At 47.6% G+C, this 144,179-nt stretch overlaps 1 protein-coding gene across 1 annotated transcript; it reads right to left on the bottom strand.

Annotated features, from left to right (window-relative positions):
- Positions 1 to 39,491: 39,491 nt before the first annotated feature.
- LOC144754152 (zinc-binding protein A33-like) lies at positions 39,492 to 80,152 on the bottom strand. Its single transcript, XM_078641732.1, has 7 exons — positions 79,895 to 80,152; positions 78,261 to 78,549; positions 72,316 to 72,411; positions 61,649 to 61,882; positions 42,029 to 42,051; positions 41,461 to 41,576; positions 39,492 to 41,167 (listed from the first exon to the last, which is right to left on the bottom strand). The coding sequence occupies exons 1-7, from the start codon at positions 80,065 to 80,067 to the stop codon at positions 40,635 to 40,637; spliced, it is 1,464 nt and encodes a 487-aa protein (XP_078497858.1). The 5' UTR covers positions 80,068 to 80,152; the 3' UTR covers positions 39,492 to 40,634.
- Positions 80,153 to 144,179: the final 64,027 nt, after the last annotated feature.

The raw sequence follows: 144,179 nt of genomic DNA, 5'->3' as shown, positions 1-144,179 counted from the left end.
CATTCAGGGGGTGTAACATTGAACAGGAGCCACCCTATTTCACTAAAGGTAGAATATTCAATTTCCTGTTGTGAACATTTTCATAAGTGTATTATGCACATTTCCTTTAAATACAAAGCATTTCATTAAGCTATAAATACACTATGCGAAAGACCTATATTTCAATAATCCCAAACAAGCCATGCATAAGGCTACAGTAATTGGCATTTAACAGTACCCCAGACAGGGGTTAATTCTCACCCAATAATGCCCTTACAGTGTTTAGGGGTCCTGGCCCAGGTCAGGGGACTCTCCTGAGCTAACTAGGGCCAACTTGGACCAGTCACCAGTTTCCCCAGGGAGGGGCGAACTCAGGGCCTCCCTGGGAGTTTTCTGTCTCTTCGCCGTTAATCTGGGCCAACGGGGCCCAACAACATTCTTCCCCAGGGGAGGGGCGAACTCGAGGTCTCCTGCGACCTTCCGCTCTCCTCCCCGGGGGTTTACCTGCCTTCTTCGGCCCTTCCCGGGCCCTTGCGTAGGCTTCTGGTGGGTTTGAGGGCTCTCATTCCTCCATGAGCCCCTCCGATATGCCCCGCGCTTCAGTGGGACCGGTCCCGGCTCCTCAGGCCTCGGGACCGGTCAGGAACACCACAAGCAACAGGGGAAGCAGGATGGGCCCGGCCTCTTTCTCAGCAAGTAAGTGCCGGCCGCCAACCACAGCGCGGCCGGCAAAGGGGCTTGACACTTGCAGCCAATAGCTGCGCGGCAATGGGCGGGGGTGCGGCCGATGACGCGGCGCACCTCCGTCACGTGAGGTGAGGTCGCGGCTTCACGGCCTGTAAGGCCCAACGCGACCTGACAGGAATTCCGGCGGCCCTCTCCTGACACCGGGGGCCGCCGTGGAGACTCCTTTTGCCCGGCCTGGGCTGCGGCGGTGATCGCAACACTCAGCAATGCTGCGGCGGCCCTCTCCAGGCACCGGGGGCTGCCGAGGACGACGACAGGCGAAGCCGGAACCCCAGGGCAACGCCGGCGATCTCCTCAAAGAGCGCCACGAAGTCACAGCAGCGCTCCGGCCACACAGCACCTCAGCAGGCGACAGGGGTGACAGCGCTGAACAGCGACAGGGGGCACAGCGCACCACACAGATTCTTCGTCCCCAGCGCGTCACAAGACCCAACAGGTGAGCGCTTCAGGAAACCTTCTAGCGCTTCTCAGGGGGCACAACACGCAGAGGCTTCAGTGCTTGGCAATTACGGCGCTATGAAGGCCACAGCAATTCTTGGCACCCGAGGGATGTAGCACTCTTCAGGGCTCAGCCATTCTGGTAGTTCACAGCGCTGGGCAGTTTCAGCAATAGCGCTTAGGGCAGTGAGCTAGATACAGCGCTTCACAGCAAGTTCCACAGCAGGCACTCGCCACAGCGCTGAGCAGGCACAAAAGTCTCCAGGACCACAGCGCTTCGCAAGGAGGCTCAACACAGCAGTCCAGACACAGGTCACAGTGCTTTATAGGCACAGGCGGTCTATAGCGCTTACACCAATAAACTATAGCGCTTTCAGGGGCACAGCAGATGACAGCCTTATCGCTGGGGCCAAATTCAGGCAGTTCTGGAGGCTAGCGCTTAAGCAGTAGCTGGTTTTAAATAAAGGCAGTTCACAGGTCAAGCCACACAGCAGTGGCAGGTTAGCGCCGGAACCCCAGGTGGCGTCAGGGGGGCACAGGGAGCGACACAGCGCCAATACCTGGGTAGTTCCTCAAAAGTCCTGTGGTAATTTAGTTTTCTTCTTGGCGTGATGTTTCTTGCGCCCTTAGTTTAGTTGCTTGGTTTCCTGTTACTTGATTTAGTTGCTTGGTTTCTTGTTCCTTGAAGGGGGAATAAATTGGTGGCTGGTGTTCCAAGCTCTTCTCAGCCAATCCCTTCAAGTGGTCCCTGGGGGTTCCCTTCCGCGGGGCTAGGTCAGTGGGGGGGGAACAGGATACCTCAACACTTGTAAAGCAGCACACTAGGCCCTGTCATTCCAGCATCATAAGACCCTGCCCTGACCCCCACTGCCTATCCTCCTGCGTAGGTACTTCCCCAGGTCTTCTCCTCAGGAAAGTTCCCTCCCTTTCCTTTTATAGAGCCAGTTGACAGTTGGTAGTGTCAGTTGGTGTCAGTTGGTGTCAGTTGGTGTCACCTCACCTCTCCCAGAAGGTTCCAGAGGCTTCCAGGAGGTTCCACCATTCTACCTGTGGACAGGCTGGCAGGCTAAGATGGATACATTGCCTGAGGGTTCCAGACTGCCCCTGGCTACTAGAATGCGCCCTCTAAACCACGCTGCTGCAGCAGTGGTCTGCGGCGGCCATGTTAGGTGTAGAAGGTACCTGCATTTTAACACTAGTTTTAAACTAAACAGGGCATTCTCCACCACCCAAGGCCTATACACTGTTGTTTCCATAGGGGCATCCTAAATTAACAGGGGATAAAAAGCGAAAAATTTCTGGGGAAAGGGCCAAGTCTCACAGGGGGCAATATTTATTTTTTAGTCAGGAAGCTAGCCAGAAATTAGCACTCTTAAAAAGAAGGAGATCCCGACTTAAGGCCACTTTGAAACGAAATAAGGAGGATTCCCTATGGATTCAGCTTAGGGAAGCTGTATATAACGGCCAGGCCAAGTCATTTTGGTCATTAATTGGCAAAGGATGCGGTACTAGGGTCAGTCCTACGCCTATTGCAATTGAAGAGCATATTTGGGTCCAATTTGTTGAGAATTTGTACAGTAATAACAACTTACAATTAAATAAGGATGTTTCTTATGTTGACTCTCGTGTGTACGAGTCCCCCTCGGAAAAGGAAATTGAATTTGCCATCAAAAATATGCGCTCCTCTGGTGCGATGGGTCCCGATGAGGTTCCCATCTCTGTTTTAACTTACAACAGGGGGAGCTTTGGAGCAAAATACTTTTTCCTGTGTTTAAATCTTGTTTTGCTAGTGGAATAGTCCCCCCTTCCTGGAAAGGGAGTATCCTTGTCCCTCTATACAAAAAAGGGGCAAGAGACCTCCCTCAAAATTATCGTCAAATTGCCCTACTTGACGCTATCGGTAAGGTATTTGCAAAATGCATTCTCACTTTAATCAACAATTGGGTAATTGAGTTTAAAATTCTGCCCTTTGAACAAACTGGTTTCAGGCAAAAACATGGAACGTTAGATAACTTGACTGCTCTTCAGGTTATCACGGAAAAATATGTGAAAGTTCGTGGAGGGCACGTGTACGGTGCATTCATCGATTTCTCCACGGCATTTGATAAAGTGGACAGAACTTTGTTGTGGAGAAAGTTATTTGATCTAGGGATGCCCCCCTATCTTATTACATTAATCCGTGCTCTTTATTCAGATACCTGGTGCAGAGTGTTGCTTGGCGGCGAAAGAGGTCTATCCAGAATAATCCCCACTTCCAATGGGTTAAAGCAAGGTTGCCTATTGGCTCCTTTGCTCTTTTCATTATATACAGTTGATCTTCCTCTGGCTCTCTCAGCATGCTCGGGTATTGCCCCATCCTTGGGGGGGCCCCGATTGTATGCCTTATGTATGCTGATGATATTTTGATTCTTGATTTAACCCCGAAGGGCCTGAATAATCGCCTGCAAGCTCTCCATGAGTATGCCGGAAACCATTATTTGTTGATAAATGCTGAAAAAAGTAAAGTGATGTGCATGTCTGGAAGGAAGAAATCCAAATTTCCTAACTTTCCATGGGCAGTAGGGGGCCAAAAACTGGAATCCGTGAAATGTTATACCTTCCTTGGTAAAATTGTGATGAGTAATTTAAGTGAGAAAGCTCACATGGCCAATAATTCGCGGAAAGCTGTTTCGCAGGGAAAGAGTTTGGTATCCTTGTATAAAGCTACAGGTAGAAGGCATTTCTCTATACTATTAGATGTATTTAGAGCAAAAGTTCCTGCCTCCCTTCTTTACGGAATAGAGTTAATTGACCAAAAAAATTGGAGCTTCTTAAACTCATCGGAAGGAAAAATTTTACGCAGTTTATTATCTGTTAGCACAGCGAATTCAACTTCGGCCTTAAGACAGGAACTCGGCTTACGAAGCAGCTGGGTCCAAGGGCTAGCTGGTATCGTACGCTGGGTTTCAAATCTTGCAAGGAGTGAGCCTAACACCTTAAGACATCTTTTAAAAAGGGAGTTGTTGGGAAATTTTAATAATTATTCATCAATTGTAAAAAAATTTAGATTCGCTGTGGGTCAATTGCAATTTGATAAAGATGTTTTATTTTCTCTATCTCCTTTTCAGTTAAAATCTCTTCTGAAATCCTCTACGTGGGAATTAGGTTTCAGACTAGATAGAGAGTCTCGGATGGTGAAAAAAGGCTGTACGCCTGTTATTGAGTCCTGTCTTTTGAGGAAAGCACAACCCTATATTCAATGGAATATTCCTCACGGCGTTCGACGCCTGTTGTTTTTAGTAAGACAGGATTTGCTTCCGTTGAAATCTCTTTATTCCAAATGGTATGGCCATTCACCGATCTGTGATTTATGTCAGTTGTATGATCAAGATTTGTCCCATGTCATCTTCGTTTGTCCAGCTTTGATGCCTTTTAGGCGAAGATGGTTAAGACCAATTTGCCTCCAACTCAATATTTTGTCAGCCACTGCTTTTCGGGCGGCTATGATCTCTCCGCCAAATGAAATGTTTTGTTTCAAACTGTACAAGTTCCTGATGCTATAATCCATTTTTTAAAAAAAAATTCTTTGTTTTTATTGTTTCTTTTGTATGTATATTTCATGTCTTTTATGTGGACCTCGTAAAGAGTTCCGTTATCATAATAAACTTAAACTTGAAACTTGACAGATGTAGAGGTTACAAGTATGTCCTGGTAGTTGTGTGTGCACTATCTAGATGGACAGAAGCGTATCCAGTCCCAGATTATACTGCTGTGACCACCGCCAGGCAATTGGTGCGCGAGTTTTTCCCCCGATACGGATTGCCCCGTGTCGTGTACTCAGATAATGGCCAGCCTTTTTCTTCTGAATTGATGAAACAAGTGTCCCTTCTGTTAGGATATCAGTGGAAGTTTCATTGTGTACGACACCCTGAAGCAGCAGGACTTGTCGAGCGCCATAATCAGACACTTAAGACAAAATTAGCAAAGATCTGTGCAGACAAAGGCGTGGATTGGATGGTAGCCTTGCCGGTTGCCCTCTTTTACATGCGTATGGTAGCCCATTCCAGAACAGGCCTATCTCCTTATGAAGTAGTTTTCGGTAGACCGCCGAATATGTGGGGTACGCCTCTGCCTAAGAAAATAACTGATGTTGACAGTAACATGCTGACAGATTACCTGGCTTCCTTGATGTCTGCACTACTCTCTTGTCGTTCACAGGTTGCCGCCGCTTTCCCTGACAACACTCAAGTCAAGGAGCATACCATCGTCCCTGGAGACCTTGTCCTGGTGAGGAATTTTGACCGATCAAGCCCCCTGGAGCCGCGTTGGAAGTCGCCAAAACTAGTGCTACTAACCACGAGGACTGCCGTCAAGGTCGAAGGACGCAAAGGTTGGCTTCACGCCCAACATTGTAAACGATTCTATGGACAACCTGGAACTTCGATCAAAAATGACAATGACCCCACAGACACTAAGCCCCCTTTGCTAGAAAAGACTCCACAACAAGAGTATAGGTCCAAGCTAAGATCTAGTAAGTCAGACAGCGTTTAATTGTTTAAGTCCACTAGGTGGTGAATCGGTTAGACAGGTTTTCTGACATGTATGAGATCACGGACCAGAATAGTAAAAAGAGCAGGATGAAAAAGAAATACTGCAAGATCTTACGCAGTAGATGTATTATAACTCTGATTTTTCTTTCCCTTCTGTGCATCACTATAATATGTATCAGCTTGACATTACATGTTTTCTTTCCTCCTATTGCCTCACATATGCACTTTTCCATTAATGACACCATAGAGCATACATTTAGTGATCTGCCACCCCATGAACTGTCATATCGACTAGCACTACGCAACAATACTTTTATTCGAATGTTGCACCGTTCTCATCAGACCAGCAATGCAACTGATTGCTGGGTATGTGGCCAACTCCCGCCTTATCAGAAAACGAAGGGAGTTCTGCCTTCTTCCCTTTACCGTTCTCCCACAATGGTTCGTGCGGAGCATGGTTTGCTTTAATGACATCATTAGACAGAAAATTCGCAGTTTACCAGGGTGACTGGATATATGGAAACCTGAATAAAGTCATGAATGAAGTATGTTTTCCAGACGAAGACGGACTCCCTCAGAGGAAGGGGACCGATCTAGAAAATGAAGAGTACGCGCAAGGAAATGCTTCCCTTAACTTTATGATTCTGAATGTTCAGCCCAAGCAAAATACAGGTCCACCGTTCATTTCAGTCCTACCAGCAAAAGGTGATTTGTGCGTTAGAAAGAAAGGCTCAGTACACATGGGACACAGCGAATGTAATGCTGTTGTCGAGTTTAATGACAAAGGACAGTCTTCTTTCAAAACATCTCGCCATACTTATTTCATTTGCGGTCAGACAGCCTATGTACATCTGCCCTTAGACTGGGGTGGGACATGTTATATAGCGTTCCTGCTGCCACCAGTCTTTCTGGCCCCATCCCATTATCATCGAGATTCACGACTAGATCATGTTAGACACCGGAGAGAGAGAGATTCCTCCGTGATTGATCAGACTGAGACAGCTTGGGAGCAATATACAGATTTCAATAGAGGATTCTTTTTCTTCATAGGTCCCATCCAAAACAGTAAACTCATACGCAGGTTAACAAGAACACTGGAAGCAGTAGTGAATGAGACTGCATCTGCCCTGGCTAACTTGACCCAGGAACAGTCTGCCATGAGACTTGTTGTTCTTCAGAACCGCCTTGTTCTTGACGTCATCCTGGCGGATAGGGGCGGGGCTTGTAGGGTCATTGGCTCTAGTTGCTGCATTTTCATTCCGAATAACGCGCCATCTGTGTACGCAGCAATAACAAGGCTCCACAAGATTGCTCATGATATACATCAAGACCCAGGCACATGGACTTGGTCCAATTGGCTCTGGGGTGTAATATCAGCATGGGGATGGAAAGTGTTGTCGTTCCTAGGAATGATATTGCTTATGATATTCGGCTGCTGTCTCTGTCTGCAGTGTGGCCCGGCGATTTGCGGCCTGTGCGCCACTGCCTGTGTTCCCCATCCACGTGTACAAAGGATAAAAGATGAACAGATGATGCTGTGTGAACAAATACACGGTCTCATGAAAATAGACGTGACCTGAAGGGTCATGTAGGGGCCAAGGAGGGAATGAGGAAAATGAAATTTTACATGATTTATATGCCCCCTGCATGAACCCCACCGTTTAGTGTATGTGCATGTTTCCCATGCATTTTCCCTCTATGATCTGCAATAATAATGCATCTGCATTTACGTCCTACATTAGGATGTCATTTACCAAGTCTTCCATGAAAGAAATGTTAATTCTGCACTTAGGCCCATGTTGCCAATGTGTTTGTAAAGTGCACGTTTAATAAATCAAGATGAACCCTTTTTGTGGCTCAGTAGGGCCAGGGCCCGAATTCAGGTTTTCATGCCTCCTGACACTCTGAAAGCTGCAGCTACGTATCCCTGACCTCTCACATATTTCTGGCACAGCCGAGAAGAGGCCCCGCACGGAGTGCCAAGACAGTTATTTACAAAACAGTTATCTGCTTGCTATACAGAATCGCATTCCTTCCTGGTGACAGAAAGAAAACAGAACCCATCCGCAGAGATAGGGCCCAGCCTTTCTGTCTCAGTTTAAGTGATTTACAGAGCTCACATCCATAGAAAGCCCAAAGCCCCCACGCAATGCACGAAGAAATATATGCCCACACCGGCTCTTGGTGAAGAGCGACCTTTTGCTCCAGATAATACATCCCCGGACCTAAGATATCAGATATTACTAGATGTGCAGGTCGCCCTGACACTGAAGGCCTCCCTACTAGACCAAAAGTCAGCTCCCCCCAGCTTTCCCCAGTTACACGTCAACTGCACGTCATGATCGAGTTGCGCGCACAAGTAGGGCAAAGTTCCAGCCTGGCCATGCCATCCCCTCCATGTATCCACCCACCTATGACACTCACCCATGACTCCTCAAGTGTACGCCTACATGCACGCCCACATGCTCTTATCTTTTTCTCTTGCTCTGCCTGGAGCGCCGCTCCTCCTTCTCAATGCAATGCAATGTAATGTATAAATATTGTACTCTGTGAATAAACTTCAGATGAAGACCCTTCCTGAACCTTAGTGGTGATAGAACCCGATTCTCCCTTAACTGCAGTTATTGAAATAAAGCCCTTTTGAATCGGACACCACGGACTCTGCCTCTCATTTAATGCATGACCCTTTGTTTAAGTATAGAAATTATGACAGGGTAATATTTTATTTACCACAATCCACCTAGGGCGGGCACTAAGCCCCGTATGACAGCGCGCTTGCAGGAAGTGATGCATAATATAGGGGCAGTGGATGTGTGGCGTGCCTGCCACCCAGCACAGAAGCTTTATACATGTTACACCCCGACACATGGTACACACAGCAGGCTAGACCGAGTGCTAGCGGCCAACCTTCCCTCCTCTCTTACATTAACGGTTACGCACCAGGCCAGATACCTGTCGGATCATGCTCCGGTCACGTGCGTGACACAGTGGCCAGACCGCACGGAGCGTCCGCGAACGTGGAGACTGCCGACTGACCTGCTTCAGGATCAGGTGGCCCGGGACCATGTGGCATCGTCGCTTTCCGACTACCTGGAACTCAACTGGGCGGGGAGGGACCTGTCCTATTCCACCAAGTGGGAGGCACTGAAAGCGGTCGTGCGTGGAGCGTGCATGGGCCTGTCGTACGGGGTCAGGAAACAGCTGCTATCTGACTTGCAGGCTGCGGAAGCTGAGCTTCTACGCACTCAAACCCAGTCTGACCCGGACTCGTCGGATCAACGGGCGGCATACTCACGCGGCTCGATAAATTCACGCTGGGCCAATATAGGCAGAGACTACACCGCGAGGGGGATAAGTCTGGACGCTTGTTGGCCTGGATTCTTCGTCGTGAGTTTACGGCCGAACGTATAGTAGCCCTACGGACACCCAGTGGCGACATGGTCCACTCGGAAGCGGGTGTACTCGCAGTCCTGCGAGACCATCTACGTATGGTGTATGAGGTTGACCCGTCCATATCTGAGGATGTCTACCGCTTGTACCTTGAAGACCTCGGTCTGCAGACCCTGCCGGAGGCAGTGGCGAAGGAACTTGATGTCAAGCTATCGCTGGGTGAAATTACTGTGGCGATAGCCGCCCTTCCCCGGGCCAAGACCCCTGGCGGGGATGGATTCCCTGCGGAGTTTTATCATGCGTTCGGACATACCCTAGCCCCCCTCCTCCTACAGGTCTACGATGAGGCCTTGCGTACGGGCACCCTCCCACCCACCTTGAACCAGGGTGAGGTATGTATGATTTTGAAGCCGGGCTGTGATAAAACGGACCCCGCAGCCTACCGTCCTATCACATTGATAAATTCAGACGCAAAAATCCTCACTAAGCTGCTGGCCAATCGCCTTGCCCCACACGTGGCCCAGCTCGTCCACCAGGACCAGTGTGGCTTTGTCCCCGGTCGTAATACGACAATGAATCTGCGTCGCCTAACCCACATTTTACATGAGGTCCGGGGGCGAGAGGTTCCCCATGTGTTGGTCTCCGTTGACCTGGCTAAAGCCTTCGACACGGTGCATTGGGGTTATCTGATGCAAGTGCTTTTGAAGATGGGATTTGGTCCCGGATTTCGCGACTGGATCCGAGGGCTCTACGGAGCGCCTCGGGCCAGGGTGCGCCTGGGATCAGCCCGCTCTGAGGAATGGCCATTGGGGAGGGGCACCCGACAGGGTTGCCCTCTGTCCCCCCTTCTATTCGCTCTCGCAATTGAGCCCCTGGCCGTATCTGCCTGCAGGGAGCTGCATGACTGGGGTATTGTGGTGGGGGACACTACCAATGTCGTCTCCCTCTACGCTGATGATGCCCTATTCTACCTGACTTCTCCGGTGGAGGCCCTCCCCGCTTTATTGCGGCCTTTGGACCGATTTGGCGCAGCCTCTGGACTGCGCATGAATGTCAATAAGTCCCTGGTGTTCCCGCTGACTCCTGCTATCCCCGACCCGGACGCGGATTCTCGCTATTTGGGCCTCCGGTGTGAGCGCCTGGCGTTCCGGTACCTGGGTATTCAGGTGGCCGCCTCCGACAACGCTCTCTTGACTCATAATATAGACAGAATACTCGCAGCCCTCCGTAAGTCTATTGCTTTTTGGAATACACTCCCCCTCTCCCTCATGGGGCGTCTGGCAGTTGCCAAGATGGTGATGCTCCCTAGAGTCCTATATGTGCTGCAGAATACCCTATGCCCATTGCTTCCCCGGGTGTTTCGCATGCTGAACTCACTCCTCACCTCCCTACTTTGGGCGGGTGGACGTAGTAGGGTCGCGTTGCGCACGGTGACACAGTGTTGGGAGGAAGGCGGCCTAGAGGCCCCGAGGTTTGATCTGTACTACTATGCGGCGCAGCTTCTCCCGGCAGCCAGGTGGTTTGCTGACAACGAGAACTGGGAGTTGGCATTGTTGGCGGGAGTGGCTTCGGACAGAGACTTGCAGGAGGCTTTCATGCAAGGTCGGGGCACTACTGATACCCTGCCCTATGCCGTACATCATACGGCTAACATTTGGCAACGGTTCGTTGAGAGGGTTCTGCGACGCGCGCCGTTCCACAGGGAGCTCTCCATTTGGATCCTGGCCCCGATACTCACAATGGAGGTGAATATGTCCTTCTGTGAGTGGCGTCTGGGCGGTTGCGAAACCCTCGCAGATCTTTATCCGGACGACTCTTTGGTGTCCTTTGAGAGAGCGGTGGACTCCTTTGGACTCAGTGAGGGCCAGTACTTGCATTACGGATGCCTTAGGGATGTGGCCAGAACGACGTGGCCCCAGTTCCCAGAGGCACCCCAGCTCACTAATACCCTGGACATCATCTTATCCTGTGGTAGAGGTAGGCGCCTGGTCTCCCTACTTTACTCTGCCATGCGCTGGGACTCAACTCCCCCGGTGGCGCCAGCTTGGGGGGCTTGGGAAGCAGACCTGGGGATCGAATTGGACCCGGCCCAGAGGAAGCGGATTGGATTACTGACTCGTAAGGTATCCTGCAATGCGCGCTTTAAACTAATTCATTTTAACTTTGTTCATCGCACTTATATGACACCTGTCTCCCTCCACCGTATTTCCTCAGATAGAAGCCATAATTGCCCTAGATGTGGCACAGAGAGGGCGGGATTCCTTCACCTGGCGTGGGAATGCCCCTTGGTTCATGATTTTTGGCAAGGGGTGGTGGTTCGCATTACCCGGATCACACATCTTCGGTTGCAACTAGACCCGCTTCACTGTTTACTGGCGTTAGTTCCCAAGCCAAGGAGGAAGGGTCTATCTTACAAATTGCTCCAACTTCTATTGGTTCTGGCGAGGAAACGGGTGGCCATTGCCTGGATGGGCCAGAGGGCACCTGAAATACCTCATTGGTTACGGTATGCCAGGGAATGGGCCTTGGCAGAGGAGACGCATATGCAGCGCACTCGCAGAGATGAGAGCTCCGGGAAGACTTACTCACCTGGAGAGTCATGTGTATCGAGGGGATGGAGGGGGATGATTCGGACGCCACCAGCGCTGAGTTGTTTTCCTCCGCTTCCTCGGAGTCTGGTGAAGGGGGGGGGGTCGAGAGCGGGGTGTCGGGAGGTACTGTAGTAGTCTCCTGGGCCATGCCAATATTCCGTGTTGGATACGTTTGTCTTTAGCTGTAATTCCCATTTGACCACATTGTACTGTAATGACCGCGTTCTACTTGGCCCTTGCATTTATCTCCTTCTGTGATCGGATCAGCGCTAGAATTGCCACTCATGGGGGGGGGGGGGGTTTTATTAGTGTTTTACCGTTATATAGTTTGGAACTGCAACATAAGAAAATAGCGTAGACATTGATACTGTTTATCTGATATTTGAAGCACAAGTGCAGATCCTTCTATTCGCTTATGGGTTCACTTTGACGCCGCCCTGCCTCCGGGATGTGGGCCGTACTTGGCTGTGTACTCACCTTGGCCCTGGCCTACCTGTTCCTATCATGTCAACTGGTTTGATGACTGTATACTTTGTGCCTTTTTTGCTATCTTCGCCGCAATAAACATATATATAAAAAATAAAAAAAAAGACGTGGGCTGATTGTGTTCTCTTTCAGCTTTAGTGTCATGACATCTATTTATAAGGTAGCTCAGTAGGTTGAGGCACATCTGCAGACCCAAGATCTAGAGGTTACGGATTAAACTTCTGTCAGGGGCTTCTCCGACTTTCTAATGATTGTACAGTATTTTATCATTTATATAAACCTTCCTGCTGTTACCAATGGCTGCAGCTGACGTCACTGAGAAATGGACCTCCAAGCCCTAGGCATTCATTTAAGATCATTATGAATTCTGGGGTTGTAGTTTTGGTTTACTTCAGTACAAATATTAACCTTATCAGATTAAAAAGCGTTTCGGTGGTGATAAATTAAGATTACCAGTGAAACATTTTGCAAAAACATACTAAACAGAATAATGTATGATACTTGCAATTGTCAAACTTTTTTCAGGCGCTCTGTGACAATCTGGGGTAACTGGACTCAAACTATAACAAAGAGAATCTGTTGCCACTGGGCCCTGGGGCTTCACCTTACTGTGGGGTCCAAGACTGAGCACCAAGTGAACCCCTCACCCCTGGACTTTCAGAGTAGTGAAGTTGAGCTGTCCAAGGCTTACTCAAGGAGAAGGTGCGGGTTAGAAACCAAGAACTCTCTAAAGCATAAAACAGTTAAATGATTGTCCAGGGAGTGGAAAGATGCACCTAGTTATACTCTGGAGGTTGGGGGGTGGTCCATACGGACCCTCATGTATATATCCCTGTCGCCCCGTGGATGAAGATAGAACGACATTTGTACATAGTGCTTAGAAGGGCCTTGTACATGATGTTCGTGTCATCGTGTTAATGTTGTTTGAAGATAGATATGTAAATAAAGCAGTTTCAGAGAAACTAATCCAACATTGCCATGCGCGGAAATCTGTGCAGAAGGTCACTGCAGAAATGTCATTTATAAAAAATAGGACAATGTAAGAAACGAGCAACTTTGCTACATGGGCCTAATCCAGGCATATAACAGTATTGTGCTTGCGCATTGAAGGTGCTGTAGGACAGTTGTGAATGAGGACAGTTATGCAGTAGGACAGAAGGTTGAATAGGACTTGCGCCCCAGGCTCTGACCGCTCTCTCTGGGTCTGTAGTTAATCCCCCTTTCCTTCTGGAATGGGCTGTGCCAGTTATGGAGTTGTGATGGTGCCAATGTCTGTGGTGGTCCCTTTGTACAAGGTCTCAGTTCACACTGTACCTTAATTCTAGTTCACTAGAGGGTGTTCTCACTGGACTCGTCAGGGGGCGCCACTCCAATTGTGCACATGCTCACACACAGCTCCTGGGGGCAGCCAGTCTGACTCTGCCTCGGCTCTACCGTGAGCACTTATCTCCGTTGGTGCCCAGACGCATGTCTCCAGTCCAGGTGAGGGGCGAGAGAGAGAGTGGTAGAAGTGCTGGGTAGAGAGGGAGCGAGAGAGTGGTGACATTGAATGGGAATAGGAGAGTAGAGCGAACGTGGTAGGAGTGAAAGGAGAGGGAGAAAGAGAAAAGGGAGTGAGAGATACACTGATGTGGAGAGAAAGAAAGGCGGAGATAGGAAGGAAGTGGAGAGAGAAAGCGAGAGATCGTGGAGAGGGGTGGTGGGGAGTGTGAGTGTAAGAGAGACAGAGTGAGGAGGTAGAGAGTGGAGAGTGGAGAAAGAATGGGATAGAGAAAGAGGGTGGGTGGTGGGAAACAGAAACAGAGAGACTGCCAGCAGTCAGTCTACAGGATGAGTGACTGCTCAGATGAAGGCGCTGCACGTCTGAGTGTTGTCCGGCTCCCACCACCTGTGATGGACTGAGGTGACCCGGGCCCTTTGGATCTGCATTAAGAGGACACCATGCTTCTGACCTGCCCAGCTAGACCCTATGGATGAACAGTCGTGTAATCTAGTGCCTAGGTGCCCCGGCCTGAGGATCATGGCAGCCCAGTTAAGTTGCACCAGAGCAGAGGCCGGTGCATGGACTGCCCCGTCAACCCCCCCCCCCCCCGGACCCCCTCCCTCCAGCCCCCTGCAAACTCACACACCAGGACACAGCAGCAAAGCCGAGGCTGGTGTAGAGGCTGCACCCCCCCCTTCTGCAGTAATAAAAATGTAACAAGGGGCACAAATAATCTTCTCCCTTTCTGCTGAAGCTGCGTCCAAGCCACCATCCCTTCAAGCAGGGCTACGCAAAATTGCATGGTGGATGCAAGCCAACTCACTGATACCTAACAGGGAAAAGAACCAGGTGTCGATACTGGGGAATAATAAAAAGCTCTGGGGTCCCCAACACTGGCCATCTGAATTAGGTGCCCTTCCTCAGCCCACCCATCAAGCCCGTAATCTAGGTTTCATCATGGGTGATTAGATTGCTCAGGAAAATTCTGTGGATTCTGCCAGTCTCTACTCAAAGAACTGTAATCCAGGCTCTTGTCATCTCACGCTTGGACTATGGCAACATCCTCTTTTTAGGGGCCAACAAAGACGTGATACCCAAGTTGAGGGTTGTGCAAAATGCTGCAGCCCACCTACTTTGCCACATTTCGAAAACGGACCCAATTTCAAGCTCTTTACGTGAACTGCACTGGCTTAAGGTTGAAAACCGCATCAAATTTAAAACTCTAACCTATATGTTCAAGATTAAAACCGGCAAGGCCCCTGAATACTTCAACACTATTGTCCACCAATATGCGCCGTCACGTTCTCTCCGCTCATCCATCCAAATGAAATTCATGGTTCCTCGGCATAGATTGTCATGTATGGGTTACAGATCCTTCTCTTGCCTGGGCCCCACCGTGTGTAACTCCCTTTTTCTGCCATTAAAGAAAGAGACTACTTTTGTCCACTTTCGTAAGTCACTGAAAACTTTGCTATTCAATCAATAAGCTTCCTCCTTCTTTCTCTCTCCTTGGCCCCTTCAGGCGGTGCCGGGAAACCCTTGGGTAGCTGTGCCCCTTACAAATTTGAAATAACATAACAAACAGAGATGCTGCCACCAGTGGCAGTCCCTTGCAGCAGGGCAAGAGGACAGTGATAATTGTATCCAGGAGGGTTGCACTTTGTGTGCCGCTCCGGACCTTAACGATCTGTGTGTCATCTCATTGCACGAGAGGCTGACAGTGAGTCAGAAAACCATCAGTGACTATCAGGGGACATTCGTGTCCTAGCATCTTATTATTCTAAAATTATTAGGTGCACACATCTCTCAATGTCCTTCAATACTGACCCATGACCCTCTTGCCCTTCTGAAATAGGGGTCCGCACACAACTCTGCCAATCCCCTTGATTCCAACTTGCAGAGACCTCTTTAAAACCAGCCCTGGCAGCTCTACCAGTGTATTAGAATCCTGACATGACGTACCACCCCTAAACAGGTGATCACTCCGTCACAAAAGCTGCTGATGGGGTGTTATACGTCTTTACCACGACCGGTGCCAGCGGCACTTACATCAAGTGGTATGCTGATTCAATACCAGCCCTTGCTGGCTCGTCCCGTCTGTGGGGGGTGGGAAGCTATGGAAGAGGACAGCCGGGGTCCCAAAAGTGGCATGTTACGGATTTAACAGTGGAATGTGTTTCCACCAGTTTTGCCGCTGTTGGTATGAATGTTGTGGCTGTGTGTGGAGACACCCGCTTACACAATGTTTAGGACTGTTGACGGTGGGGGAACAGTAGGAGTCATCCCGGGCCGGGGGCAGCAGTCTGAGCCTCAAATGATGGCTTGACCGGCATGTGATCCAGAGAGGGAAGTGGCCGTCAGACGCAAAGGGGGTTTCAGTGGTGGTTTTACATTGAGATATAAAGGCCTGCGACAACAGTGCTGGTCAGCGCCAGTCAGTGATGAAGGAGAAACCAAAGAAAGAAGTGGAGAAAGAAAGGAGTGCAGGCCCATTGTTGAGTGGCCCTTCCCAGATTTGATGCTGCCTCTTTTGGGGGTCGTTCCAAAGAAAACCCCCCTCGGGAATATTGTTTAGTTCACTATTTATCGTGACCAGAGGGGGCGTAAGTGAATGGGTGCAAGACTCAGGAAGATGCATCAGAGCAGAATGCTGCATCGGTTGATACTATTATTTTTAAGCAGAACAGGAACAAAGTGACATTAACTCAGCATTTCATCTTTGCTATGGATGTTATTTGATGGGGCAATATATGTAGAGTTTTGTTCATGGGTTGTGCAATTTCTTGTTGAATTTTTCTGCACCTTCTCATAATGGGGTTTGTCAAGAAGAGCTGGTCAAATGCTGATTTCACATTATCTGGGTGATTTCTTCTTTTTTGGGAAGGGAGATTCAGGTAATTAGAGAGGTGTTGGGCATTATTCTGGACTTGGCGGAGGATTTGGGGGTGCCCGTAGCACCAGAAAAGACAGAGGGCCCGAGTACTGTATTGATTTGTTTTAGAATTGTCACAAAGGAGATGCAGGTGAAGTTGCCAGGAGACAACGTGCAAGAGATTTGTTTATTGTCGAAGAGGATTGCAAAGAGCGCAAGTTTTTGCTCCATAAGGTTAAATGTTTGTTGGTGCCTCTCAGTTTTGCATGCAGAGTGGTCAGGGCTGGCAGAATGTTTTGTACGAGGTTGGTCTTTGTCATGTCAGGGGTGGATTTACCGCACCATAGAGGGTGAATGACAGTTGCTCCTCGGGCAGATCTGCATGTATGCCAGCATGTTTTGAAGAATTTAAACAGAGTAAGCATGTTTTCTGCAGAGGACAAGACACATTGACATGTACAGATTTTTTCTGAGCAAGAGGCCCCTGGTTGTGGCTTGTTCTGGGATGGATGGTGGGGCAGAACAATGACATTTTCACTGGCGGTTGCTTTGGTGGTGTGTTGTGTGGAACTGACGAACAGAAGAGTAACGTTCAACGTGGATAACATATCAGTGGTGAAGTTGGTTACACTTGCTAAGGTGTATCCTACCCTTGACCACTGTGACCTAACCGAGTACTCAACAATCAGGTGTCCTTTCGTCCAATTCGTAGAAAGGGAAAATTAAGAACGCGATATTGCGTGCCTCATATGAGTCGGGGTCATGGTGCTTGCTCAATTTCATGATTGCTTGTAGCCAGGCACCGGCTATTACGCCTACCCTCAGGACCTGCACCTTAGCGAGTGTATACTGCTCGGGCCACGTTCACTGGTCCTGATGAAAACCTGGTACTATCAATTTCAGGTAGAAACATGTAGACCTTTTTATGCACATTTTTTCACTTTAAAGATACCGACGGTCAATCTAACCAGGAACGGCATCTCACCAATATTGTTAATATTGTCCAGTTGCTCCAGAATAAAATATTTTTTGTGAGTTATATCTGGCCATTTTTTAAACCACCTTTCACTCACTGGCACAAGAAAAATCAACCCGCTCCACTGTAATCAGGTGTCGTAGCACACTGGGATGGCATTCGGCCATTCGGGTGGGACCCCAATTATGAAGCATGTCACCAACTAGGTTGGTGTGAGGGGTCTTCTTAGAAAGGGAGAATTTCCTTTCTTGTTCACCACTCCCAACACTGCGGAGACACTGCTTTGTCTCTTGGGGGTACTCCTTCATTTGTTTTTGTACTCCTGGAAGGTATTCAGCTAGGATGTGTATCCAGTGCAACTGCGCCAGAGCTGACCGCTGTGGCGAATGTGCGCCACACTGTTTGTAGAGCCAGTACATGGCAGTGATGTTGTGTTTGCACCCAGGGAACTTTGCCTAGAATGTTTTGGAGAAACAGTTTGAGGCCTGGTTGGATGGCTAAATGTTGCAGATGGTGGATGAGATGAGGTGGCCACAGACCCTATACTGCCATATTTAGGAGATGCTCCAACCAATCGGAGAGTGATGCTCTTGCTCTGCTTGTGACACTCCTGCAGTGGACACATTTGGAGCATGGCATGTGAGAATATGGTCAAGAAGTGGAAATAATCCCTAGGAGGCACATTACCGTTCTGACTATGGGAACGCGATGTGGCTGAAAAAGAGGCAATAGCCACTGAAATGAGCCACCCTTTGGTCGCTTGGATATGCCTCGAGGGTGACTGCATTTAGGACAGACGCCAAAGAACCTGTAGGTGGAACCTAAAAGGGTTAGAGGAGGAACTTGGTGGCATTGACTGTAAACACCAGGTTGTGGAGGAGGGAGAGGATAGCCTGGGTAGGATACACACTCCTGCCCGCTCAAACTCTTGATCAGTCAATTGTCTAGACAAGGGATTGCTTGAGTACCTCCATCAGAGACGGGCGGCAGACTAGGGAACGCGTGAGTACCTCCATCAGAGACGGGCGGCAGACTAGGGAATGCGTGAGTACCTCCATCAGAGACGGGCGGCAGACTAGGGAACGCTTGAGTACCTCCATCAGAGACGGACGGCAGACTAGGGAACGCGTGAGTACCTCCATCAAAGACGGGCGGCAGACTAGGGAACGCATGAGTACCTCCATCAGAGACGGGCGGCAGACTAAGGAATGCGTGAGTACCTCCATCAGAGATATGCGGCAGACTAGAGAATGCATGAGTACCTCCATCAGGGACGGGCAGCAGCTGCTGCCAGGCATTTGGTGAAGGTCCTTGGAGTATGGTGACTCTGAAGGGCAGCAATTTGAATTGGTAGTGCCGCCCACTTACCATGAAGCAGAGGTAGTGTCGCTGAGCCAGATGAATGGGGATGTGAAAATAGTCGTCCTTCAGGTGAAACGTGGTCCTGATGTTGCCTTGCTGCAGCAGGCGAATGACATCCTTCAGGGTGCTCATATGGAAATGTTCAGAGAGGATGTATCTGTTGAGAGGACAATGGTCAAGGATTGGCCTGAGGAAGTTGTCCTTCTTGGAGATGAGGAAGTACAAGGAGTAGACACATCTGTTCTAGTGTTCTAGGGGCCTGGCTCTATTGCTCCCTTGAGAAGGAACACTTGAACCTACTCCTGCAGTGGACAGGTTCTGGACTGAAAGTGTGGGGGTAGAGTGGGATGCTTAGTGGGTTAAAAGGAGTGCCAAGCAATACCAGAGCTAAATGATCTGAGGGGAAGGCCTCCCAATGAGGGAGGAAATCCTGAAGCCTCTCAGTTGTGATTGAGATAATGTAGGATAAGTCTGTGCCTGGAAGCAGAAGCTCTCTTACCGGGCATGCCTTTGCCTTTATTGAACTGCCACCCTAAAGATGCCCCGCATGTACCCTTTATCCTCTTGCTGGTAGTAGGCTTGCTGTGGCCTGAGGTACAAGTGGGTCTGGTCAGGAGAGATGACCTTGAATCCTCCCCTCTACTGTGGCTTCCGAAAGGAGCCCCTAGCAGGCGCGGTCCGGAGAGCACCCATAGCCTTGGTCGTCTGTGTGTCCTTTTTAATTTTATCAAGCATCTGAACAAACCGCAGACTGAAGCGGTGCTCTCTGTTGAACAGCAGGTTGATGACTGGCTGTGGACTTCTGGCTTAAAGATGTGCACACAGAGCCAGAAGTGACATCCGAGTGTAATGGAAGCATTTACTCCCCTGGCTGAGGTGTGAGCTGGGTCAAGGGCAAACTCTATGGTGGCATGAGAGATGTTTATGCACTCTGAGACCATCTCCCCCCCCCCATTTCTGAATTGGTTAGGGAGGTGCTGTTGAAATTCCTCCTTCCTCTCCCACTAGGCTCTGTCGTAGCGCCAGAGGAGACCGACTGATTTGACGATGCGCCATTGGGTAATGGCCAGCCTGCTATCCACTCCCCTGCAGAATCTATGTCTTGTCTCCTTGTCAAGTGTAGATAGTCGCCTGTCGTTTGAGCAGCAACTCATTTGCAAACTATGTACCAGTACGGAGTCTTGGGGACAGAGTGGGGGTGATTTGCAGGGGGGCAGGGGGGGGGGGGGGAGTATGACCCTTAAGATATGTGGAGTCAGAGGTAGAAGGCTCGAACATTTTCTGTCCTGAGTATAACCACCCATGCTCTTGCTGACTCCTTACAAATGTCAGGGGCAGTCTTGAGCATGTCCCTGAGCATCGGGGGGCTGGATGGAGTGCTCTATCAGAGACAGTGTTCCCACAAGGAAGTCATTGTCTTAAGGCGTTGTGTGCATAGTTATCTTATGGTATGTGACTGTGTAACCCTGTGGTATTCTGCAGTGTCAGCTGGAGGCCCTTACTGGGACAAGCTCCAAATCTTGATCCCCAGAATGGTGTATGCCGTAGTCTTCCCATGGGTCTTCTGTGGCTAAAAGCAGGCATCAGTGTTCTCTGGTGGAGAGTAGGAGCTAGGGTTCCCAGTATCGGAGTGTGACGGGTGAACCATGTAGGGAATCTTGGAGGTGGAGGAGTTTTGTCACTAGGGCGGCCAGCATCGGAGTATGATGGGTGAACCACGTGGGGTGTCTTGGAGGTGGATGAGCTTGGTCACTAGTGCTTTTAGGCGGAGCAGAGAGAGAGCCCATTCTTCAACAGGAGTCTCGGAAGCACCTCTAGGGAGAAGACGGGGAAGACAGTCAACACAAACGTTCTTCTCAGAGACGAGAGTGAAAGATTTGCTCCCACTTGCCCGAAGAAATGAGAATCTAGACTATGAGCACTGTTGAACAAGTCTGACTCCGATGGAGAAAGACAATCTAACAATGGAGTCGCTATCGATGTGCATAACTAACTAAGTAAGGAATCATATGGTACCTCGGCATTCAAAAAACTTCAAACAAAAACAAGTTGCAATACTCTGAGCACCACACTCGATGGCAGTAGTATGCAGAGCATGTGTATCTCATGCCACCAAAGTGTTATTACACAAGTCCCCTGTTGCACCGTCATAGTCCCTCCTCTGTCCTCAATGCTACAGCAGTTGTGCCACATGGGCAGTCCCTGCCTCTGTCGCCAATGATGCAGCTCGGCTCAAACTTCCCTACGAAAGGGAAGGAAAATGCTACTTACCAGTATGCATCTGTTCTTGGCATGTAGAGTTGCAGATTCACACACTATGCATAGATCGCCATCTGGTGTTGGGCCCGGATGTTTGCACTTTGTTTTTGACTTGCAAGAAGTCTTTGGAAGTCAGGAGATAGGTGACTCCCCTTATGAATTAAAGTGCACATGGGCATCGACTCCATCTTCAGATTGTTTTCCGCCGTGAAGGGAAATGATGAAGTTTTGTGAGAAACAGAAAGAGATGTCCATGTATGTTGTATCTCATTAAGATAATTCTGGAACAGATAAAGGTAGCCGAGGAGGCGTGTGGGCGTGAATATGCAACTCTACATGCCAAGAACAGATGCATACTGGTAAGTAGCATTTTCCGTTCGAGGCATATGAGCTGCAGATCACACACTATGCATAGATTGCATACCAGTACTCTCCCTTAGCAACGACCACTAGTATCTGTTGCAGTAGTCTGAAATTGTGTTTTGAGTACCGCCTGGCCCACACTAGCTTGTTGTTTTGTCTGCACATCTACACAATAGTGTTTTGTGAATGTGTGCGGTGTAGACCATGTAGCTGCTTTGAAGATATCATCTACGGGTATGTTCCCTAAAAATGCCATGGAAGCCCCTATTTTGCGGGTAGTGGGCTTTAGTGGGACTAGATAGTGTACGTTTTGCTTTGTTGTAGCAAATTTGTATACATTTGACAATCCACCTTGCAATTCCAGAATATAAAAAGTTGTTTTGCGAAAAAGTTTTATGTCAATATAGTAAACAAGTGCTCTATTTACGTCCAGTGTATGAAGAGCTCTTTCTGCTACTGTTTGTGGTTGTGAGAAGAACACTGGCAACTCAACAGATTAGTTGAGATGGAAGGGAGAAATAACTTTAGGAAGGAATTTGGGATTTGTCCTAAGAACCACCTTGTTATGATGGAGATGTAAAAATGGTCCTTGAATATTAGTGCCTGTAACTCACTGACTCTTCGGAGAGATGTGATGGCTACAAGGAAAGCGACTTTCCATGTAAGAAATTGTAGCTCACATTTATGTAGAGGTTCGAATGGAGGACCCATTAATCTAGTGAGGACAATGTTTAGGTTCCACACTGGAGAGGGTGGTACCCTGGGAGGAATTATTCTTTTGAGGCCTTCTATAAATGCTTAAATGACAGGTACCTTGAACAATGATAAATATTGTCTATTTTGCAGGTAATCTGCTATGGCTGTGAGATGTAATCTAATTGATGTGTATGCTAGATTACATCTTGGAAGATGCAGGAGGTAACATATGATGTGTTGAATGGACGCATCTAGAGGATTGATTGTGTTATTGGTACAGTATATAACAAATCTTTTCCACTTGGCTGCATAGCAGGCCCTAGTGGTGGGGCGCTTAGCCTCTCTGATAACGTTCATACAATCAGGTGGAAGATTGAGGTAACCAAATTCTAGGACTTCAGGAGGCAGATCGCTAGGTTGAGCTGTGCTGGATCTGGATGTCGGATCTCTACTTTGTTCTGTGTTGAGTTGTGGGGAGAAGGGTAGTTTTTGGTGCGGGGCTTTGATGACTTAACAGATCTGCCATTTGATTCTGTATTCCTGGGAGAAGTGGGGCTAAAAGGAATAGGTTTTGAGGAATACCCCACCTCCATATGCTCTGTGCTAGCTGAGAGAGCTGCAGAGAGTGCGGCCCCCCCTGTTTTTGTAAATAATACACTGCTGGTACATTGTCCGTCCAGACTAAGATAGCTTTGCCTGATATGTGTTTCTGGAATGATTTTAATGGCAGAAAGATTGCCAGTAACTCCAAATGATTGATGTGGAGTAGCTTTTGCTGAGGTGCCCCTGTGTCCTGTATGGTGTGATGTAGTAGATGCGCCCCCCAGAAGGTGATCGATGCGTCTGCTGTTAGCAAGATCTTTGGAACCGGCTCTAAGAACGGTTGCCCTTAGGAAAGGTTTTGGGTTTTCCGCCACTGCAGAGAGTGATGTGTGCAGCCGTCCACCAACACCACATCTGTTAGCTGACCCTGAGCTTGGTTCCACTGACGTGCTATGGATTCCTGGAAGGGGGGCATCTGGAGTCTTGCATGAGGCACTATGAATATACAAGAGGCCATCATCCCTATTAGTTGTATAAAAACTCGAGCTGGAAGTGAGTGTTGAGGCTGTAATTTTGTTATAAGGGCTAGCATGCTTGCTATCCTGGCTGGATTGGGATATTCAAGGCCTTTTGAAGTGTTTATTGTGGCACCTAGATATTGTTGGATGTGGGACGGTTGGGGGTGAGACTTTGTGAGGTTTATTGTAAACCCTAAGTTGTGGCGTAGCTGGATTGAGGTGCGTGTGTGATTCACACACTGTATGCGGCTTGGCTTTTATAAGCCAGTCGTTTATGTATGGGAAGATGTGAATTTGTTATCTTCTTAAGTGGGCTGCTACCACTGCCAGACATTTTGTGAAGACTCTGGATGCCGTGGTGACTCTGAATGGGAGAACCTTGAACTGATAATGCTGACCGTCCACTGCAAATCAAAAATATTTCCTGTGAGCAGGGTGAATGGGAATGTGGAAGTAGGCATATTTGAGATCTAAGGTGGCAAAGAAATCACCTTGTTTGAGTAGAGGAAGGACCTGTTGAAGAGTGACCATATGAAAATGGTCTGATTGTATGTAGAGGTTTAATGGTCTGAGGTCCAAAATGGGCCTCACGGTTCCGTCCTCCTTTGGAATGAGAAAATACCTGTGTTTTGATGCTGCAGGGGAACCAGTTCTATTGCATGTTTTTGTAGGAAGGAAAGCACCTCTTGTTTTAGAAGTGTTGAATGCTCTGTTGACATTGGACGCTGTTTGGGTGGTATTTTTAGGGGGGAGTTGAAGTGAGTTCCAGGCAATAACCGGATTGGGTGATCTGTCTCACCCACCAGTCCGTCGTAATGGTGTTCCAGACAGGTAGGAACTTGTTTTCTTGGAGAGTAGGAACTGTAGCAATCTACCACCAACCGAAGTATAATGGTCCAGTGGGAGTGGAGGAAAGTCATTGTTTGGAGGAGGAGGCAGTGGGAGTACGGATAGTTTTGCCTCTACCCTGGTTATTGCCCCTGTAGCCTCCTCTGTAATAACCTCTGGTAGAGGAGGTCTGAGTGGGATTGTTATAGGCAGTGGTGGAGTTGTCAGTGGTAAAACCTCTAGAGGCGCCCCTATAAGAGGAGCGACGAAAGAAACTTCTGGGAGTTTGCGATTGCAAAGCTCCCATTGATTTGGCAGTATCAGTATCTTTTTTCATCTTTTCTAAAGATGAATCTACACTAGGCCCAAATAAATGCTCCCGGTCAAAGGGTTGGTTTAAAATGGTAGTTTGAACTTCAGGTTTGAACCCCGAAATACTTAGCCACACAAGTCTGCGCAAAAGAATACTGGTATTAATAGCTCGGGAAGCAGTGTCTGCAGCATCCAGAGCACATCGAATAGATGTATTAGTTATAAATTTCCCTTCCTGGATGCAATCATTGGCCCTTGTTTTATATTGATCTAGAAGATGTTGTAGTAGGGTCTCTAGTTCGTCATAGTGTGCCCTATCATACCTTGCCAGCAAAGCCTGTGTGTTGGCAATTCTCCATATGATGGCTGCCTGGGACGCTGTTCTTTTATCAGATGCGTCCAACAGTTTTGACTCCTTATCAGGAAGTGGAGCATCGCCTGAGGTCTGAGAGTTATCCCTTTTCCTGGCATTGGAGACTACCAAGGAATATAAGGGAAGCTGCCCTTTAATGTAAACCGGGTCAGCTGGGACAGACTTTTATTTCTTTTCCACTCTGGGGTTAATGACTCTAGCCCTTACAGGATCTTTAAAGATTTCAGGAGCATGTTTGATTACCCCTTTTAACAATGGGAGAATGGAAGTGGACCTTTGAGATGGTGCAAGTGTGTCCATGAGGAAATCTTCTCTAGGGTCTGTGTGCAAATTCACACCGTGGTATTCTGCAGCTGAGTGAATCCTATAGTGTCCTCTGGAAGGGATGGTCTAGATATCATCTTGTGGTGTGTCAGGCACATCTGGTGTACCGTAATTGTCCCATGAGTCATTTCGGATATTAGGATGATTAGGTTCAGCTAAAGGTTCATCAGCCCCTCCCTCTCTAAAGTTGTCGTCATCATCATCCTGAGGTTGAGGATATTGTGAGGGTACTGGAGATGGGATAGGAGGAGGTGGAGAAGGATCTCTTAAAGGAGAAGTGGCAATGTCTCTTTTTTAAAGGGAGTGGAGCTGGTGCAGGATTGTCCATTTTCCTTTTGTTGGAAGGACTAACTATATGGTGACCTGTGTTTGGGTCTATTTCATGAGTTTTTTGCGTTGGATCAGGTCGAAAAATCTCCTCCTCTGGAGTGTTTTGCTTGGGTGCTGATTATTTCCAGTCCGACTTTTTGTGTGGCACAAGTTTTGGAGTTGTTTTATGCTCCTTAGGTTTCGAATCAGGAGTTTTCAAGGGTTCCGAAGGTTTAGTTGGGGTCTTCGGAACCGGTTGTTTGTTTGGTTTTGATGATTTTTTCGGATCCGAAGGTTCAGTGCCAGTGGATTTCAGTGCCAAATGCGCCGATGTGGAACTAGACTTCGGTGCGGACGAAGACAGTGGTTTCTCTTTGGGTTTGTCTTTTGTTTTCGGTGCCGGGGATGGGGTTTCGGTGTAGACGGTAGGCTGGTTCGATCCAGAGTCGCCTGAAGGCTTATGTGTTGACTTCTTTGCCGGGCCCAAAGGCGGGGCGTGGGAAGTTTTGTCCCGGTGTGTACCTAGGCCAGAGGGTGAAGGTGTTACTGAAGCCTTTTTATGAATGGGTGGGAGGGAAGGGGTAGACGTCAGTGCTTATGACCCTCTAGACTGGAGTGATGTCTTCGACGTCGGAGTTGTCTGCTTCGGAGGTGCTAAGGTTGCCCTCTTCGATCTGCTCCTGCTCCGGTACATTGATGTTTTCTTGGAAGATATCGTCCGGTATCGATGATCGAGCCATAGTTCTTCATGCCAGACGATCCCGTATTGTTTTCTTGGAGCGGAAAGAGGCACAAGCTGGACAGTCTTTGGCCTTGTGCTAGGGCAAAATGCAGAGGTTACACACCTCATGAAGATCAGCTTGTGGAAACTTGGATCCACGTTGAGGACACTTTTTGAAAGGAGTCCTTTCCATGAGCCAAAGGGCCTGATGGTGCAGATAGGCCCGAAGACCTATGTCGATGACGGTTTGTAGAGATGCACGTCGAATGGGAAACACAATCAAAACAATACCGAGGAATGGGTAAAGCATTGCGTGGCGAAAGGTAGAACGGTAACGACACCGAAATGGAGCGAGACAAACACATCCGAGCCAGATGGCGGAAAAAAACAATCTGAAGATGGAGTTGATGCCCATGCGCACTATAGTCCATAGGAGGAGTCACCTATCTTGTGACTTCCAAAGACTTCTTACAACAAAGCGCAAACATTTATTTATTTATTTTAGAGGTTTTATATAGCGCTGGCTGGACCCGGGGGTATCAGAGCGCTTTACATTTTAGAGACAAGAACGGTCAATATGACAGAGGACATATATAGCATCAATGTATATAAACAACAAAAAGTCTCTGCCTGACAGATTTCAAAAAGAAAAAATATGGGAAATAAGCACAACAAAAAGTGTAAGATGTGAGAAATCAAAAATATCAAAAGGCACTAATTGGAAAAAAAAGCCGGAAAATTGCAGGGTCAGGATAGGGAGGTTAGTGGTCCGTTAGGTTGGTAAGGAAGTGAAGCGGGAGGAGCAGAAATGGGGGGTGGTTGAAGGGGATGCGGGCTGAGGGTGGACAAGGGAAGGGGGGAGCAAGGAGGAGTGAAGGTGGTAAACAGGGAGGGGGAAGTGACGAGGAGAAAGGGCGAGTAAGGCTAAAAACAAGGGAGGGCGAATGCATCTAGGGTCGGACAGATGTAGCCAGTGGAAGAGAACAGATATGAATTAGGGTCCCCAGTATTTATTGAAGAGATGTAGTTTGAGTTCTTTTTTGAAACTAGGGTAGGATGGGTTGCAGCGAAGGTCAGTTGGAAGGGCATTCCAAATGCAAGACGCGTTGCCAGAAAAGGATCGAGACTGGGTGTTTTTCTTTTTTAGAAGGGGGGGATAAGAAGGAGGGTGTTAGTACTTCTCAAGGAACGGGAGCAACCGCCTTTAGTGAGTTTGCTAGCGAGGTAGGTAGGTGTATTCTGATGGAGAATTTTGTGTATAATGCAGGCTGTTTTGTAAATGGATCTACCTTCAATGGGGAGCCATTTAAGGGTTTTAAGGGCAGGGGAGATGTGGTCGAATCGCTTGCAATCTGAGGTAAGCCTAGCTGCAAGGTTAAGCACAGATTTAAGAGGTGCTAGGTGGATCTTGGGAATTCCGGTGAGAATGGCATTGCCATAGTCGATGCGAGAAAGAACAAGGGATTGGATTGCTAGTTTGAAATCATCGATCGGGATGAAGGGCTTGATTTTCTTAAGGTGGCGGAGAGTGAAGAGGGCTCCTTTGGCAGAATTATTGATGTGTACCTTGAGGGTTAGGAGGTTGTCAAGGGAGATCCCTAGTGATTTGACTGAGGAGGACAAAGATAAGGAGCAGTTGAGGGCGTTAAGGTCAGAGATCCACTTCTAAATGGGGAGCTGGTTATTTTTAGGGGAAAAAAGAATGATTTCAGTTTTTTAGGGTTGAGTTTGAGGTGGTTACTGTGGAACCAGGATTGGATCTTGATGAGAGTGTTGTTGAGTTGAAGGATGTCAGCATGAGTTTTAATCTTATAATAGAGTTGGGTGTCGTCAGCATAGAGATGGTAGTTGATCCCGGCTTGTTTAAGAATGAGTGTGAGGGGTTCCATGAAAAGGTTAAAGAGAGGATGGATCCTTGCGGAACACCTAAGGAGATGGAGGTAGGTGTTATGTCGTGAGTAATCATCAGACACACACAGGTACGACTGTTCATCATCCTGGCTAAACCAGGATCCTTTTATTGGTGAACACAAACCCCACCCCCAATAAAGCAATTAACCATACACTATATAAACATCAGCTGTAGCAGCGCACTCCCTTTTGGCGCCATTCATATTCAGGTAAGCCCAGCCCAACGACCACATCACATTCCTCCCCTATTTACAATCAAAGAAACAAAAATGATCATCTTAAACATGTGACATAATCTCGTAAACGTGTGGAACGAACAGGACAGTTTCTCAATTGATAACGGCCCATGCCCCTCCGTTGATGTTCAAAACCAGAAGGCAAATCACTAACAGGAGACCTAGACATAGACCCAGACCCCACAGCCGTGGGTAACACAGGTGATACAGGCGGCACGTCACTTTGACCCCTCACCACCCCCCCCCCCCCCCCCCCCCCACCGGGACTAAAGGAGGAAGAGATACCGGACCAACATCCCCAAAATCTGATGATACTGAAACAGTATCGGACATCACATAATCCTTTTCCTGAGCCTCACCAGATTTATGGAACATTTTAAAGAAAGATATCTTCATCGAGATGGTCACCCCACCCCTTTCTACAGTAACCTTAGTACCATAAACAGATTTCACCACCCAAGGTTCAGGCTCAAACGGCAAACTAAACTTCCCTTTCCGATGCCTATTTCTCATCATTACAACATCACCAACAGAAAATGTCCGGGGCACAGCCCCACGGCTAATTGCCACTTTATCATTCCTCATCTGCCGATTCTTCAGCTCTCCAGCCATGGCAGCATAAGTTGCAGGAGAGGACCCCAACACTGGTACAAAGTCACCCATATGACGATTCATACACAAAGATGTAGGACTGACTTTAGTGGTTGAATGTGGAGTCATCCGATATTCCTTAAGGAACAAAAATATAGCACAGTCTAAATCCGGACGATCAGTAACAGCAATCCTAAGAGTTTTATTCAGAGTACGCATAAAACGTTCAACCTCCCCATTGGCCTGAGGCCATAAAGGAGTCACTCTTCGATGAAGCACTCCCCTGGACTGCAAATAAGAAGAAAACTCATGACTGGAAAAAGGAGGTCCATTGTCAGTGCGTAATTCAGAAATCAGACCATGAGTTGCCATAATTTTTTCAAACAAAGGAATTGTACGACATGCTGTGGTAGTGTCCATAATCTCCACCTCTGGGTACTTGGAAAAGTCATCGATCACCACCAACATATGGCGACCATCTGGTAGACATCCAAAATCAGCACTAGCCCTCTGCCAAGGAAAAGATGGAACATCTTCCGTGATAATAGGAGCAGGGGCATCCCCTCCTCCGGCAGCCTGGCACAATGCACAACCCAAGACTGTGTTCTCCACTAAAGCATCCAAACCAGGAAACCACACTTTGGATCTCAAACGAGATTTAGTTTTCACCACTCCTTGATGGACCACATGGGCCAGGTCCACCACCCTCTGTTGCAAACACGTAGGAATCACCAACCTTGAACCCCGCAACAGACATCCTTCCGGAGAACAGGTCAACTCATTCCGAACCTGAAATAGTGCTGCCAACACAGATCTGGCATCATCAATACGACACTTAGCGGCATTCAGGACTCCACTCCATTTCCCAGTGCCAATAGCAGATAGACATAATTGGAGACACCCATCATGAACTGTGGCGCCCACAATTTCCTCCAGAGAAATTGGGAGAGGCCGAGAGCGCTCACTATCAACCGTACATATTCCTCAATCTCCTCAGCAGCATTTCCCTCAAACACCGAGGCAGGTCGGAAATGCCGAGATAAGTAGTCAGCAGGATTTAACGCCCCAGGACGAAAAATCACCGTTAAACAATAGTCCTGCAGCTGCAAGATCCACTTTTCAATCCGTGGTGGAGGCTTTGAGGTTTGTGGTCAGTATATACCACAAAAGGCTGACTATATAAGTACAAATGGAAATGGCGACATCCCCAATGCACCGCAATGGCCTCTTTTCTATGTGTGAATATCTCTGTTCAGTAGCAGTCAGAGCACGACTGGCAAATGCCACAGGAGCCAATTCACCATTTATCTGACGCTGAGACAACACAGCCCCCAATCCACCTGGACTTGCGTCCACTGCCAACTCAGAGTCCAGTGCTGGATTGAAATAAGCAAGGGTAGTATCAGCAGACAGTGCCTTTTTAGTAGCTTGAAAGGCTGATTCCTGCTCAGGGCCCCAATCCCACGGAACATTGGACTTTGTAAGCTCTCGCAGAGGAGCTGTCAAGCTAGACAATCCAGGGATAAAGCGACCACAGTAGTTGACCATGCCCATGAAGCTTCTCACACCGGGCACATTAATAGGGGCAGAGGCAGTCTGTATATCACATACTTTCAATGGATCAGGAGACACCCCATTTTGCGAGAAATGATAACCAAAGAATGAAATGTAAGTTTTTAGAAATTCACATTTTTCTCTGTGTAATGTTAAACCATGATCCAGCAAACGCTGAAATACGCCTTTGAGACGACTATGATGTCCATCCAAAGTGGGGGAATGAACTAAAATGTCATCACTGACGTTTATAACTCCCTCCAATCCTGCCAACACCCCCCGAATTGTGTCCTGAAATACCTCGGCAGCGCTAGAAATGCCAAAGCTTAAACGTTTATAACATCTCAGTCCGACATGCGTGGAAAAGGTGGTAATTCCCCGAGAGGCAGGGTCAAGCATCAAATGATAACCAGCACGAAGATCCATTTTGGAAAACCACCTTGTCCCACTCACTTCCACCACAATGTCATCAACAGTAGGGGTAAGGTGATGTTCACGTTTGATTGCCAAGTTAGGTAAGCGCATGTCCACACAAATCCTAACTTCCTCAGGTTGTTTAGGTTTGCGGGCAACCACAATCGGAGACACCCACGGAGTTGGACCCTCCACCCTTTAAATTGTGCCCTTATCTCATCTGCAAAGCAAGAGTCATAATACCGCTTGCACTCCTTCCCTTTAACAATAGTTTTTGCTTGGACTGCCAAATGGGTGCGTGCAAAACAGCGCTGTGTTTGTCTCACCACAGCATAGTATTGATATTTGAGAAAAGGTGTGAAAAGTTACGACACCAGCTGCTGCACTGCTGAATTTAGGAAAAGTATCCTCCATATGTAAACCAATTTTTAACGTTGACCAGAGTAATCAATGAAGTTCCCATTTTTAAATGTTCAGTAATCCATGTTTTCCATACTTATGAAATCACTTCGGAGACAAAAGTTGAGCTGGAATGTTTTATTCCTCATTTTCAAATGTCATATGCTGTTTATCCAAACTTAAACATAGACATGTGTTGCCAACTTTCATTTAACCCAGTATAATGGGAAAACCCAATGCATTTTGAACGATGTACATTCTTCGTCAGGGGTACTGCAATAAATCAGAAAGAACTGTTTAAATGACTGTGCATGAGCAATGCGGCTGCAAGATGGTAAATAAAACATTTTATCAATAAACCCCTTCCCTGTTAACCTCCCCTGTTCTCAAAATCTCATGCTAACAAAAAGCTGATGCTAACTAAAAAACACAAATTCGAGAAATACTGTGAAAGCCCCTCGTGTTCGTTCATAACAAAATACAAGATCTGTGTGCATTTACCTTAAAAGGCCGTGGCGAACAATTTGACGTCTGCATCTCTCCCTTCATTACCAAAAAAGAATCAACCTACTCCCTCTCCCTCCATGCCTTATGTTTCAAACTGACTTGCACACGTGGTCCCAATCAGTCCCAAACAGATCCTGCCCTGTGGCCTATTTAATCAACCTTTGCTCGTGGATAAAACTCCTGCCTAATAATCCCATAATGCACCTGCCTAGTTAACTGAAATGTGTGCCCACGAAAATTACCTAGTGAAAGTTACATAGTAAAAGAAACACCCAACTGCATCCAGTACACAAAAATATAAATGCAATCGTGTTTGCAGCATGATGCATAAACAATCAAATGACGTGGTTTAAATCAAACAAAGTCCGTGGTATGTTGAGCAACCTTCGAAGTGCCCATAGTGCATCCTTTTCAGTGGAATATTAAACAGTCCGAACTTCATGCCACTATTAAATAAACTGAATCAAAGTTCCACGATGGAATATTGTCTCCTCAGTGATGCTTTAAATTGGCCCAGTATTCTCATTCAATATACAGTAAACTTCTGGGGTGCATCTCGCGTTAGGGACGAAATTAATTGCGAAGCAAGAGTCATGATACCGCGTGCACTCCTTCCCTTTAACAATAGTTAGTTTTTGCTTGGACTGCCAAATGGGTGCGTGCAAAACAGCGCTGTGTTTGTCCCACCACAGCATAGTATTGATATTTGAGAAAAGGTGCGAAATGTTTTAAATGTTTTAAATGTTCAGTAATCCATGTTTTCCATACTTATGAAATCACTTCGGAGACAAAAGTTGAGCTGGAATGTTTTATTCCTCATTTTCAAATGTCATATGCTGTTTATCCAAACTTAAACATAGACATGTGTTGCCAACTTTCATTTAACCCAGTATAGTGGGAAAACCCAATGCATTTCGAACGATGTACGTTCTTCGTCAGGGGTACTGCAATAAATCAGAAAGAACTGTTTAAATGACTGTGCATGAGCAATGCAGCTGCAAGATAGCCCCAAAAGCAAACACCTTAATAGATGTCCCACTCAATACTGGTATATTTGGCAGTCCCATCATCATGGATTCAGCCATCACATTAATGGACGCCCCAGTATCAATCAGAGCAGGTACCAAATGACCATCCACCTCAACATCACATTTAGGCAAACCCCTCCTTACTGCACCTCCAGGCTGTAAGGCATGTAACACATGCATGACCTCTTCATCATCATCCATATCCTCCAGCTCTGGAAGGGCGGCATAGACCTGGGCTGAGGATGCAGTAACAGGCCCCCGGATCGGAGCCGAGCGGCACATTTTCGTAAAATGATTAACTTTATTGCAATTGGAACACCGTTTCCCAACCGCAGGACAAGTCCCATTATGAGGAAACGAACCCCCACAACTGTAACATGTCCGATGTCGCTCTGCTTTATGAGGAGGCATTTTCTGTTTGTCAGTACGTCGAACCATCATAGCATTCACTGGTTCCGTCTTTACAGAATGCTGAAGAGCAGCATCCATATGGGCCGCCCTCACCTTTGAAAGTTCTTTGGACCTGCCACGGGTCAGCATGTCCGCCATCGGCATGTTGGGCACTTGGAGTATCGCCTCACGAAGCTTGCTGGAATAACAGCCCTGAATAAATTGTGCCCTTATCTCATCTGCAGCATCAGGTAACCTGGCCAGTACCCGCAAGCGAGCAAAGAAGGCATCCACAGATTCATTAGGCAACTGCCTTGCCTGACGTAGCAGAAACCTCTCGTAGTCAGGATTCGCCAGAGGTTCAAAATGTGCAGTCAGGGGCTGTTTCAATGTCTCATAAGTATGCGGAGTCTCCTCCACCACCGATCGCCCCAGCCGATGTATTGCCGCTCCACCAAGATGCAATAACATTGGGCGCTTCCTCTCCTCATCCAGATCAATGGCCTCAAAGTAGGTCTCCAAACGACCAACCCACTCTTTCCATCGAGCAGCCTGGGTGAAAAATGTTCCACCGGGAGAACAGTCGACATCATTAAGCCTTTTATCTGCAAATGTAGGGCACACCAGGAACCTCCAAAATCAGGTCCAAAATGTGATGCCTGCAGTCACAGAGCACTTCTATTACTAGATGTCCAATAAAGCAGGCAATCACAAGAGCGCTGTCATATTCCGCCGGGCAGGGGGAAACCGATCCCGTGTTTTCCGCTCACGTTGCGGAATAAACTACAACTCCCGTCATGCTCGTGGGAGCGACGCAAGGGGCGCACAGGAAGCGCGCAGCAAGTCATCAAAACAAGCTACGAAGACTAAGCCGGCGCCGATAATTCAGAAAGGTCCTGGCGAGTGTTTGGTTGGTGGCAGGAGATGCAGTAAGAACGCGGACTCTACTTCTGGTAGGATACCTTTGAACCGAGTTGCACTCGTCCTTCTGGAATCCCGCTCCGGCGCTTTCCGCATTTCAGACATTGTTTGGTTCCCCTCGGCTGGAGGGAAAATACACGGCGGGGGTGCAAGTCTCTCCCTGCGCCCGTATTTACTTTGGGTTTGTCGTGCTGTAACATACATAGAAACAGTACGCAAACGCGGAATCCACGGCTGGGTGTGTGGTTAACACTCGGCATAACGTACATAGAACTTTAAGCTCATAGAGTCGAACTTGTATCGGAAAAGTGCACAAAAGTGAACTCCTTGTGAATCGGATATTTGATGCACTTATAAGGAATGCACGGACGCGTGTAATTCCAACAGCAAAAACTTTGTTTCTCCAGTAACTTGCCTCAATTACAAAGTCAGGAGGCTCAGGGTTCTTCCACGCTTATGAGGAAACAACTTTGATGGGCACTATACTGCTCCACGCTCATTGGTGCAAACGTTAGTTGTACCAACAAAAGGGAAGTACCTGGTTTTGGTGTGTTATACAACACCTGGTTACGGGCATTCGCCTTTCTGTTGTTCTTGTTTGCTTTACATATTCTTTGTTTCATGTATTATGCATAGGTAGCAGACTCCAAGCGGGGCAAAACTCCGTGAGATTTACTCCCCCTTTGATGAAAACACTTCGTGTATCTTAGGTATGTGTAACTGTAGACTTGGGTGAACACAGTCTCTGATGTGAAGGGTGTTATGTTCTACAACGTGTTTGTGCTTTGTCTTTCTATTAGATGGGTGGAGTGCCTGTTACCTCAGCCTTGAGAGTCTACTACTGGTTTATGCATACTTTTCTTTCTTTACAGGTACAATTGGGAATCTAAGGGTCAATTGGGTGGTAAGGAGTGTGACAGAGTGGGGAATTAGAAGTCCCAGAGTAAAAGGGGGGGGGCTGTTGTTTCATCCAGTTGTTCTTTGTCGTTTCAGGTCTCCCTCCCAGCTGTTCCCTTCCTTTCCCTCCCCGGGTGAACATCCTTCATAGTCTGTATATTATCCCTCACACTTTAAGGCGGTTCAGAAGGGGAGGTTATAGGTCTAGCAACACAGCCCCGAAGAGGTCGGAAGGCAGAGCCTGACAAGCGCATTCACAGCTCCACTGAATAGACTGTCAGCATTCCACACCACGAAGAAACTGACAGCCTCCGAGGTGTCAGAGCCGCGAGCCAGCCGGTCTGCTGACTCACGCACAGCCACGGCTCTAGCCACGCCCCCAAACACTCGGAGCGGGCAGGGGAGAAGGAAAAACCCCAAGCCGACCGCCGTCTGCCCTCCGAAATCAGCAGAAACCACTGGAGCCTGACCACGCTGAAGAGGAACCACCACAGGAATCGCCCCAGTACAGCACCGCAGCTGCACCGCCACGCCAGAACGAGGGGCGGAAGAACAGCCTCAAACTCCGGACCTTCGTCGCCAGAATGTTATGTCGTGAGTAATCATCAGACACACACAGGTACGACTGTTCATCGTCCTGGCCAAACCAGGATCCTTTTATTGGTGAACACAAACCCCACCCCCAATAAAGCAATTAACCATACGCTATATAAACATCAGCTGTAGCAGCGCACTCCCTTTTGGCGCCATTCATATTCAGGTAAGCCCAGCCCAACAACCACATCACAGTAGGGTTAGATAGGCAATTTTGGATTTTGATTTGTTGAGAACGGTGTTGTAGGTATGAGACAAACCATTTGTGTGTCGTACCATTCAGGCCGAATCGATCTCTAAGATCATTTAGTAGAGCAGAGTGGTTAACAGTATCAAACGCTGCAGAGAGTTCAAGGAGGATCAGCAGGCTAGATTCACCATTGTCAAGAGAGTGGTGGATGTCGTCAATAATGTTTAGCATGGCGGTTTCAGTGCTGCATCCTTTCCTAAAGCCAGATTGGAAGGGGTCTAGTAAGTTAAAGTGTTCAATGTGTCTATCTAGTTGGAGAAGGACACATTTTTCCAGAGCTTTAGAAAGAAGGGGAAGGTTGGAGATGGGACGAAGGTTATTGAGGTCGTTTGGGTCTGCCAAAGGGTTTTTGATAATGGGGGTGATTTGGCCTAGTTGCAATGAAGTGGGAACACAGCCGGTGGCAAGGGAGCTGTTGATAATAGAGGTCCAGGAAGGGGTGATGATGTGTTTGAGATTTTGGACAAGTTTGGAGGGGAGAGGGTCTTTGGTGTGGGAGGAAGGCTTGAGTTTGGAAATGATGTTAAAGATGTCTCTTTCAGTGACTGGCTGGAAGTTAAACCACGTGGCATTATTTTAGTAAGAGAGTTAGGATGATTGGAGTCAAGGAATTCGGAGGGCAAGGGGGGTGAGGGAGATCGGAGTTTTGATGGGCAGTAATGGGTGTAGGGGGAGATATGGTGGAGGGTGGGATATTAAGAGAGATGTTCGGATTGGTGGGAGAGATAACAGTAGAGAGGAAGGATTGCTCAATAAGTTTAATTTTGTCAGAAAAAAAGAGAGCTATTTCTTCACATCTAGTCGTCGAGGCCAGAGGGACAGGGGGGCGGAAGCAGTTTGGTTGCGCACAATGTTGAATAGTTCTCTTGGCCTATTCTGAGCTCGATCTAGTTGTGATCTGAAGAAGGAAGTTTTTTGTCGAAAGATGTGTTTTTTATAGGACGATCTAGCAAGTCTGAGGCGGGTCAGGTTAGAAGGAGAGGGGTGCTGTCTCCATAATCTTTCAGTCAGTCTGAGTCTACGTCTTTCATTATTTAGGTCTGTGTTAAACCATGATTTGGAGAGGATATTTCTTTGTTTTTTGAGTTTGAGAGGGGCAAGAAGGTCAAGGGTAGCAGTGACAGCTTTGTTATATTGTTCGGTTGGTTAGTTCATTCGTGTTAAGGGAGGGTGGGATAGCGAGAAGCTGGGCATGAAGTTTGGATTCAAGTAAGTCGGGAGGGATAAGACTGAGATTTCTGATCAGTTTCATGGGTTTAATAGTTTTGGAAGGAGGGGGGGGGGGCAGAGGTGGTTATGGTGAACAGGATAAGGTGATGGTCGAACCAGTCAATGGGAATGATGTTAGATAGGAGGGCTAGATCTTTGCTGGTTATGATAGCGTCAAGGGTGGCTCCTTTGGAATGGGTTGGCGACTGACAGATTTGTTTGAGGTCATTAATTTCGAGAAGGTCAGAGAGGAGGGAGATTGAGGGATCTTTAGTATCATTCCAATGGAGATTAAAGTCTCCCAGGAAGATGTTTTTAGATTTGGAAATTGAGGATTGGGTAAGAAGGTTAGATAGCTCATCAATGAATGGGTAGTGATTTCCGGGTGGATTATATATATTGTGAAGGCGGATATGGGGGGGGGTGGGGGGGGGGGGGGAGGGGGGAACCCTGTATTTTGAGTTCGGCTACGAGATATTCAAAGGAGGCATATTCGGCGTTATTGATAAGGGAGAGCTGTAATTCGTCTTTAAAGATGATAGCTACACCACCGCCTTTTCGGATGGGTCTATCTTTCCTAATGATGGAGTAGCCCAGGGGTGAGAGTATGTCAAGAATGCTTGTAGAGTGGTCATTAAGCCAGGATTCTGTAAGGAACGCAATGTCGATGGATTCGCGAAAGATGGTTTCAGAGATTTCTATGGCATGTCGGGCAGCGGAGCGGCAGTTAACAAGCATGCAGGTGAGGGGTTTGGGAGTGGGTTTGGGAGATGGGAGGGCATGGAGGAGGTGAGAAGAGGAGGGGGTCTAGGTGAGACAGGTGAAAGGGGAATACGACTAATCCCCAATATGACGGGGATGTTTGAGAAGGGGGGAGGCGTGTTCATGGTTGATGAGTATGGAGGGTAGGAATTTTGAAGGTCGGAGATCTCCCGGTGAGAGAGGGTGCAAGTGGTGCAGAGTGGTCTTTGAGCCCGGCAAAGCAAGGGAGTTGTTTTCCACGGTTTGGAGGTGGTGGGGTTTATTAGACCGGGGCTAGCGGTGTTTCTTCGGGGCGGGGGATCGCTGGATTTGAGGTCGAGGAAATCGTTCCTAAGACGAGAGAGATCTCTGGTAAGAGTGGAGATGTTAAGTTCGATGTTGCGAATGGAGTTTGAGATAAGAGTGAGGGGGTAAATAGAGTGTGGGGGGGAGGAGGACAAATGGGGTTTGGAGTTAGCTGCAGAGGGGGTCTGCTCAGAGGAGGTAGTGAGCAGATGCAGGCAGGAGGCCTGTTCTGAGGAGGGGATGAGCCGAGGCAGGCAGGATTGTAGTTAAAAGGGAGAAGGAGTGGCATGTCGGGGTAGAGGGGAGATGAGACCTCTGTGGAAGAGAAGTTTGGGGATAGCAAGGAGGTACAGTTGCGGATTGGTGTAGGAGTGAGGGGGGAGCTAATGGGAAGAGTATAGTTCAGGGAGGGAGAGGATGAGTTGGCAGAAGAAGGGTGAGGGGTAGTGTGATTCAGAGGGTGTGAGGCTGAATTGGGAGGGGAGGAATGAGGGGGGGATGGAGGAGGAATGGAAGGGGAATCTGGGTGAGGAGTATTGTGATTCTGCGTGAGTGAGGATGAGTTTGGAGAGGAGGAGTGAGGGGGGGTTGGAGGAGGAATAGAAGGGGAAATTGTGAAAGAGGGCCAGGAGGGTGGAGTAATAGGGAGGGGAACGGGTGGGCTGGTTGGGAGCAAGGGGGATTGGGAGTGAGGGGTTGAGGGGAGGATCAAGGGGACAGGGGAGGTCATAGTGAGGAAAGAGGGGATAGGTGACAACGTATGCATAGTGTCATTGGATGTTGAAAGGTCAGGGGCGGGAGAGGTGGGCTGGTGGGGCAAGGTCGGTGGGGAGAGAGGAGGCGGAGGGTATGGGGGGCTGTTGGTGAAATTGGAAAGTTGGATGGCCAAGGATCTGAAATGGATCCGGGCCCAACACCAGATGGCGATCTATGCATAGTGTGTGATCTGCAGCTCACATGCCTCGAACACAGTTTTTACATGGCATGCTCTACAACGCATGCGATTACAACGTATGGCGCAAGCCATTACATTGCAAGTTGTTTCTACTACATGTTGTAGGGGGGTGCACTAAACTAAGGAATAGCATAATTTACTATTTCAACACCTTCCCTAATGTTGCACATGCTGGAGTTGGAATAGTAATCCAGCGAGCCCCTACAGCAAGTTGTAGAAACTACTTGCTATGTAATGGCTTGCACTGTAACAACGCGATCGTTGTAACGACCACGTTGTAATCGCATGCGTTGTAGCACATGCAATGTAACATCGCAATTCCTGCCGAAATGCGCTGTCTGGCTTCCTTCCTGCATCCCTAAACAGGTGGTCGACTCCGTGCTCTGCTGGACAAAGCACCTGCTGCAGTCACACAGCTCTGTGTCTTCTTACTCTCATAGTCACAACAGAGAAAGTGGCCACAAAACAAGAAAACACTACAAGTGCTGGTGCGAGAAAAAGATAGTTTATTAAAAATGTATATAAGCAAAACATTTTAAATTTTCAAACCAAGATAATAAAGGCTTAAAAAAGGCTAACCAATAACTGACCATGTCAACACATAAGACATGTGCATCTGCCAACTAAAAAACATTATTTTATTCCTTTGGTCAGTAAACAGACAACAGCTGGGGCGGGATAAAGGTGTTTAAGTGCCAGGAGGGCAGACAAGTATTCAAATTAAACAACACTATCTTTAATGTGATGAATTTCTTTAAAGACTGCATAATCAACATGATTTGTTCAAATCATACTTTGCAAAAATAGCAACAGGTGGAGAAGCCATACTTGTCCATACATATTCAAATAATGATCTGTGTGCTGCCTGTGACTTTCCACCTCATATCTGCATTACACATCTGTGCTGCTCAGCCAGTGAGACACACCGCAATGATCTGTGTGCTGCCTGTGACTTCCAAGCGTAGATCTGCATTAGAACTCTGTGCAGCTCAGCCAGTGAGACCACTGGGATCTCAGTGTGCTGCTATGTTTCTTCTCAACTCACATCTGTATAATACCTCTGATACTCAGCCAGTGAGACGCAGAATGGTCTCCCCCACCCCCTCCGCAGCAAGAGTTTCTCACTGGTAACTACTAGGTAATGATAGCCGTAGAATATCCATGGGGAGCCATATGAGCTCCAGTGTGGGGCTGCTCCAGAGGGGGAGGGAAGACTCCTCAGCTTTAGCTCATTTTTGCTATTGTGTAGGTCTGAACCAATCCAAGTCCGAAAGCGTCCGGCTGCACGGAATTTAGAAAGTGCTGTCAGAACCTGTCCTAAAATGTTTGTACAAAGAAACTTGCAAACCCTCTGCCTCCCCTTCCCCCATTACACCCAACATAACAGAGCTCACAGAGTGGAGCCTCCACATGCTGGAGTCCCTTCAACCCCAGCTGGCACAGCATGTACCTCAAGCAAGTCCACTCGAATCGTCTCCTGTCAAAGGATGCAACATCATGTAAAATAGGCAGAAATGGTTTAGGGACGCCAGAAAAAAACCAAAAGGAAAGTAAAGTGTAAACTTTGTATTTCTGGTGTAGAAACAGAGTACAAAATAAAATCTTTCCCAAGGAGCATCAGGTGGAGGACCTCTACAATCGGAACTGCAGAATTCGGAGAGGTTCCCCCTTGCCTTCTTTCACACCAGTGAAAAAGAAGGGAAACAACTTCTCAGAGAAAGATCCGCTGAAGGTGTGAAAGTGTGCCATCTTGTCTGGGTCGTAGAAGGAAACCTGCCCCTTCTCGTAGTCAAGGTAGATGCCCACTCGCTGCGGCTTCCGTTCCAACATTAGTGGTGTAGGTGGCAGAGTGAAAGCCCGGTAATCCTTACCATTGCGCACCACCGCCCAGAAGCCATTGTCCGGACACAACATGATCTCTCCCTTGCGGGTCACTGACTCCTTTGCCACACCCAGCCCCCACTCTGACTTCTGGCCGACCATTACCTCCCAGTAGTGTCGGCCTTGGTCGAAGCCAGTAGCGCCCAGCACGCACGCGGCAGGGTCGAAGCGTTCGGGGCCTTCTGGCACTGCCCGCTTTTTGTCTCCACAGCGCACCTTCACACTGTCCGTGATAACCAGGAATGGGCTGGCTGTGTTCTGGTCCAGCTTCATGATTTCTGGAGCTGGCAAGTAAACATGAGAAAAGACATCTTAGTGAAAACAGCCAGAACATCCCTGACAGCAGCCAATGCCACGTGAATTTCCACCTGCAAAGTGGTTTGGGGGTGGGGACTATTGCTTCTGAAAGCACGTTTGTAAAAGGAAATGTCTCCTACTACTTCCATAATCTTCCCTGCCCAATGCATCCCACTTTACTAGCCCCACGGACCATTTTACATTACCCATAAAGTGCACCCCGACTACAAGAAGTACAAGCTACTCTGGGATTGGGTTTTGCACTTTTCCAACTACTCACCAACATCGAGTATTTTCAACATCTTCTTCCACACCCAGAACTGTACGGGGCCAGTGTAGTTCTCCTCCTTAAGCTCCACTGGGGTACTGTCCACATCTACTGTTGGGATAATGGTTCTAAAAAGGGGGGCACAACAAGCCTCTTCTCAGCCACAGTCCGTATGTACAGAATGACTTGCTTCCTGCCCCGCATCCACCTCCCTCCCCACTCCCACCCCTCAATAAAATGAAGGTGTACAATTTAGGGCCCCCAATTATATTGGCAAACGGAAAAGAGGAGCTCCCTCTCCCACATGCAAGACAAACGCACACACAAAACTTGAGCAAAACAAGAAATGCAATATTAGTTGTAGAAGGACCAATTACAAGAACAGGAAGGAGAGGACCACAGACCATACCCAGCTCACACTGGTAAAGGCGACTTCGAAACAGACAAAAGTCACTTTGTTCTCATTGTAGAATACCCCTTTAGAAGGCATGAGTGGGACATTAAGGGCAACACAATATCAAAGAGGCAGTAGCATAGGACCGGCGTCCCCAAACTACAGCAAAGTGACATGAGTTCTCACCTTTCTTGGGTTGCCCGAAAGCTCTGTAAAAAACAAATGAAGTAATAAACATTAAAAAAAATAGAACGTTGCAAAGTACATCTTTTATGATACTTCTCAACCGGCGAGTTGTGTAAAAATTAAGCAGAAAAATAGAAGTAGGAAGGGATGAGCAGATGCAGGCGAGGTTTTGTAACCCCCTCTGGTTGTTTCAAATAAAAGGAAAATATTTTCACAAAAATGACTATATATTCACACCCACAAAACGTTCACATGGAAGCCAATGTTTACAGTCTGAAGAAACTGGGTTCATACAAAGTAACGCCCAAATCTACCCATATCCCACTGACAAACGCATGGAAGACTCAGATGTAGAGTCCGTAGGGGACACCGACCCAGAGCACGTACCAGTCATGGTTTCTCTGCTGGACAGCAATACTGCCTATATGGGGTCATTCCACATGCATCAACCTATCACAAGGTAGACAGTGTCTAGGAAGATGGGCTTGTTCCAGGGCCTGCCCATGTTTAATGGAATTTTCAAGACTGGCCAGGAGTCGAGGGGGCGTGGTCAAGGTACCGACATGGCAGTCGAGCACTGATACGGCTTGTGTCGCCAGACTTTCACCTGCAACATCCTATCCAACAGCTTTGTGTTGACTCCTCCACTGCCCGCCTGCACATCGCCTCACTTGGGGGGGGGCCTTCCACGATGCCACTCTCACCGCTTGGGGTGGTGCTGTGAAGTTTGTTTGGCGCCAGTGAAGTGTAATGGCGGACACTGCAGACTTTGTTTTAAGCCCGGACCGTCCCGCATCTAGATCTCCATGTAGCTGTAGCCCGTTTTTACCGATAAAACTACATAGTGTACAAACAATAATGTTTGTAAAAGAGTTTCTGCAAAAATTTGTCATTTGCTCATCACCAAGCAAAGTGTCCTGGTTTGTTTTGCTCCTATTTAACTCTGTTTGCATCACACTTCTCAATTACCCCAAAAATTTGCTTTTATGATTCCTGATATATTTTGAAATATTTGCAAAATTAATTTACAGGCTATTTATATAAATGGTATGAGTTATAGAAAAATAACTAAACAATGAGTTGAGTGGCACATACCCGTTTTAACTATGTTTATCAGCGTTTACACCACCTATTTAAAATGTTTGCAAACTATACTAGGCCAGGGAGCTGCCGGTCTCCCGTTCCGTGTTAATTGAATAAATTTCAGGTAAATATGTACCTGAATCCTAGTGCGCACAGCAAGATGTATTTAACTTGCACATTATACACTGAGAAAACTCCCCTGAGGCCTATCTTTCTATTATCCTAATAGGACTAAATCACTACTGGGCTCAATAAGCAATTTAATCACTTCTGTGACCTTGAAATTTATAATTTGATAATCATTATTTATTTCATTTCTTTATAAATTTTATACAATTTCATTTTTTTCTTTTTTCATCTTTAAAACTTTTTTTTAGATACTTGCACATTAATCTGAAGCTCATATAACATATTTGCATTAACTGAATTAAGTATTCTTAGAAAACACGTATTTGTTAAATCACTTTTAAATGTTTCATGTGTACCAATAGCTGATGCATTGCAGTAACAGAGAAAAATACCATCTTCAGACAGCTCACTTGACAAAAATCTCTAACTCTAGTAATAGAGAGAAAAATAAACCTGCTTTTCCAAGCAGCTTTAGTTAAAAGACAAACTGACATCTGACCTCCCCTCTCTATTTATTGATTGGGGTGCCTTACTGAGCACCCACGCCCCATTTGTAGAGTCAATGTGCGACGCCCGCTGGATTCAACGTGCCACCTTTATGGAGGAGGAATTGTGTGCCACGCAGCGAGTAAGCCCACCCGAGAGGGCTGCTCAAGACCTACATTCTGCAGAGGGAATTAGAGACAGACCTAGAGGCCCTAATCCTTATTCTGGAACGCTAGGTCAGTGGCTCTGGCTGTTCAACCTGAGACTAGTTTCCCTGGTGGAGGCGAAGCAGTGCCTCGACTCAATAAGTATATAAATCAGGAGACAACTCGGATTAACTGCTATATTGGCTAGCGATCCGTAAAATATCCCTTAGAATCTTACTAGCTATTAAGGACTCGGCCGATAACCTCCATGAGGAACCACTGGCAATTGTTTGAGTCTTCGCTGCATTTTATCAAGACCTATATGAGGTGCACCCCCTGCCGCTCCAGAGGTCCAAAGACCACTTATCTTGGACATGCCCATACACTCGATCCCATCCTCCCTGGCCCATTAACAGGACACACCCTTAACAAGTGGAGAGGCAGATTAGGCCATCTCCGAAGACCCACAGCCCAGATGGCTTTCCTATTGAATACTACCCCTTCTAACTTGAATTAATTATAAGGAGAATTCTACCAGTATGCATCTGTTCTTGGCATGTAGAGCTGCAGAGTAACACACTGTGCATAGATGGCCACCTAGTGTTGGGCCCGGATGTTTGCAGTTTGTTTTTGTAGTAGTAAAGTCTTTGGAAGTCACGGGATAGGTGACTCCTCCTTTGGACGGTACTGCGCATGGGCATCGGCTCCATCCCCAGATTGTTTTTCGCCATTAAGAAAGTGATGGAGCTGTACGAGAAGTAGTGATGTCTATGTGATTTGTATCTAATTAAGATAATACTGGAACAGATAAAAGTAGCCGGGTGGGTGTGTGTAACTCTGCAGCTCTACATGCCAAGAACGGTATGCAACCGTTACAACGCAACTTTTACCACGCAGTGCTGTTACAACGCATGTATTACAACGAAAACTATTACAACACATTACACTGGGGGCGCTCTAGGATAAGGAATAGTTTTAATTTACTATCCAACACCTTCCCTAGTGTCCACGGGGACTGGAGTTGGAATAGTAAATTAAACTATTCACCATCCACCACCCCCAAGTGTAATGCATTGTAAAGGTTTGTGTTGTAATACTTGCGTTGTAACAGCATGCGTGGTAAAAGCATGCGTTGTAACGTCATACATCCGCCAAGAACAGATGCATACTGGGAAGTAGGATTTTCCGTTCGAGGCATATGAGCTGCAGATTACACAATGTGCATAGATTTTATAACAGTACCCAACTTTAGAGGCGACCACTAGTATCTGTTGCAGTTGTTTGAAACAGAGTTTTTAACACAGCCTGGCTCACAGTGGCTTTTTGTTTAGTTTGCACATCTTCACAGTAGTGTTTTGTGAATGTGTACGGTGTAGACCATGTAGCTGCTTTGCATATATCGTCTAGGGAAATGTTTTCCAAGACTGCCATTGGAGCCCCTATTTTTCTTGTAGAATGGGCTTTAGGAGGAATTGTCAAAGTACATTTGGCATTGTGGTAACATATTTGTATGCATTTAACAATCCATCTGGCTATCTCCGATTTTGATATGGGGTTGTCTTTATGTGGCGGAGAAAAAGACACAAAAAGTTGTTTAGTTTTACGAAAAGTTTGTGTCCTTTCGATGTAGTACAGTAATGCTCTTTTGACATCTAAGGTGTGTAGAGCTCTTTCTGCGACTGTTTGTGGCTGCGAGAAAAATAATAGGCAGCTCAACAGATTGATTTAAATGGAATGTTGAAATGACTTTTGGAAGGAATTTAGGATTAGTACGGAGAACTACTTTGATATGATGCATTTGCAGAAAAGGTTCTTGAATGGTAAATTAGCTACTAGGAAAGCTACTTTCCAAGTTAAGAATTGCAATTCACATTTTTGTAAGGGTTCAAATGGAGGTCCCATTAACCGTGTGAGAACAATATTTAAGTTCCACACTGGTGAAGGTGGCGTTCTGGGAGGGATGATTCTTTTGAGTCCTTCCATGAAAGCTTTTATATCTGGTACTCTAAAAAGAGATAAACGTTGTCTATTTTGTAAGTATGCTGCAATGGCAGCAAGGTGTAGTCTGATAGACGTGTAGGCTAGATTACACTTTTGAAGGTGTAACAGGTATCCTATAATGTGTTGAATAGACACATCTAAAGGGTTTATGTGGTTGTTTTGACAGTATATCACAAACCATTTCCACTTAGCGGCATAACATGCTCTAGTAGTGAGACGTCTAGCTTCCTTGATAACGTTCATACATTCTGGAGAAAGGTTGAGGTAACCAAACTCTATGACTTCAGGAGCCAGATCGCTAGGTTCAGCTGAGCTGGGTCCGGGTGTCTGATCTCTCCATGATTCTGTGTTAATAGACATGGAGATAGGCTTAGTTTTTGGTGTGGTACCACAGATAGTTGCAGCAGCGTGGTGTACCACAGATGTCTGGCCCAAGTTGAAGCAACTAGAATGAGTGTTAGGGAATGTTGCAGTAGTTTGCGTACCACTAATGGAAGTAGTGGGAGAGGAGAAAAAGCGTATGCAAATTGTCCTGACCAGTTCATCCATATTGCATTGCCTTTGGACAGTGGGTGTGGATATCTGGCGGCGAAGTTTGGGCATTTTGCGTTTTCGTGGGTGGCGAAGAGTTCTATCTGAGGTTGTCCCCACATTTAAAAGAACGGTTGAAGAACTTGCGGATGAAGTTCCCACTCGTGGATCTGTTGTGTCTTTTTTTTTTTATTTTAAAGGAAATTTTCGATTCAGAATTATGGACCTGCATTTACGGAGAAACAACTAAAGATATAATTAGCTTGGAGTATAAATGTTTATGTCAACACAAACCTGATGACTGTATTAAACTTGCACAAAAATGGACTACTAATTTGGGTACGCTTATCTCCCCGCATAACATATCTACTTTTTTTCATTACAGTAACTCTTTAACCCACTCTTCTTGCTTAAAACTTCAATCGTATAAAACAGTACGTCAGCTATACTATACGCCACTCCATTTTTACAAATGGTCTGGGAATAATGCATTTTCTGAACGCCCAAAATGCCCAAAATGTGACTTACTAGCTGCTGATTTAGTACATATAATTTTTTCATGCCCGGTGTTGCAGAAATTTTGGGATGACGTAGAAAATGTGTTGAAACTGAAAAAATTGATCTTCGCTAAACTAACTACTGAGATGATTTTTTTGGGAATACAACCAAATATCACCGCCCACAAAGACTTAATGTTTATTTTAATTTCCTGTGCTAGATTGATAATTGCTAGGGCTTGGATCTCAGATAAACCACCACGTAAGTGAATGGTGGCTTTTGATAAATGAGATACACGAGATGGAATTTTCCTCTGCAAAATTTCGTGGGAAACGATCACTGAAGAAAGTGAACAAAACATGGGATATTTTGTTTTCTCTTAACGAATGAACGTTTTTTTTTCTTCATATATAAGATTTTGGAAAAGTTCCTATTTCTTCGTTTTATAATTTAATGATCTGATTTACATTCTTTTCGCGCTAGATTTCAATTGTTTGGTAATAAACTGATTATGCTGCTTAGTAAATCTTATGGGTGATAATTGCCGACCAAGGTCTTCTCTCGGCTAGGAAAACAACGAACTTGGCTAACAATATCGGGGAACCCCTATTCAGTTGATTGACTTTTTTTGGTTTTGAAGCTAGCTATTAGCACACTCGATAATTCTTTAAAATGAAAATGATGTAAATTTTTAACGTGACCTATGGTATATTCCTTGTTTATTGCTACTCGATTAAGCTGTTAAGGAATTGTGTGTACTATAATTTTTCTGGAAATGCTTTACTTCTGTAATGAATGATTGCTTGTGCGGTCAATAAGAAATAATTATAAAAAAAAAATAGGATCTGTTGTGTCTGTCGACTTAGCAGATCTGCCATGGTGTTTTGTACTCCTGGAACATGTTGTGCTAAGAGGAAGATCTTTAGTGGTATTGCCCACCTCCATATCTGCTGTGCTAATGGAGAGAGCGGCAGAGAGTGTTTTCCCCCCTTGTTTGTTTATGTAGTACATAGCTGTCATATTGTCTGTGCAGACTGAGACAGCTTTGCAGGACGCTTGTTTTTGGAAAGCTTTTAGGGCAAGAAAAACAGCTAGCAACTCCAAGTGATCGATCTGGAGTAACTTTTGTTGCGGTGTCCACCTGCCTTGCACGGTGTGATGCAGTAGGTGAGCTCCCCAGCCGGGGAGCGATGCGTCCGCGGTCATGATTATTTGAGGAACTGGCTCTAGAAACGGTCGGCCTTTTGAAAGGTTTTTGGTGCTCCACCATTGCAGAGAGCGATGAGTCCGACTGTCTACCAACACTAGGTCTGTTAATTGACCGTGAGCCTAGTTCCATTGACGTGCTAGACATTCTTAAAGTGGACACATTTGCAGTCTTGCGTGAGGTACTATGAATATGCAAGATGCCATCATTCCTATTAGCTGCATGCTGGAAGCGAGTGTTGCAGTTTGAATTTTGTTAGGAGAGTTTGTACACTTGTTATCCTGCCTGGAGATGGATAGGCTAGTGTTAGTTGGGTGTTTATTGTAGCGACGAGATATTGTTGGATGTGACTTGGTGTGATTTACTGTGAAGCCCAAGTCATGAAGCAGTTGAATAGTAGCGCGAGTGTGTTGTACACACTGACTGTATGAGCTGGCTTTTATTAGCCAGTCGTCTAGGTATGGGAAGACGTGAATATGTTGTCTTCTTAAGTGTGCTGCTACCACTGCTAGGCACTTGGTAAACACTCTTGGCGCTGTTGTGACTCCGAATGGGAGCACTTTGAACTGGTAGTGCTGGCCGTCTAGGACAAATCGGAGGTATTTTCTGTGCGCTGTGTGGATGGGAATGTGAAAGTAGGCGTCCTTGAGATCTAGAGTGACAAGGAAGTCGTGTTGTAACAGGAGTGGAAGGACCTGTTGGAGTGTGACCATATGAAAATGATCCGACTGTATGTAAACGTTTAGAGGTCTGAGGTCTAGAATAGGCCTCCTCTGTTTTGCTGATGTTGTGGAACAATTTCTGTTGCATTTTTCTGCAGTAGGGATATTACTTCCTGTCTGAGCAGTGTTAAATGTTCTTGTGACATTGGACGTTGCTTGGGGGGCATGGAGGGGTGGATGTTAGTTCTAGACAGTAACCTGACTAAATTATTTAAAGCACCCACCTGTCTGACGTGATGTTTTCCCAGGCTGGCAGGTACTGTTGTAGTCTTCCCCCGACAAGAGTGGAATCGGACGGGGGAAGGGGAGGGAAGTCATTGGGTAGGCGTAGAGGCAGAGCGGGAATTGTTGTTTTTACCTCTGCCTTTATTATTGTTGCCCCTGTACCCCCCTTTTTAGTAGCCCCTACTGTAGGTGGATTGAGTAGGGGATTTGTACGAGGTGGAAAGTGTGTCTGAAGAGTAACCTCTGGCGGCGCCTCGGTACGAGGAGCGGCGAAATGAACGTCTGGGAGCCTGCGACTGCAGGGCTCCCATAGATTTGGCTGTATCTGTATCCTTTTTCATTTTTTCAAGTAATACATCTACATTGGGTCCGAATAAGTGTTGCTCATCAAAAGGCTGATTAAGTATAGCACATTGAACTTCAGGTTTGAACCCTGATATGCGCAGCCAGGCATGCCTACGTAATAAGACACTGGAGTTAATTGCTCTGGAGCAGTGTCTGCTGCATCAAGTGCACACTTAATAGAAGGGTTTGTAATATTTTTCCCTTCTTGAATAAGCTCATTTGCCCTATCCTTGTACTGAGTAGGGAGGTACTGCATTAAGGATTCTAATTCGTTGTAATGAGCCCTGTCGTATCTGGCCAATAATGCTTGTGTATTGGCATGACCTCCCACAGACAGCCCAGAAGGACGTCTGGAGTACCGACGGGCAGAGCGGGGCTCCCTGCTACCTGCGCTGATGCCGGGTGAGGTGAGGCGCTACTCTCCTTAATAATAGTCCAGGAGAGCAGAAAGGTGATATTGTTTACACTTTATTTACTTGTAAAATTCCACTACAAGCAGTAGAATGAATAGGTCCTGAAGAAGCAGTAGGTGACCTCTGGGCCCAAGGTAAACACTGCAGAAACATGTCGACCAAAAGAACTGTCAAGGTAGTTATTTGTTGATGCTACCTTTATTACACTGTTTTTAATATTGGGAAGGGAAGGTCTTTATTAAATTGTTTTCCGTCCTTTACCCTATTTTAATGGCACTACCACCGTTTATATCTAAATTTGTTTAATTTCACAATTTTTGCACTGCTTGTGAGCAACCCCTGTTACCTACTCCTCGACTAAGTCAATCATTGGGGTACAAAAAACACGACTAGAGCACTATTGTGCGTGCTCGCACACTGAGCGACTTCCAGTGAGCCTTAAGATGTTTGTCCCAAATGATGAAGGGCGGTACAGGTCGGTTGCCTGATGGGAACACTATCAGTAGGTCTGAGAGTGCCCAGTGAACGACTCCTGTCAACAATTCTTTCACACCCTGTATTCATTTGTCTTGGAGACATTGACCTAATGCCACTCTGTTGTTGGTAGAAGTATTGGCAATACGCCACACGTTTGCTGCTTGAGGCGCAGTTCTTTTTTTCCGATGCGTCAAGTAGCTTTGACCCTTTATCTGGTGTGGGAGCCTCACCTGACGTTTGTGAGTTTGCTCTTTTGCGTGCATTTGAAACTACGAGTGAGTCTAGTGGTACTGGACCTTTAATATATGCTGGGTCTGAAGGGGCAGCTTTAATATATGCTGGATCTGAAGGGGCAGCTTTATATATTTTTTCTCTATTCGAGGATTAATGACCCACGTTCTAACTGGGTCTTTGAAGACTTCAGGAGGATGCTTAATCACTCCTTTAACCATTAGTAAAATGGAGGAAGACCATTGAGCATTATCAAATGTATCCATTAAGAAGTCCTCATCGACAGGGTCTGTGTGCATGTCTATTCCGTGATATTGTGCAGCTCTGTGTATTAACTGATGGAAGCCCATAGTGTCTTCTGGTGGGGAAGGCCTTGAGGTGTATATGTCATCCTGAGGGACATTTGGGGTGTTATAATCATCCCATGGGTCAGGGGATCCTGGGGGGAACAGATGGATCGTCTATGTTACCCCCCCATATCGTCAGAGCTATCATCCCTGTTGTCATCACCTGGTATGATAGAGGATGCAGGGGAATGTTGTGGTAGGGGAGTTGGTGGTGATGGCATAGGTGGAGGAGAAGCGAAAGGAAGTCTTAAAGGAGAGGTAACTATGTCCTTTTTCTTTGCTTGAGGAGCTGGAGCTGGTGTATCCAGTGGTCTCTTTTTTGAAGCTAAAGTTAGCTTTCCGGTGATCGGATCTTTAGCTAGAGTCTTTTGTGCAGGGTCTGGATGAAATAAGTCCTCTGCAGGAGGCCGATCTTTTGGTGCGGAGGAATGTTTCGGCACCGAAGTAGTGTATTTTGCTTTTTTGGCAATGTCTTTAACCGGAAAAGTAGGAGTCTTTTTCGGCTCCAAAAGGTTTTTTCGGGTCCGGTACATTTTTTGGATCCGATGGTTTCTTCGGTTCCGGTGTCTTTTTGGAATCCGAAGCGGGTTTGCTTGGTTCCGACCTGGGTTTCGGTGCCGAAGGAGTAATGGTATGCTTCGGTGCCTACGGTTTGGGTGTGGGCGTGGCCTGTAACGTTGTCTTTCGGTGCTGATAGTTGTGCGCTGGCACCGTGAGAAGGTCGACTCGAGCTTGAGTCGCCTGAAGGCTTAGTTGGCTTCTTATCCAGGCCCGAAGGTGAGGCAGTAGAAGCGGTGTGTCGGTGTGCACTCGAGGGCGAGGGTGTGACCGGGGCCTTCTTTGGGTGTGTCGAGGAAGGGTAGGGGTCGACGGTCTTACTTATGACCCGCTGCGCTGGAGTGATGTCCTCGACATCGGAATCTTCTTCCTCGAGGTTGCTGTCAACGCTATTGTTGTTCTGGGACGTCAACGCCTTCTTAAAAGATGTCGTCCGGAATCGGAGCTGAAGATCAAGCCATTGTCCTCCTCGCTCTTCGGTCCCGGATAGTCTTTTCGGAGCGGAAAGAGGCACAAGCGGAACAGTCTTTGGCCTCGTGCTCCGGAGAGAGGCAAAGGTTACACACCTCATGAAGGTCGGTGTGGGGAAACTTCGACCCACACTGAGGACACTTTTTAAATGGCGTCCTTTCCCTGAGCTGGAGTCGAGGCCTAGTTAGACCCGAAGGCCGTCAACGACGTCCGGAAACGAAATCTTCGGTGTTTAAGAGGAGCGTCGACTGGAAAAGCGTTCAAAACTAAATTCCGGAAATCGGTGAGGATTGCGCGCCGAAGGAAATCGGTTCAAAGACGAAGCGCTTGAAACACATCCGAGCCAGGTGGCGGGAAAAAACAATCTGGGGATAGAGCCGATGCCCATGCGCAGTATCATCCAAAGGAGGAGCCACCTATCCTGTGACTTCCAAAGACTTTACTACAACAAAAACAGACTGCAAACTTCCGGGCCCAACACTAGGTGGCCATCTATGCACAGTGTGTAATCTGCAGCTCATATGCCTAGAATATGAACTTACTTTCCAAGTCAGGAACCCCCGCCCTAAACTCTGTGATTCAACCGACTGACTGGCACCGCCCGGCCCCGCCCGACTGGTGGTCTAGCCAGGTCGCCTCAGCACTCTACAGCCGGCGAGTCAAAAAAGTATATGGGCCTTCTCCCTGTCCTCCCCCTCCTCAGTGTCTTTGGGCCCAAGGCCCTCTCATGCAAGTTCCTCACTAAAGTAGAGTGCCCCTCGAGTCGGAGCAGGTACTCACAGTGTCTACGACCCAGACCCCTTCGATTTCAGCTCCAAGTCTGCCACTCACATGTTTCCAGAGCCCCAAACAACTGGGCTGGTGGCGGCCCCCAACTCCGAGTGTGTTTCCTGTACCAGACATAGTGGAGAGAACTGGGTTTGTGTTGGGATTGTCTCCAGTTCCGCAAGGAGAGTACCATCTGGTCCCACCATGATACATCCTCCATCTGTCAGATTTCGTGCCCTCGGTCGTTGTTCCTCATCGCGACTCTGCCGGTTCCGCTGTCTACCACTCCGCCTTCTCTGTTCCTGCAAGCCCTGGTTTTGATCCTGGCCGGCTATTCCCAAGGAGTCCATCCAGTCAGTCGCCTCCGGTGGGTTACCAAAGAAGTGCACTGTGTCGCCATATTGCACTCGGAGCCTGGCCGGGAACATTAAGCTGTATTTAATGTTGAGGTTTCACAGCTGGCGTTTTATACCCAGGAAGCCATTCCATAGGTCCAGGACCTTTTTCGTATAGTCTGGGTAGATATCGATGTCCTAGTTTTCGAATCGGGGCGGACCATTGGTGCGAATATAGTGCAGGATCGCGTCCCGGTCTCTAAAATTGAACAGTCGGGTGATCATAGCTCTGGGCGGGGATCCTGGTTTCGGCGGCGGGCCAAGAGAACTATGAGCTCTCTCCAACGCAAACATTTTGGAGAGTCTCAGGTTCAAGAATGTTGTACCAATCAAATCTTCCAGGAATAGGTCTGCCGCAGGCCCTTCCGCCTTTTCTGGAAATCCCCAAAAACTGAGATTATTCCTCCTTGACCGCCCTTCAGCATCGTCTGCCCTATCTTCCAGCCTAGCCATGTGGTTCTGGAGGCCTGTTACCATTTCCCGTAGCTGACGGGCTTCAGTCTGCAAAGCGTTCAAATCCCCTATCTGCCACATTCCTGAGATCAAGGCGTAAATGGTTAATGCCCATGGCCACCCCATCCGTTTTGGTTTCCAGCGCCACTCTGGAGTCACAAATTGCTTCCAAAATATCGGCCTTGTCACGAGCCGCTGAGCCCTGGTGGGTCCCCTGCTCTGGATCCGTTCTGAGACGGTCCGCCGAAGTCGGGCCCGGAACCGTATATTGCATAATTTTATTTGTTTGGGCGCCTCTAAGGGGTCGGTCTTTCCCCATGTCCAGCACAGCTTTCTAGGGGTGCTTCCTGGTATCCACGTGGGCAGGAAAAGAATAATGCTGTAATTAGTCTAGAGGGGATCCCCCTGGCGTACTACCTCGCCTCCCAATCAGAGCCCTCCGGCCTCAGTGTCTTCGATGTTGCACAGGTTACCCCTTCCGCTGGCCGGGACAGCTATTTGGTGCCACCGGCCCTCCAACCAGCACTGCCACTCGGTTAGGTCTTTATACCCCTCCCCCCGGACCGCGGCTGGCCCGGTCTTCTGCCAATCCACGCAGAGAGTGCTTCAGGCCCACTCTTGCGCCTCTCGGCCTCGCCAGCACTGGGGGATTCCTTGTGTTATGGGGTCTCCTCACCCCATCAACTGGAGCTTCAGTCCCAGGCCACAGTATGTGTAACCCGTCGTGCAGGCCTCACGGCGTCCCCCGCGATACGTTCGAGCACTTCCAGCCAGAGTTAAAGCAGGCGGCACCGTACCGGCCTCGTCACGGTCTCGTCCGCGGCCTCCGGAGTCTCGCCAGTTGGGCCGTACGCGGTTGTCTCTTTCCTCCTTCACCCCCGCCTGGGTCCTCTCATCACTCTAGCAATGGTGGCGGGACTCGCCAAGATTCACGGGTGCCTCCACAGCCTGCCAGTAAGCCAGGGGCAGTTCGCAGCAATCCCCACCTTTCAGGGCAACACGGAGGTCGCCATTTTCAGGAAGCAGGATTCCGACGGGTCTCGAGCGGCCCGTAACGATGTTCTCCAGTTGCAGGCCAATGTCCCGTAACACCACATTGACGTTAGACCAATTTGTGCCAATTTAGAAAAATATTATTTAACATCAAACATTGACTAGGCTGAGTCAATGTTTGATGTTAAATAATATTTTTCTAAATTGGCACAAACTGATGGTTGATTGCATATGCTTAAACAGGTGTTGGCATAAGCAAGGATTAGTATACATTACTTGTACATTGGTCTAATGTCAATGTTGAATAGTCTATTGACATATCGTATGTTTTGTGTGGTCATTTTGTGATTGTTTCATGGCTAGCAATTGTGTTTGTTTAATCTGTGAGAAATGTCTAATGTTTGTGTAAAAGTTTATGTGTGATTCTCCAAAGAACAGGAGGGAATCTTTTTGTAATTTCCAAAAAAAACGAAAGAAATAATAATGGGTAAATAAACAACCCGAATCGCAAAAGGTATATGGTGTGATTTTTCTAAATAAAAAAAAATAGGACTTTTGGTAAACTTTTTTCTTAATATTTACTTCACGGCCCTACCAAAGTCCTGTCCAAAAGGGCCTTACTCCTCTCTTTGGTTCAGATTCATGCTTAGAAAGGTATGGCAGCGCCAAAATAAAGGTGATTATATAACTCCTATGTTTAAGTAGAGAAGCATTTCGCTGACACGTATCAGGGTTGCTCATGCCGAAATTCCAGCCCAACTGATTCCGGTTTACCTCCTGCAAGGGATGGTGCCAAGCTCTACACCAAGACTGGCTCCTTGAAGACACATGCCCAAAGGTAATTGGGGAGTTAATGTAAATTGATACTTGTATAGCGCACTACTCACCCGCAAGGGTATCAAGGCGCTTGTACGAATACCGCTGTGGAACCCATCCTGGCTTTCCCTGTGAGGTGTCCACTCCTGGGCACCCCCAAGGTGGTGGCCAGGCATCCTTAGCGTTGTGGGGGCCGTTGTGGAGATTAAGCAAGCTATTGCCCAGAGTTGCAGAGTGGGACTCCATGGTTGGAATAGGCACCGAGGCGAGAATTATCAGGTCTGTGGAATTTTTGAGCCCAAGACCCGCCGAGGCGGGGAATTGAAGCCTGGTCCCGGGCTAGACCTCTGCATCAGGGTCTGCCGCTCTAACCATTGAGCCACACTTCTCACCCTACAGGGATTCTGGCAGGTTCACCGAACCTAGGTCCACTAGGGTATGGATATGGAGAGCTGGGTAGGAACACAAAATAGAACTGTATTTACAAGCAAACAGATAAACGCTAGAATAGCACAATACAATGAATGAACTATATATTTTTCCCCATTCTCTCACTGTTCCATTGATAGTTGATGCACACACATTTTATACAAGAATCCCCTTGATACAATAAATAATGTAATGCCAATCGGAGTATTTCTCATTTTCTCCTTTTGGAATGCATGACCTAACAAAAGGGTGCTAGGCCCGTTTCCACAATTTCATTGGGGACTCAGGGTTGTCATGTTCAGAAGTTGCACATTCCACCTGTCACCTGCTTGGGTTAGGGTATAGATGGTACACTGTGAGCTAGCCTGGACTAAGGACAACATATCCTAATGGTGTGTGTGTGGACCCAGTCTCACACAGTTTTGATGTTTATGTTGCCCAACAAATGCACAGTATTACTCAGTAAAAACTGTATGACAGGTGTGTAATGCCCAAGAACCAAGACTTTTTGCATAACACAACAACTTTTCTTCTATTTGCCAAACCTAAAAAGGTCACCATTTGTCAAAAGCGGGTACAGCCAGGTGGGTTTTTAAGTGCAACCAAACCGGATACCATAAAAGCCAAGAGAAGATTCCCTGATAGACCCCAACCACATTCTAACAACAAAATAGAAACTGGTATGGCTTTCCTGGGTTACATTCCTATAGCTGACATTTACAAGACAGCTACATAGTCCACTCCACATACGTTCACTAAATACTATCGTGTGGATGTCTTAGCTCCCCAACAAACTAAAGATGGTCAAACTGTACTAAGTATGTTGTTTCAAGCATCTGAACCATTCACTGGCAGACAATCACTTAAGTGCTGCTTTACAGTCTATACCCAGCATATGTATCTACAGCCACACATGCTAGGAGAAGAAAATGTAACTTACCGTGTAAGCATCTGCTCATAGCGTGTAGTGCTGTAGATTCACATGTGCCCACCCTCCTCCCCAGGAGCAAGTGGCAGTTGCAGATTTAGCCTTCTTTATACATTTTCACCTCGGTCATCAAAATGTCTTACACACTGCTCTGCCAAATTTCAAGTAAATCTGTACAGTCATTTTCGCACTACATCAAATACAATGGTCTATGGAAACTGCATTGGTGAGAAGTTTTGAGACCTCTTATCTTTGTTTTAACTATTGTTCTACTTGTATGAGGGACTGCCTAAATACATCACTACTCTCCTGAAGTTTATTCAGAACGCTGACATTTGCCTTGTGCCTTCCGCCTCATCTTTCTTCACCCTTCTACAACAATCACGCCTTCTATAACTTTTTCTTTAGTTACAAATGGAGTGAAGTGAACTACCAAATGGTAAAAGGAGGAAAATGCAGTTAATTCTAATGCTTTTTTTTGGTAGTGTGGACAAGCAGTTAGGCTCATAAGAAGGTAGTGCTAAGCATTGTTGGACTCCACAGATATGACACCCATAAATGAATGAATTTGAGACCAATTTATAAAAATTTCGTCTTTCATTGAATTTTTACAACCAAGGGCACAGTCCTACGGGAAGTTCTTGGGGAGTGACAATTTTTCAAAGTTCAGAAAATATATCAGATTTATGCGAAATTACGCACCATAGAAAGTAATGGGGGGAAAGCAGAAAAATGCATAGGAAATCAGGCAATGCTTTCACAGACTTTACAATCAATCAATCAATCAGGGGAATTGTAAGCGCGATACTCACCTGTGAGGGTCTCAAGGCGCTGAGGGATGTCGGGGCAGATCTGTTTAGCCAAAGAGCCAGGTCTTGAGGATCTTCCTGAAGGTGTTCAGGGAGGGGACGTGTATGATGTCTGCCGGTAGCTTGTTCCAGGTCTTGGCTGCATTGTGAGAGAAAGATCTTCCGCCTGCTCTGACTCGGTGGATGCGCGGATTTTCGGCCAGTGCGAGGTTGGAAGATCGGAGGTTTCTTTTGGATACGTGGAAGTTGATTCTGTCGTTGAGGTATTTGAGTCCTTGGTTGTGTAGGCATTTGTAGGCGTGAGTGAGGATTTTGAAAGTGACTCTTTACTCTACAGGGAACAAGTGGAGACTTCGTAGGTGTTTGCTGATGTGTTGGTGTCGGGGGATGCCGAGGGCGAGTTTGGCGACGGTGTTCTGTATTGTCTGGAGTAGGGACTTGTTGATGCAGACGTAGAGTGCGTTTCCATAGTACAGTCTGCTGGTGATGAGTGCGTGGGTGATGGTCTTCCTTGACCCAGGGGGGGTCCACTTGATGGTCTTCCGGAGGATGCAGAGGGTGTTGAAGCAGCTGGAGGCGAGGAGTTGAATACGATGCAGAGGTTCTTGGCGTGGTCTGAAGGGGTAGGTGTCGTCCTGGGGCGGTCAGCCACCAGGTGCTGTCCCATGCAGAAGGGGTGGTACATAGAACGAGGACTTCTGTCTTCTCGGCGTTGAGCTTCAGGCGGCTGTTGGTCATCCAGACTGCGACATCTTGCATTCCTTTCTGGAAGCGGAGTTTGACAGAGGTGGGGTCTTTGGTGAGGGAGAGGATGAGATGGGTGTTGTCGGCGTAGGATACGATGTTGAGGCCATGTTGTCGGACGATGGCTGTAAGGGGGCCAGGTAGATGTTGAAGAAGGTGGGGCTCAGGGATGAACCCTGTGGGACTCCGCAGGTGATTTTCGTGGGCTCAGAGAGGAAGGGTGGGAGTCTGATCCTTTGACTTCTTCCTGTGAGGAATGATCGGATGCAGTTGAGGGCTGTTCCTTGTATGCCTGCGTTGTGTAGTCTGGCGACTAGTGTGCGGTGGGAGACGGTGTCGAAGGTCACTGATAGGTCAAGTAGGATGAGGGCTGGAGAGTGGCCTTTGTCCAGGAGGGTGTGAATGTTGTCTGTGGCGCGAGTATGGCGGTCTCTGTGCTGTGGTTGCTTCGGAATCCGGATTGGGACGGTTCGAGGACGGCGTTCTCTTCATTGAATCATGTCAGTTTCCTGTTGACCGCTTTCTCTGCAACTCTGGCTGCAAAGGGGAGGGGCGAGATGGGCCAATTGTTCTTGAGGTCAGTGGGGTCAGCTTTTAAATTGATGTTGGGACCAGGTCCAAAATTCCAGCTGTACAAGTTCGGGGTGGTCCGGATCGAGCAGGAGCAGCATGCTGAAGGTCTAGGAAACTGGTGAGCAAAAGCCAAAGGAGGCCACTTGAAAACGCACTGCACAGATGGACTTACAATTACATCCGAGGGGGCTCCTTCTAGGGAGGAGGTCGCAAGGGCCTGGGGACCACGGCAGGTTAGACTATGCCGGGGACGGGCGTAGAGTGAACAGGCCAGCTGGGCGTCGTACATCTTTAGGTCCTCACGGTCAGAAGCAGCCAACTTTAAATCGCGGTCGCTGGACAGCTGGGCCACTCAGGAAGTAGGTCCAGGGCAGTGGTCAAACTTTTTAACGCTGCATCCCCAGTAAAGAAATAAAATTCATTGGGCCCCCCTCAGATTTTTCACAATTATTCTATTAAACTGTCAATGTTTAAATATGCCTCGACTTATTAAAACACAAGACATATTTAAACATTGCAGTTAAAGTCTGTTACCATTTTTCCCATCCAGGCTATAAATGACAAAAGAAGCTAGTGATGGCCCATTACAGAGTGGCTTACTGCTGCTCATTTTCCTCCACCGCTTAAAACAAAACAATGCTACCAGAATAATGCTTTGTTTGGAGAGAGCCTGGCACCCCACCTCCAATCCCCCTGGATCACTTGAGGCCCCCCCTAGGAGGGCCCGTCCCCCAGTTTGAAGACCTCTAGTCTAGGGTGCCTCAATGTCCCTAATTGGGTGCTTGCTCCGGGTGCTTTGGGAGTCCAGAGTAGACGCTTCTTCTCAGTGTTTGCAGTTTGGGGACCAGCACCGCAGTTTTAGTAGATCCTGGTATCATCAAAGCTGGTGAGGCGACATATCTGACCCTACGGAACTGTTGTACCTCTTCTTGCTTTGGCTCTGCGTCGAGATCGAGGAGCAACAAGTTGACAAACCAGAATTCACAGGATCGGTGCCTGTGGTGTGTAGTGAAATGATACCTTCACTCCAAGGGAGTTTTTGCCGATTTCTTGAAGGCTGAGAGGTGCTTCAGGGTTCTTGGAGTCCTCTCAGGATTTAGGACGACACAGCAGCAGCGATTGTTTAGTCCTTGGAGCAGTTGGCAGGGTTTGCACAGTTTTCTTCTGCAGCGGGGCTTTAGTTCTTTGTCTCTGTCAAAGCGTTGGCTCTGACCCCATGAGGTCAGAAACCTGTCTGGTCATGGCAGACTGGTGAAAACACGTCAGGAACCACATCAGTGCTTGGGAGGTTTTATGGGGACCCTCTAAAAGGGTGTGATTAGTGAGTTTATTACTGAATCCCACACTGGACACAGAATACAGTGCAACCTGCTCAGGACTAAAGACCTATAGTTGGGGTGACTTACCTTTATCCTATGCGGTGTATGGAGGGCATGCCATGTCGACTCTTAGGTTTTCTCTGCACCAAGACATGCAGCCTGCAATGGCAGCGTGCATAGCCTTGGTGAGAAGACCTGGGGTGGCACAACCTGTGCTGCAGCCCCAGAAGACCCTCTTCAGTACACATGCCCTAGGTACCAGGGGTACCACTTACTAGGGATGTATCTCAGTACAACGCGATCTAAAAGATCGCGGTACTTGACAACGCGGGCATTACAACGCAAGTCGTTACAACGACTTGCGTTGGAGGGCGTGGATTTTGGAATCTTATCATTTTATATTCCAACACCAGTCCACGTAACAGTAGGGAAGGTGTTGGAATATAAAATTACAACATTCCTTGCCCAACAGCGCCATCCAGCGCAATTCGTAGTAACGACTTGCGTTGTAATGGCAGCGTTATAAAGGCACTGCGGTGTAAACACAGCATTCTAAACAATGTTTACCCTTACTAGGGACATACAAGGGTAGCTGAAGTTGTTAATTGCGATAGTGTTTTGGGAAGGAAATCTGCTACTGGGAACCTAGGGCAATTACAGTTCGAAATCACACCAGGGTTAAAGTGGGGGCTAACCATGCCAAATGAGGCACTTTCCTACACTTTTTGTTGTTTTTCAATGCGATCATTATCTCGATTCTCTTTACTTTGCCTTCTCGCTCTCACATTACGTTCCTCACTGTGCAATGTGTTCTGCTTTTGCTCGTGGTTCATATACCCCTCAACATCACTGTGCACCTTCACATTTCCATCCTGTTGAATTACTGGACACTTTAACGCGGAACAGGCACCCTTACCTGTCAGACCACTCCTACTCTGGCTCATTCAAAGTTTTGCTAAAGAAACATCTGCCTCCCTGCTTTACATCATAACCATGGATGTGGCGCCAGTGCTTTGTTCGGCACTTGTCTTGTATAGCTTATTTTTTTACAGTGCTTTGGACAAAAGTGCTATAATAAAATAAATAAATGCAGAGCTACTTTGCTTACAGTGCTCAAATCTGATGTACAACTGTACAACTTACCACTTTACCTGCACCTTTGCATGCAGCAACACAGAATTTCAAGTTTGCTGAACTCAACAATTTACTGTCTTAAGCAGTGACTTAACATGCACCCTGAGGGACGAGATCTGGCTTTCAAACACCAGCTTGTCACCGAAGACCGGAGCTCATCCCCTTCCGAAACACCAGATCAATGGGACAAGAGCTCTGTCTGGAGAGAACCAGCACTACCCTCATAAATCTGCTCTACTATGAGACAAGAGCCTTTTGTCAAGAATATGTTTTCATGACAACCCCAGGGCTGAGTCTTCAAAAACGAATTCCTCCTGTAGGCAGGCTCAGCCATTACAAACCAAGCGTCTGGATTGTGCATGTTCCCTGATCCTGAACGCCCATCATACCTGGAGGAAGGAGAGTGTGTCCTCCTGCTGCAGGTTTCTCTCAGCCTCCTCCAAGCCAAGGGAGAGTTTCTTCACCGCATCGCTAAGCTGTACAATACGCTCGTCCAGTGTCTGCCGGATGGCATCTTTCTCCTTGTGCAGCGCTTTCAGCAGGGAGCTCTCCTCCTCATGTAGGAAGGCATGAAGCTTCTCAAATGAGGCCTTAATACGCTCCTCCAGCTCCTGGGTCTTGCTCTGAAGAAACAAGAGTGATGATGACAGAACAGTTATTTCAGGGAAAGAATGTAAGCAGATAAACATCCCTGCAGCAAGGAGAGCGCTTCTATAAAACAGGGCTGTAATCACCTACTCCAAGTTCAAAACAGTAAATGGGTCTATCACAGAGAACTTTATCACACACAAGATGCTATGAGCTAGAAAAAAGCAATAAGGATGTCCTGAAGCATTTGGGCGTTGTGTAAGTAACCATCTATCTATGAGGCTAAATATACCCCGGTCAATGATATAGCCAAAAATAATGAGAAAAATACTGTTAACTGGCTTTTCCTATGTCTAAAAATAAGCACTTGGGAGTCACAGGTAATGTAAACTTATATTTTGGTAATACTATAGCATAAAACAACTTTATTTTCCGCAGCTCACTGTAAACGGGAAAAACGTGTTCATAGATACTGAAGAAATATGCCACAACGAGACAGTGACTGTCTCGGCTACGGCAGTGCCACACTTCCTATCATCAAAATGAGGAACAAGGCTTGCTCACAGGTTTTGGACAAGGCAGATCAGAGGTCAAATCGGGAGTGGGTTAATCTCTATGATCGGTGAAAGATGCTGGCCAATCCCATCCACCAATCAGCTGAGCAGTTAAGAGACAGGGTATGTTGCCTGCTTTAACTAACTCGTCAGAACAGAGAGAAACAGACACCTTGTGCTCTACAAAGGATAGAACACAGGCAATGCCCTAAGTTACTTGCATGTAGAAGAACAGTATTATGCCTGTCCTCATGGCCCGTGGCAAGCATGCTATCAGAGGCACTCTTGTTTGGCTAGAGGAATGCTGCGAACTATCATGGCTGCAGGATTTCGGAAACTTTAATAATACTATAAACATTTACATTTGGTAAAGACTTCATGACATTCAGAAAATGTCATTTTTTTTTTAAATCAGCACAGCAACTGGTAGCTTTTGTTGCTGGTGTGTGACATAAATGAAGCAAAGAGAAAATCTACACAATACAGTGTGTATAGATTGGGAGACTTAAACCATCTCATATTTTTAACGTTTTGTTACAACAATAGTAAAGTACCAGCTTACATTAGTCGTGACTAACTTTCATTTCTATAAATATTGTAATCCCATGACACACAGGCTACATATTGTATCAGTCCTTTTTGTATCCCATGACACACTGGCTACATATTGTATCAGTCCTTTTTGTATCCCATGACACACTGGCTACATATTGTATCAGGCCTTTTTGTATCCCATGACACACAGGCTACATATTGTATCAGGCCTTTTTGCATCCCATGACACACAGGCTACATATTGTATCAGGCCTTTTTGTACCCCATGACACAGGCTACGTATTGTATCAGGCCTTTTTGTATCCCATGACACACAGGCTACATATTGTATCAGGCCTTTTTGTATCCCATGACACACAGGCTACATATTGTATCAGGCCTTTTTGCATCCCATGACACACAGGCTACATATTGTATCAGGCCTTTTTGTATCCCATGACACACTGGCTACATATTGTATCAGTCCTTTTTGTATCCCATGACACACTGGCTACATATTGTATCAGTCCTTTTTGTATCCCATGACACACAGGCTACATATTGTATCAGGCCTTTTTGCATCCCATGACACACAGGCTACATATTGTATCAGGCCTTTTTGTACCCCATGACACAGGCTACGTATTGTATCAGGCCTTTTTGTATCCCATGACACACAGGCTACATATTGTATCAGGCCTTTTTGTATCCCATGACACACAGGCTACATATTGTATTAGGCTTTTTTGTATCCCATGGCTACGTATTGTATTAGGCTTTTTTGTATCCTTTTTAAAAGAATCGCTAAAAATTTAATTAGTGTACTATTTGCTAAGGAACTTAATATTTCGACCCAAAATACTATCCTTACAACAACAGTTTTTATGACACTAACTTCTTCCATTACAAGTTGTGTATTCTATTGTTCTCCCAGCCCTGTTGCCCCGCTCTTTCTACCCTGTACAGTGTTTTTCTCTAATTCTATTCTATATCAAGGTGTGGGTTCGTTTTCATTTGAGACTACCCTAACTCTTTGCGGAGTTGTTTTTCGGTTCTGATCAGCTAGCCCCTCATTCATTTGAGGGGTCACACGCTTGATTTGGCCAGGTCCTCTCTTAATAGCCAATAGGTGCCTAATATCTTGGATTGACCATGTGGCAATTTCCATATTCGTGATCTGTGTCTAATGTAGTTTTCTTCCTAGCTCTGTGTCTGCCATCAACCAAGATGTGTCTAGGATAATAAAAAAATTAAAAAACAACAATCAGAAAACAAACTATACTAGTTGCGAGTAATCTCTACTGATGCAAAGAGCGTTAATAACTTGATCACAGTGGCTTTTTATGTTATTGCCACAAGTAACGTGATCAACCCAATGTGCTTACAACAGCTGTAACTTGGCTCAGTGAATGACTTCAGCAGTTAAAGCCTGGTAAGCGTGCAGGGTGCCAAAACAACTGCACCCTGGACAAGAAACAGTAGCTAGAAGATTAAAAAACTACAAACAAGCTATTAAACACTTCACAGGCTCATTTCTACCCAAAAAATGAGTGTCCATACTTTCAATGCATTCAGAGACGTTGTCAATATTTTTCCAAGTGTTTCTTTTGCTCAATGATGCAGTAATGTTAATCTTGCAGCCAATGTGGTTTCTACCAACAATGCAATTATTTCATTGTTGCAGCTGAGAACATTGTGGCTTCCATGCCTTTTCTATTGAGAAGGCATTCTTATTGCATCCCCCTAAGTTAGCACCTTTCACACTGGTCTTCATTAAATCAGAGAGTTGTATAATCAACTTAATTTAATCTGGTTTGTCAATGGACTCTTGTGCGGTGGAACTCCAGAGACTGACTACAGACGTTATGACCCCTAGTTTAACTGATCTATACAACACTAACTTAAATTCTGCTGTGATTACGGTGTTAACGAAAACTCCAATTCCTACAAAACTCAATGCTCATTCACTTCAATGTAGTACTTATTTTACTGCTTCATCCAACTTCTAAAACTGTGGAGTTCAGGATGAACCATGCTGCATCCTCCTGCTTAGAGGATAACAAATTCCTGCATGCTACAGAGGTTGGGTTCTGACCCTCCATGGGGCACAGTCAGTACTTGGTGTGATCTTGATCTTTGAGGACCACAAGCAACCGGTTTGACCACCTCTTTTGTCAGTCACCTTCTTGTTCCTTCTGACAGTCTCACAAGTGCCCTCCCGGAGTCCATGTTTATTTCATATGTACGTTTCTCCATCATTTGCTTGAATAGAGCATTCACTTTTTTTTAGCTGCTATCCTGATGACACCCAGCTTGACACCAACTGCAAGATATTTAGTGCTTGGCCACTCTTGGTGTGAGCAGATGTCGCATAATCCTATCAAACTAGAGTGGATTCGTCTGGCAACAACCATTGGCAAGTTCTTGTTTTAACCTCATCGCTGCGGCGCGAATTCCGCCGCAGTGCTGAACATCCCGATCGCGGACGTGGTCATGGCGGCTCCCGGCCGTCATCAGCACACGCCCACTGTGACTCATGACGGCCGGGAGCAGTCATGAGCATGGAAGAGGTTAACGCGTCAAATATGTAAACACAGGCATTCACAAGTGCTGTTTACATGTGTTGCATGCAAATGCCTCGATCACATTAAAATGTGCCCTGTTGGTTTTGGGGAAAAGCAGTTTGTAGGGGAAAAGAAAGGAATTGGAGAAAATCCAAATCCGTCCAAGATGAACAGGGCTATTGAGAGGCCCATTGAACTTACCTAAATAGCTGTAACGCTGCCAGGAGAACTCATTTAGGCGCTTGCATATTGGAGGCCAGGGACTCCTCGCGGGAGCTCTTTGCCATCTTGAAGGAGTTTACTAACCCACGGGCGAATAATCCACTCCCCACTCAGGAATTATGTGATCGCCTAGCGACCCACTTCACTAAACAAGATTGATATATCATTCTTTCGGGTCTGAGGAGGTCGCTAACGATAGAGCCCCTTTCCAGGAAATTCCCTGCTCCCATTACCGGTGAGCAGGCGGGTGCTATATTATCACAGGCTAAATCGGGTTCTACCCTTGACCCAGTACCTCCGGCGATTATGTCTGAGGTAACTCCGGTTTTAGCGGATACACTCGCTGACATTTGTAATATTTCTCTTGCAACTGCCACATTCCCACAGAAATTGAAGTTTGCGCGTATTAAGCCCCTGCTCAAGAAAGCCCTGGCTGATCCTTCTGACTTACAGAACTACAGGCTAATCTCTCTTCTTCCTTGTTGTTCCAAGGTTATGGAGACATTTGTCCTGCTATTTAGAACAGAATAAGATTTTGGACCCTTCCCAGTCCGGCTTCCGTGCATCCCATAGCACTGAGGCAGCCCTACTGGAGGTTACTGTTGCGCTAAGAATGTCACTTGATGGGGATACACCAGCAATGCTGGTGTGGCTAGATCAGTTGGCAGCCTTTGACACCATCTCTCATCGTATCCTGTTGAACAGGCTCCGAGAGATTGGTGTCAGAAGTCTGGCTTTGAAATGGATTCAGAATTATCTGTCCGACAGAACACAAAGTGTCCAGTTGGACTCTTTTGTGTCACATACGGCTGCAGTTGATAAGGGAGTTCCACAAGGCTCCATATGGAGTCCAACGCTATTCAATCTATATGTAGCCCCCTTGGCCTCTATCGTCAGTAAATATGGGTTTGAAACCATATCCTATGCGGACGATACGCAGCTGATCATACACATAGAAAATGACCCTGCAGTTACAAAAGCCAGGTTTTTAAACTGTATTACTGGCATAGCAAGTTGGATGAGGAAGAACTTCCTGCAACTGAATTCTTCCAAAAGTGAGATAATGCTGTTTGGCAAGGCAGAAAAATTGTGGACCTCAGACTGGCGGCCAATAGAATTATGAGAAGCACCCTCCCCAAAAGGATGGGCCAAGAACCTAGACCTAAGAATTGACAATAAGCTTTCTATGGAAGAGCAGGTGAAAACTCGTACATGCACCTGCTTTGGGACCATGCGGATGTTGAGAAAGATCTGCCCCTGGATCCCGCTAAACGCTAGAACGGGCCTCATCCAGCTCTTCTAATTAGTCGTCTTGACTATGGAAATGCTTTGTTGGTAGGAATATGGGAAGACCGGCTATCTAGATTGCACGTAGTACAGGACACGGCAGCTCGGCTTGCCCTTAATAAGCCAGCACAAACTCCTTCCCTGCCTCCTACGGCAACTACATTGGCTACCGATCAGGAAACGAGCCCTCTTCAAGCTGCTGTGCATGGTCTTCGAATCCCTGCATGGTTTGGGTCCGGTGTACCTGACAAACAAAATAGGACGCTACCAACCTGGACGGTGTCTGTTCTAATCGAGGTTGTTCCACTTGACCTCCTTTTCTGGCGCTGAGAGATCCCCAAGGAGATGATTTGTGCGCCTTACAAATGAGTGTAATAGAAAAGTAATGCTGAGGCACAAAATGATGGCTTACTGTATCGAATTGTACTTGTGTTTATATATTGCTCACTAACCTTAACAAGGCATCGAAGCAGGTTTAGGAGAGTAGCCCATTACTCCGGAACCCATGCGGATTAGTGGAGAATTAGTATATGGAAGTATAAAAATGAATTAATGCAGTGGACATGAGAGTTTGTTAATTGGATTGAAAAAGGAGAGGAGGGAAGGGTTTGTATTGATATAGCGCTTGCTACCCCTGATGAGGCGTTGAAGCACTTTTCGGCAGGTAGCATTAACAACATGATGATCTCGGGTACTTTACAGAGGTAAAACAGTTCTTCTTGCATTCCAATGGCTGTTGGAATGATAGAACAGACAGCCAACAGGATGAGATGAGGCGGTAATAATCACCTGGGTGGAGCCACAGCCCATTCATTTATATTTTAAAATACAAGAAGCCATGTTTGCAGACAGCTGTGCTATAAGCCAGACCTATTGAGAGGCCCATAGAGCTGTAACGCTGCCAGGAGAACTCATTTAGGCGCTTGCATATTGGAGGCCAGGGACTCCTCGCGGGAGCTCTTTGCCATCTTGAAGGAGTTTACTAACCCACGGGCGAATAATCCAGTCCTCACTCAGGAATTATGTGATCGCCTAGCGACCCACTTCACTAAACAAGATTGATATATCATTCTTTCGGGTCCGAGGACCTTTGTTAAGTGCCCGATTATCTATTATGCATTATGCAGGTCCATTGTTCTTGCAATATCGTCTTCAATAGTGCCCACCACCATGGAATCTTCCATCTTCCTCTGGTTCTTTGATAGCTGCGCCAACCAATCGCAGAGGGGATTTGGAGGTCCAGCTTTATCCGATTTCACTCAAGTCCCGGAATAAGTTCTCCTTTTCTTTTAATTTACCTAACCCTACTGCTCTCTTCAAAAATTCTCACTTGGTCATTGCTTGCCACCACCCGCCGTCCCTGCAATTTGTTTGTTTTTTGCTTGTTTCGGAGTCTGTTTTTGTGAGTGATCAGGTCGCCTCCTTTAGAATCAATCATTTTTCACTTGCCGAGTTCTTCCTCGCCAGCACAGGTCAGACTAGAGCTGGGGTTAATTAATTATGAAGCCTCCAACGTTGGCTCATATCTTAAGCTGATCCACAAATTAAGACTGGCAGAAGCCGGTACCCTGGAATTCCTAGTTTGGAAGGAAATCAGTGTGAACAACCCGGGGGGATCATTTGGCCGCCTCCTAAATGACCACATTCAACAAATGTCTGCTGCGGATCTCTGGGCTCTTAATCCAAGCCAGATTGTTTTTAAAAACACAATTAAAAAATTTATAAGATTGAAATCCCTGATCATGGACAAAACCCTTCTTGCGAAACGTAGTCATGCTTGGGCAGTAGCCAACTCTTATAAACGACTATCCCCGGCCAATTACCTTTCGGCAACATTTTCTCATTATCTAAAGCGATGCCTGATTGCCCTTAGATTGGGAGACTGGCGTTTCCTTCAAAATCTCCCAGTATGGCGTCGAAAAAGGGACGATCTCATGTGCAGAGGGTGTGGGGCAGCAAATGAAACCATTCTGCATGTGCTTTGTATATGCCCTCTCTTTATTCTTCAACGCAGACGCCTACTCAGGCCAGAATGGTCAGGCTGGGAGTCCGGACTTGTAGGCACGCCCTTATTGCTGCTCTTTCTTTAAAGAATACTGTTTTAAATATAAAATTGGCCAAATTCGTTCAGCAAGTTTACAGTATTTTAGAAAAATTGGAAACGGCTAAGGCTCCGCTGATAACTGTGTAGAATGATATGTATTTTAACTTCATCTGCTTTGTCCGGGAGTGTTAATTTTTAAATTGATACGTCGCAGTAAGCACTGATAAGAAAGGCCAAATTTTATTTTGCTTTTTCTACTCTTTTAATCTGTAAAATTGTACTTAATGTGTTGGAAGAATCTTTTAAAGATATGTTTTTATATATCTAAATAAAGAAATTATTACTAATCAATCATTTTTATTGCGTGGTAAAAGATCATAAGTACACAGCTTAGCTGCCTACATCAGGGCACCGGCAGAGCAAAATCGGACAGGTATTACACAGCATTTAGGTCTACATCCCAGAGGGCGACCACGCGATAAAATCAATCCACAGCACAATTAGGTCGCCTCCTTTAGAAGCGTTTTTCATAAATCCCAGCTCTTGGACCTCTGAACTTGCCGCTCTCAGTGGATCGTCCTACCAGTCAGAGGCTGCCGAGAATGCATTTCAGAAACTTTAACTACAGCTTTAGCTAGCTGATTGCCTGTATGAGGGTCACCAACCTCTGCAAACACAACAACAACTGGGTGAGCACCTGGCTGCTGTTACTGTAGTCTGGTGTGCTTTGAAGATTGTAGAGGTATAAAAAGATGGACGGGCGGAATGCCGAACATTGTCAAACGGACTTGGCGAGGGTCATTAAATCTTATGGGATGCGCTTAACCACCTACGCGGATGACACCCAGCTTGTGTTGGCGGTGCACAAGAACGGCCCAGTGGTAGCAGCTAAGTTTCAGGAGGGGTTACTGGATGTACAATCATGGATGCACAGTAACTGCCTGAAACTTAATGCAGAGAAAACTGAGGTCATGACCTTCGGTAAAATTTCTCCAGAATGGTCCCCAATATGGTGGCCCAGTCAGATGCCCCCCCCCCCCCCGGTTCCAGCTGTTAAGGTCAGGAATCTGGGAGTGATCTTTGAAAACAGGCTATCTTTTGGATGCCATGTTAACAAGGTGGTCTCAGCTGCATTCTTTGTGCTGAAGAAGATAAAAAAAACTCATGCCATACTTACCAGCTTCAGCAGGAAAAACACTGATTACCACCTTAGTGTTTTCAAAACTGGATTACGGAAATGCTCTTTTTCTCAGCACGCATAAATACATCCTGAATAAACTTCAGTCTGTCCAAAATTTGGCAGCACGGATCCTGCTTAACATTCCCAGGCGACACTCCACTTCAGCAGCCATACGCCACCTTCACTGGCTAAGGGTGGAGAGCAGGATCAAATTCAAAGCTCTCTGCATCGCCTATAAGGCCATTCATCAGACTGGACCGAAGTTCTTAAAGGATGCTTTTCAGGTGTACACTCCTAAAAAGAACTTAAGATCAGCAGCAAGTTGTCTATTGTCTATACCCCGTACAAGAACGGCTACATGGGGAGACAGACGTTTCCTGGTAGCAACTCCCTTACTGTGGAACTCACTCCCCTTGTACATTAAAACTGCACCAACTCTCATGGTCTTTCGCAAGGCCTTGAAGACTTGGCTTTTTAATCAATAAGTTCGTGTCCTGACTTTTCTGTATCCTAGAGAATCTCATTGCGCCTAGACACCTTAGGGTATTAGTTGCGCACTAAAAATCCCATAAATAAATAAATAAATAAACATTGTTTTTAAGCTCAAACGCCATTCCAGTTTGGACCCAGCATATGCAAATCAGTCTTTACCCTGCTTCCCATGGGAACAGTTCAGCTCGAACTGCCAGACCAGGTTCTCCCTAGACTGGAAAAAAGCCTCCTAAGACAAGTTTCAGGGTATCACCCCTCATCAGCCAGGATAGCTTGATTCCAGTGGCATGGTGAGCAACATCATTTGCTCTTTTTGCTTTAGTGGAGATTGTAGCAAAGTATCATGCACAAGTGTATCTGAAGTTCCAGAAGCAGTTATGTATCTTCTCGTGTCATGTGATTGAATGCACTGTTGAGTTAACCTGGTGAAACAGTGGTTGTGCGCACCTGCTAGGGAAATATCTTTACCTCTGCCGGTTGTCTAGCTTTGCAATTTAAGTCTCTATTTCCCAAGTCTCTGTTTTTAAAACTATACTAATACTACAATTATAAAATTATACTCCCTCCAAAACAATTTGAGCTACTTCATTATACTATTCTTCACTCCTATCCAGGCCACTAAACAACACTATATGGCGAGACCTATTGGCATTGCAAAAGCTTGTCATTTTACGGATCTACATTGAACGCTGGCCAAGCAGCAATGGCAAATCAAAAATGCTAAAACGACAGATGTTAGTGCATCACACATTACTTTGGTAGAAAAGCCACTCCAAGATGGCCATCCGTTCATGCATGTGTTTGAATCGTGCTGCGTTGGTGGCCATTTTGGCATTAGCGGATGTACGACATTACAACGTATGCTTTTACATCGCATGCTTTTACAACGCATACCGTTACAACGCATAGTGCTTTGGGGCGCTGGATAGTGAATTATTTAATTTACTATTCCAACTCCAGTCCCCGTGGATAGTAGGGAAGGTGTTGGATAGTAAATTAAATATATTCCCTATCCTAGAGTGCCCCCCAGCGCAATGCGTTGTAAAAGTTGCGATGTAAAAGCATTGCGTTGTAAAAGTTGCGTTGTAAGTGATGTTTCCCGGCATTAACTAATGCCAATGCAAACAAGCAACGACAAAGCTAATAGCTCAGCTTTTTAAAGATGAGATCCAGCTATACCAATGCTTGTTAACTTGTGCAACACAAACTGTAATAATACTACCACCTAGTGGTCAATAATAGTATTAAACTGGCGTTGGTGGGGCGTCATTGACACACATGCCACAGCAGAGTTTATCACTTCTACAAGAAGAAAGAGAAGTGTCTAGTCAAGTCCAGGAGTGGTCAGTCTGCAGTCTGCCTTAGGGGGCGCCAAAAACAGACTAAGAAAGAAGGCAGCAGAAAAGCAAACCCAAAAACTGCAATTAAGCAGCTTCCACCCCCTGACAGGTCACAATAAACAGTGCATAATTAGCAACCCATTTAGGTGATGGAGTACTGACTGAGCATGCAAGAGAGAGAGACAAGTGAAAAGGGAATTTGGAGCGGAGAATCACAGTAAGTCTCATGCTTGGGCCTCAACGGGACATACCACGATGTCCACAAGCTGGGCCTCGCAGGTGGTCTGGGAGGTGCTTAGAAGCTGCCGCTGGGCCTCCAGGTCCTTCAAGCTCTTCTTCAATTGTACCTGAAAAGAAAATGGAGTTATGGGTCAGACGAATGTAAACACACGGGTAAGAGGACTGGGTGCCACTAGGCACAGGGACGAAGGACTACTTCCTCTCCGTGAAGTAAGTTCTCTATGTGTGTAGCCTAAGCCATTACAACTCACAACAAACAATGGCAAAGGCAATAGCTCTCGTCTGTGGGATGTATTGGCTTTGCTGATAGCATTGTTAATAAGCAAAATGCTTTTTGGCGATGCTGTGCAGCATGGTCAAAAAATATAGAATAGGAAAAAATGTAATCCCACAGGCTTACCACTACACATCATGATACTACTGGCACCGTGTCATTCAGTAGCTGTTCACATCTGCACAAATACGGCACCATGCATACCTGTGCCTGATTCATGTGGGGGCCAATATCTTTTATATTTACCGATCCAAGAGGGAGGGCATCACTTACATTAGTAAATACAAATATATATTCTACTTGCGTAAATATCTCCTTTTTAAAAGCAACCCGGCTGGTATCAAATGGCAGCTTCTGAGTCCTCCCAAAAATACAGATACTGTTTTTTTAATTGGCTCTGAGATGAAGAACAATGAAGTAGCAAGTGGGAGGGCAGCATATAAAAGTAGGGCAAAGAGAAACAAATGGGGAGTGGGGTTATGTGTAAAACAATATTAAACAAGCATTTACAATGCAACGGTTTCGCCTTTGGAGAAGTTAAAGCTATTGGCATTGTAAATGACAACATTTTTATTTATGTGTTGGCTTTGAAAACCTAAATAAATGCCATTGTCATTTACAAAGTTAATAGCCTAATCTCTCGCAAATGCGACACCTATTGCATTTGCACCCACACACAAAACCGGGTCACAAGCAGGCAACAGAGGCACACACAAAACCGGGTCACAAGCAGGCAACAGAGGCACACACAAAACCGGGTCGCAATCAGGCAACAGAGGCACACACAAAACCGGGTCGCAAGCAGGCAACAGAGGCACACACAAAACCGGGTCACAAGCAGGCAACAGAGGCACACACAAAACCGGGTCACAAGCAGGCAACAGAGGCACACACAAAACCGGGTCACAAGCAGGCAACAGAGGCACACACAAAACCGGGTCGCAATCAGGCAACAGAGGCACACACAAAACCGGGTCGCAATCAGGCAACAGAGGCACACACAAAACCGGGTCGCAATCAGGCAACAGAGGCACACACAAAACCGGGTCACAAGCAGGCAACAGAGGCACACACAAAACCGAGGGGGCAGGGAAGCAGCTCTACTTGATAAGAATAAATCAGAGATCTGGCAACGATGGGCGTGATCATGGAGGGAAGACCCAATCCATAAACAGGAGAGTAAGAAGCACTGCAACCAAATTTGCAAAGTAAGGAAAACATCAGAACCCATAAAATAAATGACAGGCTGACATTTTTTATGTAACCGCAGCCTAAATGCAGAAGTGTTTAAGTAAAATGTTTAATTAGTTAATACACAGGCCACATTATACATCTCTTATACACACAAGACATATGCCCTCCCAACTATTTTGCCTGTGGCTACCTTTTCAGCCTTGGTGGGATTCGAAAACTGGCCTGTGAGGTCTGGTGTCCCCCCGAAGTACAAGACTTCACTTCAAGCTATGGCTCCGGCTCAAGCTACCATTCTGATGCTCCTTTACATCTGGGCATCCCTCGGACCGGAACCCCGCCAGCCGCAACTACAGCTCTGGTGCTTCCTAACCTACACCTGCAGCCGCCAGTGCAACTGGGAGCGGCGGCCTCTGCGAGACTCCCGGTAACCCGCCTCTGCGCACCGGTGCGGCGACTGATCTCGGCGCTGCTGTCCGGGATCCGGGCGCAGCGTGTGATCTTGGCGCATTTTTTTTTTTCGTGGTTGCAACGCAAACTGCAACACAGGGCTCGGAGAAACTAGGACCGGCCTGGCCTGTAAGGCAACATGCAACCACTGACTGCTTCTACCACACGGTACAAGAAACACAAAAGGCCGCTAAAAGATAAGAAACATGCGTGCGCGGCGTTGCAGCTGTTCGGTTAATCTACAAATTCACGGACACAGTAAGGTAGCCGCCAGTGCAACTTTACATTAGCTGAATACTGCAGTGCAGGTACCACTGTGCCACCATTTTTGTCAAGCCAAACTAACAGGTGGTAGTCTTGTGGTACAAATTATTTTTGAAACTAATACAACCAGTTTGTGCTGAGTGTCCGCAACGTGAAATTAGGCCAAAACATAGTCCCTAGCTCCTTCGTATTTTTCTATAATTATTGCACGAGAACAATTCATATAAGCAGCAAAACTGGAATTTAATGTAACAAAGATATAAAATAAGAAACATCAGCCTCGACCACAGATGATAGGACTCCTAGGACACCACAGGTCTTTGCACCAGGGGCGATGCTAACTCTGGCATGTCTCTCTCGCGAGGACATAAGTGACTGAGGGTAGACAGCCGGGGAAGCAAGGCGGGCGCTGTGGGCACCTGCCCCGTGGGGCACCAGACCCCCACCCCCTCCCTCGGCGGCCTTGACGTCACAGAAGGCTTCCTCTCTTGGTCATGGCTAATTGAAAACAAATCCACTTCCTTCCATTCAATCAATAAGACTTTGAGGGCTGCAGCCACAATCCTGACAGCTCCTCTGTACCAGCCCTTGGACGGGGAGGAGCTGACGTCCACAGCAACGACAGGGCGGCCAATCAAAGCCAAGACGAGCGACCCTGTGTGACCCAAGGAGACTGCGAGGAGCACAGGAGAGATGGAGTGGAGCTGGGGGTCTGCAAACTTCACAGCTTAAGTGCACAACCAAACTCACCCCCTGAGACCCGGGGCAAAGAAACTGACGCCCGAGCACCCTTCAAGGGCATACTGTGAGAGTGATGGACCACATCACAGGAGAGATGCAGGCACCAGGGAAACTCACGCCACGCACAGGCTGCCCGGGGGCCAGCAAACCCGGGAGGACTGAGCCCTCCGGCGTGCTGGCCCCTCAGGGAGCAGCCACCAGGAGTGACGCTCCGTCCAGGAGTCATCCCCTGCGGGCTCAGCGCCAGCTCGTGAGTCCGCTGCAGTCAATGCGCTACCTGCAGCCCAGGAGGCCGCAGCTCGGCCTTGCAATGCAGGGTCTGGCTGCAGCACCACACGTGGAGCTCAGTCCCTGGCATCTGTGCCCCGCCCCGATCAGCATCGAGACACACTCGCCCATGTATGGCCGAGTGCAGGGGATGGGGGCCCCTCGACGAGCCCCCAGCGCAGCGAGGCCGTTACTGGGCCAGCTCGGAGCCCGGGGCGCGGCGCACAATGGCCGCGTTTGTCACCCTTCAGCGGAAGAGGACAATGTCTGCCGAGGAGGGAGGGAGGGAAGCCCCTGGCAGCACTCTCCGCCGCTTCCAAGCACCGGCTCGTGAAAGGAAACAAAACCAGCACCGCGGGCATCCTTTCTAGCTCCTCGCACCGTCAGCAGGCCCCATCCAGGCTTAATGGATAGCAGCGCGCCTCGAACCCCTGTCCGGAAAGAAGGGCCCGTGAGTGCAGGCCGGGGTATGGCGGCCTCCAGCCAGCTCTGAGTTCTCCCTCCAGAATACCAGGCCTCCCACTCCAAAAGGACCCCTCCCCACCTGGGCGCCCCTGAAACACGGGCCCCGTCCCTCGCCCTTTAATTATGCGGCATTATATCCGACACGTTTATGTAAGTCTAGGCAACCTGGTGAACAGGCCGCAAACACGCCTTCCAGAACACACCGAACACGGGTGGAAACATAACATACTGCACCCGTGTCACAGCACTAGAACAATACTGTGGTGACAGCACCACGGTGAGGCCACGCACGCTCACCGCTACCATAGACGTAAATAATACAGGTTTTATAATCCAGTATCTATGGAATGAAACGCCTCGAGGAGAGGTCCGGGGTGTGTGCATGCCTGCGGAGTATCCATGTGTGCACGTGTGGCGGGTGTGCACGAGTGGCGGGCGTGCACGAGTGGCGGGTGTGCACGACGCCACTCGTGGGCCTCTGCACCACAAGCCTGCCGGGGATGCAGCATAGAGCTGCACACAGATGACGGGAGATGGGGTGATGCACGGAGAGGTGGAGGGACAGAGGGGCCCCTGCTCGTGGCGAGGACGCAGTGGAGCCGAGATGCTTCCGAGCAGAGGTAGGCCGTGTCCCTCCGCCAAGAGAGGTGTCTTCAGCTCTTCCCACGAGGAGGAAGCCTGACATCTGGCGGCACACTAATGCACAGCCGGGAAATCACAGAAGATTTATGTTCACTCCTTTAAGGCCCCACGAGGCTGCAGCGTGGACACCCACACGAAGCTCCCTCGCTGAACTGCACCCTCTGTCAAGCCCCTGCAAACACCAAAATACAAAGATATTTCATGGGAAAGACAAACAAGTCAGGTCCCGGGCCGGCCAGCCAGCCAATCACAGCGCGGCCCGGGGAATGACATCACGGGGGTGTCCCGGGCCGGCAGCCAATGACAGCGCGGCCCGGGACAAAGGGGCGGGACTTAAAAAAAGTCCCAGAAACGCCCCCGAATCGCGTTTTCACACGAAAGCGTGATTGGCAGCCTCTGTCTCCCAATGGCTAGCCTCCATTTATGGAGCTAGCCAATGGTAGACAGAGGCTGAACTAAAGTACATATGTAGAGTCATGAGGTTTCGCCGTGGGCGTGGCAACTGCTACGCAGTTGCCAACGCCCAGGGCGAAACCTAAAAAGTCAAGATGGGGGAAGTAATGGACAGGGTGGGGGAAGGAGGGACCAACACGGAGCTTGTGTGGTGAGAAGCCAGTGGAATTTTTAAAAAACATAAATCATGCATGACAAAGTGAACAAGTGAGGGGTGGGAGCAATACACAGCACTCTGGAGTGGATGTGTGGGAAGCTAATGCAAAAAGAACAATTGATGGACAGAATGTAGAACAATGTCATACATTCGCCCGGTACATAGACCTGGGCCTAAATCCATTGTTTGTTTGCTTCCCATGCCATTCCAGTTTGAACCCTGACATATGCAAATCAGTCTAGACTCTGCGCCCAATGAGAACAGTCATGCCCGAACTCCCAGGCCAGGTCCTCCCTGGACTGGAAACAAGCATCCTAGGACTGGTTTCAGGGTTTCACCCCTCTTCAGTGAGGATAGCTTGACTTCAGTGGCATGGATAGCACGGGACCCAGGTCTGGGCATACCCATCCCACTCGGGGTGACAAATGCAAAAAGAACAATTGATGGACAGAATGCAGAACAGTATCCGACATTCATCCCAGTACAGAAATCTGTAACTTACAGCTTATTTATCTCAAAAGGTAAGAACACAAATCTTTTCTGCCGAACATGTAAGAAGCGGGGTTCGAAAAATGGCTGCACCCTATGGCGAGCCGGATTTAATCAGGAAACTATATGTTTAGGGCCTACTCACCCATTCTGGCTTGCCAAAAATCCTCTAACTTCAGTCACACAAAGTAAATAAAATGTAGGAAGTCTAACTGACGTTTAACCTCAGTCTCTGATGTGACAAGATAACAAGATTTAAAGGCATATTTATTGCCCACAAAGTGAACAAGCAATAAAAATGCCTTAAATATCATTATCTTGCCACATTTACTTTGTTTTCAGAGACAGAGGTCAAACATCAGTTTGTCTTTCTACGTTTACTTTTCTTTCTGTGATTGAAGTTAGAGGATTTTGCAAAGTGAACTGTGTGACAATCGCACTGAGACCAGTTCACAGGTCAAGTACATTACAGTTAGGTCGCGTAGATCTTTCAAGTTAATACACCAGCAGGTCTTTTAAAATGTTTATGATTTTTCGAGCCCTGAAAAGGAGTCGGTCTTTACCTTGAATTCCTCCGCCGCCTCCTGGGTGTTGAGCACCTCATGGTACAGATGCTTCCTAGAATCACGACAGTCCAAACAGATCACCTCAGAGTCTGTCACGCAGTATCGTTCCAGCTTTTTCCCGTGCTCAGCACAGAGTGGGCCGTGAGGAAGGCCCGTTCCTTGGAGCTTCAAACACTCCAGAAGGCCAGTCAGCAAGGGGTTGGTCTTGTAAGAGTCCACATCACAGTCACCGCCACACTGTGGACAGGATGGGCCTTTCTCTTGACAATGCTTGGTGATGCAGGCCCTCAGAAGAAAGAACAATAACAAAAACATTAGAAATGAAAATGTATATTGTAAATCATGTTAATGCTCGGAGGCATCTTGTATCTTATAAAGAAAAGCAGGAGGAATATCAGGATAAAGAAACTGAGAGGAAGAGTAGCCAGAGTTTGGCAGTGTAAATTGCAAAGCTTCTGCTGCCCCAATGTGACCACCTGAACAACATGCTGGTCGAGGAAGAGCGCAATGACTTAGAAGGAATGTACCATGAAAAATTGAGTTTAAGTAAGTCCAGAGTCATGGAGTGCTTTAAAAGCAATGTATAGAGCAAGGAAATCACTGTGTTTCCTTATAGGCAGCCAGTGTAATTGAGTCATAGGGCCTGTGAGGCCGACTGATGTTAGGGATCCTGCCCTCCATCCTCTATGGTGGCAGCATTATGCACCCTCTTCAAGTGACATGTCAGATGCCTCCCTCCCCGTTAACTTTGAGTTTGGATTTATAAGGAAGAATTCTTACAGTCTTGCAAATGCAACTTTTTGTGGAATCCAAGTAACTCTTGCTGTGGTTATCTACCGTCCTTTTTCTGTTCACCAAACCTCCTCCATACACCCTGACCTCCTTACCTATTCCTCTTCGGATCTCCAGCTTCATTCTCCAAAATCAACACAAACTTTCTTGACCTTGATAAATCTTCCTCTCGCGTATCGCTCATCTATTTATCCTCCACTTTGCGCCCCATCCTCCTCCCAGTCTCAAACGCTCGCCCCAATCCGCTCACCAGCCCCACTAAGACTTTATGCTCAAGTCTCCGCTTTCTAGTAACTCAACTTTCTTGCTTACATCGACGCCTTCAGTCGACACTGCTCCACCTGTTACCCCGTCTTTTATAATCTGCTCTTAAGTTTCCTCCTCATTACCATCGTTTCCAACCTGCCATACTGTTTCAATGCTTCCTTTAAGGACCATCTCTGCCTCCCTCCCCACGCTATACTCTTCTTCCTCTCCGACCTACCTTACGTCTTTGCCTACATACCACTTAACTCATTCCCCTCCAATGCCCCATGTCCAGCTCCCCAGCCATAACATGTTAACGTGCTCCTCTATGCTCACGCCTCTCGAGTTTCTCTACTGTCCACTCTTTTCCATGGTTCTAATCCAAAACATCACCAAGTCATCCAAAGCGAGTTCCAATGAGGTGACCCAGAACTACAGCTCCCAGAAACTAGCGGGCGGTTAAAATAAATGCCCACAGCGGGAGCACAGCTGCCCTGGAGACAATCACCCGGATTCTGCCGTCCCTCCGGATCATCTCCCCTCCTCCTGTCCATCGCTCATTCCTCCTCAGCCCTCCCCAGGCAGCAGCTCACCGGCAGTAAAAGTGCTGGCACCGGCTCAGCTCCACGGGCTCGCTGTAGAGCCGGTGGCAGAGAGAGCAGGTCAGGCCCCCGCACAGGGACCGCACGGGAGGGGAGGCCAGTGCTCCATCCGAGGCGGCTGCCGGCTCCGGAGAGGAAAGAGGGGCCGGCAATGACTCCTCCATGGCTGCAGAGTCTGGATAAACAAGCTCACTTCCAGTTCCAAAACGGGCAGCCACCACTTCCGGTACGCTAACTTCCGGTACGCTCACTTCCGGCACTGAAACACCCAGCAGTTACCATGGCGATGCTTTTCCTCGGCGTGCCCTACGTCCAATACGCTGCCCCGGACTTCCGTCGAGAGTGGCCGCCATCTTTAAATGCTCACTTTGGGCTCAGGTGGGGGTAAGGAAGAGTTGAAAGTCAGTGATGGCAATTAAGTCTAGGAGGAGTTTGTTTCACGTGGCGCTATTGTATTGGACAACAAGGGGTGGTGATGGACAGAGTTTCTGAATTGAGCAGAATACTCTCACCCAGTCAAGAGATCAGGGCTAGATCCAACACCGTATTTTAGCTCACTGCACCATCCCAGTCAGAACCTGGCTATATGCAAATTAGTCTGTTCCTGTCCCAGTGCATGATGGGAACAGGGCAAACCAAACTACCAAGCCAATTCTTACACTGGGAAGGAAACAAGCTTCCGGGGACCGGTTTCTGGCATTTCAGCCGTCGTCGGCCCGGCTTGCTTGAATCCTGATGGTGCAATGAGCAAGGGACTCACATCTGAGTATACCCTTCCACGCTTAGATTCAAGATAGCCTGGCTGATGAGGATTATGAATCCGAAACCGGTCCCAGGATGCTTGTTTCCGGTCCAGGGAAGACATGGCTTGGCAGTTCGGGCTGTACTGTTCCCATGAGGCACAGGGTCAGACTGATTTGCATATAGCCATGTCTGAACTGGGGTGGCTGAGTGAACTAAAGAATGGTGATGGATTAAACCCAGATCAGTTGACTGGGGGTGAGTATTTGATTTGTTCAAACATCGATGCTTGTTTCCGGTCCAGGGAAGAGACATGGCTTGGCAGTTCGGGCTGTACTGTTCCCATGAGGCACAGGGTCAGACTGATTTGCATATGTGGCTGAGTGAACTAAAGAATGGTGATGGATTAAACCCAGATCAGTTGACTGGGGGTGAGTATTTGATTTGTTCAAACGCTCCGTCCATATGAGCATGGGCGAAGTAAAGTGAAACAAGCATTTGCAATGCAATAGGTCTCGCATTTACGGGAGTTTGAGCTATTGACATTGCAAATAACAAAGCCTTTTATTTTTGTTTTTAAACATAAATAAAAGGCAGTCATTTACAATGCCAATAGCTTAAACTCGCGTAAATGCCAGACCTATTGCATTAGGGTGGCACCAGGGCTTTAAGTGGGATAAAAAAACTGGGGGGGGGTCTCTCAAAGGGGCGTGGCCAGTGTAATGAGGGGCGTGGCTTTAAAACACTTATGTTCAAAATCGGTGCTTAGCATAGTGTGTGCCGCCCAACATGTATTTTGCTGTTTCTGTCATTACATCCAGATATAAAAAAACAACAAGTAACATCATACCCGCAACAAGTCTGGACTATTGGCTTTGTCAATGGTTATTAGTTGCATAAGATAAATAAGTTGCAACTATGACGTGTTACATATAATATTGAAAACACTTCCACTTAAAGCCCTGGTGACCCTAACACAATGTTGCTGCTCCTGCAGTTTAAAAAAGAGAAGGAAATCCAGAGAGAAAATGACTCTCTTTAAGGATTTCCCTTCCCCTACAGCTCACCTTGCATGACGTCATGTCGTAACTTCTCCACTAGTTGAGAAGTAAGCAGTGTGGACAGCGCACATCGGTGTGCCTGCTGTCTAGAAACGGGTCTATCTGGCTCTGGCACCCTGGCACTTTTTTCCAGACTGTACTGCAGTCCGGGGAAAATAAACGGACCGCCTGTGCCAGGGCTCAAAACAGAGCCCGATAGAGACCCGTTTCGAGGACCCCTGAAAAAAACTGCCGGTGCTCAGACCCCTTGAGACCCGTCCCACTTAAAGCCCTGGGTGGCACAGTGACGCAAGACAGAGGCACCGCAGTGAAAGAGGGAGGCACAGTGGCAGAATAGGATGGCAAAGAGGCAGAAGAGGGAGGATGGTACAGAGGCAGAAGAGGGTGGCACAGAGGCAGAAGAAGATGGCACAGAGGCAAAAAAGGGAGGCACAGCAGTGAAAGAGGGCAGCGCAGTGGCACACGAGGCAGCACTGTGACTCAAAGGAAAATGGTGAATTGCGTCTACACCTGTCTATTGGTTGACATATGTGTACAGTTTATATGATGGTGTCTGTGGACTAGTTCTATGATATTTATCAGTAGACGTCCAACCCCCACCCCAGACAAACAACACCATATAACTTTGTCAAATACGATGTGCAAAGTTACAGTTCATGCCCTTACGTTTCAGTTAAGGAAAAAGTTGTATTTTTATTTTGCTACTTCCCTGTGTTCTGCAACCTACATGGGCTTCTTGTTGAGGGCACTGAAATCCAATTCATACACAGATAGTAGAAGGGCTTTATTTACCAATGTGGCCAATGAGATAAATGAAAGTGATCTTGTGTAATGTAATCTGGTACTTATGCAAATTGTTCCAATACTGTGGGGCTGATTTTGCACTATATAAAAACATTTTTTAAGGGGAAAAGGGGGTTGGGGACGACGGGTGGTGAGTGCAGCTCCTGTGAGATAATTTATTTACAACTACAGTTTCATTGATCTACCCTGCTTGTATCTTATATATTTGTTGTTTGTTTTAGTTTTTTTTATTAAAACACAAGCCCACTGTTCTGTGACATTTTTTACATGAGCATTTTTACATTAACCACATTAAATCATGTTTTTTAGCTCCTCAAAGGTACAGTGACACACTTTAAGATGATGAAACCATAAAACCCAGGCATTGTTCGATTTCACGGCTGAAATCAGAAACATTTTCACTGCCCCCGGTTTGGGAGTATTTGATTGGATTATGTGAAGGTGCTGCTGGTTTCTGTATTGAATGCTAAGTGGCTGTGTGCTTCCTTACTGTGATGTTTTATACCATGCAGCACCTGATAAGAACATTGCAGGAGTTTTTTTTTGCCTTTTAAAAAAATATATCATTTTAAGAAGGAAACAATGTTGTCTGTGAGTGTGCTTAAATCAAATGACTTGCACATACCCCATTCCAGGGATATCTGACACATATTTATATTTGTATTTATTCAGGAGAACATACTGGCAACTTTTTCTATTCTTATTGTCTACAAACGGATAGTTCATGGTTTTCTCCAGTAGTGCCATTTCAACTCCGTATGCACAGTTGTGATCACAGCTGAAGGGCATGGCATGTATATAATACATAAACTGATTTTGTGACACATTTATAATTGTTCCTTTGCTTACATAGCAGGACACCGCACTAGTAGGATGTGAAATCTTTTCAATGTTTATGTATGAATGGGAATAAAACTAAACCTCCTTTCCTTTCATAAACCTTGCTGTCTTCCATCGTGCCTCCGCCACGTTGTTTATATTGTTTATTGCCTCCTGGTTCGAGCATCCATGGTCAGTTTGCTCGGCCATTCGGAGACAGGAACCATGCAGTTCGGGTTACAGACCAGTTATGGGAAGTTGCTGTCCACATTACAGACCAGTTATGGGAAGTTCTACCACCCTCCCTTGTTCTTCACAGAAGTTTCCTGGAGCACTGATCCAACAAGGCGCCCCTTGTTTGCTGCCAGGCAGAGTGCACATCTGGGGCGCAGAGTGTGATAGAGGCACTGGGGGATAAGGGCGGAAGAAGAGCAAGATGGCTGCCTCCATGGGGAACCCCCAAAAGAGCCAGCTGCTGCCCCGTGCCATGGGCTGGCTGCTGGACATGCGCGGCTTGACGTAAAAAGGTAAGCGGCTTGGGCATCCATGTTTATTTGCTCCTGTTGCAGTAACGGGTCTAGGCAAGTGAAGCAGAGCCTCCAAGCCTACTGTGGAGCCCCTTCCTGCTGACTCTGAGCTCCTTTTCAGGCTCGGTACCCCCGCTTGCAGAAGGAGGTCTGGCACGGACAGCTCTGCAGCCATCATTGGCCCCTCCAGCAGTGCTCCCCATGGTGGCTTACCCGGCGCCGTCCTCCGCTGGCTGCTCTGTGGGTGGCCCATGCTGTGTTACATCAGTGTACGCTCGTGTAGTAGACAGCTCTCGCTGTTGTTGGAACCGAGCAGACCCTGATGTAATGCAGCAGGCGCCGGCTCCCAACGAAGACTGAAAAGAAAGTGCAAATAAACAGAGGCTTCCAGTAAAAATATTTGCAATACTATATGTATCGCATTTAAATGTGAGACATATAGCATTGCAAATAAACGGTCGCATTGTCCCACCTGCGCTTCAAAAGTGAAAGCGGGCATGGCAGCGATCAATGTAAGCGAAGCGTGTGCCTAAATAGGAGAAGTTCAATAAAGGAAACAAGCCCTTGCCACAACGTTGACTTTTCTCTTTTTCGGCCGTCCCACTTATGTTATGTTATGTTATTTTTATATCAACAACAAGGGGGGAACCATAATCGGACGATATTTAAAGGGGTCCAGTGTACGTGTCCGAAGGACTAGTAGTACAAGAAGGGTACAAAGTTCCCCAGGGAAGGTGAAGAAGAAGAGAGGTGAGAGTGTGGAGCGTAAATAAAGAAGAAGGAAAAAGGGGAAATTCCCTTTTTGGAACTAAAACCCTCACACACCTAGCAAGCTAGATGTCATGCTTCATCATATGGGTCCTGCTCCTCGTCAGACTGGCGCTGCAATGTCTGACGGGCACCCGTAAAGGGGCTCTTTACCGGAGATCTTTTGTTCCAGCCATATGGTGCATGTGTGTAAGAGGGCCAGTGAAAGTGTAGTCGTGGGAAAAGTGGTGAATTAAAAAAGGTGGGTCAGTCCACAATAAACTTTATTGACGTGGCTGACGCCCTTGATTAAAATAGTGGGAGGGGAGATAAATGCTAAGGGGGTACAGAGCAAGATACCTACAACCCTCTGATCAGGTCAACATGTTTCTTGCCCAAATGGCAATTCGTCAGGACCTAGATGTACGGTACTACACAGTGAAAATTTAAAAGAAAAGTGTTTTTACAACCTTATTCCATGAGGTCATATAAAGGCAGGCCAACAGGTACTGCCGAGCCGAAGCGACCTAAGGGAGAATATATAACACAGAAGTAAATGCAATACTGTGTTTGTTTATGCTTCAAAATACATACACAATTACGGTCAAAAGTACACTCGTTGTTGGACCCGGCCTCGTGGCGTGGTCCTACCCCTCCCGTATGGCGGGCCCCGGACGACATCGGCCCTCCATCCAGCCCGGGTCGGCCTCGGGCACACCTCTGCACGCCCTCCAAACCACCAGATCCGCCACCCGGCGGCCCACAACCACTGACACGGCACCCTCGGGCCGCCCCAGCCTTACCGGTCCGGTGCCCACCCCGGACCCTCATTCCAGGCCCGACGCCATCTTGGGCCCATCACGTCACAGACACAGCCGCGTCCACGGCCCCAGCGGGCCCGCCATCGAGGCACCAAGAACCCTCTGGGTGGTAGAGTGGCCACTCCACCAGAGACAAGGAGAGGGAAGTTTCGATGGCTCTCCAACCATCCCCGGATGCCTGGTTTCGATCACCCGCCGGCCTCCCTGGGCTCCGGCTCCACCCCCCTGCTGGGTGTCTGGACACCATCATCCCGGCCCCTCTGACCCCCAGGCGAGAGGGCCGGGACATCAAAGGACTCCAGACCTATATCTGGGCCAGCCCCGGAGTAGGACGGCAGTTGTATCCCGGAGTCGAGAAGCCCTGCTGACGCTGTCGCGGCTGACCCGAGACGAACTCACCTTGCTGTTCTACCTGGAGCCTGCTTGCGCTGCCGCGGTCCATCTTTGCTGTAACCATCTTGGAACCTGCTGGTGCTGCCGCGGTCCACACTCGCTGAACCATCTTGGAACCTGCTGGCGCTGCCGCGGTCCACACTCGCTGAACCATCTTGGAACCTGCTGGCGCTGCCGCGGTCCACACTCGCTGAACCATCTCGGAACCTGCTGGCGCTGCCGCGGTCCACACTCGCTGAACCATCTTGGAACCTGCTGGCGCTGCCGCGGTCCACACTCGCTGAATCATCTTGGAGCCTGCTGGCGCTGCCGCGGTCCACACTCGCTGAATCATCTTGAAGCCTGCTGGCGCTGCCGCGGTCCACGCTCGCTGAACCATCCTGGAGCCTGCTGGCGCTGCCGCGCCCCAACCTTCCGGAACCCCCCAGCTCGAGGATTGAGAGCTGTGCGTAGGGTCCCATTGCAACCGACCATCTATAAGACTGTCCCGCTACCTTGCCCCTTGCCACGAGACTTTCCAGATCTCTGGATCTGCTGTATATATTGAAACGATACTTATTGCCCGATAAAGATTGAAAACTCTATCTACGTGTGGTGTATATTTGTAGTGGTGTGGTTACTCTGCTGTACAATTCTAGGAGAGGGCCCTCCCGTCGGAGGCCTCTCGACATCGCTCGGTCCCTTCTCTGAAGGAGGGGTAGACCTAGGGGTGGTCAGTCAGACACCTTCTGCCTCCCCCGGGTTCGCCTTTCTAACACTCGTGAATTTAAAACAAGAAACCACCTAATGGATAGTCACACGCATATCTCCATTTGGATGTCAGATCGTTGCATGGAAAGATAAAAAGACAAAAAGACGCTAAAGCTGGAAGGAATGAAGAGGCACATGAACGTGCTTACCCTAAGGGAGATCCTAAGGTGCCCCGCAGTCTGCTCCAGTGGGACCTGCACATATAGGTCAGGTACCTGAGAGAGCAAATAAGAGTGTGGGGGTAAATCAAAGACCCATACACATGAGATTTAGTATGTAGATCCCATCGTGGATCGTGGCTCGCGGAGTAGCGGTTGCTGAGGAGGGAGACGCAAGTCAGGAAACGCATTTGAGCACCTGTATAGTCTCATTGACCATGTACTGTTGTGGTAGCACGTAGACCTGGATGAACATCAGTGCAACGAACCAGCATGACCTATCCCTGCAACCCGAGTGAAACTCGAAGGGGCACAGGGACCAGCCACGGCCAAATCCGTGCCGAGAAAACATCTCAGAGACACGTGAGCTCAAATACCGCCAGATACAATGCCCGTGATAAAAGACCGGCGTGTAACAACTGCGAATAGCAGACAGCGGTCGGCCCCACTGGCAAAACGAATCCGGCGTGGACTACAACCGACAGGGTTACAAGGCAACAAACACGCGTCCTTCACCATGTAAACGTACCCGATTTGCGTGCGGTCGGAGCCGCTAACACCTACCCCCACCGTCTGGTCAGGACAGAGCAGCTGGTGGCGATCCCGGCGTCTGTGGGAAGTTTAAATCACTCGTACCTCGCCAGGTTCGCGTGGGGGCAGGGCTTCAGCGGGCCTCCACCGCGCGTGCGCCAAGTGTTCTACTCGGCAAACTCTGTCGCATTGATTACATTTGTACGACCCGTGGCATGTTGGTGGTGGCCATCTTGGGTGTGGAACGGAGGGGGGCTTTTTCTATCGACAAGGGCCAGTGTCAGGATAGACACTGAAGCATGCTTGTTCAAGACCGCTCAAGGTGGGTCAAAAAGTTATGTTATGTTAACATAAATTTATTAAGCGCGCGGTCACCAGAGGTTTCATGGCGCTAATCTTACGAAAGTTGCTACGAGAGACTATTTAAGCAAGACTGCCCGAAGAGCCAAGTTTTCAAGGCCTTTCTAAAGCCTAATAAGCTGTCACAGTTCCTAACTGATAGTGGGAGTGAGTTCCAAAGCCTGGGAGCCAGATATATATATATTTTTTTACTCCTTAATTTTCCTAACATGGAGATTGCGAGTGAGTGACCGCCATTAGAACTATTCCCTAAGCTATCATACGACGGGAGACACATTCTTTGTCGGTCCTGAATATAAGACTCGCTTGCAGTATACATCAAATATCGCCAAAGAAATATACTTGCCTATTATTAAGTTGCCTGCCAATTAATACTTCAGTTTCCAAATATTGGTCTAACTTACAGGGAATTTCCCCCCTTACACTATAGCCCTGACGAAGTTCCTAGAGAACGAAACGCGTTGGCTGAGGAGTTTGCTTTTTGATTGAAAATTCAATAAAGGAATTACTTAAAACGAATTGGATGCTGTGGATACTCTTCTCTGGTGCACCGTCTATTTGTACATGGGTCAAAAAGTTATGTTATGTTAACATAAATTTATTAAGAGCACGGTCACCAGAGGTTTCATGGCGCTAATCATACGAAAGTTGCTACGAGAGACTATTTAAGCAAGACTGCCCGAAGAGCCAAGTTTTCAAGGCCTTTCTAAAGCCTAATAAGCTGTCACAGTTCCTAACTGATAGTGGGAGTGAGTTCCAAAGCCTGGGAGCCAGATATGAGAACCTGCGTCCACCCTGCCTTTTTAGTTTGATTGATGGGATAGTGAGGAGACGGAGATGAGCGGAACGGAGGTTATGCATGGGGACATGTCTGGTGATCAAGCTGTTAAGGAATTTAGGGCTCGTGCAGTGCAATGCTTTGTAGACTATACAGCCTGTCTTAAAAGCGGTGCGTTGTGCTATGGGTAGCCAGTGTAGTTTAGACAGTAAGGGCCTGGCCTATTGCCATCTTGGACGGCCTTGGCCTGCTTTCCTTCTGACGTAAAAGGTTTTTATGAGGCCATGTGTTTGGCCCAATAAAGATTACAAACCTTTTATGCCAGCAGGAAGTCAGGGCAGTCCGTCCAAGTGGGACGGACGAAAAAGAGAAAAGAATACGTCACCATGACCTCTTTCCGAATGGATGGCCACCGTTTAGTATAAACGGTGACGCCGGCCAATGGGAAAGAGGGGCGGGGCCTACAGCCCGCTAGTCAAAGCTCTTCAAGATCATAAGATCTCGCGGGCAAGACTGCTCATGTGCGCAGCTCTAGGATTCGACCTCAAAAACACGTCACCTCTTCCACATACGGGTGAGTTGACAACTGTATCAGAAAGTAAGGGATCAGTGAGTGAATTCTTACAGGACCGGAGGCTTCGGATTATGCTTCTCTTTTATTTTATTTAAAAAAATTTAAAAAAATGTATGCAGAAGGATATAGTACAAACTTGACCTCAAGGTATTGGAGTGCTTTAAATGAGCACCGGTTAGGTTACACAAGGACACGTTCAGGCACAGGGAGATTAAGTGATTTGCCCAGAATTTTCTCTCTTTACTGACAAACAGAGCAGCCAATGAAACAACATACATGCCAATAGACCCGATTCAGGCGGGAGACTACCGGTTTTTCAAGCCAAAAAATTGATTTATTTTAGCTGTCTCCCGCCTGAAATTGCATTTTCTACAATAAGAGTGTAAGAAATGGGGTTACCCAAATCTCCAAGGGGGTAGCATGGAACCAAGCGGGCAGGCCAAACTTCGAGGACATGTGAAGCACTCACGCAGTACCTACAGACAACACACCAGGCACACCACAAAAGAGGCAGGACACCAGTTTGAGTTGGAAAATTAAGAAGTTTAGTATCTCCAACCTGCAAAGCAAAAAAATGCATAACAGTGGTATCATCACATGGCGCCAACTGGCACCAGAGCCAAGTGTATCAAGGGGGATTATTTACATGGGAAGTAAGGGCTGAGTCTGTAAGTCCATACCTGAAATATAAAAATGTGACTAAATTAACATGGAGCCTGGGGCCAACTCAGGCTCTCATCCTTAGTGATAGGCTGTAATGCAAAATACCATTAGTATGAGTACACATAACCTGCATTATCACTCCAACACGACCCCTGTGAGGGAAAACATCAGGGCATCATAGTACATCCCAACATACAGGAAAACCTGCAATAAATCAGCATAGGGATATCAAACATCAGTAACCTCATATAACCGTAGGCCGTAAGTCAGCAGGCAAAAATGTGCATGTCAATGAGCATCCCTCTTGGCTATGCATATCAAACCGTTCCCCTGTGACTTCTAGGATGAGCAGGGGCTTCTGTAGGCAGTTCAGTAGGCCTTACTGGTATCCTGAGATTCTGAGGCAGCAGTCGCTAGCAGCTTTTACCCGGTTTCTGGGCACTTGGGCCCCACTCAGTCAACAGAGGGGATGGGGCGGACACCGACCCTGTGTCCCGTGGCCCTCTCCACCCTCCACACCGTATATTGTCGCCCGCACTCACCGGGCTGTCCAGGGGCTCCTTGGCGGTAGGGGCAGGCACCGACAATGTGCTCGAGGCCCCTGCTGCACAGCGCTTCACTCGCGGGGCTTCCCTGACCAACTGGGAGCCCCACGGGCCCTGCAACACCCTCCCGTCGTGGCAGGAGGAAGGAGGGGTTTTCCTGCTTCTCCTGCGCCCCTTTCGGCAGTATCTTCCTGTTTTTCCAGGGCCCCTCTGCTTCACGGGGACCCGGGGCTTCAATGCGGCGGGGGCAGGCACCGGCAATGTGCCTCGAGGCCCCGCCGCGCAGCACTCTCCACACGGAGATCTCCTCACAACCAAGGGCTCCCTCCAGATGGCCAGCCGCGCTTCTCTTGGGGCACAGACCGGCGGGGTCGGCTCCCGCTCCGGTCGTTCTCTCGGCGGGGCTCCCCCTCGACCACGGGGGCCCCGCACTGGTGCTTCACCCGGGTCCCCCCCTTCCTCACAGGGACCCGGGGCTTAGGGTCGGCCTGTCCTTCGCTGGCTGCCCGGCCGGCAGCCAATCCCTGCGCGGCCTTTCCGGGGGCATGGCAGCGCGGGCCAATCAGTGCGCGGCGTTGGTGGGGGCGGGCCGATTACGCAGCCGGTTGCCCCCGTCACGTGACACGGGCCCTGACGGCCTCAGGGTCTAGCGCGGCCCTCCCTTCACCTCGGCGGCCCTCTCCTGGCACCGGGGGCCGCCGCAACGATGCTCACCACAGCGGGGGTCCCTCCCTTACAGCGCCGGGCCGCGGCGGTGATTTTCGCGATATCCCACCGGCGCAAGGCAGCGCCAACACTCCTCGGGCTGCGGCGGTGAGGACGGCCACAATAAGGGGTAGGCTCCCTTTTATTAATTATTAATAATGCAGCAAGCGCGCCACAACGAGGGTAGGCTCCTCCCGCGCTCTTTCCCCTCACAGTTCCTTCAGGCCACCCAGCCCCAGCGCTTAGTAGGCAGTCCAGGGGCAATTTTTCTGAGGCAGGTCAGCAAGACACAGTTCCTCGGGCAGCTCCTCCCAGTCCAGCGCTTCCACAGGGGGCCACAACTTCCCACGGGGGGCGGACAGTCCCAGTACAGATCCGCAGGGGCCCCTTCCTCACCTCCTGGGTGCTCCTTTCGCGCTGTGCTGGCATAATTCACAGTCCCTTAATAGTGACAGGGACCTGGGTGGGCCCTCATAATTCAGGGGCCCAAGGGACAGCAGAGTAGGGGGTTTTAGGGGTACAGGGCCCAGCTCACAGGCCCATGTGGCGGTAGCCCCTCACAGCAGGTCCCCTCTCTTTCTTGTCCCAGCGCTGACTGACTCTCTGGTGGCACATCCCCCTTACTTACACCCTCCTCCCAGGCAGTGCCAGAACCTTCTAAAATGTTGGCAAAGCTTGCCTAAACTGGCTCAAGGGGAGGGGTTGAGCACCCTGGGTGCCAGGCTTTCCCTCCAAAAGCTAGGGGTAGCTGGGTAATAATAACTAGACCGCTGACCTATAGCAGTCCAGTGGCAAAACCCATGGCCATGGCATCCATTTTAAACATAGTACACTTTAGTCGGGTGCATTTCTAAAACGGGGAAATTTACAAGTGCTCACACCATTACATAACATTCCATATTAACACGGTGTCTCACACCACACATGGCCTATACAGGTTTAACCCCATGGGGGAGACATCCTAAATTAGGGGGGCAAAAAGCGAAAAATTTTGGGGGGAAAGGCTAAGTCCAACACAACTCCCCCCCCAGCCGAAAGCCAGGGCAGACCAATCAATGCCTTGATTGGCTTCCCTGCTTGGGGCGGAAAAAGGTGGACGCAGGCCTGCAACTACAGGAGCACCTGCAGTCTCTTCTCCACTGTGGAACCCAATGGTTCTCTCTCGCAACCCTCCCTTCAACAACCAAACCACCCCACTGGTGTTCCCTAGTGGGATGTGGCCAGGTCTGGCCTCTAGGCCATCCAGAAGTCTCTGGCCCTTGTTTCTTCCTAGAGTGGGAGGCTCTAGCCTCAGGCTCGTAGTGCTCTTGGACCACTCTCCTCTTTCCAAATTGCCACTGGTCCACCCACCTGGGGTCTACACCCTCAAGCTGACCAGCACTCAGGGGCGAGGCTCTCCTCCCCCTACCTCTCCTAGGGTTCCTCCATCTCTTTCTCCCGGGGACACCCTCACACAACCACTCTCTCCCCAACCTGGAGTCGAAACCCTCAGGTTGAACCGGTGACAGAGGAGAGACCTTGCTCCCTCTGCACCCCTTCCCAGAGTTCCGCTCCCTCCTAACTAGAGTAGTACCCCTGAGAGTCAAATTTGGGGGGACTCTGAACACAGATGTCCCACCCGCCAGGTCCGGAAAACCCTCAACCTGGCCACCCAACCCGGGATCTGCGCCCTTTGGCTGAGCCGGTGACAGAGGAGAGACCTTGCTCCCTCTGTACCCCCTCCCAGAGTTCCGCACCCTCCCACTGGGAGAAGTACCCCTGGGAGTCAAATTGGTAGGGACCTGGGTTACAGGTACCCCACCCTCCAGGACAGGCAACTCCTGAAGCTGGAACCCCAGTCCAGGATCTAAACCCTGTGACTGGTCAGACCCCCGAACCACTGGAGCTCTGGTTACTGATACTCCGGGTTCTCCTGACACTAGCGGATCCCCTTCACGAGAAGGCACATCGGGACAGCCTAGACTCCCAACCTGGGGCTCCCTTAAAGAACTCTCCAGGCCCTGTGACTGCAGTTGGGGCACATCGGGACACCTCCCCGTCTCACTCCCTCCTATAGATGGATTGTGAGACCCTACAACCCGCTCACTATCCTGGGACCTAGCTGGGCTTCTCACCTCTCCCGCCACGCTGGGTCGGAAGATCCCTGCACCACTCCTTTCAGGATCACTCCCCAATGTCTTCCCAGACGCTCTGGCACTTACCCAGAGGTCTGCCTCCCGTGCAAGTTCCCTGGGGTCTGAGAACCTACACTGCAACAGATGGTGACGCAGACTTGGGACACAACTCCTCAGCATGTGCTCCCGAATAACAGCATGGCACAGCCCTTCCCAATCCTCCACTTCTCTCCTCACCACCCAATCCTCCAATGCAGTCCAACACTCCTCCTCAAACTCTCCCCAAGACTGGTGGGACAGTTTTCCCCTGCCCCTGAACACTAACCCGTCCCCCTCTTCCTGGGAATCAGGCACGGTCTCCTGGGCTTCAGGAATGGGACTCCTTGCACTGGACCTACACTCGCTGCCACCACTGGATCCCACCCTCACTGGTGTATCCAGGCTCTTAAAACCACTCTCAGGGGACAACCTACCCCCCTGAGCTACTCTCTCCCTGGCAAAGGCCCTCTCCGCCTCTGCCATTCTCTCCTAGGCTAGGACCAATTCTGTATCTAGCCTCTGCTGTTGAATCCTCAGCTGCGCTAACTCCATGGCCTGCTCAAATCTGAGCTTCTCCAGCACTAGCTGATGCTCCCTTTCTTCCCTCCTATCTACCCACTCTTCAGGGGACAGGGAAAGGGATGGGGCAGTTCCCCCGGGACAGGACCCAGTGCGAGACTCCCTCTCTACGGTGTCCTCAACAGCTACTGGCGTCTCTGCCCTGCCAAACTCTTCCTCCACTCCATCCAGGTAATTACCCTCCAGGGTTACAGATTGGGAGCCCTGCCACTGGCTTCTACTGAATCCACCCTTTAAATACTCGGGGGGGGGGTAATCAGACAGGTCCCCACCGATCTTTAAGGGCTCTCCCCTCTTGAGGGCCTCATAAAGAAACAACTTTCTCCTAATGTTTCCTACTGGGGGTATCCCTCTCTCCTTGAGGAAGTCTATCACTTCCTGTTCGGTGTACTCCATCAGTTCCACCTCATCATAAACCAACCCCATCGTGGCGAGGTACACTCAGTACACACCCACAGTGGAACAAGGGGACACAATTCCACCAAAACACTTTCAGGAGGAAGCAATACAGAAACAAGCTTCAGCCAACAATAATCCCGACAACAAGGCTGTGAATACTCTCAAAGCTCTACTTGTGGTGTAACCCATGGCCGCTGTGGTACTGCGCAAACACAAGTCCTATCCCAACGCTTGCCACCAATGTAAGAAATGGGGTTACCCAAATCTCCAAGGGGGTAGCATGGAACCAAGCGGGCAGGCCAAACTTCGAGGACATGTGAAGCACTCACGCAGTACCTACAGACAACACACCAGGCACACCACAAAAGAGGCAGGACACCAGTTTGAGTTGGAAAATTAAGAAGTTTAGTATCTCCAACCTGCAAAGCAAAAAAATGCATAACAGTGGTATTATCACATGGCGCCAACTGGCACCAGAGCCAAGTGTATCAAGGGGGATTATTTACATGGGAAGTAAGGGCTGAGTCTGTAAGTCCATACCTGAAATATAAAAATGTGACTAAATTAACATGGAGCCTGGGGCCAACTCAGGCTCTCATCCTTAGTGATAGGCTGTAATGCAAAATACCATTAGTATGAGTACACATAACCTGCATTATCACTCCAACACGACCCCTGTGAGGGAAAATATCAGGGCATCATAGTACATCCCAACATACAGGAACACCTGCAATAAATCAGCATAGGGATATCAAACATCAGTAACCTCATATAACTGTAGGCCGTAAGTCAGCAGGCAAAAATGTGCATGTCAATGAGCATCCCTCTTGGCTATGCATATCAAACCGTTCCCCTGTGACTTCTAGGATGAGCAGGGGCTTCTGTAGGCAGTTCAGTAGGCCTTACTGGTATCCTGAGATTCTGAGGCAGCAGTCGCTAGCAGCTTTTACCCGGTTTCTGGGCACTTGGGCCCCACTCAGTCAACAGAGGGGATGGGGCGGACACCGACCCTGTGTCCCGTGGCCCTCTCCACCCTCCACACCGTATATTGTCGCCCGCACTCACCGGGCTGTCCAGGGGCTCCTTGGCGGTAGGGGCAGGCACTGACAATGTGCCTCGAGGCCCCTGCTGCACAGTGCTTCACTCGCGGGGCTTCCCTGACCAACCGGGAGCCCCGCGGGTCCTGCAACACCCTCCCGTCGTGGCAGGAGGAAGGAGGGGTTCTCCTGCTTCTCCTGCGCCCCTCTCGGCAGTATCTTCCTGTTTTTCCCGGGCCCCTCTGCTTCACGGGGACCCGGGGCTTCAGTGCGGCGGGGGCAGGGACCGGCAATGTGCCTCGAGGCCCCGCCGCGCAGCACTCTCCACACGGAGCTCTCCTCACAACCGAGGGCTCCCTCCAGATGGCCAGCCGCGCTTCTCTTGGGGCACAGACCGGCGGGGTCGGCTCCCGCTCCGGTCGTTCTCTCGGCGGGGCTCCCCCTCGACCACGGGGACCCCGCACTGGTGCTTCACCCGGGTCCCCCCCTTCCTCACGGGGACCCGGGGCTTAGGGTCGGCCTGTCCTTCGCTGGCTGCCCGGCCGGCAGCCAATCCCTGCGCGGCCTTTCCGGGGGCACGGCCGCGCGGGCCAATCAGTGCGCGGCGTTGGCGAGGGCGGGCGGATGACGCAGCCGGTCGCCCCCGTCACGTGACACGGGCCCTGACGGCCTCAGGGCCTAGCGCGGCCCTCCCTTCACCTCGGCGGCCCTCTCCTGGCACCGGGGGCCGCCGCAACGATGCTCACCACAGCGGGGGTCCCTCCCTTACAGCGCCGGGCCGCGGAGGTGATTTTCGGCGATATCCCACCGGCGCAAGGCAGCGCCAACACTCCTCGGGCTGCGGCGGTGAGGACGGCCACAATAAGGGGTAGGCTCCCTTTTATTAATTATTAATGATGCAGCAAGCGCGCCACAACAAGGGTAGGCTCCTCCCGCGCTCTTTCCCCTCACAGTTCCTTCAGGCCACCCAGCCCCAGCGCTTAGTAGGCAGTCCAGGGGCAATTTTTCTGAGGCAGGTCAGCAAGACACAGTTCCTCGGGCAGCTCCTCCCAGTCCAGCGCTTCCACAGGGGGCCACAACTTCCCACGGGGGGCGGACAGTCCCAGAACAGATCCGCAGGGGCCCCTTCCTCACCTCCTGGGTGCTCCTTTCGCGCTGTGCTGGCGTAATTCACGGTCCCTTAATAGTGACAGGGACCTGGGTGGGCCCTCATAATTCAGGGGCCCAAGGGACAGCAGAGTAGGGGGTTTTAGGGGTACAGGGCCCAGCTCACAGGCCCATGTGGCGGTAGCCCCTCACAGCAGGTCCCCTCCCTTTCTTGTCCCAGCGCCGACTGACTCTCTGGTGGCACATCCCCTTACTTATACCCTCCTCCCAGGCAGTGCCAGAACCTTCTAGAATGTTGGTAAAGCTGCCTAAACTGGCTCAAGGGGAGGGGTTGAGCACCCTGGGTGCCAGGCTTTCCCTCCAAAAGCTAGGGGTGGCTGGGTAATATTATCTAGACCGCTGACCTATAGCAGTCCAGTGGCAAAACCCATGGCCATGGCATCCATTTTAAACATAGTACATTTTAGTCGGGTGCATTTCTAAAATGGGGAAATTTACAAGTGCTCACACCATTACATAACATTCCATATTAACAAGGTGTCTCACACCACACATGGCCTATACAGGTTTAATCCCATGTGGGAGACATCCTAAATTAGGGGGGCAAAAAGCGAAACATTTTGGGGGAAAAGGCCAAGTCCAACAAAGAGTCAATGGGCAATGTTCATTCTCCCGATTTTTTATTTTAAATCTTGCACGTTCCTATCCGAAAATGTTGGCATGTATGAAACAAGCATTTGCGATGCAATAGGTATCACATTTATGCAAGTTTAAGCTATTGGTATTGTAAATGACAATGTGTTTTATTTATGTTTCAGAAACCAAAACTTAAATAAAGGCATTGTCATTTTCAATGCCAATAACTGATTCAAGCTTGGGTAAATGTGAGATCTGTTGCATTGCAAGTGCTTGTTTCCATTTCATTTTATGCCAGCAGTAGCGTAATATGCAAAGAAATTTCTTTCACAAAGGAAAGGGTGCTGGACCAGGGACACGTAGTAACCGCCTGTGGTACTGCACCCTTTTCTTCGTGAAATGAATTTCTTTGTTTATTATGCTACTTCTGACATACTTTGAAACGGAAAAAATAAACAATTTACATGACTGTTTGTCAAAGTTACATTTAATTTTACACGTTTTGTAGGTCTTCTTTTTTGGACAATGTTATCAACTTGTCAGTCTATGCCTTGATGTCACTACAAATTTGTACCCCTGCTTTTTTGTATGCCTCATGTTCCGTTGTGTTTTTTTTTTTAATCAGGCCATCCAATATATGGGACATGTACTATGAATGACAGACCACGGAAAGAGAGATACCGCCAGCATGAATTAAAAGGGAGGCTACTTCCTAACCAGCAGCAGGCAGGAAGGTAAATAAGCATTTGCAATGCAATGAACTCGATTTAATGTAAATTTGAGCTATTGGCATTGCAGATGCTAATCGGTTTTTAGATTTCGCCCTGGCCGTAGCACTGCGAAGCAGTGCTCCGCCCAGGGCGAAATCTAATGTTATCTCAGTAGTGGGGACTTGAAACCGCCCCTTCTTCCATTGGCTAGCTCCATAAATGGAGGCTAGCCATTGGAAGACATGATTGTCCATCACTCATTCCTGGTCAGAACGCGACTTGTGGGCGTTTCTGACTCTTTTTTTAAGTCCCGCCCCTTGTTGCCGTGTGTCCCGGGCCGCGCTGTGATTGGCTGCCGGCCCGGGACACCCCCGTGACGTCATTCCCCAGGCCGCGCTGTGATTGGCTGCCGGCCCGGGACACCCCCGTGACTTCATTTCCCGGGCCGCGCTGTGATTGGCTGCCGGCCCGGGACCTGACTTGTTTGTCCTTTGGAGAGGGGGACGTTATCGGGGGTAGTGAAGGAGGTGGAGGGGTTAAAGACTGTTCTTCAACTTTCTTAAATATATTCTTGAGGCCGACCAGTCATTAAGGAACACATGAGAGGGGGCGTGATGTAATGCGACCACGGACGCATCTCGCCCCATCTTCTACCTTTCTCTCCGCAGCGCCCCTCCGTCTACCCACATCTGTTTAGCCACTCCCTCTGGCCGCTTCGGCACTCTCGCCCTCTGTCCCCCATGTCTTTTCCCCTCAATAATAAGCGAGCCCTCTAACCCTCATTCTGGCATGCAACTTCCTTTTGTGTCGCACAAGTAGGCTCAAGCGGGGCACGAGACAGAAAGTGCGCCTTTGTCTGAATAAGGACAGCATAAGAGACAGAATTACTTTATTTCAGTCTCTTTCATCCTCATTTTACCAGTCCATTATGGTTTACTTTCTTCTTTCTCTAAAACTCATCTCCTCCATCCACGTTCGTTCCCCCCGCCCCCTTCATTCCTTCTCTCTTTCTTTTGATGAGTTCGGAGGGTTTCTCTGTATCCCATTCCCTCTCTTTGTCTCCCTCCCCCTCCTCACCTCTTCCCCTCACTTTCTCCCCTCCGCCCCACCGCGTGCCTCAGCCTCTCTCCTCCCTCTTGCTCGGGCTTGTTCGCGTCCCCTGGCTAATCCCCCAGACTGAAGCTTGTCAGAGGCAGTTCGGACCGGGCTCCCACGTCAGCAAGCCCCACGGGCGGGGAATAAAAGGGTGAAGGGGACGCGGAGCACCCGAGGGAGGAGGCACTGCTGGAGCGGCCAGCCCCGGGAAACGGAGAGCAGCGCGGTCTGGGGCTCCAGGGAGCCTGCGCCTAGAAGAGATATTGAACAAGAGAGGTGCTAGGCACAGAGGGAGGGAAGTGACTCGCAGGTGAGTAACGCGGCACTTGACTCCTGTCCTGCACTCGGGGAACATCACGAAGGTACTCATACAGACGGGTGGCTCAAATGTAGCATAGGGCTGCGCAGAGCTTTGAGTATGCAAAGCGACCAGATGACTCCATGCTCGAACCCTGTCCTTTTATACATCAACCTGATGCATCCTGGGAATTGTATTTTTGCTTGATCTTTAACTAATCTAACTAGCCTAACACAACTGAGAAAAGGTCTTCTAAAATTAAACCTAATTTCTGGAACATGGGCTTTCTGATGTCCTTAGGTAATCAGGTTTTTAGGATTAAAGGAACTTCTCACTTGACTTTACCCATCAGTGCCTCACACTTGGTTAGGCTGTAGAGGGACGCTGAGACGTCCTTCCCTTGCAATTATTAGCCTCTCCACTGAAGGCTTCTCTCATAAAAGTGACAACAGAAGTGCCAATTCCAGAGCTCTCAAGTTTCTCGAGTAGCCCAACGACACCATGAGTTTTCATCTCGAACTCTGTTCCCCGTGTTATCCTCTATAATATCGGAACCACGAGTCCAGAATGCAGAGCTAAGACCTGGACTAGATGAGCGCTTCCTACGTGGACCTGGGGCGCGAGCGATGGCGCGTGCACGCCAACTGAGAGCGCCGAGGGGGCGGGCGGACACCACCCATCAGCATTAGGAGTTCTCAGCACTCTGGTTTTGGGGCTCATTAAACTTTTTGAAAGGACTGTGCGGCATTCGACCTGATCTAGAGCGGGGAGAAGGCTTGGGAAGGAGAGTGAGGAATGGATGGGGGGACGGACTAGATACGGGGGTGCTGCGCTGGTGGTTCTGTATCCTGACACAAGTCAATGAAGTGTCCGAATAAGGAACGGGTCCACCAGCCGCGTCCTATCCGCAGCATCTTCTCCCTGTGGTCGGGCTGGAGACTATTATCTGTGAGCGCAATATCCAAAGCCCCAGGGTAAAGTGTCTGTCCCAAGCATTTTCTGAAACAAACGAACCACACACAGGGCGCTGCCCCCTGCTGAAGGCGAATAAACTGTAACATCTGACTGAAACTCGGCTGCACTCACAGGGCACGAGCCTCCATATGCTGCAGCACCAACCAAGCTCGCTTTTTTCCATGTTCACCCCTCCCCACCAACTATGGCTTCCTCATCTCTATACGAGCCTCCTTTATTCTATACTGATTCCCTCCCTCAGTCTTAACCCTACCATGCCCCCTGTCCCGAGGACTATTCTTGCCTCGCTCCTCTCTCTCTCTTGTTCATCCCAGAGGTACCCTTCTCTCTCCTCCCAGTCTAACATTCCTTTCCCCTCTCTTGATCCCAGCATCCACGCCTCTCAGTGTATCCCACGCGGATCTCTCGCCTGTTCATTGTCCGAGACTGAGCTTTGACCCTCCTCTCAGGGAAGCTTGTCTCAGTGGCACCCCTCAGGGCCGCCCCTCTCGTGGCTCCCCTCAGGGCCGCCCCTCTCCGCAGCTCCCCTCAGGGCCGCCCCTCTCCACGGCCATTGTCTGTGTGTGTGTGTGTGGCTCTGGGTGTGTGTGGCTGGCTCTGGGTGTGTGTGTGTGTGTGGCTCTGGGTGTGTGTGTGTGGCTCTGGGTGTGTGGCTCTGGGTGTGTGTGGCTCTGGGTGTGTGTGTGTGGCTCTGGGTGTGTGTGTGTGTGTGTGTGTGGCTCTGGGGGTGTGTGTGTGTGTGGCTCTGGGTGTGTGTGTGGGTGGCTCTGGGTGTGTGTGTGGCTCTGGGTGTGTGTGTGGCTCTGGGTGTGTGTGTGTGTGGCTCTGGGTGTGTGGCTCTGGGTGTGTGTGTGTGTGGCTGGCTCTGTGTGTGTGTGTGTGTGTGGCTCTGTGTGTGTGTGTGTGTGTGTGTGTGTGTGGCTCTGGGTGTGTGTGTGTGTGGCTCTGGGTGTGTGTGTGTGTGGCTGGCTCTGGGTGTGTGTGTGTGTGGCTGGCTCTGGGTGTGTGTGTGTGTGGCTGGCTCTGGATGTGTGTGTGTGTGTGTGTGTGTGGCTGGCTCTGTGTGTGTGTGTGTGGCTCTGGGTGTGTGTGGTAGTATTTGCTGTCTGCTGAGCTCGTCCATAGGATACAATAGGTCTCACATTTGCGAGAGATTAAGCTAATGGCAATGTAAATGACAATGCCATTTATTTATCTGTTTTCAAAACCAACACATAAATACAAATTTTGTCATTTACAATGCCAATAGCTCTAACTTTTCCAAAGGCGAAACCATTGCATTGTAAATGCTTGTTTTCATTTCAAATCATGACAGCAGGAGCCTAATACGCAAATACATTTGTTTCCCAAAGGAAAGGGCGCCTTACCACAGGCTGTGACCAGGTGTCCCTGGGACACCAATAGGAGAAATTCTAGGGACACCTAGTAACAGCCTGTGGTACTACACCCTTTCCTTCGTGAAAGGAATTTCTTTGTTTATTACGCTACTGCTGGCATACTTTGAAATGGAAAACAATCTGCATCTGCAATGTCAATAGCTGACATTTTGACTAATACTAGACCTATTGCATTGCAAATGCTCTGAGCCGCCTTCTGTGTGGCTTCAACTGTGAATAGGTCATTGCGGCGGGAAACAAGAAAACAAACCTTCAATTTGCCCAATCTAAGGTAAAAGATAAGACAAAGTAAATTGAAACATGCAGCAACGAGGTAAGAATCAATTGAAAAAAAGAAAGTTCTCCCAATGGGAGATATAGCAGGCATGCATGGGTTTGAGCACTGACCCCCCCCCCCTACACCCCTCCCCCCCTCCAGCGCCTTGAGACCCCCACGGGTGAGTAGCGCGCTTTACAAATGCAAAATGATGATGATGGTATGAACTCCTCAGCTGAAAGGAAGGCTGAAAGGAAGTGAGGTATTGGCTGCTACAACAAAACAGGAGGCTGCAAAGAAGAGTGATGGAGTAATGAGCCAATGGTAAGCAGGAGGTGGGAATAGAATGGTTTTAGTGATGACAATAGGTCTTGCAGACAGCGCATGCCCACTGATGCTCTACCTAAAAACTTTTTCATAACACATATGAAGTAAATTTCCCATAGTGCTCTTTCCAACAATCATGTCCCATCGGACCGTATAAGAGTCACCATCTCATCCCATGAGCCTCTTTCTTTGCTGCTCATGGCAGAGATAAGTGCACCTTTCATGATTACTATCGATGTAATGATTATCTTGAAGATCACATTGTAAATTGTCAGCTGTTTTCCTATCAGCGTGCGCTTATCGGAACATGCTGACTGACTTTTTATGTGTATATGCATATTGTATTATTTGCTGAATTGCTACCTTGTTGCTGCTTGCGGTGTGAGGCACCAGTGTTTGCTAGGGCGGCTGTTCTGAGCCTAGTTTGGGCAGATTAGACGTGCTTTTGGTGTCCGCTTGCGGTGGTGTTGATTGCATATTCGGTAGTGCGCTCCTCGTGCTCATTGTCCAAGGCCTCCCCTCATCGGCCCGGATATGTTTTTTTTCATGGAGCCTTATGCCGGCTGACGTGCATAGCCCAATTGGGAATTTTTTGGGGCAGATTTGGCTACACACGTCGCACGCGCCCCTTCGCTCGTTCCGCGGCTCAGAAAGCCTGGAAAATTACACGAGCAACAAGAAGCCTGGCTAGCTGGAAGAGCGGTCGGCCCATGGAGTGTGCACACACTCCCTACTAATAAGAGTAATTGATTTTGGCTCATTACGCCCTGATATTGGGCTGGAACAATTTTGGACTACATCTTTGCTGAGGTGCTAGGTACTCTGTTATTGGATTTCATATTGTCTGCAAGTGGGTTGCTCCCCTCTGACTCCTCCAACAAACTACCTTGCATTACCTTATCATATAGTAGTGTAGAGTAAATAAGTGATTGCAATGGAAGAGTGGGTTAGATATGAAGAGGAGGATGAACCCTACTATGATGGACAGCAGGAGAATGTCTTAGAGGACAATATTGTTGAAGCCCTGGATGCATTGGTCCAGCAGTCAGTCAACAGGGTGATTGAAAGCACGGTTCCTAACACTGTACAGCAAGTCTTGGCAGTAGCGCTCAAACCTATTACCAAACAGATGGAAAGCTTTGCGAAACGCCAAGGGTTTCAAAACCCTAAAGAACCTCATAATGATACCCCTGCAGGCAAAAGTATGTCGGGGTCATAGTCCCATTCTGGCGCTTTAGCCAATCTGCCACAGGCGACTGCAGAAGAACATGGTTATTCCACACCATCGAGCACTGAAGGTGGAAAAGCAAAACGCAAACATAAAATTTATATGGATACCGACACTACAAACACAGACACTACTGACGAAGAGGCCCCCCCAAGAAGAAGTCTAAAAAGGCAGTCATTATAGTGCCCAATATGACATCGCAAAATCCCAACACCTATTTCACCTTTAACCTGACAGACTTCATTCATCCCCGATCATCTGGTTGGGCCCCGGCCCCTGAAGTGGCGGACTATTTGCATGACAATCTTAGGAAATGTTTTGATAAGGAAGTGCGCAACAGGTTGTGCTCCGAGTGTCCTGGACTGGATATCCCGGACAAGGTGGCAGAGACACCCGATATTGATGCTAGTCTCTTGACGTTTCTTAAGAAATTGGTGAAGGACCATAAAAAGGGTATTGACCGAGCATAGCCGGGCTGCCAGGACAAACTTCCCGATGTGGCAGGACCCCTGGCCAAGATTCTACAGAAGGCCCTAGTAGTAAAGAAATCAGCCGACCCTATTGATCCAGATATTCTGGCATGCTGGACATAGAGGGCAATATGCCTCCTAGGTAATGCAAATTGCGCCATCTCTACGGAGAGACGCAAGTCGCTGTTAATGAGGATGGACTCTAACCTGACAGAATTTGCCTCGCCCGAACCAGGTCCCCTTGCATAGGTCAACCTCTTTGATGAAAGATTTGTGAAGGATGTTTCAAAGTATGTAGGTACTTTCACTTCACTAGACAAGTATGTAAGTAAGTTATAGTTTATTCTTTCATTAATTAAAACCTTTACAATTTCCACATAAAAAACGGTATAGCAGCAAAGTTCATAATCTAAGACAAATTAAAAAAGACATATCATAAAACATTCATAGATTGTGCTAAAATGAATGAAACAAACATTTACAATGCAACGGTCTCGCCTTTGCAAAAGTTAGAGCTATTGGCATTGTAAATGACAAAATTGTCATTTATGTGTTGGTTTTGAAAACAGATAAATAAATGGCATTATCATTTACAATGACAATAGCTTAATCTCTCGCAAATTCCACACACAAACACACAGACCCACACCTACACACACATAGAGCCCCCCACACACACAGATCCCCCCCACACACAGAGCCCCCACACACACACACACACACAGACCCACACACACACAGAGACCCCCACACACAGAGACACAGCCACACACACACATAGTGCTGTTGCATTGAAAATGCTTGTTAAAATAATTGGTTTGAGCCAGTCCTTCCATCTGTAGAGCGTGGCAGGTGCATATTATGTGTGTGAACTGCTTTCTTCTGACACGTTCTGCTGGTGGAGATCTTTAAGGCAACCATATGCTATTCTGTGCATGCTTTGGCCTTAAGAAAGCACTAATGACCCAACAATGGCTGGTTTTATAGGACAGTCTTGCAGAATCAATTCATTTTGATAGCAGGCTGTTTAATGTTAACCTCACTTTCTCTTGTAGTTGTTGCTTTGACGTTTTATTCAAGAAACGATGGGTTTGGGACTTAGTGACAGGGGCTTATTTACAAGCTCCTTGCGCCGCCTGTACGTCACTTTTTCCCACGTTCAAAGTGACGTACCGGCGGCGCAAGGGGCTTGTAAATAAGCCCCACAGTGCTGCAATGTGGAGTTTAACCATCACCACATGTATTATACTTGCCTCAACCAGGAGATAGTGAAAGGATTACTGGAGGAGCACAACATTCCTGCACCCACACATGCACAATGACCTGCTTGCTGCAGGCAGGACACCGTGTTCAGCTAACCACAGGCAGTATTTCAGAGAACCCACACAGGCCGACAGAAGCAATCCTGTTACGTCCAAGCTTACGCACCTAGTTGACTTCGCAGTGTTGTGGTTACACATCCAAACACGACAAACAGGCTTGGCAGGTGGTGATGGTTCGGCACTCCGACACAAAAGGCAGCCATCATGCAGTTTTCTAGCAATAGACAAATAGGCTATAGTGTAAGCAGAGAAACTACCCTCATGTCCCATGGCTTAGATCTAAAGAGCGCCCATAAGGGGGTGTCGTGGGTTCCTCACACTCTGGGCCTCGGTGCCACTGCACCCGTTGCACCAATCGTACCTATGCCGCACCAGTGCGTCCGAGGATCACAGCCATTTAAAAGGGTACATTACTGACACCCCATATGCCAGACATGTTGGCATGGGCTACCTGAGCACCCGTAACGCTGTGGTAGCAAAGCGTGGGTGACCCGAATGTGGGCGCCTAGCACGTGGCTGAGCTGTGGCCAACAATGAGCAGCAAAGAACTCTTCAGGTCTGCACTCTGTGATCGCCCGGCCACCGGATCAAGGGTGCCTCGCAGGACGGACAAGTACCGAGGACAATGGCAGGCCAGGTCACCGATCTTTAACCAATGTCCACCCCGGGGGACTCCGATGTTTTTGGGGCAGCTGCGTCTCTACAGCCCCAGGCCCGCTGAATGTGCGGGATTCCAACCCGCGCCCCGTCTCTGCACGCGATGCTGCTGCTAACGAGCCTGAAACTGCGGAGCGAGAGGCCCCGAGGGCAGGCGGTAATGGCAGGCTGCGGCTGCGAGTGTGCTCCTGCCACCAGGCGACGTGCGGATGGGGGCACGGCCTGCTTGTTCATCTTATGCCCTGCTCGTGCGAGTACCTACCTAACTCCCCGACTCGTTCACAGCTGGCAATTTACATCCAATGTGCACCCCCGAGATCACAAACCCAGATCAATATCCCGCGGCAGCCTATTGCTCACTATTACCATTATTAATACCCAGCCGCACTTTACGCGCATTTGAATATCGTACAGCACTTTAGACAATATCTTTCAGCATTTTACACCGGTATTACACAATTATTAATATTGTAGGTAACGTTGCACACTTAGTAATGCACCACAACACTTTTCACAGATTGCACGTCTCTGGAGCTCTGACCACACCCGTGGGAGGCTGTGGAAAAGATTGCTGGCTGATTTAGGAGCCCACGATGAAGAATGTTGGTGAAAGGGAGGCTCCTTGGTTCCCCCACCCCTGGGGACCTATCACGGAAACTGACTGTCTCCTGAATTGCGCCCAGCAGCAGTGTATTGTTTGGAGGGGGGGCAGAGCTGCCAATCACTCCAACGTCACCGCAGTCACCGCACGGTGCCAGCATCCGTAGGGAGGGGGGGGGGAGCTGCGGCTGATTGATCTCCACGAGGCGCACCATGTGGATTGTAAGGCAGGCGCTGCTGAAAATGCATTCAAGTCTCCAATTACAAAGGCAGACAAGCTGAGGCGGCAGCGGGGAATTTCTGGGTGAGGTAATGAGGTGGCTCGCGTGTCCGAGGGCCAGCAGCAGCTTCAGACCACAGCTGAGCAGAGGGAGGGGGGGGGCGCGACGGAGGAGGGCAGAGGGAAGGGGGGGAGGCGAGCGGAGCCAATCAGCTCCTGAAAGACACGGACAGCGGGAGGGGGGCAGGATACAACCACATGGGACCGGGACGAGATTATCAATGACGAAAAACATGCCGAAAAAAATAAAATAAAATACCGCCCACCGCCGCAATGACGTTCACAAAGGGGCGGGATGAGTAAAATTCGCCGGAACGCCCACGAATCTGCTCGGGCAATGACGGACGCATCTCTGTTCCAATGGCTAGCCTCCATTTATGGAGCTAGCCAATGGAACAGAGAGGCGGGACAAAGCCCCATACTGCTTCTCAAAAGATTTCACCTGCGCGAACGCTGCTACGCAGCGGACGCCAGGCGAAACATAAAAATGATCAGTAATTGTTGTCAAGTACCGTCAATTGGTAAAGTCTTTCACCCTTTCAGTATGCAAACTGTTTACCAAGTGACTTACTGTTACTTTCCTTTTTTAGAACCTAAAACTTTTGGGAAGGGGGCAAAGATCAAGAAGACATGAGGTTTAAAAAAGACAATGCTCAGGTCTCGATGGGAGGGTATCTGTACAATGATCAGTTGATTCATAAACATCGGCAATGGTAAGTTCCTGTTGACTGTTATGCTAGAGCATGTGTCATCCAGGTAGGTGGGGCGACCTGAATATGTGATATTCGCTATAAAGTGACGCTTTAAGAGTCTTTTGGATGCAGTGATAGAGCGTCGCTTGACGACAGGGCTTTTGCCCCTTCTGCTTCCATAAACTGAACAAAGCGACATGCTAGCTGAGCATCTGCACCTCCGAGACATGCCTTCACAGCTTCTCTACAGGTTCTTATCCCCTTGCTTACAAAGAATGGCTTCAGAAACTGTAGCCGTTCAACTTGTAGTTCTCCGCAGATGCACAATAAGTGTAGTACAGTTTTGTTGGCTTCCTCACATAAGCGGCATTTTGTCTGACCCGGGGATCATTTCCAAGGGGCAAGGATGGTAAAATGCTCAATCGGCAATGAAATCATTTTTCTTTCTTCCTCCTATTAAAGCCCACGCCTAGGTAAGGTTGCGGAGAGGACTTAGCGTTGCTGTGCACAACAAACTATCCATGGGCTCTATCTGTGAGTGCCGTATGACCTTCTACTAGGGATAGTCTTTTCACGGTTTTATTTACAGTTTGTTTAAAACACTGATGGGTCCCTGAGGGATGTATGACATTACAACGCATGCTTTTACATCGCATGCCTTTACAACGCGGTTTTTACAACGCAAACCTTTACAACGCATTGCGCTTTGGGGTGCTGGATAGTGAATAGTTTAATTTACTATTCCAACTCCAGTCCCCGTGGACACTAGGGAAGGTGTTGGATAGTAAATTAAACGTATTCCCTATCCTAGAGCGCCCCCCAGCGCAATGCGTTGTAATGGTTTGCGTTGTAAAAGTTGCGTCGTAAAGGCACTGCGTGGTAAAAGTTGCGTTGTAAAGGATGTTTCCCGTCCCTGAGGCCGCCCAGAGATCCTCAAGTCCCAGGCAATGTATTGATGCTGTAAAATAGCTCATAGCTGCGCAATCCCTCTTTAGATGTATTTCGTTCCATAAATGGGAGCTCAGTGTTCCTGCTTCTGCCTTTTTAATCCTGTACCAGCTCTTGACAAGTAAGCTCCTTTGCGGGCTATTTCTTGGCTTTGAAGGCCGAATTCTAGCCTTATTTGGGCTGGCGAGACGTACTTAAGTAGATTAAATATCATCCTGGGTGCTCTTGTGATAGTGCTATCTAGAATAGCCGCATCTCTTCCCCTCAGGCACTCGCTCCCATACGTGATTGCCGGAATAAGCTTTGCTTCCCAGACTTGTAGCAGTGGGATAAGGCTTGGGCTAGCAGTTTTATGTTTAGTATATTTTATGGCTACGGCAATAGAGTTGCCTCTTCTTTTGATGGCCTCTTTTTGTAATTTGAATGTGCCTTTATTTTCCATTATCACTCCTAAGTACTTGTATTGGTCGACTACTTCTATTGATATGTCTGCCAAATACCATCAGTAATTGGAGGTTTCCTTTTTTGGATGTATCCTCATTACCTTCGTTTTGTCATGGTTGATGGTTAAACCATTGGTTGCTGAGTATCAATTGGTTGTATCTAGTAAGTGTTGAAGGCCAATGGGGGTTCGACTAACCAGCACAAGGTCGTCTGCCTACAGGAGGTTGTAGAGTAGGAGCCCTCCCATCTTTGGCTCGTGCGAATTGCACATGTCCAATTCTAACAATAGGTCAGACATAAACAAGTTGAAAAGCATCGGCGCCAGGACTTACCCCTGTTTGAGCCCCTTGGTTGTTGGAATTTTCCTGGACAGGAACTTTCCTTCTCCTAGCTTAACTTTGACCCATGTGTTCGTGTGAAGAAGTATACAGCTGATTTGGGAGAGCTGATGGTATTTTCTTATCCTCTAGTTTGTGCCAGAGTTAGCTCCTGACGATTTTGTCGAAAGCTGACGAGTAGTCGATAAAACACATGAATAGAGGGTATTTTTCAGATTTGGTCCTGTCTGTATGTTCCTGGTTGTTCCCATGCCCTTGAAAAAGCCTGTTTGGTTGATCATATAATTGATTGTTCGTCAGCCCAGGCAATAAGGTCTTCCAATAGGAGGCCAGCGTAATATTTTGCCTCAATATCATTTAAAGCCACAAGCCTGTAGCTATTTGCTGAGATCTTGTTCCCTTTCTTGTATATTGGGGATATGATTGTCCCCCTCCAGGAGTCCGGAATGGTGTCTCCTCCTGCGATTTGACCATACAGCGGTAGGAGTATAAAAGGCCAGTATTCCGGGTCCTTTTTTAATACGATTGGTGGAATCCTGTTTGCCTTTAGCTATCCTGTTCTTAATCTGGAGAGTTGTGAATGAAAGAAGATCATTTCCTGGTGGGACCTTTAGATTGAAAGGGGTTGCCTCAGGGATATTGCGGGAGCTCTGCACCCATGCTGAATTAAAATGATGGTGCAAATGCGAGGCCCAAGCTCTGTCAGGTGTGAGTTGATTCTTCGAACATTCAAGTTGGCTAGGCTATTTATTGTGCACCAAAATCTTGCTCTGTTGTTTGACTTTAAGTCATATAATAGTCTAGCCCACACGTTTTTGTCCATTTCCCTTTTTGCCTGCCAGATTGTTGTTTTCTTTTTTGCTTTTAGTTGAGATAGCTCCCTTTGTATAATAGGATCCTACCCTGTACACCGAAGCCTGCGTAATGTTTTATTTATTGCTTTCTTGAGCTTGCGGAGATTTGGAGTAATAGAAATAGAAATATTGTTCTCTTGACGGACTTGTGAACCGGTTGATGTAGAAGCTGGATGAGCGCTTGCCGTGTTCATTGCTCCTAGTGTATTAATGAAGTGTTCCCATTGCGCTATCACATTTACGTCAGTCTCTTCCCATTGTTTCTATATTGACTTTGCTGGGGCCAGTAATTCTTCTGGATGATTGGTTTGAATTTTATCCTCCTGAAATTGTCCGTATGTATGGACTCAGGATAATCAACAGGCTGATCTGGTGATGATCTAGATATCCCTGTAGAGATATCATGTGGCAGATTGTCGCTTTGACCCTGGGTCCCTACCTAGAAGCCTGTAATCCTGCTGAAGAATGATTAAGATATAAAGGTGTAATCTATCAGTGTGCTTGAGGTTGCACTGTGAAATGTTGCCACCGAGGACTGGTCTTTCGGGAAGCACCCATTTAGTGCCACAAAGCTTAGGTGTTCCAAATCCTTGACAAAGTTCTTAGCGAGCACTGATTGTTGCTTCTTGGTACTCAGCTCCTGACAAGGGATATTCCAGGCAGTATGTTGTTCCTCAAGTAGCTTGTCCCTCTTCTTTGGGCCCCATCAAGTGCATATTGAAGTCGCCTGTCAACAGTAGATTGGACGTTGGTTCTTCTGAGAGTAGCCTGGTTATTTCTGCCCCTACTATTTTGACTTCTTTGATTTTGTCATGAGGATTTATGTAGATGTTTAGGAGCATTAACTGTTGTTTCATATTGCCATCCTTTATATTCACTCTGAGTGCTTTGATTGCGTTTGTTGGTGATGTGAAGGTATCAACATATTTGGTCACTGTTATTGTTTTTATTGATGAATAAATTGTTAGACCGCCCTTTAAATGTCCAAATTTAGAGCCTTTCACTGCAGAGGTGTGATGGGTTTTATAAACCTAGTAAATGAAAGGGTTTTTCTAGCCATGTCTCTTGGAGCAGGATAAGGTTGAAGCCTTGAAAATGGTCCAGAAGTCCTTTATCCAATGTTTTTTTACCCAGATCTTTTATATTCGTAGGTGGGGATCGCCTGGTGGTATTTGTTTTGTCCTGAGTCAAGTACTCTCATCTTGTTGATTTATCGTCCTTGCTAGCCAGGTCCAGTCTTCTGATTTAATTATTTGGTGCTGATCTTTCGTTTCTTCTGGTCATGCATCTGTGCTGCGGCCGCCTTTAAGAACAGATTGTGATTGCATGCCCAGGTGCAGGAGCTGGATTTGCTTGCTCTCTTTCTATTAGAATCAGTGGATCCGGATAGCCAGGCCTTTGATAGAGTATTCTTTTTATTCCCAATGCTTTTAGTTGGGGTTCTTATTCCAGAATCCTCCTCACTGTTTCCCCTGAAGACTAAGTTATCTTAGTTATTTCTCTGTCAGAAATGTACTTGATGCTTTTAAATGCTATTCTTGTTGTGTGTGCTTATGTCCGCCATGTTTCTAATTGCTTGAATTAGTTGTAAAATATCCCCTCTGTTAAGGATGTCCCCACAACCTCTGGACTTATATTTAGGGATAAACAGAATTGAGTTGTTTTTCAGTTGTGGCTGGCTGGCGGTTGGGGGTTTTACCTGGATGGTTAAATCCTCTTCAGCGCGAGGGTTAAAAAAATCCACTCGGACTCTGCGGTCTTCCCTAGCAATGGTGATTGTTTTCCTTGGAATGGCTGCCTCTCCAGATCTATTCTTGATGGAATGAACTGGTGCTCTGGAGCAGACATGTTTTCTACTTTCTTTGGTGCTTTTATAGGCAGCTCTGTTGATTCGTCCACTGTCTCATCCAGTTTGGTGCCTGAGTCCCCTAATATTGGAATAGTCAAAGAGCTTGCAGCCTGATTCATCATCGGCGTGTTTTGCGAGTCTTTAATAGCGATTCATAAGGAATCGCTATTACAGACTCGCAAAACGGTATTCATGTAGGAATCGCTAAATAAATTGCGATTCCTACACATTCCTTATTTGCGATTAGCAAATTGCTAATCACAAATAAGGAATAACTCCCCATTCATTCCTATGGGCCTAAAGGCCCATAGGAATGAATGGGGAGCATTCCTTATTTGCGATTAGCAATTTGCTATTCGCAAATAAGATAGCGATTTCAAGGGTGCTAGGGGTGTCCAAAGGACACCCTGTAGCACCCCTGAAATGTAAGTTACAGTGGTGTTGCGCACACACATGTCCAAAGGACATGTGTGTGTGCAACATGCAACTTAGAAAAATGCTTTTAAAAGCATTTTTCTAAGTTTTCGCTATTTACCACGAGGTTTGACCTCGCGGTAAATAGCGGCCCGAAATTGCGAATTAGCAATTTAAAAATGGTTGATGAATTGCATTTAAGGAATCTCAAATAGAGATTCCTTAAATGTAATTCCTCGCAATTTTGCGAATTAGCAATTACCGATTTTTGCATTTGGGATGATAAATCCCAAATGCAAAAATTGCGCTCGCAAAAGGCCAGATTCTCAGAATCTGGCCCTTTGCGAGCGCAATTCGGCTTGATGAATCAGACTGTTGGTTTCTTATCTCCTACTGTTTTCCTAGGAATTGCTGCCTCTGCTGGTCTATTCTTGGTAGAAAGTACTGGAGCTCTGGTACTAATGTTCTTTCAACATCCATCTGATGCGTTTATAAATAGCTCTGTTAATTCATCCACTGTCTTATCCAGTTTGGAGTCAGAATCCCCTACTTTTGGAAAATGGCTTAGTTTATTATCTCCTTCTGGGGACAGTGCTTCCGTTATTTTGCTGGCAGCTTGCCTTTTCGCCCCTGGTATTACACTACCTGTGTGGGAATAATCCATTATGTTCTTTTTCTTCTTTCTTCCCTTTCTCCTATGTTTGCGACTATGTTTTGGATCCTCATTTCTCACAGCGTAGTATTTTTCTAAAGCTTCTGATTCAAGTTTTCTTGATGAGGATTCCTCCGGGTGGTCATCATAGCTATGCTCTGCACCAATATTTTGCTCTATTATATTATGACATCCAGGATCCTTGCTATTTTGGTCAGCTGCTTTTTTGGCAACGCTGGTTAGTCTGGCGTTTAGCTAATTGGCTGGCCGTGTTTCATTGTGAGGATCCTTGGGGGTCCCTTTGCCAATTCTATGTTGTCCATATCCTTCTCACTGCAGGTTGGTCCAGTTGAAGGGCATTTTGTTTGAGACTCCTGAGGTGGTTTGCTGGGGCTTTTTGAAGATGTCCCCCATTACCACTGGAAGGGTGGAGAGTTTTAAAAAATAGTGAAGCAGGTACAGTGCGTTGGAGATAGTTGCGTGTCTGCCTTTTGATCAAATTATTCATGTCTGCTAGTCTGCTGTCAATATTTGAGTTGTGGATGGCCACTGAATTAAGAAGGGATAATTGGGCGTCCATCTTGTCAGAGTGGTACTGCATTGACTTGATGGAAAGCTGCATAGTGTGCAGTAAAGATTCCCAGAGCTTGTTTGAGTTTAACCGATTAGCTCCTTTGGTGATGGTTTGGGGAGCATGAATGGTCTTTGCCTGCTAGAAGTCAGAAAAATGGGAACGCTCTTGCCGATCTTGATTATGAGTTATGTGGGCTAAATTGCCGGCTGTGTTGTCCTTTAAGTCCTCTGTGGTTCCCAATACTCTATCACTAGTTTTTTTATATGAACTACAAGAAGAATGGGTAGATCGTGTATTGGGGAAGGAGAGAGAGTAAATACTGGAGCAATCGGTTACGGTTGGGTATCCTGCTGTGGTATTCTATTGTCGTTGCCCCTAAGGTAGCTTGAGTCCTTCCTCCCGGGGGCTTTTGAAACTGTGTTACTGGAAGATCAGTTTGATTCTCTTCCTCGATGTGGATGGCTGTGTTCTGTGTGGCTTTGTTGTGTGATGGCATGAGACCATATGCCAAGCTTACTGGGCTCTCTGTGAGTGTCTCATTGTGAGTTACAGATGAGAGGGTTAAACTGGAAGCAGTTATTAATGTTTTTTCAGTATTATAAGAATTGATATCGGAAATATCCATAATGGAGTTTGTTTTCCCTGAAACTTTGTAACAATTGGTTCAAGTGGTAGACCTGTGTCAAGCTCGGTCCTGACCGAAAGTGCTCCTACTCCTGCTATTGTTATCTGGTTAACCCCAAGGGCATTTTCCATTATGGGTGCTTGGCACGATCCGATACGGTCTCCGTTTATTGAATCAATGTTTTTTTGTTGGTATCTGTCCCCTCCCCCCCCTCCGGTGGTAGGTGCTGGCCTTCTAAATGTGGGTGCTTGTGGCTCTGGTCTTGTTTTCTCTAATGCCTTCTTTACCTTCGTTACATTGGTCAGGCGTGTCTGCCTTGAGACCTTGATGGTCTGTTTTCACCAGGCACAAAGGGGAGGGAAGGGCATTGAGACTTTCATTGCTTATGCAGAAGACTGCCCCTGCATCCCTCAGAAATGCAAATTAGTGTAAATCTTCGGCTGATAACTGCTAATTGCAGTTTTTGCATTCTGTTCAGGTCCTGCAACTACTACCAGTGTCTGGAGGGAGTTTTCTTCCACCGTTGAGTTCTCTTTGCAGGCTATGTCGGTTCAGCCTTTGCTCTTTTTTTTTTCTTTTGTTAAGTATGAATGTAACAGTTCCTCTCTCTCCTGATCTCATCTCCTCAGCACCCGTTAGCACCTGTGGTTCTGTAGTTCTTGTGGTTCTTGAAATTCTTAAGTTCTTAAAGTTCTTCTTAAAGTGGTTCTTGAGGCTCTATATTGTAAGTAGCTCCTTGGTGTTTTGATTAAGGATCCTATTTCCTCACTACAACCCTTTTCAGTTGTTTTTATTATTGTGATTTTATTGTTGCCTCTAGTTTCACCTTGAATATTTCTCTTTTCTGTTGGTTTTGTGATTTGTGTTTGAGTTCCAGTTGTCGGTCTTCTTTGCGCTTGGGGTATGGCGCTCTTCCGTTGCTGTGTCGATGATGGCCGCTGATGAGTAATGTTGTATGGTTTTTAACTTATGGGCTACCTACCACAACTCGCTGCAATTTATAGTGGTTTTGGTGGAGTTTGGTGGAATTTTGGTGGGGGTGTAGTTTCCCCTTCCTTTCTGTGGACTCTGTGGAATGGCTGATGTGGTTTTTCCTGACCCCCAAGGCTGGCGGCTCGCAGCCGCCTCGAGGATCCGGAGCTCTGAGACAGGCTGAGAGGGCACAGCTGCATCTTGGCTGTGCCGCGTCATCTCCGTTGTAAGGGCTCGGTCCAAAGATGCCAGGAGCGCCTGCCCCAATGCAGTCCACAGCTCCTACCCTTCAGGACGCACCAGAGAACAGGGCGGAGAATCAGAAAGCCGGGCACACTGGAAGCCTTGGGCTGGAGCACTCCATGGTCATCGCTAATGGTGGCCGCGATCTCTCGCTCCTGCTTACCCTCTGCTTCCTGCTGCTGCTCCCCTCAAAGTCCCAGGAGTCCCGGAGTCGTCCTGCCGTCTTGCAGTCTGTCTCTCCGCGGTGTGCTCACAGCAGGCTGTAAGTGGGGGGCTCCTCACTCGCAGCTGCCACTCACCGCTCGACTCGCTCGCCTTCTGCATCCGGATTCGCTAGACAAGGCCCAGTCAGGAATTAAAAGAGTTTTTCAGGCTGGCCTTTTTAATAGGGCTGGGTGAGGCAGAGGACGCTCGCCAGGCCACCAATACTACCAAGGTCCTCCCAGAGGAGACTATAGATCAGGTAGAGGAGACTGGGACTCTATGAGAGGTGGAACCCTTTACCCTACAAGGCAAAGGTTCAACAAACGTCCATTCAACAGAGGTGGCCACAGAACAGGTTTTCAGGCTCAAAATTCTACAGGTAAGAGCACCCTTGGGGGGTCGTGCACAATTCTTCATACACAATTGAAGAGTGTTGTCACAGGATTCATGGATTATTAGACTGTTCAGGGTTTCCACCTAGAGTTTTACCAGGCCCCCTTCTAGGACAGTTCTCAGAGACAGCTCAGTTTTCAACACCAGAATTTGTTTTTATAGACGCAGAAATAGAAGAATTGCTGCAGAAGCGCGCAATTGCTTATTGCGACAGCGGGGCTCGCGGTTTCTACAGAAATGTCTTCCTGGTGCAGAAGAAGGGTGGTGGACACAGGTTGGTTAAACCTAAGAGAATTCAATCATTTTATGGTTTACAAACATTTCAAGATGGAGGTTATCCATCTATTGGCAGATCTATTAAAAAAGGGAGATTGAATGATCCGGTTGGACCTGACAGACGCCTATCTGACGATTCCTATATTTCCTCCCAATCGGTGCGTCCTACAGTTCCAATGGAGGAACCGATGGTTGGAATATTTGGCCCTTCCTTTTGGGCTTTGCTCGGTGCCATGGTGTTTCACCAAGGTAATGAAGCTGGTGATAGCACATCTCAGAGCATAGGGAGTTTGCATGTTAGTGTAATTAGACAATATACTTATCATGGCTCACACTCAATCCCTGGCCAACCTTCATCTACAATGGCAATGTCCCTTCTGCAAAACTTGAGCTTTGTAATCAATGAACGCAAGTCAGCCATACGTCCCTCCCAGACAGTGGATTTCCTAGGCTTTGTCATAGATTCACAGACAGCTCAAACGAGGCTTCCCAAATCAAAGCTATGGGATCCCATGAAGGAGCTCACATCAGTGTTATCCAAACAGATGGTCTATCTCAGGACAATAGCCAGAATAGTGGGGTTATTGGCATCCTCAATACAGGCTAATTTCTCAGGCCCTCTGCACTACCAGGCCCTTCCGAGAATAAAAATTCAACATCTACAAAAAGGTCTGTCATATACAGATCTGGTTCCCCTAACACAAGAAGTGAGGGAAGAGATGCAATGGTGGTTAGGTCACATAGAGGCGTGGAATGGCAGAGCCAACTTCGGCTTTCAACCAGAAATTGTTATAGAGTCAGATGCCAGCTGTTGGGGCTGGGGAGCACGCTGTGAAGAGATCTCCACAGGAGGAAGATGGTCTCTTCAAGAACTATCCCTCCAAATTAATTGGCTGGAATTATTAGCAGGGTCATTTGCGATACGAACGCTCTCCCTTAACAAGTGTCTTGTTGCATCCTTCTCAGGATGGACAATATCTCGGCAGTGAGATACATCAACAAATTGGGAGGTACGAGGTTGTCCTTGCTAGTGGAAATAGTGAAGGATGTTTGGCACTATTGTCTGAATCAACAGATATCGGTAATAGTGGAATACATTCCGGGACAGTTGAACACTGTCGCAGATTGGAATTCCAGATATCTAAAGGATTACAGCGACTGGCAACTTGAACCTCGACTGTTCCAATGGCTACAGACAGTGTGGGGTCCTTGCAGGATAGATCTCTTTGCATCCAGACTGAACAGACAACTGCAGACGTTCTTCAGCTGGAGACCAGACCCATTGGCGAGAGCGACAGTCGCCTTCTCTCAGAGTTGGGCAATGACTCTGAATTATGCCTTTCCCCCCTTCATCCTAATCACCTGAGACGCGACCCACATAGCCCGGCAGCAAGCAGAAGTGATTTTGGTGATACCCTTGTGGAGGTCACAGCCCTGGTTCCCGATAATATTGGAGATGAGTTGCGACCTCCCCAGGATGCTCCCTTGGTCCCAGATGCTGCTCCAGGGCCCTCACGGAGAACTACACCCCATGGTGGCATCGGGGCAGTTGTCCCTGATGGCATGGAGGCTTTCCAGCAACAATGGGAACAGCCAGGAATTTCAGACAAAGCTTATGAATTCATTATACAGGCCTGGGCCCCTTCCACGCGAAAGAGATATTCCTCAGCTTGGGGCAAAGTTATCCCATTTTGTAAACTTCCTGTCTGAAAACAACTATGAGGGTTTAGCATATCGTTCAGTTAATAATGTTAGATCACCCATATCCGCAGGACATACTCAAGTGGACGGAAAACCGGTAGGTATGCACCCAATGGTATGTAAGTTGCTTTAGGGTATTAGAGTGACTAATCTTCCGAGACCAAGGTATTCATGTTTGTGGGATGTATCACTATTCATAAACCTTTTTGATAAGTGGCCGGCTAATGCTTTGTTATCCAGAAAACAACTTTCAACTAAATTAGCTATAGCTTTGTGTTTATCTGCCTGCAGACGTTCTTCTGATATAAAAGCTCTGAATATTACAGGTAGAGTATTCACTCTGAGGGAGTTTCTTTTACTATTACGGGCAGGACAAAAACACTGTCAAAAACACTGTCACGTAGCATTGTTTATAATGCTTTCCCCAACAATGATAAGTTGTGCGTTGTACAGTGCCATAAAATGATATGAAGAGTGTACAGGGTCTTTGGACTGGAGGGTTCAACTCAATTATTGATTGATTTGCAAAAACCATTTAAGCCTGTATCTGTGGCTACAATAGCCAGATGGTTAAGGTCTGTTATGAAAGAAGCTGGTATTGATACCCAGGTGTTTGGAGCACATTCTGTACGTGGCACTATAACATCCAAAACTTTTAAATGCTAATCCCTATCTATAAGTTCCTTGAAACGTCTGGTTTTTCAGTGAATTTCTAAGGTTTTTTAAATGCTAATTTCTAACTATGCCTACATAGGTAGGACATGTGCATAAAGAGGAAGAAAGGTGCAGAAAGAAGCATGAGAAGTACAGAAAGAACCAACAGAGGTGCAGAAAGAGGCCTACTTTGACTGTACTTTACAACAGACTCATACAAAGTAGACTAATCGCTAATCCATCTCCAAAGATGTTTTTAACCTCACCTTGAAGGTTCAATATTCATCGACTGCTCAGAATGTTAATCCTACCAAATATAAAACAGCAATCCTAAGCATATCACTGTTGTAAGTCCGACCAAGTTTGTTAAGGTTTGCAGGCGTGTCTCTGCTTTTACCTAGTGACACGTTATATTAAAATAAACATACAAATACTTGAATACCTGTGTTTCAAACAGCATACTCTGTAAATTTGTGTACAAAAAGGTAGAAGCAAGAGAAGTGTAGAAATAAGCAACATATGTGCAAAAAGAGGCAATAGGGGTGCAGAAAAAAGCAAGAGAAGTGCAGAAAGAAGCAGCAGAGGTGCTGAAAGAGGCAAGGGGGTACAGAACAGGCAAGAAAGCTGCAGAAAAAAGTGAACAGGGGTGCAGAAAGAGGCATGAGGGATGCAGAAATTTGCAAGAGAGGTGCAGAAAGAAGCAAGAGCAGTGCAGAAAGAACTGACAGGGGTGCAAAAAGAGGTAAGAGGGCTGCAGAAAGAGGTAGGAGAGGTGCACAAAGAGGCAAGAGAGAAACAGGCAAGAGAGGTGCAGAAACAGGCAGGAAAGGTGCAGAAATAAAGAACAGGGGTGTACAAAGATACAAGAGAGGTGTAGAAAGAGGGAAGAGAGGTGCAGAAAGAGGCAAGATGGGTGCACAAAGAAGCAAGTGAGATGCAGAAAGAGGCAAGTGAGGTGCAGGAAGACGCAAGGAGGTACAGAAAAAAGCAAGAGAATGCAGAAAGAGGCAAGCCATGTGCTGAAAGAAGCAACTGAGGTGTAGAAAGAAGCAAGAGAAGGGCCAAAAATGGCAAGCGAACTGCAGAAAGAGCAAGAGGGATGCAAAAAAGGGAAGAACAGTACAGAAAGAAGGAATAAAGGAGCAGCACAAAGCAAGAGGAGTGCAGAAAGAAGCAAGAGGTGCAGAAAGAGGGAAGATGAGTGCAGAAAGACAACAGGGGTACAGAAAGAAGCAAGAGAGATACAGAAAGAGGCAAAAGAAGTAAAGAAAGACGCATCATAGGTGCAGAGAGAGGAAAAAGGGGTGCAGAAAGAGGAGAGAGAAGGAGGCATGAACACTGCGGGAAGAGGCAAGAAACTTGCAGAAACAGGCAAAAGGGGTGCAGAAAGAGGGAACAGGTGTGCAGACAGAGGCACGAGAGGTGAGGGAAGAGGGGCGCAGAAAGAAGCAGGAGCAGTGCAGAAAGAACTAACAAAGGTGCAAAAAGAGGTGAGAGGGCTGCAAAAAGAGGTATGAGAGGAGGAGAGGTGTACAAAGAGGTAAGAAAGGTGCAGTAAGAAGCAGGAGGGATGCAGAAAGAAAGAAGAGAAGTACAGAAAGAAGCAACAGAGGTGCCGAAAGAGGCAAGAGAGGTACAGAAATAGGCAAGAAAGGTGCAGAAAGAAGGAACGGGGTGCAGAAAGAGGTAAGAGAAATATAGAAATTTGCAAGAGAGGTGCAGAAAGAAGCGAGAGAAGTGCAGAAAGAAGCAAGAGAGGTGGTAAATAGGGAAGAGGGGTACAGAAAGAGGCATGAGGGATGCAGACATTTGCAAAGGAGGTGCAGAAAGAAGCAAGAGCAGTGCACAAAGAACTAACAGAGGTGCAAAAAGATGTAAGAGGGCTGCAGAAAGAGATAGGAGAGGTGCACAAAAAGGCCGGAGAGGTACAGAAAGAGGCAGGAGGGGTACAGAAAGAAGGACGAGAAGTGCAGAAAGAAGTAACAGAGGTGCTGAAAGAGGTACAAAGGGTACAGAAAGAGGCAAGAGAAGTGCAGAAAGAAGCAACAGAGGTACAGAAAGAGGCAAGAGAGGTGCAGAAACAGGCAGGAAAGGTACAGAAAGAGGGAACAGGGGTGCAGAAAGAGGCAAGAGAGGTGCAGAAAGAGGGGAGGGGGTGCGGAAAGAGGCAAGAGGGGTGCAGAAATAAGCAAGTTAGGTGCAGAAAGAGCCAACAGAGGTACAGAAAGAGGCAAGAGAGGTGCAGAAACAGGCAGGAAAGGTGCAGAAAGAGGAGAACAGGGATGCACAAAGAGGGAAGAGAGGCGCTGAAACAAGCAAGAGAAGTGCAGATAGAGGCAAGAGAATTGCTGAAAGAAGCAACAGAGGTGTAGAAAGAAGCAAGAGAAGTCCAGAAACAAGAAAGAGGCGTGCAGAAAGAACCAACAGAGGTGCAAAAAGAGGCAAGAGGGTTCCAGAAAGAGGTAGGAGAGATGCACAGAGGCAAGAGAGGTACAGAAAGAGGCAGGATGGGTGCAAAAAGAAGGAAGAGAAGTGCAGAAAGTAGCAACAGAGGTGCTGCAAGAGGCACGAAGGGTGCAGAAAGAGCAAGAGAAGTAGAGAGATAAGCAACAGAGGTACAGAAAGAGGCAACAGAGGTGCAGAAACCGGCAGGAAAAGTGTAGAAAGAGGGAACAGTTGTGCAGAAAGAGGCAAGAGAGGTACAGAAAAAGGGGATTGTAAAAAGGCAAGAGGGGTGTAGAAAGAGGCAAGAGGGGTGCAGAAAGAAGCAAGTGAGGTACAGAAAGAGGTGACAGAGGTGCAGAAAGACGCAATAGAGGTGCAGAAACAAGCCAAGTACAGAAAGAGGCAGAGAGAATTGTTCAAGGAAGCAACAGAGGTATAGAAAGAAGCAAGAGAAGTGCAGAAAGAGGCAAGTGAGGTACATAAATAGGCAAGAGAGGTGCAGAAAATGGCAAGAGAACGGCAGAGAGAGGGATTCAAAAAAGTGAAGAAGGCTGCAGAAAGAAGCAAGAAAGGTGCAGAAAGAAGCAAGACAGGTGCAGAAAGAGGCAAGAGAATTGTTAAAAGAAGCAACAGAGGTGTAGATAGAAGCAAGAGAAGTGCAGAAAGAGGCAAGTAAGGTGCGGAAAATGGCAAGAGAACTGCAGAAAGAGGAAAGAGGGATGCAAAAACGTGAAGAAGGCTGCAGAAAGAAGCAAGAAAGGTGCAGAAAGAAGCAAGACAGGTGTAGAAAGAGGGAAGGTGAGTGCAGAGAGAGACAACAGGTGTGCAGAAAGAGTCAACAGGGGTGCAGATTGAAGTAAGAGAGGGGCAGAAAGGGACAAAAGAAGTACAGAAAGAAGCAACAGGGGTGCAGAAAGAGGGAAGAGGGGTGCAGATAAAAGGGAAGAAGGTTTCAGAAAGAGGGAAGTGAGGTACAGAAGGAGGCAAGAGAGTCACAGAGACAGGCAAAAGGGATGTAGAAAGAAGGAACAGGTGTGCAGACAGAGGCAAGATAGGTGTAGAAAGAGGGAAGAGGGGTACAGACAGAGTCAAGAGGGATGCATAAATTTGCAACAGAGGTGCAAAAGAAGAAAGAGCCTTGCAGAAAGAACCAACAGAGGTGCAAAAAGAGGCAAGAGGGTTGCAGAAAGAGATAGGAGAGGTGCACAGAGGCAAGAGAGGTACGAAAAGAGGCAGGAGGGGTGCAAAAAGAAGGAAGAGAAGTTTGAAAGTAGCAACAGAGGTGCTGAAAGAGGCGCGAAGGGTGCAGAAAGAGCAGGAGAAGTCCATAGAGAAGCAACAGAGGTACAGCAAGAGGCAAGAGAGGTACAGAAACAGGCAGGAAAAGTGCAGAAAGAGGGAACAGTGGTATGGAAAGAGGCAAGAGAGGTGCAGAAACAAGGGTGCAGAAAGAGGCAAGAGGGGGTCAGATAGAAGCAAGTGAGGTACAGAAAGAGGCAAGAGAGGTACAGAAAGACGCAACAGAGGTAGAGAAACAAGCAAAACAAGTGCAGAAAGAGGCAAGAGAATTGCTAAAAGAAGCAACAGGTGTAGAAACAAGAGAAGTGCAAAAAGAGGCACGTAAGGTACAGAAAGAGGCAAGAGAGGTGCAGAAAATGGCAAGAGAACTGCAGAAAGAGGAAAGAGGGTTGCAAAAAAGTGAAGAAGGCTGTAGAAAGAAGCAAGAAAGGTGCAGAAAGAAGCAAGAGAGGTGCAGAGAGAGGGAAGACAAGTACAGAAAGGGACAACAGGTATGCAGAAAGAGGCAACAGGGGTGCAGAAAGAAGCAAGAGAGGTGCAGAAAGAGGCAAAAGAAGTGCGGAAAGAAGCAACAGGGATGCAGAAAGAGGCAAGAGGGGTACAAAAAGAGGCAAGAGCAGTGCAGAAAGAACCAAGCGATGTGCAGAAAGCGGCAAGAGTGGTGTAGAAAAAGGGAAGAAGGATGCAGAAAAAAGCAAAAGAAGTCCAGAAAGAGGCAAGAGGATCACAGAATCAGGCAAAAGAGGTGTAGAAAGAGGGAACAGATGTGCAGACAGAGGCATGAGAGGTGCAGAAAGTGGTAAGAGGGGTACAGAACAAGTCAAGAGGGATGCAGAAATTTGCTACAGGGGTGCAAAAGAAGCAAGAGCAGTGCAGAAAGAACCAACAGAGGGGCAGAAAGAGGCTGGGGGTACAGAAAGAGGCAAGAAAAGTACAGAAAGAAGGAAACGAGGTAGAGAAAGAGGCAAGAGAACTGCAGACAAAGGCAAGACAGGTGCAGATAGAGGCAGGAGACGTGCACCAAGATGCAAAAGGGGTACAGAAAGAGGCAAGAGTGGTGCAGAAAGAAGCAAGAGAAGTACAGAAAAAAGCAAGAGAGGTGCTTAAAGTGGTAAGAGGTGTGCATAAAACGACAAGAGAAGTGCAGAAAGAAGCAACATAGGTGTCGAAAGAGACAAGAGAGGTGCAGAAACAGGCAAGAAATGTACGGAAAGAGGAAACAGGGATGCAGAAAGAGGTAGGAGGATACAGAAATTTGCAAGAGAGGTACAGAAAGAAGCAAGAGCAGTGCAGAAAGAAGCAAGATAAGTACAGAAAGAAGCAAGAGAGGTGGAGAAATAGGGAAGAGGGGTGCCGAAAGAGGCATGAGGGATGCAGAAATTTGCAAAAGAGGTGAGAAAGAAGAAAGAGCAGTGCAGAAAGAACCAACAGAGGTGCAACAAGAGGCAAGAGGGGTGCAGAAAGAGGTAGGAGAGGTGCACAGAGAGGCAAGAGGGGTACAGAAAGAGGCAGGAGGAGTGCAGAAAGAAGGAAGAGGAGTGCAGAAAGAAGCAACAGAGGTGCTGAAAGAGGCACAAAGGGTGGATAAAGAAGCGAGAGAAGTGCAGAAAGAAGCAAGAGAGGTGGTAAATAGGGAAGAGGGGTACACAAAGAGGCATGAGGGATGCAGACATTTGCAAAGGAGGTGCAGAAAGAAGCAAGCGCAGTGCACAAAGAACTAACAGAGGTGCAAAAAGATGTAAGAGGGCTGCAGAAAGAGATAGAAGAGGTGCACAAAATCCCAGAGAGGTACAGAAAGAGGCAGGAGGGGTGCAGAAAGAAGGATAAGAAGTGCAGAAAGAAGTAACAGAGGTGCTGAAAGAGGTCCAAAGGGTACAGAAAGAGGCAAGAGAAGTGCAGAAAGAAGCAACAGAGGTACAGAAAGAGGCAAGATAGGTGCAGAAACAGGCAGGAAAGGTACAGAAAGAGGGAACAGGGATGCAGGAAGAGGCAAGAGAGGTACAGGAAGAGGGGAGGGGGTGCGGAAAGAGGCAAGAGGGGTGCAGAAATAAGCAAGTGAGGTGCAGAAAGAGCCAACAGAGGTACAGAGAGAGGCAAGAGAGGTGCAGAAACAGGCAGGAAAGGTGCAGAAAGAGGAGAATAGGGATGCACAAAGAGGGAAGAGAGGCGCTGAAACAAGCAAGAGAAGTGCAGAAACAAGAAAGAGGCGTGCAGAAAGAACCAACAGAGGTGCAAAAAGAGGCAAGAGGGTTCCAGAAAGAGGTAGGAGAGATGCACAGAGGCAAGAGAGGTACAGAAAAAGGCAGGATGGGTGCAAAAAGAAGGAAGAGAAGTGCAGAAAGTAGCAACAGAGGTGCTGAAAGAGGCACGAAGGGTGCAGAAAGAGCAAGAGAAGTAGAGAGATAAGCAACAGAGGTACAGAAAGAGGCAACAGAGGTGCAGAAACTGGCAGGAAAAGTGCAGAAGGAGGGAATAGTTGTGCAGAAAGAGGCAACAGAGGTACAGAAAAAGGGGATTGTAAAAAGGCAAGAGGGGCGTAGAAAGAGGCAAGAGGGGTGCAGAAAGAAGCAAGTGAGGTACAGAAAGAGGTGACAGAGGTGCAGAAAGACGCAATAGAGGTGCAGAAACAAGCCAAGTGCAGACAGAGGCAGAGAGAATTGTTCAAGGAAGCAACAGAGGTGTAGAAAGAAGCAAGAGCAGTGCAGAAAGAGGCAAGTGAGGTACATAAATAGGCAAGAGAGGTGCAGAAAATGGCAAGAGAACGGCAGAGAGAGGGATTCAAAAAAGTGAAGAAGGCTGCAGAAAGAAGCAAGAAAGGTGCAGAAAGAAGCAAGACAGGTGCAGAAAGAGGCAAGAGAATTGTTAAAAGAAGCAACAGAGATGTAGATAGAAGCAAGAAAAGTGCAGAAAGAGGCAAGTGAGGTGCGGAAAAAGGCAAGGGAACTGCAGAAAGAGGAAAGAGGGATGCAAAAAAGTGAAGAAGGCTGCAGAAAGAAGCAAGAAAGGTGCAGAAAGAAGCAAGACAGGTGTAGAAAGAGGGAAGGTGAGTGCAGAGAGAGACAACAGGTGTGCAGAAAGAGTCAACAGGGGTGCAGATTGAAGTAAGAGAGGGGAGGAAAGGGACAAAAGAAGTACAGAAAGAAGCAAGAGGGGTGCAGAAAGAGGCAAGAGGGGTGCAGATAAAAGGGAAGAAGGTTGCAGAAAGAAGCAAGAGAAGTATAGAAAGAGGCAAGAGAGTTGCAGAAACAGGCAAAAGGGGTGTGGAAAGAGGGAACAGGTGTGCAGACAGAGGCAAGAGAGGTGCAGAAAGAGGGAAGTGAGGTACAGAAGGAGGCAAGAGAGTCACAGAAACAGGCAAAAGGGATGTAGAAAGAAGGAACAGGTGTGCAGACAGAGGCAAGATAGGTGCAGAAAGAGGGAAGAGGGGTACAGAAAGAGTCAAGAGGGATGCAGAAATTTGCAACAGAGGTGCAAAAGAAGAAAGAGCCTTGCAGAAAGAACCAACAGAGGTGCAAAAAGAGGCAAGAGGGTTGCAGAAAGAGATAGGAGAGGTGCACAGAGGCAAGAGAGGTACAAAAAGAGGCAGGAGGGGTGCAAAAAGAAGGAAGAGAAGTTCGAAAGTAGCAACAGAGGTGCTGAAAGAGGCGCGAAGGGTGCAGAAAGAGCAGGAGAAGTCCAGAGAGAAGCAACAGAGGTACAGAAAGAGGCAAGAGAGGTACAGAAACAGGCAGGAAAAGTGCAGAAAGAGGGAACAGTGGTATGGAAAGAGGCAAGAGAGGTGCAGAAACAAGGGTGCAGAAAGAGGCAAGAGGGGGTCAGATAGAAGCAAGTGAGGTACAGAAAGAGGCAAGAGAGGTACAGAAAGACGCAACAGAGGTAGAGAAACAAGCAAAACAAGTGCACAAAGAGGTAAGAGAATTGCTAAAAGAAGCAACAGGTGTAGAAACAAGCAAGAGAAGTGCAAAAAGAGGCACGTAAGGTACAGAAAGAGGCAAGAGAGGTGCAGAAAATGGCAAGAGAACTGCAGAAAGAGGAAAGAGGGTTGCAAAAAAGTGAAGAAGGCTATAGAAAGAAGCAAGAAAGGTGCAGAAAGAAGCAAGAGAGGTGCAGAGAGAGGGAAGACAAGTGCAGAAAGGGACAACAGGTATACAGAAAGAGTCAACAGGGGTGCAGAAAGAAGCAAGAGAGGTGCAGAAAGAGGCAAAAGAAGTGCGGAAAGAAGCAACAGGGATGCAGAAAGATGCAAGAGGGGTACAAAAAGAGGCAAGAGCAGTGCAGAAAGAACCAAGTGATGTGCAGAAAGCGGCAAGAGTGGTGTAGAAAAAGGGAAGAAGGATGCAGAAAGAAGCAAAAGAAGTCCAGAAAGAGGCAAGATAATCACAGAATCAGGCAAAAGAGGTGTAGAAAGAGGGAACAGATGTGCAGACAGAGGCATGAGAGGTGCAGAAAGTGGTAAGAGGGGTACAGAACAAGTCAAGAGGGATGCAGAAATTTGCTACAGGGGTGAAAAAGAAGCAAGAGCAGTGCAGAAAGAACCATCAGAGGGGCAGAAAGAGGCTGGGGGTACAGAAAGAGGCAATAAAAGTACAGAAAGAAGGAAACGAGGTAGAGAAAGAGGCAAGACAGGTGCAGATAGAGGCAGGAGACGTGCACCAAGATGCAAAAGGGGTACAGAAAGAGGCAAGAGGGGTGCAGAAAGAAGCAACAGAAGTACAGAAAAAAGCAAGAGAGGTGCTTAAAGAGGTAAGAGGTGTGCATAAAAAGGCAAGAGAAGTGCAGAAAGAAGCAACATAGGTGTCGAAAGAGACAAGAGAGGTGCAGAAACAGGCAAGAAAGGTACGGAAAGAGGAAACAGGGATGCAAAAAGAGGTAGGAGGATACAGAAATTTGCAAGAGAGGTGCAGAAAGAAGCAAGAGCAGTGCAGAAAGAAGCAAGAGAAGTACAGAAAGAAGCAAGAGAGGTGGAGAAATAGGGAAGAGGGGTGCAGAAAGAGGCATGGGGATGCAGACATTTGCAAAAGAGGTGAGAAAGAAGAAAGAGTAGTGCAGAAAGAACCAAAAGAGGTACAAAAAGAGGCAAGAGGGGTGCAGAAAGAGGTAGGAGAGGTGCACAAAGAGGCAAGAGGGGTACAGAAAGAGGCAGGAGGAGTGCTGAAAGAAGCACCAGAGGTGACGAAAGAGACAAGAGAGGTGCAGAAACAGACAAGAAAGGTACAGAAAGAGGGAACAGGGGTGCAAAAACAGGTAGGAGGATACATACATTTACAATAAAAGTGCAGAAAGAAGCAACAGCGGTGCAGAAAGAAGCAAGAGAAGTGCAGAACGAAGCAACAGAGGTGCAGAAAGAGGCAAGAGGGTGCAGAAACAAGCAAGTGAGGTACAGAAAGAGGCAACAGAGAGGTGCAGAAACAAGCAAGACAAGTGCAGAAAGAGGCAAGAGAATTGCTAAAAGAAGCAACAGAGGTGTAGAAAGAAGCAAGTGGCGTATAGAAAGAGGCAAGTGAGGTACAGAATGAGACATGATGGGTGCAGAAAATGGCAAGAGAACTGCAGAAAGAGGAAAGAGGGAAGCAAACAAGTGAAGAAGGCTGCAGAAAGAAGCAAGAAAGGTGCAGAAGGAAGCAAGACAGGTGCAGAAATAGGCAGGAAAAGTGCAGAAAGAGGGAACAGTGGTGTAGAAAGAGGCAAGGGAGGTACAGAAAGAGGGGTGTAGAAAGGCAAGGGGTGCAGAAAGAGGCAAGAGGAGTGCAGAAAGAAGCAAGTGAGGTAGAGAAAGAGGCAGCAGATGTGCAGAAAGACACAACAGAGGTGCAGAAACAAGCAAGACAAGTGCAGAAAGAGGTAAGGGAATTGTTAAAAGAAGCAACAGAGGTGTAGAAAGAAGCAAGAGAAGTGCAGAAAGAGGCAAGTGAGGTACAGAAAGAGGCAAGAGATGTGCAGAAAATGGCAAGAGAACTGCAGAAGGAGGAAAGAGGGATGCACAAACGTGAAGAAGGCCACAGAAAGTGTGGTAAATAAATAATTAATTACCGGATCTATTTTTGACTGGATACAATATAAACAGATAGCTCAATAAATAAGAGTCAAGATTCGAGGTAGCTGGAGTTTACAGGCTTTAATCAGGCATAAAGGACAGGAACAGGACAGCCTGCATGGGAATAGGATGGCAGCTGCCGGGGGCAGGATCTGGGAGCATAAGGGATAACTTTTAATAACAGTGCACAATATTTATAGTTAAACAAATACATTGCATTCAATACAGTAGGCGTAGCAGTGGGCGGGGTTCGTAACAGTCGCGAAAGATAAGGCATAAAGTGGGTGTAACAAGAAGGCGTGTACAGGGCGTATACATAGACATGTGATGCAAACGTAACAGAATATGTCATAAACGGGGCGGAAACATGGAGGGGGCTACCTGAGCAGCTGGGACCTCTAACCTAGTGGTGCGCGGAAACTGGCAATGACGTGTTACCAGGGAGAACTGGGGGGCTATGACTTCTGCGCTAGAAGAGGAGACTAAAGTCTGGAGTGTCAGAGCGACATGTACCCAGGCATATCTAGTATCTGGTGTTTAGAGACCATGTTGATAGAATCCAAAAGTTATCAGGGCAAAGGCTAACAGACACTAAGACTGGTGCATGCATAATTCTACATGTAGCGCGTGTGCAAGGAATATTCTATGAATATTAATACAGTATTTCTCTTACATGGAGACATAAAGGCTAGACCATGACGGAAACTATTGATGCGATTCAGTAGCTTAGGAATGCAGAGAAGGAGGGCTGGACTGATAACTAGAATCATAACATACTCTTGGCAGACTGGGAGGCAGAGCCAGGCCGAGCCGGGCACTGCGTGGCATGAAGTAAGTGAAGGGTCAGGGATACAGGTGGGGGCTGTATCGCTCCTCGGAGAGGGTTCAGGAGACAGGAGCTGAATCTGAGTCCGGGCCCTTTCGAGGCCTAGAAACGGGGACTTTTCAATGAATTAACGTGCACACTGTAAAACGTGGCAACGTAACTTTACATAGGCCTAATATTCGTTGCTTTCACGAAGACTGGAAACTGGCATACTAGAGATGGACACAACTGTAATTGCGTCTTTAATCGATCAGAGGGAAATACATGCATATCGATCATGCACATATGGCATAAGATGGGGAACACGTAGGCACATACAACATGGCAAAATTTACTTTTCCACATTCCCTCCTTGTGCCCTACGTTTCCATCAGGAAACATCAATATTCATGATACCATCTATCATTTCATATAGCATCATTTGCTCGTCTCGAATTGTCTTGGAACGGGACTTAGAGCGGGACTTAGGACTAGGAATACAAGAGGTAGCACAAATGCCGCAAATCGCAGGGCCACATTGTATACAGAGGCAGCAACCGAATATGATCATTACTGCAATACCTAGGAATGACAATACTTTCCATCCCCAGGCAGATATGATACTCCAGAGCCAACCGGACCATGTCCAGGTGCCTGGATTCTGGTGTAACTGATGGGCAATTTTATGAAGTCTGGTTATAGCTGAATAAACAGACGGCGCGTTATTAGGAATAAAAATGCAGCAACTAGATCCGATGACTCTACATGCTCCTCCTCTATCGGCCAGTATGACGTCAAGAACGAGACGATTTTGGAGCACAACAAATCTCATAGCAGATTGCTCTTCGGTTAAGTTACCTAGAGCAGAAGTAGTCTCATTCACTACTGCTTCAAGGGTTCTGGTTAATCTACGTATTAGCTTACTATTCTGGATAGGTCCTATAAAGAAGAAGAAACCTTTATTAAAGTCTTGATATTGTTCTAGAGTAGTTTCAGTTTGATCGACAATTGGGGACTCAATCTCCCTTCTATGTCTGACGTGTACTAGATGTGTGTTTCTGTGATAATCAGATGGGGCTAGAAAAACTGGTGGCAGTAGGAAGGCAATGTAACATGTTCCATCCCAGTCGAGGGGCAGACGAACATATGCGGTCTGACCACAAACAAAATAAGAATGACGTGAAGCTTTGAAAATAGATTTCCCACTGTCACTATACTCGACAGAAGTAGTACAATCACTATGTCCTACATGTGCGGAACCATTCTTTCTGACACATAATTCGCCTTTGACTGGTAGTACTGAAATGGCAGGCAAATCTGGAGTAGTATCAGACTGAACATTCAGGATCATAAAATTCGAAGAATAATTACCTAAATTATAAACTTCATTTTCTAGATCTAACCCTGTTCTATGGGAGAGACCTTGCTTGTCTGGAAAACATGTTCTGTTCAGAAGGGACATATCATTGGAGGATGACGTTAACGTGGACCATGCTCCACACGAACCATTATGTGAAAATGGATAAGGAAAGAGTGGCAGAACTCCCTTCGGTGTCTGGAAAGGGGGGAGTCGACCACACACCCAACAATTAGTGGCATTGCTGGTCTGGTGTGAATAGTGTAACATTCTGATAAATGTATTATTTCTCATAGCAAGACGATAGGATAGCTCGTGAGGAGGCAGATCACTAAATGTGTGCTCTACTGTAGCATTAGAAAACATATTTACATGAGAAACTGGAAAACATAAATGTAATGCATAACTTGTGCAGGTAACCATTAAACTTAGAAACAATATAAAACTTAGAAAAACGATACATCTGATAGAGTTTTGACTAACTCTCTCACTATGGGGGTCTATCTCATACATGTCAGGGACCTGTCTAACCGTTTCACCCGAGAGGGACTTAGACAATTAAACTGGCTGACTTATTTTACTAGACCTCAATTTTACTTTATACTCCTGTTGCGGAGTTTTCTCTAACAGAGGAACTTTCAGTTCAGGATTCAGATCAGTGTCTGGTTTCAGGCAGTCTTTAAAAATGTCCTTTGCAAATGTTTTTTCTCGAAGTCCATGGAATTTCTTGATGTGGGACAGGTGGACCCACCCCTTGCGGCCCTCCAACTTCACGGCCGTGCGGGTGGTCAGAAGGACTAGTCGTGGCTCCTTCCAACGGGGATCCAGCGGACTTGAACGATCAAAGTTCCTTACAAGGACAAGGTCGCCTGGAATGACCTCATGCGGTTTCACTTCGGTATTGTCTGGAAATGCAGCGGCAACCTGTGAACGACAAGAGTGTAGGGCAGACATCAAGGAAGCTAGGTAATCTGTCAGCATATTACTGGAAACATCTGTAATACTGCGGGGTCTAGGTGTACCCCACATGTTTGGGGGGCGGCCGAATACGACCTCGTACGGGGACAGACCTGATCTGGAATGTGCTACCATTCGCATGTAGAATAAAGCAACTGGCAGGGCTACTAGCCAGTCTACACCTTTCTCTTTACAAACTTTCGCAATACGGACTTTCAGAGTTTGATTATGTCTCTCTACGAGACCGGCTGCTTCAGGATGGCGCACACAATGGAACTTCCACTGGTACCCTAACAAAAGGGAAACATGTTTCATTAACTCAGATGAGAATGGCTGGCCGTTATCAGAATACACGACCCTAGGGAGTCCATAACGGGGAAAGAATTCACGAACCAACTGCTTGGCAGTGGTCGCGGCTGTGTAATCTGGAACTGGATATGCCTCTGTCCACCTGGACAAAGCGCATACAACTACGAGGACATACTTGAAACCTCGACATCGCTCCATCTGAATATAATCCATCTGGAGGACTTCAAAAGGGTGGTCAGGAGGTTGGAATCCACCTTGTTCCACCGGGACACTTTTACCTGGATTGAATTGACAACATATCATACAAGTACGGACTTTCTGCTTGGCTGCAGCTCGTAAGTGCTTGTTGAGCCAAAGGTTCTGGATACTGTCTAACATAGCTTTTTCTCCTAGATGTGCTGGACTATGTGCGGTATTAATAATGACTTGAACCATAGAATCGGGGAGAAACCATGTGGCTTTTCCCTTCGTCACCCATCCTTGATCTGTCTGGACCCCTCCTTGTTCAGACCATTTCTTGATTTCTTCGGGAGTGGCATGTAACTGTATGTCTATGACATCTTGTGTAGGGTCCTTAACTGTCATACATGTAGTCGGATCTGGAGTGAGTGTCTGTGTCGTGTTAACTGAAATGTCTGGTGTCTGAGCTGTAAGCTTGGCTGTTCGATCTGCTAGATCGTTACCTTGGGAAATAATATCAGTAACTTTCGTATGTGCCTTGCACTTCATGATAGCGATAGCTGTCGGTAAATGTATTGCATCTAACAGAGCTTGAATGAGGAGACCATGCTGAATCTTGGTTCCATGAGAAGTCATGAAACCTCTCTCCTGCCAGAGCACTCCGAAGTCGTGTACAACTCCGAATGCGTAACGTGAATCTGTATATATGTTTACTTTCAGGTTTTTGGCACGTATGCAGGCTTGGGTCAGAGCAACTAGCTCTGCTGCTTGAGCAGACAGGGTGTCAATACGATGTGTTTCTATAACTTCGGTTTCAGTAGTCACTGCATACGCGGCTACTAGTTCTCCTGTACTTGTTCTCATACATGAACCATCCACATAAAGTGTCAGGTCGGGATTAGGTAATGGAATGTCTGTCAGGTCTTGTCTTGGCTTAGTCATAGTGTTAACAACTTCCACACAGTCATGTGTGGCAGGATTTGAAGTAACTGACGGCAACAGTGTAGCAGGATTTAGAATGTTGCAGCGTCTGATTTCTATGTGTGGCTGGAACAGTGTCAGTTCATAACCTGTTAAACGTGCAATTGTCAAGTGCTGAGTCTGTGTTCGGTTTAAAAGAACTTCCACGGAGTGTGGAACTTGTACTGTCAGGGAGTGTCCTAATACTATGGAATCACTTTGTCTGATAGCTAGAGCTGTGGCTGCAACTGACTTGAGGCACGCAGGCAGAGCCTGGGCCACTGGATCTAATGTGCTCGAAAAATAAGCACAGGGCTTGTATTGTCCCGCTTGATCTTGTGTGAGAACAGATAATGCAGTACCATCACGTTCTGTGACAAAAAGTGTAAAAGACTTACTGTAGTTCGGTGTTGCTAGAACAGGTGCTTGGCATAAGGCTTTCTTTAATTCATTGAAAACAAGTGTATGTTCAGATGTCCAAGGGAGGACAGTCGATACGGCTGCCTCCTGTGTCGTTAACTGTATCAGTGGCTTGGCTAGAAATGCATACTGAGGAATCCATTGTCTACAATAAGAAGTAAGGCCAATAAAAGCATGTACCTCCTTCTGTGTCTTGGGCTGTGGAAGACTCGCTATTAACTGGATACGGTCTGGTGTCAACTGCCTACCCCACTTGGACAGTAAGTGGCCTAAGTAGATCACTTGCTGGACACAGAATTGTAATTTGGAAGGGGACACCTTGTGCCCCTGCTCGGCCAGAAAATACAGAACTGTAAGTGATGCTCGCTCGCAGTCACGTTCAGAACGGGCTGTGATCAGTAGATCATCGACATACTGGAGCAGGGCAGTGTCAGTTGGCATGTGAATATTGTCTAGTTGTCTCTTAAGTGCTTGACTGTAAATACTAGGGCTTTCTGTGAAACCTTGAGGAGCTCGTGTGAATTTATAGCTCCTTCCATTTAAACAAAAACCGAAAAGATACTGGCTGTCTGGATGAATCGGGACACTGAAAAATGCATTCTTGAGGTCGATGACAGTGAAAAACGTAGCTTCAGAATCAATCGCTGTCAATAGGGATGAAATATCTGGGACTACTGGATACTGGGGTATGATACATTTATTAAGTTCTCGAAGGTCAATCACTAATCGATATACTGGAGGTGCATTTGGATCAGTACGTTTCATGACTGGAATGATAGGAGAATTACATACATTGGAGTCAGTTTCTACAACCACTCCTTGAGCAATAAGCTCGTCAATAATTTTGGATAAGGCTGCTACAGCCTCAGGTGGCAATCTGTACTGTCTGATTCGTGGCAAGACTATACCTTGTTTGAGAGTCACACGATGGGGTGTAATTTGCATAAAACCTACATCAGTTGGACCTTGCGCCCATAAATGCTGCGGTACATTTGACAATCTTGGATCAAAATCACGTAATACATAGTGACCTTTAAAGTCTCTTAAAAACAATCGGATTCCTTCTGGGGAACAGCAAATAACTGCACCTAATTCTTTCAATGTTTTAATGCCTAACAAATTTTCTGGACATGATTTCGTAAGTAATAAATCAGTAGTTCGGGACAATGGACCGACTTCTAGAGAAACTGGTTTTGAAATCTCGTTAACTATCGGCTTTCCTGAAAATCCAAGGGAAACAGCCCCTGGAACCTTGTCATGACTGATAGTAGTCCTACTTGCCCCTGTATCAATCAAAAACTTTCTGTCTTTCCCTAATACTTGACTGTGTACATAGGGACCCTCTTGATCTACAGGTATCTCGATGAGAGGCAAGCCTACCTCCCTCTCTAGGCTGTTTCATGAATACTGTTGATACTCTGGATACTCTGTCTGGGCATACTGGTACATCTGCTGTGTAACATGCTGTGTTGCAGCGATAGGCTGCGGTGCTGGGACTGTCTGTTGTGCATTCTGTGGTGACTGAGAAGTCTGTGAAACTTGTTCTTGTCTAGGCGGACGTGGTCCTTCTTTAGTCTTACCAGTAGCTATGTTGTGTTTCAGAACTGCACACTCGTTTATAAAATGACCTGGCTGTTTACAATAATTGCATGTCCCTTTAACGGGAGCTGCAGGATGACTGGCTTGATTCGGACCCCTCTTCTGACTGTCTTGTGGGACAGATTGTGCAACTAATACTTTCATTTTCGTATCTTTCATACGTCTCCTTTCGTGTTCTTGCTCTTCCCTGATTCTATTCTGGTGATACTGGAGCATCTGAAGCATTTGTGACGGGGTACTAGCTTGCCAGGTACTTTCGACTTTCAAAACTCGATTTTTAACTTGTGGACTTGAATTCTCGACTAGTTTAGTAACAAAAAGATGAGGGTATGACTCGCTACTCGTCTTCAAACCACTGTTAATAATAAAACATTTTTCAAATCTAGAATAAAAATCACTAGTGTCTTCATCCTGTTTCTGTTTACATGCTGAGATTGCATCCCAATCTTCCTTTTTCGTGGCTAGTAACCTTGGCAAGACCTGTATCAATAACTCGGGCAATTCTTTACATTTGTCCCCAAGACCGGTACCTGGTACTCGTATTTTATCTTCAGCTTCTAGAGCTGTCCAATCAATCTTTTTCTCTCCCACCTCCCATTCTTTTTCCTTGAGTTTTTCATATACCCCTGCGGGCAACAGGACCTTTAGCATTTTAATGATATCTGGATACGTGTATTCTCCCATACGGAGCATGTCTTTTAATTCTCGATGGAACCCTGCTGGGTCTTTGTCGTGACAGGGAATTAATTTCTTCATCTCTAAGAGTTCCATCTTTGTAATGGGGGTGTAAACAAATACTCGTTGCATTTCACCACCCGCTGTCCTAACTGGGTGTACTTCTCGTAACGGATGCTGTCTATCTATGTAGAATGATTTACTTTCTGGAGGTGAGACATGAACAAAATGCGGGTTCAGAAACGTTCTATATTTGTGGCGTTGTTCTAGAATGATACTAATTAAATCGGTACCTAAACCTCTCCATTTATACTGGAGTAACTCGTTCAGAACATCATGTAACGGACCTGGATCAGAATGCTGACCCTCATACAGTGTAATGAGGTGCTGGATCATATACATACCCACCAGTCGCTGCTCGGCTGGGGGCAATTTCAGAAACATTTGTGCCACTATTTCGTCTGGAAAAGTGGTAGAATCAGTAGCCCATCGGACTGCTGATCGGACTAGTTCTTGTTCATGCATGGTACTAAGTTCACTATAACCGATTCGTGATTTCAGAATGTGATCGGTAGCTTGAAATACTTGCTCAAGAGAACCTTGTTCTGGTGCTGGAAGAGAGAGAACTTTCTTGTGTTCTAGACGTGAATGTCGGTCGGGAAGTCTAGTTCTACCTACATACGCTATTCTGGTGGGATTCTCGTCGTCTACCTCTTCAGTATCAGAATCGTCTTCTTTCTCGCTTACTTGGGCTGCTTTGCGTTTCTCATGTAACCTTATTATTTCCTTACGAATTTTCTTGTACATACTCTCTATGCAACTGAGTGTCCTGTGTCTTCCCTCGGCTATATTATCACTCCACCTTGTCAGGACTTTCATTTCGGTCGGATCTTTAGTCGGATAATCTTGTTCCCTTATTAAACAATTAATTAGAAACTTTAAAAGCATGAGCTGGGTCTCAGCTTTCCTTTGAGACATGGCTTCGCCAATACTTTCTGGATCTACTCCTGTACGGATGAAACGATATATTCTGTCTAGATCTTCTTTCATATTCGGTAGGGTGTCCAAATACTCGGTCACCCGTCTTACACGAAATGAATATATGACCATATTATCATCCCCTGGGACTGGATCATAACGACATTCAGTAAGAGCTTGTTTGATATCTGCAACGGACTGGGTTTTAGGCGTACGCTGTAACGCACGTTCATGTAATTCGAGTAATGACAGACGTTTGTGTTGGGGCGGGGAACGAGGAGGATCTCCCCCCGCGGCTCCTAAACTAGAATCGTCGACGGGTACTGTACGGGCGGGCAGAGTGACTGATGTAGCGGGTACTTGTACTGTGGGCTGGACCGGGGGTACCGTAACAGGTGCTGTAACAGGTGCCCCGGTGGCTGGAGAAACAGGAATTACATTATTTACAGGAGCTGGCGGAGCAGGATTTGCATATTCTGGGACTGTGTCGTCCAAGTAGGACGAGAGAAAAATATCAGCTGCGGTCGGTTTGTGACGTAGCTTAATCGGAACTAATGGCGGCGGAAAATTACATGGTGCTTCCGGGGTTGCTTTTGGCAAGCCCTCGGTAAGGAGAGGATACATACCCTTAATGAGGGCATTCCTCTGTCTGTCTGACTGTTCGGCTTTAACTCGTTCACCTACTTCGATTAATTCCCTTTCTTGGGCTCTTTCTGAGGATTCTCTACTTAATTCTGTTTTTCTGATTTCTTTTTCGGTTCTTTTATGAGATTCTTTGCGCCATAACTCGATGGCATCTTTCTGGGACTGTCTGGATTTCTTTTTCCATAATACTTCTTCTACTCGCATGATGCACTCGGCATCCCATGTACCTGATACAGGCCATCTATATTTCTCTTCTAGATCTTTAGTATACTCGACCCATAAGTCTAGATATAATATGGCACTTATGCCATGCTTATGATACATAAAATGACCTGGACTGTCCCTAGGCGGGACAGGAACTGCTTCTTCGAGCAGACCTTTTCGGGTTTTTAACTGACGTAACTTCGAGAACAGAGGCATGACTTAGACTGAAATCTGGACACAATTACAATACACGATAAACACAATAATAACTTGAAAACAAATCACTCATACCACAACATTGAAAACACATGAAATAACATTTAAAATAACGGTTCGGACAGAATATTACCTGGAATACTGAAAACAGAAACACATGAATTTCTTGAGAACAGAACAGAACTTACTGGAATGACTAGATGCACTGCTAAAACAGTACGAAACTTACCGGTCCCATAAAGAGACACGTCAGGACCCGCATCCACCTAGGTGGACACTTCGTGTTGGATCTGTGTACCCAAACCCACGGACCAGAGACAAATTAATTGACCCTGTCTAGATACTACCCCAGCAACGGTACTCACCGGGCAGCAAGAACGGAAGGCCTCGGACTGGACTGGACTGCTACGACGACGGACGGACGAACTTCGGACTTCAGTTACAGGTGGGCCTCCGGATACCTCGGACCTTGGACTCTCGGCTTGGGCTCTGGTCGGGACTCGCCGCGTTCCTCCACCGCCTCGTCTGGACGCTGGACCGCAACCTCCGTCTCCTCCGTGGGCCTGAGGGATACTTGAAGCAGAAATATCTGCACATGGCCGGTATGGTTCCGTCACGGCTGCAGAGGATCAGGGGGCCTGCGTGGCTTCTCCGGCGCGTGGGGAAAGGGCAAGTCCCTATTCGGGCGCCATTATGTGGTAAATAAATAATTAATTACCGGATCTATTTTTGACTGGATACAATATAAACAGATAGCTCAATAAATAAGAGTCAAGATTCGAGGTAGCTGGAGTTTACAGGCTTTAATCAGGCATAAAGGACAGGAACAGGACAGCCTGCATGGGAATAGGATGGCAGCTGCCGGGGGCAGGATCTGGGAGCATAAGGGATAACTTTTAATAACAGTGCACAATATTTATAGTTAAACAAATACATTGCATTCAATACAGTAGGCGTAGCAGTGGGCGGGGTTCGTAACAGTCGCGAAAGATAAGGCATAAAGTGGGTGTAACAAGAAGGCGTGTACAGGGCGTATACATAGACATGTGATGCAAACGTAACAGAATATGTCATAAACGGGGCGGAAACATGGAGGGGGCTACCTGAGCAGCTGGGACCTCTAACCTAGTGGTGCGCGCAAACTGGCAATGACGTGTTACCAGGGAGAACTGGGGGGCTATGACTTCTGCGCTAGAAGAGGAGACTAAAGTCTGGAGTGTCAGAGCGACATGTACCCAGGCATATCTAGTATCTGGTGTTTAGAGAACATGTTGATAGAATCCAAAAGTTATCAGGGCAAAGGCTAACAGACACTAAGACTGGTGCATGCATAATTCTACATGTAGCGCGTGTGCAAGGAATATTCTATGAATATTAATACAGTATTTCTCTTACATGGAGACATAAAGGCTAGACCATGACGGAAACTATTGATGCGATTCAGTAGCTTAGGAATGCAGAGAAGGAGGGCTGGACTGATAACTAGAATCATAACATACTCTTGGCAGACTGGGAGGCAGAGCCAGGCCGAGCCGGGCACTGCGTGGCATGAAGTAAGTGAAGGGTCAGGGATACAGGTGGGGGCTGTATCGCTCCTCAGAGAGGGTTCAGGAGACAGGAGCTGAATCTGAGTCCGGGCCCTTTCGAGGCCTAGAAACGGGGACTTTTCAATGAATTAACGTGCACACTGTAAAACGTGGCAACGTAACTTTACATAGGCCTAATATTCGTTGCTTTCACGAAGACTGGAAACTGGCATACTAGAGATGGACACAACTGTAATTGCGTCTTTAATCGATCAGAGGGAAATACATGCATATCGATCATGCACATATGGCATAAGATGGGGAACACGTAGGCACATACAACATGGCAAAATTTACTTTTCCACAAAAGAAGCAAGAAAGGTGCAGAAAGAAGCAAGACAGGTGTAGAAAGAGAGAAGGCGAGTGCAGAAAGAGACAACAGGTGTGCAGAAAGAGTCAACAGGGGTGCAGAAAGAAGCAAGAGAGGTGCAGAAAGAGACATAAGAAGTGCAGAAATAAGCAACAGGGGTGAAGAAAGAGGCAAGAGGGGTGCAGAAAAATGGAAGAAGGGTGCAGAAAGAAGCAAGAGAAATGCAGAAAGAGGCAAGAGACTTACAGAAACAGGCAAAAGGGGTGTAGAAAGAGGGAACAGGTTTGCAGACAGAGAAGCAGTATAGAGAGGTAATTTGGCAGCAGGGTGGGATTTTTAAGCATATGTAGTAAATGGCCAGACTTCCAATCAAGAGGAATGGTGCCAGTTTCTACCAAAAAATGTAATATCTCTAAAATAGTCAGGACAAGGTAGTGCTCACTACACCACTGGAGTAAAGCTATCCTGGCTGATGACGGCTGATAGCCAGAAACCGGTCCTAGGATGCTTGATTCCGGTCAAGGGAAGCCATGGCTTGGCAGTTCGGGCTGGACTGTTCCCATGAAGCACAGAGTCAAGACTGATTTGCATATGGTCATGTCTGAACTGGGGTGGCGTGGTGAGCAAAATAACGATGGATTAAACCCAGATCTGTGACTGGGGTGAATGTTTTGCCAATGTACAACATTCTGTCCATCACCTTGTGTGTTTTGCAGTTGGATAGCACTGCCATTGCTTTAGGAGGACAAACGTCCACAGGAGAATCTGATTTGGCAGTCGTGGGTGCTCTACTCACTTCATCCAATGTGAAGGGTTTGAATCTGTCTAAGGAGTAAGTCCGTTCTGTTATCAGATCGTCTTCACTGTTGATATTGCTAGCTATAATGGGAAGAGAAGTACTGAATTTTAGGTAGATATTGGAAATTTTCTCCTGAAAGAAATTAGCCAGTGAGTCATAGAGTGTTGTAAAGATTAAGCGGCTGGTGAGTGAAAGAAAGAAACTCCAAGCAGGGTACTGGATAGGCTTTATTGGTCATCTCCACTACTCCACAACCGTCACAGCCTGCTTGCCTCACAAGAACCTTCTCAACATTCTAAGGCAAGCTTCAGAACCAACAGTAGGAACATTCTAAGGTATACACGCGAGAAGGAGTGGGGGAAGGTACAAAGTTGGGGGGATCTAAATTACAACATAGAGTTCTTGGGACCCTGTAGAGGATTGTGCACATGCTCGAGGAGAAGTAAAATCTTGCACAATTTTAAAGAGCATTAGTATAGAGTAAGCCTGGGTGTAGTTCGCAGAGTTTTGCTATGCGGAACTCAACGAAGTTACAAAAAAACTCCACGAGTTGCGGACTGCAGTGTGAACTGCAGTTTGTGCTGGTATTCCTGCAGCTCGGGTAGAAATTCTCCCCGAGCGGCAGCTCGGGCTTGCAAACTTACCGTTCGCGATTGCAAACTTACCATTCGCAATTGCGAGCAGCGAAAAAACTCCGCTGCACATTGCGAAGTAGAGATTTCGGCACTCTGTGTGCTCTGCGGAGTGTGGAGTGCAGAAAACTCTGCAAACGCCATGAATGGAGAAGAAGACCAACAATAAACACACCAGGAAAGTCAGGTGGCTTGCCACCGAACACCAAGAGTCCAGACGCACATGCCCCCACCTCGAAAAGGCCTGGAGAAACTCCAAATCTACAGAAGCGCACGATAATGTCAGATCCACCACCCAAACCCACCACTAACTCATCAGGAATACAAGAAAGAAAGCGGTCGAAGACAGAATTTCCATGCACACGCACAACAGCAAAGAATTCTTCAGCTTCATCAAGGAGGTCGCCCAACCCATCAGCGAGTCTCCAGACATCCCTTTCTCACAAGACCTCTGTGACAAACTCAGCATCTTCTTCCACCACAAAATCAAGAACATTTACGACAATTTCGATGAAGATGGCCAAAACACAGAACACACACTGTAGGAACTGAGGTCACCAGTTCGCCGGGGGTAGCCTGGCTCGAGCAGGGAGGCACCCGAGAGCTTAGGTGTTAAGTGACTACACAGCACACACATCCACTGAAACAATAAGTGCACGCAAAGACTGAGACCACACCAGTGAGGCTGATTAAACAATGTACTTTTATCTAGAATAAGATCACGGTTGATAGTTCATTCAGGGTGAACAAGTCATCAAGGTAGCATTAACTCAATTCACATTTCCTTAAAAAGCATACTTTTCATTACTCAGTCATAAACATATAAATACATAAATATTAAATATTAAATAACTGTAGGCCTGGCATCAGCCTTGCTCCTAGTCAGCACCTGCAAGAAATTCCTTAGTGGAAACCACCATCAATATTGCATTTAGCAGGGGCAGATCTGGTGCATGAGGTCGCAGTCAGCTTCTCAATACATAAGGAATATGAACTTCACATCATGCCAGGATAAACATTTCCTTACGTAAGGTAACCATTACACAATATAACTGTGGGAATTCAGTAAACCGGTCATGAAGCCAGAAAGAACATCTCATTGTCTGCAGTAGCAAGTACAGCTCTTTTAGTAACCCCTGGTAACATTTCCGTAGTTAACTCCACTATCCCACAGTTACGGGGGCCTACTGCATACTCTGGCCCCAGTTCTGACTCATTTGTGGGCTAATTGGGGGCCTACGCGGCCCAGTCACTAGTTTTCCCAGGGGAGGGGCGCACTTGGGGTCTCCCGCCTGCCTCCCCGGGGATGACCTTTACCTTCGGCCCTCCCAGGCCCTTGCTGGGCGTTACAGCGTGTTTGGCAGGGGGAGGGGGCTCACACTGACTCCGGAGCCCCCCCCGCTGGTACTCTCCGCCTTGACGGGAATTAGGCCGATCAGGGGAGGCCCGACGTTGCTCCGGTGATCCAGGGTTTCTCCCGGTGTCTCTAGGCCAATCCCCGACGGTCCCTGGGAGGTGTGGAGCCGGCTCCCAATCCCAGCGCGGCCGGCAGAGGAGTGCAACAGGCCCAGCCAATGGTGGGGCAGCGGGGGCGGAGTCCAGGATGCGCCCCCTCACGTGACGCAGGTCGCAGGCTTCAAGGCCTAGCGCAGCCTAGCGCGGCCTAGCGCAGCCTGTCAGAAAGTCCGGCGGCCCTCTCCTGACACCAGGGGTCGCCGCGGGGGAAAAGTTGATGGCGCTGGCCCCAAGGGGAGAGCGCGGGGCCACGGTGCCGACAGGGGAAGCTCCAAGGAATCCCGGGCCGCAGCGGTGAGTCTGGCCTTGCCGCAGCGCTTCTCAGCCACCGCGCTAAGTTCCTGACAAGGCGGGGCAGCGATCAGGGCAGCGTGGGTGCAGGCAGTATGGCGCTGGGAAATTATAGCACCTCAGGGACAGTTCACAGTGCTTTAGAGGCAATTGACGGGACGGTAGGCTGCAGCGCTTGGGGGACCAGTATAGCACTTCCCAGGGCACAGCAATTCCGGCAGTCCACAGCGCTTCTCAGGGGCACAGTAGGAGAGCGCTGGGAAGGTAGGGCAGCCAGATTCACAGCCCAGTCAGTTCATTCAGGGCAGGACAGCAGAGGGGATGATGCAGGGCAGCGCATGCACACAGGGGCGACCCAGGGCACAGATGGCATAGCCCGGTACCTGGTTGATCCCCAGTTGTCCTGGATAGCACAGGTGGTTTTCTTCTTGGCGCTTGGTGGTTCTGGCGCCCTTTGAAGGTAGTTGCTTGAAGAAGGGGGGGTTGGAGTTGAAGGCTTGAAAAGTTTCCTTAGCAGGTCACTTCAGGTGGTCCCTGGGTTCCTCTCCCGCCGGGCCAGATCAGTGGGCTAGTTCAGTGTTCCTTACTCAGCTTGGTGGGCAGCGCCTAAACCCTGTCACCCCCAGTGGTATAGGTTTCTGACTAGGCCCTCCCGCCTAAGTCTCCTGCGTAGGGTCCCCCAGGTCAGTGATGCCCCAACTGCCTGGAAAGTTTCCCTCCCTTTTCTTTTATAGTCCCAGGTCAGGTGACCACTCTCTGAGATGGCAGTTGGTGACCACTCCCCTATTCCGGAAAGTTCCAGGAGCTTCCTCACTCTAGCTAGGGGCAGGGAAGGTAGACTGGTGTCGCAACAATGTTTAGGGGTTCCAGCCAGCTCCTGGCTACCAGAGTGCGTCTACAAAGACCACGCTGCAGTAGCAGGGGTCAGTGGCAGCCATATTGGGGGAATAGAGCACCTGCACCTTAGCATTGATTAGCAATGGGAAGGTGCTCGGAGACCTAAGGCCAACAAAACGAAGGTAGAAAAAAAATTAGGAAAGGGCGGAAAAAAAATAGGGAAAGACCACCCTAGGGCTGACAGGTCTAACACACACCAACCACCCCACACCTTGAAGCCAACGATTGACAGCTGGACAACCCTCACCACCAAAGGCACACTGCAGATGATGAAGTAAATCCACTCCGGGGCCCCCACTGCCCCCTGCCCCCAACACATCATCAAAAGAGCTGCCAACACCATCACCCCCATGCTTTGCCACACCATCTACTGCTTCTTTGCGAACGCCTCTTTCTCCTATGACTGGTAGCACGCTGAGATCAACCAACTCCTGAAGAAACCCTTGGCAGATCCCACCGACCTCAAAAACTACAGACCCATCTCCCTTACTCCCATTCCCTGTGAAAGTCATCGAGAAAGCCGTCAACAGCCAACTCGCCTCCTTCATCGAAGAGCACAAAATCCTTGACTCTTCCCAATCCGGCTTCAGAAAGAACCACAGCACGGAAACCGCCCTCCTCGCCGCAACAGACAACATCCGCTCCCTCCTGGACAGAGGAGTGACAGTAGCCCTCATCCTCCTTGATCTTTCAGTGGCCTTTGACACAGTCTCTCACAGCATCCTAACAAGCAGACTTCACGACACAGGGATCTGGGACAAGGCCCTCGACTGGACCCGCTCATTCCTCTCCGGCAGAATGCAGTGGGTCAGACTCCCTCCCTTCCT

Source organism: Lissotriton helveticus, chromosome 5_1 (genome assembly GCF_964261635.1).
Source record: "Lissotriton helveticus chromosome 5_1, aLisHel1.1, whole genome shotgun sequence".
NCBI lineage: Eukaryota > Metazoa > Chordata > Amphibia > Caudata > Salamandridae > Lissotriton > Lissotriton helveticus.
This window is presented reverse-complemented; position numbering and strand designations above follow the sequence as displayed.

What these genes read in the sequence shown, in the direction of transcription:
- LOC144754152 (XM_078641732.1), bottom strand. Translation starts at nt 80,067, where the DNA reads ATGGAGGAGTCATTGCCGGCCCCTCTTTCCTCTCCGGAGCCGGCAGCC. An exon ending in ACACACTCTCCTTCCTCCAG is followed by an intron (nt 42,052 to 61,648) that starts GTATGATGGGCG and finishes TGTTTTTTACAG; the next exon opens with AGCTTTCGGGCAACCCAAGA. An exon ending in TTTCGGGCAACCCAAGAAAG is followed by an intron (nt 41,577 to 42,028) that starts GTGAGAACTCAT and finishes CCCCCTTTTTAG; the next exon opens with AACCATTATCCCAACAGTAG.